Below are 144,179 nucleotides of genomic sequence, written 5' to 3'. Positions count from 1 at the left end.
GAGCGGGAGGCATGTGCGCTCCCCGTGTGCAACCTGCCCGAGGAGGGAGAAGCGGAAACCCTCTTGGATATGCTAGCCCAGGTTAGGGCAGGCGGATCCATTGAGGATGTGGAGGTTGGCCACCAGCTCTTGGAGGACCAACGGTCCCAGCTGTGGGCCACCCTACACCCCTTCCGGGGGTTGTTTACCAACCAGCCCGGAAGGACTGACTTGGCTGTCCATCACGTGGACACTGGGGATCATCCCCCGATCCGGCGTTCAGCATATCGGGTCTCCCTGGAGGTGCAGCAACACATGCGCCAGGAGATTGACGAGATGCTGAAGCTGGGGGTGATCCAGGCATCCAACAGCGCTTGGGCCTCGCCTGTAGTCCTCGTCCCTAAGAAGGACCGAACCACTCGGTTCTGCGTGGACTACAGGGGGCTCAATGCTGTCACGGTCGCCGATGCGTACCCAATGCCACGCATCGATGACCTGCTCGATCAGTTGGCCGGGGCTCAGTACCTGACCATCATGGATCTGAGCCGGGGATATTGGCAGATCCCCCTGACTCGCAAGGCCAGGGAACGCTCTGCCTTTATTACCCCATTTGGACTGTACGAGTCCACGGTGATGCCATTCGGGATGAGGAATGCCCCTGCCACTTTCCAGCGGATGGTCAACACCCTGCTCAAGGGACTTGAAGGGTACGCGGCCGCGTACCTGGATGACATTGCCGTCTTCAGTCCCACCTGGGAAGATCACCTACAGCATCTAGCACAGGTGCTCAGGCGGATCCACCAGGCAGGTTTGACCATCAAGCCGGGAAAGTGTCAGCTGGCCATGAGCGAGGTCCAGTACCTCGGTCACCGGGTAGGCGGGAGAACACTGAAGCCCGAGCCTGAGAAAGTGGAAGCCATCGCATCCTGGCCCACCCCCAGGACCAAGAAGCAGGTGATGTCCTTCTTGGGGACCGCTGGGTACTATAGGAGGTTTGTTCCATGCTATAGTAGCCTGGCAAAGCCCTTGACGGACCTCACCAAGAAGAAGCTGCCCTCTGCAGTCGATTGGACAATGGACTGCGAGACAGCCTTCCGGGCCCTAAAGGACGCCCTGTCCAGCCCGCCCGTGCTACAGGCAGCCGACTTCACGCGGCCGTTTGTAGTACAGACCGACGCCAGTGACTTCGGCCTCGGTGCGGTGCTCAGCCAGGTGGACTCTGCGAGCCAAGAGCACCCAGTCTTGTACCTGAGCAGGAAGCTGTTACCACGGGAAGTGGCCTATTCCACGATGGAAAAGGAGTGCCTGGCCATAGTGTGGGCCCTGCAGCGTCTGCAACCCTATCTATACGGGCGCCACTTCATCGTGGAGACGGACCACAATCCCCTCAGCTGGTTGCACACCGTCTCTGGGACGAATGGGCGATTGTTGCGATGGAGCCTTGCGCTCCAGCAATACAACTTCACCATTCGCCACAAAAGGGGCCGTGACCACGGTAACGCAGACGGGCTGTCCCGACAAGGAGAGGTCGCGGACGGGCGCACGGGGGAACACCGGAGTGTGCTGCCCCCTAGCGCCCTCAAAAGGGGGGAGGTGTGAGGCAAACCCTGGGATATGAAGATGAATTATGACTTCCAGTCATAATCGCTCTCATCACTCCATGGCAGTGCCCCCTCCCTTCTTGTTCTCAATGTCCACCATCTGGGAAGGTGTCACCTCCCACTTACACCTCCAATGGCCATCTCCTGTGATATGGAGATTAGGTGATGTGGGAACAATGGACACAGGATGACTCCCTGCCGTGACCCTGTAGTAGGGGCTGCTATCTAATTAGCAAGGCTATGGAAGTATCCAGACAGAACGACTCCAGTAAAAAATGGTTCATATCTCGCAAGCCATATTTCCGATAAATATGGCAACCATAAAAATGGTGTCTCCGCATGCGGACGATGCTGGCACACCCTTTTTATGGGAGCAGGACCTGGGGAAATACCCCAGGCGTGATATCAGCCAATGGGGAACTAGTAGACAAGTCATGAGTCCTCTCGTTCCGTAGCTAAATTCATAGCTGTCACAATGAGAGCGTTGGCGTCCGCCTACGACGCTCCCAGGCAAAGTTATGGCCCATATTCCATGTTGTGGATTTTGTCCATAACTCCAGCCAGGGGTGGAGCAGTGCTCCCTCTGAGGTCACTAAGGTAGGAGGGGACCTGGATTTGCCCAGGTTGATAACCCTACTTCGGCCATTTTCCAGTGTTCTTTCTCTGGGGGTCACGTGCAGGAAACATCTGTGGGAGTTCCTAGAAACCTGGTCTACAGCGCCCCCCTGTGGCCAGACGCACAAGGTAACTGATTGAATTGCATACCTGTTTGTAAACCATGCTTTATCTGTAACTGTACTCTGACATATGTATATTCTGTAGATTCCCTATTGTATATATTGTAGTTCTAGTGTGCTTTAGGCTGATTAAATTATATAATTAATCTTGGGCTGTTCTGTTATCTCGATCTTGAATCCCACGTCTGTGTGTTCGGCTAATAGTTACCGTGAAGCGGTTGGTGGCAGCGAGTTTGTGCCAAGGATTATTGTGGGGAGGCCAGTGAGATTCGGGGAGGTTTTATATATTCCGCCCGCGGAGGTCGGGGGAATATATACCCTACTCTCACCGGGGACCCTTCAATAATCGGCATAAGTAGTATAGCGGCCTCCTTGCTTATTGTCGGGCAATTCCATAATTGGCCTGACTATAAGAGGGGCGCTAGAGAGCGCGTCACGTGCTCTGTCTGTCGGTCGGGAGGTATAAAGGAGGGGTGACCCCCACTTGTTACCCCCCGATTGTGACGTACTGGTAGCCAGCGCGGGGGATTTCTGAGTGACCCCCCCGGTGGTTCGTGACATATTGGTGGCAAGCGGTGGGATCGAGATAATAGTGTGTGTGAGTGTGAGACCCATACTCCCAGACACTAAAGACTGCCTGCAGCAGCTGTTGCTGCTGGGGTCTTCAGACCAGACCAACACTAGAGTGTCAGAGTGCAGATACTGTAAGGTGTGTGGAGGCATCAGGTGTCAGTTCTGTGTCAGTGACCAAAGTCTGCAACAATGGCTGAGAGCACCAGGAGCAAAGCCAAAGGAATGGCCGATGCTCAGGCCAGAGACGATGAGGAGGTTGTCCACGAGCCCTCCAGGAGCTCGACGCCAGAAAACCGTTCTGCAGAGGACAGCGCACAACCTGGCAATTATGGACAAGATGAGGAGCAGCTCACCCAAGGGTCCTCAACGAGCCAGATGCCAGCCCTCCGCTCTGCAATGGACAGTGAAGCACCAGGCTCCGCAGCGGGCCGCAGATCACCACGTGCCATTCCACCGAGCCTGGGAGGCTCGGATAGCCTTCTTCAAATGGCTATGGCCCTTCTCCAGGCTGGAGACCGGGATACCTACGAAATACTCATGGCCGAGCGTGAGCGACAGGCAGCGCGTGACGCTGAGGCTGCGGAGCGGCAAGCAGTGCGTGAGGCTGCGGAGCGGCAAGCAGCACGTGAAGAGCGCCAGGCAGAGCGTGACTACCAGCTGCAGCTAGCTCAGCTCCGGCCCTCATCAGCCACACGTGACCTTCAAGACACCAAACTTCCAAAGGTCCGTGTTGAGGACTTCCCAGTGCTGGAGAAGGATGAAGACTTGGACTCTTTCTTGACTGCTTTTGAACGGACTTGCCTGCAGCACCATCTGGACAAGGACCAGTGGGCCAAATACCTGACCCCCCGTTTAAGGGGTAAGGCCCTGGATATCCTTGGGGACTTGCCTGCTGAGGCAGATCAGGGCTACGACACCATCAAGCGGGCCCTGATCCAACAGTACAACCTCACTCCAGAGTCCTACCGCAAGAAGTTCCGGAGCCTACAGAAGGGACCAAAGGACTCCTGGGCTGACCACCGGCGGGCACTTGCCCGAGCTGCCGACCACTGGACCCAAGGCCTGCAGCTTTCCACCGGACCGGAGATCCTGGACTTGTTCATCACGGAGCAACTCTTGTGGAACTGCCCTGAGGATCTCCGCCAGTTCATCCGAGACCAGAAGCCAAAGGGGTCCACGGCTACAGCTGCCCTGGCCGATGACTACACCAACAATCGGGCTCCTGAGGCCAGGAGAGCAGCCACCAGCAGCACCTGGAGAGGGGGTAAGATGAACTCTGCGACTGCCCCACCTGCCCCTAGACTGCAGGGGGTGTCCCCCTCAACTCCCCTCTCCAGGCCCGTGGCAGAACCAAGACTGTGCCACCAGTGCAACCTACCTGGACACTTCAAGGCCATGTGCCCTCAGCGTCCCAAGGCCCCGGCTCCGTCCCCGTCCCAAGGGCCGCCCAAGGTGTATTGTGTGGGTGGGGGTGGTGGTAGGTCCCTGGACAGCTTCCAACCTGTCACCGTCGGCCGGTCTGTGACCATGGGACTGCGAGACAGCGCCTCGGAGGTGACTCTGGTGCGGCCTGAGATGGTGTCCCCCCAAGACTTGATCCCTGGAAAAACCCTCGCTGTCTCCGGGATTGGAGGCATTGACCCGGCGCTGCCTGTTGCTGACATTTTTGTGGACTGGGGCGCAGGGCGAGGGGTGAGAGAGGTGGGGGTAACTGATCGGATCCCTGCAAACGTGCTACTTGGGACAGATTTGGGGCAGATAACCTCCCAGTTTGGGCCCCCCCCAAGGGCTGAACCTTCAGCCCGTACTGACATGACTCCTAACAATGTTAATGTGTTATCTATGAATGATGTAAGGGAGGAGGGAGTGAACTCTGATACTTCTGCTTGCATAGACACCATAGACACACACACAGCTGCAGCTGTGACAGGGGAGGGGGTCAGAGAAAGGTGTGACAATGCCTCTACAAGTAACCAGCCAGTGAGCTGGGATCTGTTGCCCTCTGCAGGGATAAGCAGAGAGCAGGGTGCTGCAGGGGGAGGACCAGTGTGTGGGGTGGGGGCTACCACAGCAAATGTGGGGTCCCCAGAGATTTCACAGCGGGGTTCTGTTGCTGCAGGAGGGGAACAGGCAGGTGAGATTGGGGCCGGTCCAGGAGCGGAAGTGCTCCCAGGTAAGATCTCGGTGCATGGTTCCCCCACAACCGGGGTGTCAGGAAGCCAGGTAGGTCTGCCTGAACCGGCGACTTGGTCAGGAACGGAGGAGGAGCAGGCACGACCCACGGTCGCAGCGGCTGTGGCCGCTGTCACCCGCAGTGGGAGTGCTGGAAGCCAAGGGGCCTCCCGGAGGTCCGATAGCTCTTCCCCTTCTGACCAAGTGGCAGCCGAGTCAGGTGGAGGCCAGGACACAGGTCCCGGGGTACTGACTGAAGATGTGACAGTCTCGTCGATTCTGGCCACATCTAGTCAGGGGTTTCAGGCAGCGTTAGAAGCTGACGACAGCCTGAAAGCTCTTAAGGAGCAGGCGGCACAGCCTCCCTCGGACTCGGACCCGGAGCGAGTGGTCTGGGACCAAGGACGGCTGTACCGGGCCACGGTCCAGCAGGGTTCACCGGAGGCGTGGCCCAGGGACCGACAGTTGGTGGTACCCTATCCGTTCCGGACGGAGTTGTTGCGGATCGCACATGAGATTCCGATGGCCGGACACCTAGGGATCGCTAAGACCAAGGCCAGGTTAAACCAGCATTTCTACTGGCCAAAAATGGGGGCCGATGTGGCTGCCTACTGCCGTTCGTGTGAAACCTGTCAGAGAGTGGGGAAGGCGGGGCCACACCCCAAAGCCCCACTAGTATCTCTGCCAATCATCGATGAGCCTTTCAGGAGGGTGGCTGTGGATCTGGTCGGCCCGCTGGCCATCCCCAGCAGCTCCGGGAAACGCTTCATACTGACGGTAGTGGACTATGCCACCCGGTACCCAGAGGCAGTGGCCTTGTCGTCCATTCGGGCTGACAAGGTGGCCACCGCATTGCTGGAGATTTTCTCCCGAGTGGGTTTTCCCCAGGAAATGCTCACTGACCGGGGGACCCAATTCATGTCCCAGCTGATGGAGGCCCTCTGTAAGCAAGTCCAGGTGCGACATCTGGTGGCCAGCCCGTACCATCCACAGACTAATGGCCTGTGCGAGCGGTTTAATGGCACCTTAAAGCAGATGCTTAAGATGTTGGTCGACTCCCATGGGCGTGACTGGGAGCGGTATCTCCCACACCTGTTATTTGCTTACCGGGAGGTTCCACAGGCCTCAACAGGATTCTCACCGTTTGAGCTCCTGTACGGGCGACGTGTGCGGGGCCCCCTGGCTCTGGTGAAAGAGGCTTGGGAAGGGGATTTGGCCACCCCTGGAGTGTCGGTTATCGAGTATGTCATGCGCTTCCGGGACAAAATGCAGGCCTTGACGCAACTGGTACACGACAATATGGCTCAAGCCCAGGCCGATCAGAAGCGTTGGTACGACCAGAACGCTTGTGAGAGGACCTACCAAGTGGGTCAAAAGGTGTGGGTACTGGTCCCCGTACCACAGGACAAGCTTCAGGCAGCCTGGGAAGGCCCATACCTCGTGTACCAGCAGCTCAACCCTGTAACGTACCTGGTCACCCTGGACCCTGCCCGTGGAAGGCGGAAGCCCTTCCATGTGAACATGATGAAGGCACATCATGAGCGGGAGGCATGTGCGCTCCCCGTGTGCAACCTGCCCGAGGAGGGAGAAGCGGAAACCCTCTTGGATATGCTAGCCCAGGTTAGGGCAGGCGGATCCATTGAGGATGTGGAGGTTGGCCACCAGCTCTTGGAGGACCAACGGTCCCAGCTGTGGGCCACCCTACACCCCTTCCGGGGGTTGTTTACCAACCAGCCCGGAAGGACTGACTTGGCTGTCCATCACGTGGACACTGGGGATCATCCCCCGATCCGGCGTTCAGCATATCGGGTCTCCCTGGAGGTGCAGCAACACATGCGCCAGGAGATTGACGAGATGCTGAAGCTGGGGGTGATCCAGGCATCCAACAGCGCTTGGGCCTCGCCTGTAGTCCTCGTCCCTAAGAAGGACCGAACCACTCGGTTCTGCGTGGACTACAGGGGGCTCAATGCTGTCACGGTCGCCGATGCGTACCCAATGCCACGCATCGATGACCTGCTCGATCAGTTGGCCGGGGCTCAGTACCTGACCATCATGGATCTGAGCCGGGGATATTGGCAGATCCCCCTGACTCGCAAGGCCAGGGAACGCTCTGCCTTTATTACCCCATTTGGACTGTACGAGTCCACGGTGATGCCATTCGGGATGAGGAATGCCCCTGCCACTTTCCAGCGGATGGTCAACACCCTGCTCAAGGGACTTGAAGGGTACGCGGCCGCGTACCTGGATGACATTGCCGTCTTCAGTCCAACCTGGGAAGATCACCTACAGCATCTAGCACAGGTGCTCAGGCGGATCCACCAGGCAGGTTTGACCATCAAGCCGGGAAAGTGTCAGCTGGCCATGAGCGAGGTCCAGTACCTCGGTCACCGGGTAGGCGGGAGAACACTGAAGCCCGAGCCTGAGAAAGTGGAAGCCATCGCATCCTGGCCCACCCCCAGGACCAAGAAGCAGGTGATGTCCTTCTTGGGGACCGCTGGGTACTATAGGAGGTTTGTTCCATGCTATAGTAGCCTGGCAAAGCCCTTGACGGACCTCACCAAGAAGAAGCTGCCCTCTGCAGTCGATTGGACAATGGACTGCGAGACAGCCTTCCGGGCCCTAAAGGACGCCCTGTCCAGCCCGCCCGTGCTACAGGCAGCCGACTTCACGCGGCCGTTTGTAGTACAGACCGACGCCAGTGACTTCGGCCTCGGTGCGGTGCTCAGCCAGGTGGACTCTGCGAGCCAAGAGCACCCAGTCTTGTACCTGAGCAGGAAGCTGTTACCACGGGAAGTGGCCTATTCCACGATGGAAAAGGAGTGCCTGGCCATAGTGTGGGCCCTGCAGCGTCTGCAACCCTATCTATACGGGTGCCACTTCATCGTGGAGACGGACCACAATCCCCTCAGCTGGTTGCACACCGTCTCTGGGACGAATGGGCGATTGTTGCGATGGAGCCTTGCGCTCCAGCAATACAACTTCACCATTCGCCACAAAAGGGGCCGTGACCACGGTAACGCAGACGGGCTGTCCCGACAAGGAGAGGTCGCGGACGGGCGCACGGGGGAACACCGGAGTGTGCTGCCCCCTAGCGCCCTCAAAAGGGGGGAGGTGTGAGGCAAACCCTGGGATATGAAGATGAATTATGACTTCCAGTCATAATCGCTCTCATCACTCCATGGCAGTGCCCCCTCCCTTCTTGTTCTCAATGTCCACCATCTGGGAAGGTGTCACCTCCCACTTACACCTCCAATGGCCATCTCCTGTGATATGGAGATTAGGTGATGTGGGAACAATGGACACAGGATGACTCCCTGCCGTGACCCTGTAGTAGGGGCTGCTATCTAATTAGCAAGGCTATGGAAGTATCCAGACAGAACGACTCCAGTAAAAAATGGTTCATATCTCGCAAGCCATATTTCCGATAAATATGGCAACCATAAAAATGGTGTCTCCGCATGCGGACGATGCTGGCACACCCTTTTTATGGGAGCAGGACCTGGGGAAATACCCCAGGCGTGATATCAGCCAATGGGGAACTAGTAGACAAGTCATGAGTCCTCTCGTTCCGTAGCTAAATTCATAGCTGTCACAATGAGAGCGTTGGCGTCCGCCTACGACGCTCCCAGGCAAAGTTATGGCCCATATTCCATGTTGTGGATTTTGTCCATAACTCCAGCCAGGGGTGGAGCAGTGCTCCCTCTGAGGTCACTAAGGTAGGAGGGGACCTGGATTTGCCCAGGTTGATAACCCTACTTCGGCCATTTTCCAGTGTTCTTTCGCTGGGGGTCACGTGCAGGAAACATCTGTGGGAGTTCCTAGAAACCTGGTCTACAGCGCCCCCCTGTGGCCAGACGCACAAGGTAACTGATTGAATTGCATACCTGTTTGTAAACCATGCTTTATCTGTAACTGTACTCTGACATATGTATATTCTGTAGATTCCCTATTGTATATATTGTAGTTCTAGTGTGCTTTAGGCTGATTAAATTATATAATTAATCTTGGGCTGTTCTGTTATCTCGATCTTGAATCCCACGTCTGTGTGTTCGGCTAATAGTTACCGTGAAGCGGTTGGTGGCAGCGAGTTTGTGCCAAGGATTATTGTGGGGAGGCCAGTGAGATTCGGGGAGGTTTTATATATTCCGCCCGCGGAGGTCGGGGGAATATATACCCTACTCTCACCGGGGACCCTTCAATAATCGGCATAAGTAGTATAGCGGCCTCCTTGCTTATTGTCGGGCAATTCCATAATTGGCCTGACTATAAGAGGGGCGCTAGAGAGCGCGTCACGTGCTCTGTCTGTCGGTCGGGAGGTATAAAGGAGGGGTGACCCCCACTTGTTACCCCCCGATTGTGACGTACTGGTAGCCAGCGCGGGGGATTTCTGAGTGACCCCCCGGTGGTTCGTGACAGGTACAATAGGTAAGGACAGAGCTGATTGCACAGTGGTGTACTGGACTGAGGGTTATTGTAGGTTGTAGGCTTGTTGGAAGAGTTGGGTCTTGAGGTTCCTCTTGAAGTTTTCCACGGTATGGGAGAGTCTGATATGCTGTGGTAGAGTGTTCCAGAGTATGGTGGAGGCACGGGAGAAATCTTGTACGCGATTGTGGGAAGAGGAGATAAGAGAGGAGTAGAGGAGATCTTGTGAGGATCTGAGGTTGCGTGCATGTAGGTACCGAGAGACTAGGTCACAGATGTAAGGAGGAGACAGGTTGTGGATGGCTTTGTATGTCATGGTTAATGTTTTGAATTGGAGTCGTTGGGCGATGGGAAGCCAATATTAGTGTGTATGACTGTGTATAGATTTCTGTTTGTTTATATGTATTTTTGTGAATTTCTCTTTAAATATGTATACAGTGCCTTGCGAAAGTATTTGGCTCTCTTGAATTTTTCAACCTTTTCCCACATTCAGGCTTCAAACATGATAAAAATTTTAATGTTATGGTGAAGAATCAACAAGTGGGACACAATTGTGAAGTTGAACGAAATTTATTACTTATTTTAAACTTTTGTAAAAAATAAGTAACTGAAAATTGGGGCGTGCAATATTATTCATCCCCTTTAAGTTAATACTTTGTAGCGCCCCCTTTTGCTGCGATTACAGCGGCAGTCTCTTGGGGTCTGTGTCTATCAGTTTTGCACATCGAGAGACTGAAATTCTCACTCATTCTTCCTTTGTAAACAGCTGGAGCTGAGTGCGGTTGGATGGAGGCGTTTGTGAACAACAGTTTTCAGCTCTTTCCACAGATTCTTGATTGGGTTCAGGTCTGGACTGTGACTTGACCATTCTAACAAATGGATACGTTTATTTGTGAACCATTCCATTGTAGATTTTGCTTTATGTTTGGGATCATTGTCTTGTTGGAAGACAAATCTCCGTCCCAGTCTCAGGTCTTTTGCAGACTCCAACAGGTTTTCTTCAAGAATGGTCCTGTATTTAGCTCCATCCATCTTCCCATCAATTTTCAAAATCTTTCCTGTCCCTGCTAAAGAAAACCAGGCCCAAACCATGATGCTGCCACCATCATGTTTGACAGTGGGAATGGTGTGTTCAGGGTGATGAGCTGTGTTGCTTTTACGCCAAACATATCATTTGGCATTGTGCCCAAATAGTTTGATTTTGGTTTCATCTGATCAGAGCACCTTCTTCCACATGTTTGGTGTCTCCCAGGTGGCTTGTGGCAAACTTTAAACAACACTTTTTTTGGATATTTTTTAGAAATTATTTTCTCCTTGCCACTCTTCCATAAAGGCCAGATTTGTGCAGTGTACGACTGATTGTTGTGCTATGGACAGACTCTCCCACCTCAGCTGTAGATCTCTGCAGATCATCCAGAGGGATCATGGGCCTCTTGGCTGCATCTCTGATCAGTCTTCTCCTTGTTTGAGATGAAAGTTTGGATGGACGGCCGGGTCTTGGTAGATTTGCAGTGGTATGATGCTCCTTACATTTCAATATGATCGCTTGCACAGTGCTCTTTGGGATATTTAAAGTTTTGTAAATCTTTTTGTAACCAAATCCGGCTTTAAACTTCTCCACAACAGTATCACGGACCTGCCTGTTGTGTTCCTTGGTCTTCATGATGCTTTCTGCGCTTTACACAGAACACTGAGACTGTCACAGAGCAGGTGCATTTATTCGGAGACTTGATTACACACAGGGGATTATATTTATCATCATCAGTCATTTAGGACAACATTGGATCATTCAGAGATCCTCAATCAACTTCTGGAGTGCGTTTGCTCCAATAAAAGTAAAGGGGATGAATAATATTGCACACCCCACTTTTCAGTTATTTATTTTTTAAAATAGAAGTTTAAAATAAGCAATAAATTTCATTCAACTTCAAAACTGTGTCCCACTTGTTGATTCTTCACCAGAACATTAACATTTTTATCTTTATGTTTGAAGCCTGAAATGTGGGAAAAGGTTGAAAAATTCAAGGGGGCCAAATACTTTCGCAAGGCACTGTATGTACGTATGCCTGTATGTGTACATATCTGTACATGTGCGTGTCTACGTGTAGATGGGGCCCACAAATACCTGGAGCTGGCCTTGCTTTCCTTCCCTCCTTTTTCATTGTTCACTTGCCATTTCCCATATCTAAGGTGATAGAAACACACCATATTTTTCGGACTATAAGACGCACCCTGGTTTTAGAGGAGGAAAATAGGAAAATAAAATTTTAAGCAAAAAATGTGGTCATGACACACTGTTATGGGATGAGGATCTGCTCCTGACACTGTTATGGGGGTACTGTCCCGAAATTCTCTACTAAGGTACCCAATCCTGGTTATGATCCTCCTGCCTTGTATATGATCCTCCTGCCTTGTATATATGTCCCTCTTCCTGGTATAGCACCCATCCTGCTATATACCACCATCCTGATATGTGCTCCCATCCTGCTATATACCCCCATCCTGGCATATGGCCGTATCCTGCTATATACCTCATCCTGGCATATGGCACCATCCTACTATATTCCCTATCCTGGTGTATGGCTGCATCCTGCTATATACCCCCATCCTGGTGTATGGCCGCATCCTGTGGCACACAAAAAAAAAAATAAAAAAATTAACGTTCATACTCACCTTTCCTCACTCCATGCAGCATCGCTCCTGCTCCTGTCTGTGTCAGCAGCAGCATCACTGACCTGTGTGGAGTCGGCCTCGATCCCTGCAGCACCGCGATGTCCTCTTGTCTGCCGGCCGCGGCTGCGTGTGGACACGTGCGCACAGCGATGACGTCATTGCTGTGCGCACCGCTAATCTCCACACACAGCCGCGGCCAGCACAGACAGGAGGACAAGCGATGCTGTTTAGTATGCGCGCATCCCTCGCCCATCATCTCGCTGGCTTCAGCGCTGAGAGATGATGGGCGTGCATATGAAACAAGCGGGCCCACGTGGTCACAACCGGCGCTGCTGGAGCCTGCTCATGCCCCCAATGACCCACGCCACCGCAGCACTCTCATTCCCCGCAGCCATGCCCTACATTCAGACTATAAGACGCACCCCCCACTTTCCCCCAACATGTGGGGGGAAAAAAGTGCATCTTATAGTCCGAAAAATACGGTAAAATAGTGTTCCCAGGAAGAAAATAAGAGTGGTAGTTATGAGGGACTCTCTACTAAGAGGCTAAGAGGCAGCTGTCTGTCTTTGTTGGGCATGGAGTATGGGTGCACTGTTATGTAATTGTGTGTTTTTGTTTCTGACTTTAATTTAGATGATAAATAAAAATGAACCTGATTTAACCCCTTAGTGACGGAGCTAATTTTCACCTTAATGACCAGACCAAATTTTGCAATTCTGTCACTTAATGAGGTTATAACACTGGAACGCTTCAACGGATCCCAGTGATTCTGAGATTGTTTTTTTGTTACATATTGGACTTCTTGTTAGAAAATTGGACAATATTTTTTGCGTTTATTTATGAAAAAAATTTAATTTTGGCAAAAAGTTTGAAAATGTAGCAATTTTCAACTTTTGAATTTTTATATCGTTAAACCAGAGAGTTCTGTGACACAAAATTGTTAATTAATAACATTTCCCATATGTCTACTTTACATCAGCACAATTTTGGAAACAATTTTTTTTTTTTTGTTAGGAAGTTTGAACTCTTCTAAGTTCATCAGCAATTTCTAATTTTTACATCCTAATTTACAAAACCATTTTTTTTGTAGGGACCACATCACATTTGAAGTGACTTTGAGAGGCCTAGGTGACAGAAAATACCCAAAAGTGACACCATTCTAAAAACTGCAACCCCCAAAGTACTCAAAACCACATCCAAGAAGTTTATTAACCCTCAACTGGTGAGGTGGGATTTTTGTCATGCAACTGGTGATGTGGGGCTTCCTATACCCCAGTGTTTAGAAATCTTTAATTTTTACAGACAATACAAAGATAACGTTTGTTTTAATCGTTTTCTTATTGGCGATTGATTACACATGAGTATAACAAATTTTTGATACCCAGAATTATCGGAAAATGTAGTACATTGATGCTTCAATCAGAGGGAATTATGAAACATGACTTTTAGGATAATGTAAATAAAAAAATATTTATTTTTTTTTTCAAAAACAAGTGAATAGAAGTATTAACATGAAAATTGAAAACACCACAAGTCGTTCAAGAGAAAATAAAAAGGAATATTGTCTTTTTTGGTTTGCATGAAATTAGTCATTTTTTACAGTCAGCGCAATACCTTATGGTACAATTACCACAAATTGGGGTCTCGCACTCTTCGCACATAAATTGTCTTCATGTCCTTCTTCCTAGGACACTTGCCACACCTCACTTGTCTATCTAGTTGTCGTTTTCTTGGTGTAGGCAACTGATTATGAAGAATTTGGGCAATGTTCTGCCGTAATTCGAGCAGAAGTCAATTGTTCAGCATCCTAACATTGAGGTAGGGTTCTGACAGAGCTCTGGCAAGAGACTTTACAAAGTCAAGGCGACTGTTCTTTGGATTCCCTGGATAAGATGAAAAGAGTACGTATGCATTAATTCACAAGGCTGATTTTGAAGATGGAGTAGAAGATTGCAAGCGGCCATCGTCTCCTATGTCGATTAGTTGAGTAAAGCATGCACTTTTCATACAGAGCATCAACACCTTTTGTTGTATTGTAAAATTCAATGATTTCTGGCTTGCCAGATTCTGGGTTGATGCTTTTCGCATGGTGCATTGATGAAATCAAAATTACCAATTTGAGGGTTTTTTTAGGATGTAGGAAACTAAGGTCATGTCATTTGCAAATCCAAAGATTGCGGAACATTCTGCTTTGGTTTTCGATGGGCAGAATTGTGGTGGAATCTCTTTCTTGTTCTTTCTTATTGTTCCCACGTATGCAAGTCCTCTTTTCTTCAACTCTGCCACAAGTTCAATGGAAGAGAACCAGTTAGGTTTATAACAATGTTTTTCCTCATTGGAGAGAGAGGTTCCATCGCTGTCTTTACCAGTGTAAATAAACGCATTCAGTAAGTAATGAGTTTTCGTGTCAGTGATTGCCATGATTTTTATGCCATACTTACGAGGCTTACTTGGAATATACATTTTGAATGAACACCTTCCTCCGAACCCAACCTGCATTTTGTCTATGCACGCATATTCCCCAATTGAGTAAAGGGGGCTTTACACGCTACGATATCGTTTATGTTTTATCGTTGGGGTCACGTCGTTAGTGACGCACATCTGGCGTCATTAACGATATCGCAGCGTGTGACACTTATGTGCGACCTAAAACGATCGCAAAAGTCTCCAAAATCGTTTGCCGCGGAGAGGTTGTCCTAAAACAAAAAATCGTTTTCCTCTCATTAGCGATGTTGTTCCTTGTTCCTGCGGAAGCACACATCGCTGTGTGTGACACCGCAGGAGCGAGGAACATCTCCTTACCTGCCTCCACCGCCAATGCGGAAGCGGGAGGTGGGCGGGATGTTACGTCCCGCTCATCTACGCCCCTCTGCTTCTATTGGACGCCTGCCGTGTGACGTTGCTGTGACGCCGAACGACCAGCCCCCTTAGAATGGAGGCGGATCGCCGGCCAGAGCGACGTCGCAGGGCAGGTAAGCCGTGTAACGGGGAAGCGCGATTTTGTGTGCGACAGGCAGCGATATGCCCTTTGTCGCAAAAACGATGGTGGCAGGTATGCACGCTAGCAATATCGTTACTGATATCGCTAGCGTGTAAAGCCCCCTTAACACGCCTCGCTGTTCCTAATGAACGTGTCAAACACAAACGATATAGCTGCCGCACGGTCATTCTGCTGCCTTTCTTTTCAGTCAGTGCGATTATCGAAGCGAAGGGCCAGAAGTATGACATAAACTCACTTCCAAGACATAATGCAACAAAAAAATATCTCGCCCCATTCCATCAGTGGCAAAAAGCGCTGCGAGATTTTCATGATTAGATTTGAAAATTGCAGAATACATCAAGATGGCCAGGAATGCTTTGAACTCAATCACGCCTAAATCTTTGTAGTCACTTCGATCAGTATCAGTCAGTTTGAATAGCAATTCAGACAGCTTTACATTTGTACAAAGTATTCCTTCATCAATGAGGTCTTCAATAAACAGTAACTCCCACGATGACTGATGTGTGCAGTCACAACCAAGCTGCCTAACAGGCCCAATCACACCAGGCAAATGCAATATGATGTTGTGCCTTCTCGTACGGATGTTTGGTTTTGGCTGTTCTCAAACTTTCTATGGAAAGAACACATTCAAGTGGGTCAGGAGAAGAATTTGTTGTAGTAAGAGAAAAAAAATGTGTTTCAGGATCAGCTCACCTCTGGACTTGCTGTGGCCGATATCAGAGATCAGTGCACGGACAGTCAATGGGTCGGTTCCCAGGAGTTGCAAGGCAAAAAGGATTTACTTCCAGCACTTAAAGATATATCATTCTAATTCCAGGATATTCAAGGACTTGATAAAATCATTGTTAATTTTATTGGTGTATATAAATACAAATAATTAAAATCATTGCGTCTGACAAGAATTTGTTGTAAACGGACGTAATTGTGAAGAGTCATCGTCATCTGAGGCAGATGTAGTGTCTTCACTTTCGTCCTCAGGCGCATCTTCCTCAGACTCGCTATTGTGTTCGTTCTGGAAATCGGCTGGTACAACATCTCCTTCATCGCCACTAAAATCACTCTTCATTTTCAAGGATTGAATCTGCCAAATCCGCAAAATGGGGATCATATCTTACCTCAAATGTCCTGGAATTCGCCATTTTTCATTTTTTGCCTGAGAGCAAGTGTACGAACAAACAGTTATAAATTTGTGCAAAAATAAAACATTTTTTAACATTTGAAAATGTGAAAAAAAAAATAAATTACCTGAGTGGTGATGTGGGGTTCAGCAAGCCCAAGACTGCACTTAGCGACAGCTAGCTCTGTTATGCGTGGCCAGAAAAGAGAGGCCTTGACGACATCCTGTTGAGAAGGAAATAGATGGAAGCTAGTGAGGCACGTATCCTCTAGTGATGTGTCGGTCGCGAACGATCCGACACAAAGATCCGGCTCCCTGCTGTGAACGACAGGAGCCGGATCACTAGTGTGAGCCGCTGAAATATCTAAACGGCTCTTTTCGCCGTCAAAACCCCGCCCACCCGTGGCTAAACTCCGCCTACTCAGCAATCTAATTGGTCGCCTGTAAGTGGGCGGGGCTTAGCCGCGGGTGGGCGGGGCTTTGGCGGCGTTTCTATAATCTTAAATATGTGTTCACCTGGGGTGAACACATATTTAATAAGGAGGCAAGAACGAGCTGAAAGATCCGGCTCTTTTTGGTGAACGGAGCCATAGGAACCGGATCACCAAAAAGAGCCGGACTGCCCATCACTAGTACACCTAGTACACATACCAACATTTTCAAATGAATGCCAACTGAACAAAATTTCCCTGTGGTGTGGCAAACCCCACCTCACCAGGGTTAACCCTTTAGGTGCTTCACAGGAACTAAACCAATATGGAATGAAAAAAGCAAAAAATAAAATTTTACCTAAAAATGTTGCTCTACCCCAAATTTATTTACTTTTAAAAGAAATAACACAACAAAATGGACCTCAAAACTTGTTACCCATTGTCTTATGAGCGCGCCGATATCCCACATGTGGTAAGAAACCTCTGTTTGGACAAAGGGGGGTGCTCGGAACAGAAGGAGCAATATTTGAATTTTGGAAAGCAAAATTTGGCTGAAATAGATTGCGGGCACCATGTTGCATTTACAGGTCCGCTAAGGTACCTAAACAGCAGAAACCCCTTACAAGTGACACCATTTTGGAAACTAGACCCCTCAAGGCTTCTATTTAGGGGTATAGTGAGCATTTTGGACCCACAGGTACTTCACAGATTTTGATAACGTTACGTTGTCATATTGAAAATTTTCATTTTTTTCTCAAAAATGTTGCTTTAGCATTAATTTTCTCACTTTTTCAAGAGGTCATTCCAAAAATTGGACCCCAATGTTTGTTACCCACTTTCTTATGAGAACGGTGATATTTCACATGTAGTCAAAAACGTTTGTTTGCACAAATGGGAGGGCTTGGAACGGAAGGAGCAATATTTGAATTTTGGAAAGAAAATTTGGCTGAAAAAGATTGCGGGCACCATGTCGCATTTGTAGGGCCCCTAAAGGTACGTAAACAGCAGAAACCCCCCACAAGTGACCCCATTTTGGAAACTAGGCCCCTCAGGGAATTTAGATGTTTGGTGAGTACCCCGAACCCCCAGGTGCGTCACAGAATTTTATAACGTTGAGCCGTGAAAATAAGAAAAATTATTTTACCACAAAATTGTTACTTCAATCAGATACTTTTTTTTTTTTTCCACAAACGTAACAAGAAAAAATGCACCATAAAATTTATTGTGCAATTTCTCCTGAGTTCGCCGATATATCATATGTGGTGGAAATCAACTGTTTGGGTGCACAGCAGGGCTCGGAAGGAAAGGAGCGCCATTTGACTGCAAAATTGGCAGGAATCATTAGCGAACGCTATGTTGCGTTTGGAGACCCCCTGAGGTGCTTCAACAGTGGAGCTCCCCCACAAGTGACCCTATTCTGGAAACTAGACCCCTCAAGGATTTTATCTAGGGGTATAGTGTGCATTTTGAACTCACAGGTATTTCATAGAATTTGATAACCTTAGGTAGTCAGATTGAAATTTTTAATTTTCTTCAGAAAAATGTTCCTTTAGCACCAAATTCCTCACTTTTTCAAGAGGAAATAATAATAATAAGTTTTATTTCTATAGCGCCCACATATTCCGCAGCGCTTTACAATTCAGAGAGGACATGTACAGACAATATGAGGCAATACAAAATAACAAAATTAAGATACCAGGAGGAGTGAGGGCCCTGCTCGTAATCTACAGTCTATGAGGAAATAGGGGAGGCACAAAAGTTGAATGGGGGGGGAGAAAAGCTTGTTATATATGGTCCAGCCATCGAATTAATAGGGGATTCTAAACCAGCTGCATGAACCCGTCATTGGCCAGAATTTATACAGGTACAGGGGATAAGAATTGGAAGTCAATTTTTAGGAAGGGCAGAAAGGGACTAGATTAGATCAGGGCATTGTGGTGATAGGCTAGTCTAAAGAAATGCGTTTTTAGGGCCCACTTACAGGTGTGGATGTTGGGAATTAATCAGATTGCTCTTGGTAGTGTGTTCCAGAGCATAGGCGCAGCTCGTGAGAAATCTTGAAGACGGGAGTGGGAGGTTCGAATTGTTGAGGATGTCAGTCTTAAGTCATTAGCAGAGCGGAGGGCACGGGTGGGGTGATAGACAGAGATGAGTGAGGAGATGTAGGGTGGTGCAGAGCGGAGGGCACGGGTGGGGTGATAGACAGAGATGAGGGAGGAGATGTAGGGTGGTGCAGAACCGTGGAGAGCTTTGTGAGTGAGAATGATAAGTTTATGTTGGATTCTGTAGCAGATGGGCAACCAGTGCAATGACTGTCAAAGAGCAGAGACATCAGTGAAGCGGTTGCAGAGGAAAATGATCCTGGCTGCAGCATTCAGAATGGATTGGAGAGGGGAGAGTTTAGTAACAGGGAGACCAATTAGTAAAGAATTACAATTATCCAGGCGAGAATGAATGAGAGCGATAGTAAGAGTTTTTGCAGAGTCAACGGTAAGAAAAGGTTGAATTCTCGAGATGTTTTTGAGGTGGAATTGACAAGAACGAGCAAGTGAACGAATGGGTTGGTGGTTGGGGCCAGAACTCTTGGTCCGAGGAGGGAATGGAAAGTATCAAAGAGTCGTTTAGGATTGTTGGCTAGAGAGGTGATGAGGGTGTTAAAGTATGCTTGTTTGGAGAGGTGAATGGCAGCATTGTATGTTTTGAGCCTAAACTTATAATGGATGAAATCTTCGGCTAGATTGGATTTTCTCCACAGACGTTCAGCACACCTGGAACACCGCTGGAGAAAGCGTGTTTGCAACATGTGCCAGGGCTGCTGCCGTCTGCGACAACTTGTTCTGCGTGTAGCAGGTGCAGCTTCATCTAGGGCGCTCTGTAGGGTTTCATTGTAATGTTTTACAGCAGAGTTAGGACATGAGAGGGAGGATGTTGGGGCCAGTGATGACTGCAACTTCTTCAGAAACTTCTGGGTGTTAATGGCGTGTATATTCCTATATGGGAGGTAAGTGGGGGTGTCCTGAGTGGGTTGACAGCTCTTGACCAAGATTGAAAGAAGGTTGTGGTCAGAGAGTGGGAGACGGGAGTTAGTAAAATCATTCACTGAGCAGAGGCGGGAGAAAACTAGGTCCAGTGTATTCCCACCTTCATGTGTAGGAGAGTTAGTTAGTTGTGCAAGACCAAGAGAGGAGGTTAGAGATAAAAGATGAGTGGCAGCTGGGGAGGGGTGGGATCATCAATAGGGATGTTAAAGTCCCCCATGACAAGAGTGGGGAGGTCACAGGCTAGAAAGTGTGGAAGCTAGGTGGCGAAATGATCCAAGAACTGGCTGGTTGGGCCTGGAGGGCGACACACAACTGCTGCTTGCAGGGAGAAGGGTCTGTAAAGCCTGACAGTGTGAACCTCAAAAGAAGGGAAGATCAGTGAGGGAACAGGATGAATGACCTGAAAAGTGCAGTTTGGGGAAAGCAGCAGATCAACCCCTCCACCTGATCTGTTGTCAAGTCTAGGAGTGTGAGAAAATTGTAGGCCACCATATGAGAGCAGCAGCTGTGGTGGTGTCTGACAGCTGAATCCAGGTCTCAGTAAGAGCCAGGAGGTTGAGGGAATTTGAAAGGAAGAAGTCATGGATGAAGGAGAGTTTGTTACACACTGAGCGTGAGTTCCAAAGGGCACAATTAAAAGAGACAAAAGGTATGCAAGGAATAGTAAATGAGATTTAAGGGGTTTCTGAGTATGCGAAGGAAGGAATTGAGTTTACTATTATAAGAAGGTCCTGGATTAGGTGCAATATCTCCTGATAAAAGGAGAAGGAGAATAGAGAGAGTGAGCATATGGTTAAGAGATTTATGAGATTGTCTATTACGTTGCATGGTGGGAGTGAATGGATCTGGATGGTTTATAATTTTGAAAAGAGCATGAGAGCAGTACATAGGAGAAGATAGGAGGACTAATATAGATGGAGTGTACTTGGTGTGTAAAAGAGCGGTAGAAATGAGGGAATGAAGCAGCTAGCATATAAATGGTACAAATACATAGGGTAGAAACATTTTGCAATATGCAAAAATTTGGAGCAAGTTTGTTTGTCTTACATGCCTTACCTGTCTCCTGCCCTGTACATAACTACAAAAAATGGACCACACAGTTTGTTATCCAATTTTTTATGAGCGCAGTGATACCCCATATGTGGAAAAAAAAACCTGTTTGGACAAACAGTAGGGCTCGGAACGGAAGGAGCATGATTTGAATTTTGTAAAAGTTGAAATAAATTGCAGGCACCATATCGCATTTGCAGGGCCCCCAGGGCACCTATACAGCAGAAACCCCCACAAGTGACCCCATTTTGGAAACCAGACCCTTCAAGCACTTTATTCAGGGGTATAGTGAGAATTTTGAATCTACAGGTACTTCACAAAAATGTTGCTCTAGCGCCAAATTTCTCACTTTTATGCTATATTCCCACAGTGTTTAGGATGCAGTGCCAGCCCTCCTGCAGAGATGTGACTGTTGTCCAAGGGAGAACGCAGCTGCCTGTGCATACAATCCAGGTTCGGGCCGCTGTGGACTTTATTCTCTCTCCAAAGAACACTTTAGTCTCCGCAGCATAAATTGACATCCTGCTGCTCAGGAAGCTGCACCGCAGGTCAGTTTATGCTGCAGAGAAAAGAAGTGATGTGGGCAGGAGATTTCTAAAATTCATTCCACTGCGCTTGTACTGCACAACGCAGCATTATGGACGCAGCGAAAACACTCTGCATCCAAAACGCTGCAAATCCTGATTGTGGGCACACAGCCTAAAAAGCTAGGATGGATGGATGGATGGATAGATGTCTAACACATATACTGTATAATGTCCCACCCCCTGCATATTCTAAGCTGGCGCCCGTTAGTGACTTTCATTGTGCTTAGCCTTGTATTTAGCCCAAATATAATTAAATAATTTTAAAAAAAAATGACGTGGGCTCCCCCCCATTTTTGATAGCCAGCTAGAGTAAAGCAAATGGTTGCAGCCTGTAGACCACATCTGGCAGCTTCACCTTGGCTAATGATTTAATTTGGAGGTCACCCCAAGCTGTTTTTTTTTTTTTAAACATCCTTTTATTGAATTTTAACCGAATTTCTTTTACAATCTGCTCTTATACAAAGAGCATTTCATTGATGACATTATAATCAAAACCCAAGCTGTTTTTTATAATTATTTATAAATAATTAAAAAAAAAAGTGGGGTCCCACTCAAATTGGATTACCAGCCAAGGTAAAGCAGACAGCTGTGGTCTGGTATTATCAGGGTGTGAAGGGCCATGGTTATTTGGAGTTTCCCAGCCTAAAAATAACAGGCTGCAGCCGCCCCAGAAGTGGCGCATCCATTAGATGTGCCAATCCTGGCACTTCACACCAGCTCATCCCGCTGCCCTGGTGCAGTGGCAAACTGTGTAATATACGAGGTTGATACCAGCTGTAATGTCACCTGGCATCAAGCCCATAGGTTATCGTATTTTTCGGACTATAAAACGCACTTTTTTCCCCCCAAATGTTGGGGGAAAGTGGGGAGTGCGTCTTATAGTCTGTATGTAGGGCTGCGGGGAATGAAGGTGCTGCGGTGGAGCGGGTCATGGGCGGCACGAGCAGGCTGTAGCAGCCTGCCGTGACCACGTGGACCCGCTCATTTAATATGCACGCCCATCATCCCACCCATCATCTCTCAGCGCTGAAGCCAGCGTTGACAGGTGGGCGGGGGGTGCGCGCATAATTAACAGCCGGCCCGCATGATCACACCTGGCAGCTACAGCCTGGAGTGATCATGTGTGGCTGTATTCACTGCCCCCCGCGCATCATCATCAGTGCGGGGTGCAGTGAATCGGTATAACTCACCCGTCACAGTTCCCCTGCAGCACCGCAATGTCCTCCTGTCTGTGCCGGCGGCGGCTGTGTGGAGACTAGCGGTGCTCACAGCGATGACGTCATCGCTGTGCGCACGTGTCCACACGCAGCCGTCTCCGGCACAGACAGGAAGACATCGTGATGCTGCAGGGATCGTGGCCAGCTCCACACTCCAGCGCTGCTGCTGGCATAGACGGAGGAGGAGCGATGCTGCAGGGAGTGAGGTAAGGTGAGTATGAACATTTATTTTTTTTTTATGTGCCACAGGATGCAGGCCGTATACCAGAATGAGGGCATATAGCAGGATGGGGGTATATTATGAGCAGGATGGGGTTATATTATGAGCAGGATGGGGGTATATTATGAGCAGGATGGGGGTATATTATGAGCAGGATGGGTCCATATGCCAGGATGGGGCCATATGCCAGGATGGGGTATATAGCAGGATGCAGCCATATGCCAGGATGACGGTATATAGCAGGATGGGGGCTATACCAGGATGAGGGACATATACTGTATATACAAGGCAGGAGGATCATTACCAGGCTGGGGTACCTTAGTAGAAAATTTGGGGACATTACCCCCATAACAGTGTCAGCAGCAGATCCTCGTCTCATAACCGTGTGTCATGACCACATTTTTTGCTTAAAATTTTATTTTCCTATTTTCCTCCTCTAAAACTAGGGTGCGTCTTCTGGTCCGGTGCGTCTTATAGTCCGAAAAATACGGTAGTGATGTCACGGCATCTAAACAGATACCCAACATTACTAACCAAGTCAGTAATAGAAAAAAAAGACAACAAAACAATTTTTATTTGAAAAAACACTGTCCTAGACATTCCCTCTTTCACCAATTTATTGAAAAGAAAAAAATTCCAGTCCGCTGTAATCCATTTTGGAGGTCCCACGACGACACTGGACCTTGTAGAATATGGTACGCACGCTCAGGGAACGTATCCCCCATTTTCTGGAAGAGCAAATTCTTCATGTGAGCAGTATGGGTGCAGTGATCTGACAATACTGCACTCACACTGCCCCGGTTTAACCTTGAGCAGTGACCTGCAGTAACCTCATTCCAGAATATGAGGGCACGCTCAGAGAACGTATCCCCCATTTTCTAGAACAGTAGCCCTCCATGTGAGAAGTGTGGCTGCAGATTACTGCACTCACACTCCCCCGGTCCACAGTACAGCAGTATCAGCTGCATAAAGCTCAGCACCCTGCTTGCAAGGAGCCGGATGACAGTCGCTGTCTGCGCATGCGGCCGGCAGCTTTTCAGAAAGAGGAGGAGGGATCGCGGGGACCGGACCAACAGCCAGGTACCGGGGATCAACGGGGGGGGGTGTCGCGGGGTGACGATGGTTGACCTGGCAGGACTTGGGGACGACTTTTCTGTAGCATGTGACATGTCACATGCCACAGAAATGAGAGGAGGATGAATTCGGCCAGCGCGCTGGTTGTGAGCACGTCGCCATCTTGGATGCTCCGGAGGAAGGGCTCTGGAGAATCGGATGGGGCTCCGGGGCACCAGAGAGAGCTCCGGGATAGCGGAGGAGGGCTCAGGGGGAAGACATTTCTCTCCAATCTGAAAGGTTTGATCATTTCAGATCAGAGGGAAATTAATTCACAGGCGGCGGCAGTTTTCGGCACGCTCCGGCGCCATCTTGAATGTTCCGAGAGGGGGGAGCGCGAGGAGGGAGGGGGGGGATTTTTACAGTACCAGGTGCCTTGGGGTCATTAGGGGCTTATATTTCTTTCTCATCTGACATGTTTGATCATGTCAGATGAGAAAGAAAAAAGTTTTACCTGCCATTTCTTTTTTTTTTAATGTGATCGGCGTTATATGGTTTATACCGGAGATCATATTATCGGGGGTCCAAAAAAACCCACCCCAATTCATAATCTGGGGGTCTCAGCTACCTCCGGTACCCAAGCACAACGATGTGCTTGTGAGTGGTTTGCACTTACACTTTGTAAAGCACCCAAACCCGGTTTTTTGTAAAGTCTGTGTTTGGTACAAACATCGAACTTCGGCTTCGCTCAGTTCTACTAAGAACAACTACCCATTCCTACATGTAGGCACAAACAACACCACAAAAAACGACCTACCAACTATCTGCAAAGACTGAAAATCTGGGGAAGAAGGTGAAGAAACTGGAGATGCAGGTAGTTTTCTTATCAATCCTCCCAGCTAATGGTCATGGCATCAGGAGATAGAATAGGATACTAGACGTGAACAGCTGGCTACGATGGTGGTGCAGACATGAAGTGAATTACCTCTACGATGGACTCCTTCCTATAGACAGATTACACCTCACAAAACCTGGAAAACACAGATTTTCCAGAAGACTTGCCACGCTCATCAGTAGGGCTTTAATTGAGAAGAAGAAGAAGGGATGGGAAGAAAAAACACCAGACAGGAACATGCAGCTAAGGACGAATTAACCAAGGATACTATATGTGGTGAGGAGGACAGAATACTCACAAGGCAGCTAAGAGAAGGGGAGCAACAGAGCACAAAGCAGGGAGAACTAGAGCTTGTAATACAGAAGGAGAATGATGGCGTCACAGAAACCTGGTGGAGTGACAAAAGTATAGAAGGTTATAAATAGCATAATCTTACAGGTAGATAGAAGAGCGACCAAGATTATTAGAGGAATGGGGGGGCTGCAACACCACGACAGGTTATTAAACTTGGGGTTATTTAGTTTGGAAAAACAAAGGCTTAGGGGGGATCTAATCACAATGTATAAACATATGAGGGGACAGTACAGAGACCTTTCCAAAGATCTTTTTACACCTAGGCCTGCGACTGGAACACGGGGGCATCCGCTACGTCTTGAGGAAAGAAGGTTTAAACATAATCACAGAGGAGTATTCTTTACTGTACGAGCAGTGAGACTATGGAACTCTCTGCCGCATGATGTTGTAATGAGTGATTCACTACTAACATTAAGCAGAGCCTGGACGCCTTTCTTGAAAAATATAATATTACCAGTTATGTATATTAGATTTTATGACAGGGTGTTGATCCAGGGAACTAGTCTGATTGCCGTTATGGAGTCAGGAAGGAATTTTTTTCCCCATTGGAGCTTATTTGACACATTGTTTTTTTTTTGCCTTCCTCTGGATCAACATGTTAGGCTACAGGTTGAACTAGATGGACTTAGGCGGGCTTTGCACGCTGCGACATCGGTAACAATGTGTTACCGATGCTGCAGCGATAGTCCCGCCCCCGTCACACGTGCAATATCTAGTGAAAGCTGCAGTAGCGATTATTATCGCTACGGCAGTTTCACACGCACATACCTGCCATGCGACGTCCCTCTTCCTAAGGGGGCAGGGTCATGCGGCGTCACAGCGACGTCACACGGCAGGCGGCCAATTGAAGTGGAGGGGCGGAGATGAGCAGGATGTAAACATCCCGCCCACCTCCGTTCTTCTCATTGCAGCCGGGCGGCAGGTAAGGTGATGTTCCTCGCTCCTGCGGCTTCATACACACCGATGTGTGCTGCCGCAGGAACGAGGAACAACATCGCACCTGTCGCTGCACCGGCATTATGGAAATGTCGGAGGCTGCAGCGATGATACGATAACGACACTTTTGCGCTCGTTCATCGTATCAAAAAGGATTTACACGTTGCGATATGGACTGCAACGCCGGATGTGCGTCACTTTCGATTTGACCCCATCGACATCGCACGTGCAATGTCGCAACGTGCAAAGCTGCCCTTAGAGTCTCCCTTCAACCTTAAAAACTATGAAACTATGAGCATGATGGGAACATACAGATAGAAGGATTCAACTCCAAAAAGAAGATCTAGCAAAAGAGGTGGAGGAGTTGCATTGTATGTCAAAAAAAATCACGTCTCCGCAGAAATTGAAGTTTCATTTAATGAGAATCTGTTAGAAGATATTTGGGTAAGAATTCATGGAGAAAACAATGGCAAGGATATCATAATAGGCATTTATTATAGACCACCTTGTCAAACCGAGGATATGGCTGAGATTATTTCCCACCAAATGGCCACGTTCTCAGAAAAACATGAAATGGTGAACATGGGAGATTTCAACTACCCAGAAGACATTCATTGGGAAACCCTCACCCATAAGAGGAAAGGCTCCATCTAATTCTTATGTTCCTCGCAGACAACTTCATCTTCCAGTTGGTAGAAGACAATATGAGGGTAGCAGCCATCTTGGACCTCCTCCTAGACAATAAAGAGGATATGGTTAATAGGCTAAAGGTAGTAGGGACACTGGCACTCAGCAATCATGCCATCATTGAATTTGGGGTTGTAAAAGGAGGATACCTGAGAAGACACAGGTTTCAAGGTTTGACTTTAGCAGAAGTGACTTCAAGGGCCTAGACTGATAAAAGACCAAGGAGGTCAACAAACAACACCATGAAGACCAAGGAGATCTCCAAACAAGTCGTAGACAAAGTGATGAGAAGTACAAGCCAGAGTTGGGTTCTTTAAAAAAAAAAAAAATAGCCCAATCTCTTATGATCCCCTGGATCCCCACCATCAAACCCATTATCACATGGAAAGAACATGGTACCACAACAAAACTGCAAAGATAAGGCCGCCCAGCACAACTCTCAGTCCGGGCAATGAGAGAGGCAGCACAGAGGCCAAAGATGAACCTGAAGGAGCTGCAAAGTTTCCAAGAAGAGACTAGAGGATCTGTCCATATGACCACAATAAGCCGTACTCTCCATAGAGCCGACCTTTATGGAAAAGTGGCCAGAAAAAAAGCCTTTACCTAAAGGCAAAAAATTGGAGGCTCGTTTTGAGTTTGACAAAAGACATGTGGGAGACTCCCCAAATGTATGGTGGAAGGTGCTGTGCTCAGATGAGCCCAAAATTGAACTTTTTGGCTACAAACGGAAACGTTATAAAGAAAAAAGATTTAAGGACAAATGAACAAATCATATTTAATAATGTGCATATGGGGTAACTCCCAAATTAACAACTTCAAACAAAACGATACCTGGAGTTTTGAACACCCCTGTAATATTAAAGGTCATATTGATCTGTCCATACAAAAGATCATGAGCCGGTTCTTTAACCCCTTCAGCCCCCAGCCTGTTTTCACCTTAAAGACCCGGCCATTTTTTGCAATTTTGACCAGTGTCACTTTGACAGGTTATAACTCTGGAACACTTCAACGGATCCTGGCGATTCTGAGATTATTTTTTCGTGACATATTGTACTTCATGTCAGTGGTAAATTTAGGCCGATATGTTTTGCGTTTATTTGTGAAAATTTCGGAAATTTGGCGAAAATTTTGAAAATTTTGCAGTTTTCAAAATTTGAAATTTTATGCCCATAAATCTGAGAGATATGTCACACAAAAAAGTTACTAAATAACATTTCCCACATGTCTACTTTACACCAGCGCAATTTTTGAAAAAAAAAATTTCCGTTAGGAAGTTAGAAGGGTTCAAAGTTTATCACCAATTTCTCATTTTTCCAACAAAATTTACAAAAAAAAATTTTTTAGGTACCACATCACATTTGGAGTGATTTGAGAAACCTAGGCGACAGAAAATACCCAAAAGTGACCCAATTCTAAAATCTGCACCCCTCACTCTGCTCAAAACCACATCCAAGAAGTTTATTAACCCTTTAGGAGCTTCACAGCAACCAAAGCAATGTAGACGAAAAAATGAAAATTTTACTTTAACACAAAAATGTTACTTTAGCCATAAAAATTAGTATTTTCACAAGGGTATCAGGAAAATTGCATCATAAAATGGATCGTGCATTTTCTCCTGAGTACGCAGATACCCCATATGTGGTGGTAATCAAATGTTTGGACACACGGCAGTGCTCGGAAGGCAAGGAGCGCCATTTGAATTTTTGAGTGCAAAATTAGCTGCACTCATTAGCGGACGCCATGTCGGGTTTGAAGACTCCCCGAGGTGCCTAAACAATGGAGCTCCCCCATAAGTGACCCGATTTTGGAAACTAGAGCCCTCAAATATTTTTTCTAGATGTTTGATGTGCACTTTGAACCCCTGGGGGCTTCACAGAAGTTTATAACGTTGAGCCGTGAAAAGAAAAAAAATTTTTTTTAGCACAAAACTGTTGCTTCAACCAGGTAGCTTTTTTTATCACAAGGGTATCAGGAAAAAATGCACCATAAAATGTATTGTGCATTTTCTCCTGAGTACACAGATACCCCATATGTGGTGGAAATCAAATGTTTGGGCGCACGGCAGGACTCGGAAGGCAAGGAGCGCCATTTCACAGCAAAATTGGTTGGAATTATTAGCGGACGCCATGTTGCGTTTGGAGACCCCCCTGAAGTGCCTAAACAATGGAGCTCCCCCACAATTGACCCCATTTTGGAAACTAGACCCCTCATGGAATTTATCTAGCTGTTTAGTGAGCACTTTGAACCCCTGGAGGCTTCACAAACGTTTGTAATGTTCAGCCGTGAAAATATTTTATTCTTTTTTTTACCACAAAATTGTTTTTTCAAACAGGTAGCTTTTTTTTCCACAAGGGTATCAGGAAAAAATGCACCATAAAATGTATTGTGCAATTTCTCCTGAGTACGACGATACCTCATATGTGGTGGAAATCAATTGTTTGGGCGTACGGCGGGGCTCAGAAGAGAAGGAGCGCCATTTCACAGTAAAATTGATTGGAATTATTAGCAGACGCCATGTTTCATTTGGAGACCCCCTGAGGTGCCTAAACAATGGAGCTTCCCCACATGTGATCCCATTTTGGAAACTAGACCCCCCCCATACAAAAAAAATTAGTTTGGCGAAATAAAAAATACAGACATCAGTAAAAAAAAAAAAAAAAAAAATGAGCGCCTGCCACTAAGACCAGTGCCAAACGTGAGAGCAATGCACGAGTCTCGCATCGCATCATCCACTGCAGTCTGGAAGCGAGCAACTGCGCTGGATAATGCGATGCGAGAGGGCGGGGCGGCAGATGAGAAAGGGCGCAGCGGATGGAAGATGGGAAAGGGCGCAGCGGGTGGAGGAGCGGCAGAGGATGGGAAAGGGCGCAGCGGATGGATGATGGGAAATGGCGCAGCGGATGGATGGGAAATGGCGCAGCGGATGGAGGAGCGGCAGAGGATGGGGGGGGGGAGGTGAGATGGGGATACCTACCTTACAGGATGGATCTAGGCAGCAGGATCACAGCAGACAGAAGAGGCAGCAGATGAAGGAGGCAACAGATCGAGGAGGGTGAGAGGGGGCAGTAGATGGAAAATGGGAGAGAGCAGGCAGCAGATCGGGGAGGGGGGCAGAGTCTGATGGGAGAGAGAGATGGCACATGGAGGAGGGGGGGGCCCCGGGCGGAGGGTGGCTTGCAGCACATGTAGGGGGAGGGTGGCTTGCAGCACATGTAGGGGGAGGGTGGCTTGCAGCACATGTGGGGGGAGGGTGGCTTGCAGCACATGTGCTGCAAGCCAGCCACCCTCCCCCCACATGTGCTGCAAGCCAGCCACCCTCCCCCCACATGTGCTGCAAGCCAGCCACCCTCCCCCCACATGTGCTGCAAGCCAGCCACCCTCCCCCCATGTGCTGCAAGCCACCCTCCCCCCACGTGGGGGGAGGGTGGCTTGCAGCACATGGAGGGATAGGAGGTGTGGCGATGGAGAAGGGGCAGCCGATGAAGGAGGCGGCGGCGGCGGCCGCCGATCGGGAACAGTGGGGGCCGATTCGGGGGCAGCAGCGGCTGAAAAAGGTGGGTGCGACAGCGGCGGGGACAGTGGCGAGCATGGCGGCGGGGACAGCGGTGGATCGGGAGCGGCGGCGGGGACAGCGGTGGAGCGGGAGCATGGCGCTGGGGACAGCGGTGGATCGGGAGCGGCGCCGGGGACAGCGGTGGATCGGGAGCATGGCGCCGGGGACAGCGGTGGATCGGGAGCATGGCGCCGGGGACAGCGGTGGATCGGGAGCATGGCGCCGGGGACAGCGGTGGATCGGGAGCATGGCGCCGGGGACAGCGGTGGATCGGGAGCATGGCGCCGGGGACAACGGTGGATCGGGAGCATGGCGCCGGGGACAGCGGTGGATCAGGAGCGTGGCGCCGGGGACAGCGGTGGATCGGGAGCAGCGGCGGGGCGATCGGAGACAGCGGCGGGGACAGCGGTGCATCGGGAGCAGCGGCGGGGACAGCGGTGGAGCGGGAGCATGGCACCGGGGACAGCGGTGGATCAGGAGCGTGGCGCCGGGGACAGCGGTGGATCGGGAGCAGCGGCGGGGCGATCGGAGACAGCGGCGGGGACAGCGGTGGATCGGGAGCAGCGGCGGGGCGATCGGAGAAAGCGGCGGGGACAGCGGTGCATCGGGAGCAGTGGCGGGGACAGCGGTGGAGCGCGTGCAGCGGCGGGGCGATCGGAGACAGCGGCGGGGACAGCGGTGCATCGGGAGCAGCGGCGGGGACAGCGGTGGAGCGGGAGCATGGCCCCGGGGACAGCGGTGGAGCGGGAGCATGGCCCCGGGGACAGCGGTGGAGCGGGAGCATGGCCCCGGGGACAGCGGTGGAGCGGGAGCATGGCCCCGGGGACAGCGGTGGAGCGGGAGCATGGCCCCGGGGACAGCGGTGGAGCGGGAGCATGGCCCCGGGGACAGCGGTGGAGCGGGAGCATGGCCCCGGGGACAGCGGTGGAGCGGGAGCATGGCCCCGGGGACAGCGGTGGAGCGGGAGCATGGCCCCGGGGACAGCGGTGGAGCGGGAGCATGGCGCCGGGGGACAGCGGTGGAGCGGGAGCATGGCGCCGGGGACAGCGGTGGAGCGGGAGCATGGCGCCGGGGACAGCGGTGGAGCGGGAGCATGGCGCCGGGGACAGCGGTGGAGCGGGAGCATGGCGCCGGGGACAGCGGTGGAGCGGGAGCATGGCGCCGGGGACAGCGGTGGAGCGGGAGCATGGCGCCGGGGACAGCGGTGGATCGGGAGCAGCGGCGGGGCGATCGGGGACAGGGGCGGGCGGCGGGGACATCAACTTACCGCTCTCCTCGGCTTCCAGGAACGGTCACAGGCCGCAGATCCACATTGATTGGAGAGAGCGGTCACAAGACCGGTCTCTCCAATCAGAGCTGGGGGCGGGTGAAGCATCGATCACCCAGCTCCAGCCAATGGCCAGTGCTACAGCAGCACTGATCAGGGCTGGATTTCAATGTTCCAGCCATTTTCAATGGCTGGAACATTACAGTGGCTGTAATTGGCTGAGCGGCATTCGTCAGCCAATCACAGCCTCTGTAGGTTCGGGGAGGAGGCACCACCCCTCCTGAGGTCAGGCAGAGGTCCCCTCCTTCCCGAATCTACCGTTTAATTAAACAAATTTCACTCCCCGGGGTTCCGGGACCGCGATTTCGCCATGACGTACTGAGTACGTCATGGGTCGTTTAGCACCATGTCACCATGACGTACTCAGTACGTCAAAGGTCGTTAAGGGGTTAATAAAAAACAATACCTTTATAAAACAATTTTAGAAATTCTGGACAGACGTACATAATTTATAGTTATGAAACAAAAAAATAGTGGCCCAGGACAAAAAGGTGAGGACAAGGAAAAAAAACAAAACAGACATCCATAGGGTAGGACTTCAATTGAAGTCAGAGTAACATCAGCCAAAGAAATACACGACTGGAATATCACAAAAGACCGCCATACAACAGCATTCAAGCCTATATTCAACATTCACCACCAGGTGGTGCTAAACTAGCACACTATCTAAGGCTATGTGCGCACTGGGAAATGGAATTTTCTTGAGAAAATTCCGCATGCTCTCAAAGATTACCGCACCCGCGGTAAAAAACCGCGGCAAACCGCACCCGAAAACCGCATGCGGTTTGCCGCGGTTTGCTGCGGTTTCACCGCGGTATTGTTCGCGGTATTGCCGCGTGCGGGTTGGGATGTGCTTTATTGCATTCAATGCAATAAAGCACATTGAAAAAAAAAAGTCATTTAATTCTGAGATAGTAGATAGACAGAAGAATAGATAGAGGGATAGATAGAGGACAGATCGCTGCAATTCCCACGGTCGGCAGTGAGTTCACATTACCGGCCGTGGGAAATGACCGGTAATTACCTCTGCGGTCTGCTGCATTCATTCAGCGCTGTGTCTGTGACAGTCGCGGCTGGATGTCAGCAGCGCAGGACCTGTGGATTATGCCGGAGCTGTGTGGATTACGCCGGAGCTTTGGTGCGGGAGGGGTTAATAAAAGGGTTAACGAGGCTTGTTGGTTTTATTTAAAATAAAGGATTTTTCTGTGTGTGTGTTTTATTCACTTTACTTACGGGTTGATCATGTCAGCTGTCACATAGACGCTGCCATGATCAAGCCTGGGGTTAATGGCGGTGATCTACCACCATTAACCCCTTATTACCCTGACCGCCACTGCTACACGGCGGCAGGAAGAGCCGGGGACACTCCGGTAGTGCCGCATAATGCATGCGACAGTCCCGGGGCAGCTGCGGCTGATATTCTCGGCTGCGGGAGGGGGAGTGAGGCGGGGGACATTAACCCTGCCCCTCTCCCTCCCCAGCCTGAGAATACCGGCCGCCGCTGTGTGCTTACCTCGGCTGGACGGTAAATATGCAGCGGAGCCCACGTTCTTTGTTTTCTATATTTCCGTTTTCTTTCTATGTGTGTTCTATGTGTCTGTGATGTGTGTGTGTCTGTGATGTGTGTGATCTGTGTGTGTTTACTCTTTGCTTTGCTTCCTCTTCCTGTAATGACATCACTTCCCTGCAAAACCGCAGACAAGCGATGTACATTACCGCAGGTAAACCGCGAAATACCGCAGGGAATAACGCAGGAAAACGCAGTGAAACGCACAGAATTTGCGGCCTGCGTTATTCCCTGCGGGATTTCATGATTAACATTGGAGTCAATGGAGTGAAATCCCGCAGCGACGTGCGGAAAAGAAGTGACATGCACTTGTTTTTGCTGTGGGATTCCCGCAGCAAAACATGCAGCTGTCAAATTCCGCCCAGTGCGCACAGGATTTTTTTTCTCCATAGTATTTGCTGGTGATTCACTGCAGAGATGTTATGAACATTTTCTGCAGCGAAACATGCAGCAAATCCGCGAAAAATCCGCGGCAAAATCCGGTAAGTGCGCACATGGCCTAAGGCCGGTTTCAGAAGTCCGTGTTTAATCGGGTACCAGTCACACGCATGGTTATGGTCATACGTGTGTCACTTGTATGACATCCGTGTTTGCATATGTGTGACATCCGTGTTTGCATATGTGTGACATCCGTGTTTGCATATGTGTGACAGGTACCGGAGAAAACACGGGTCTATGAAATAAAAAGATTTTCCATATTTACCTGGTTTCTTCGGCTCTGCTGCCTCCCGCTCCTGATCCCCGCTCATTATATTCCTCGATTATTATTCACTGCACTCAGGACCTGGAAGCCGGAGTAGCGCTGTCCCCAGCGCCGAGCACAGCACCGCCGAGGACAGCATCGCGGGGACAGGTGAGTATTCTGCGAGCACAGTGACATCCAGGAGGTCATCGGAGTTCCCAATGAACTCTGATGACACCCGCGCTACAGCTTCACGGGTTCATCAGAATCCATTGGGAACTGTGATGAGTCCCCAATGCAATCTCTGCAATGCTTCGGCTTCCAGGTTCTCACCACACACACACACAGACACAGACACGTATACACTGAGCACATATACACACATATGTATACACACAAGACATACATGGATACACCGAGCACATACACACACATAGCGCACATGCATGTATACACTGAACACACACACACACACACTCTGCTGTATACTCACCCAGCGATGCAGTCCCTGGCACTGAAGTCTCCAGCGCTTTCCCCGCTTCCAGCTCCACTAGGCACTGAATATTCAGTGAGTATAATGAGCGGGGGTCAGGAGCGGGAGGCAGCAGAGCCGGAGACAGCATCGCTGGAGAGAGGTAAGTATAGAAAATCTTTTTATTAAAAAGACCCGTGTTGATGGTTGCCCCAACTCGTGTATAAAGACCAGGTGGGTTTTGTCCCTTGCCGTCAGGGGGGGGGACAACACCAGGAAGGTCATAGACCTGATGGATGTGGCAAATCGGACGAAGCAACAGGCGTTGGTGTTGAGTCTAGATGCAGAGAAGGCTTTTGACCGCCTTGCGTGGCCTTTTCTCTTCAAGACAATGGAGGTCTTTGGGATCTCGGGTGGCTTTATGCGGGCCTTGAAGTCCCTGTATAGCGCTCCTACGGCCTCTATCAAACTCCCCCTCCACATCTCTAAGCCTTTTCTCATCTCCAATGGCACCAAGCAGGGGTGCCCCCTGTCCCCCCTCCTTTTTGCGCTATGCATAGAGCCCCTCGCGGCCTCGGTCAGGAGCAACCCAGACATCTCGGGGGTCCTGGTCAGGAATAAACCGTTTAAAATCTCGCTTTTTGCCGACGATGTGCTCATTACACTTACTAACATCCATGTGTCCCTTCCAATTTTAATGTGCACCTTGGGTAGGTACGGGAGCCTTTCGGGGTATAAGATCAACTCTAGCAAAACGGAGGCAATGCCCTTGAATCTCGACCCGGTGGCCCTGGATTACCTGCGTTTGAATTTTAAGTTTCGTTGGAAGACAGATGCGGTCAAGTACCTGGGGGTTAACCTCACATCTACTTATGATTCCCTCTATAACCTTAACTTCCCCCCCCTTTTCCGAGAGCTGAGAACTCTTTTGAGCAAGTGGTTGCCCCTCCCTCTTTCGTGGATGGAGCGCATTGCGGCGGTTAAAATGAGCTTGCTCCCAAAATTATTATATTTCTTTGAAACCCTCCCAGTTAAGGTACCAATAAAGGAGCTGAAGTCCCTTCAGGCGGCTATCCTTAGATTTATTTGGTGTAACAAACGTCATAGGGTGGCCAGGGAGGTGTTGATGGCTCGGAGAAACAGGGGGGGCTTTCTGTCCCGGACATCCTAAAATACTATTGGGCGGCCCATCTTGGGAGGATCCACTGTTGGGTGTCCCTTTGGGCATACAACAGGTGGACTGAGATTGAAAAACTTTGGCTGGCGCCTATACATCCAAACGCGCTCCTGTGGCCCCCGGCCCGGTGTGATTCGCCCCCCCCCCTCTTCTTGGACCGATGCAGTTCACTAGGGACCTCTGGGCATTTTGCATTAGAAGATTTCCTTTGGCATCCACCTGCTCCCCTCTGGTGTCCTTCATATACCAACCCTTGCTCCCAAGCAGTCTGGAGTCGGACATGGTGCACCCCTGGCTCAAGGCAGGTCTATTCAGATTTGCAGACATTATAGATGGAAGTATAATGCAGATCCATTCCTTTGAGAACCTTAGAGATAAATTCTCTCTCTCTAATCGAGAGTTTTTCCAATATCTGCAGATCAGAGACTTGGCTGGCTCCTTGTTTGGCAGGGCAGGGGCCTCGATTCCCACAGATTTTGAGAAAATTTGCAGAAGGGGCACTGATACTAAGGGGCTGATTTCGGAAATTTACATTTTGCTTTCTGAGTCACGGGAGGGGCCCGAGGGGTCTTTTCCATACATGCGGAAATGGGAGTCTCTATTGGGAAGGCGGATACTTCCTCAGGAATGGGCAGCAATCTGGGGAAACGCCACCAAGACGTCAATATGCACACTATATAAGGAAAATATCTATAAAATTTTGCTATTTTGGTACCACACTCCAGATTTCCTTCATGGCATAGACCCCTCCATACCGGCTTGTTGCTGGAGATGCGGGGGAGGCAGGGGCACCATTCTGCACATATTCTGGTCCTGTCCAGGGATAGTCCCCTTCTGGGAGCGGGTTAGAGGGTTGATCCATAAAGTACTATATAGAGAGGTTGATCTTGATCCCCTGATCTATGTTCTGGGTCTTGGGAATGGGGGATTGGGAAAAACGGCCTCTAAGCTTTTGTCCCACATCCTTACGGCGGCCAGATGCTTAATTGCAAAGAATTGGAGGCAGCCAGGGACACCCTCACTCCAGAGCCTCAAGTATAGATTACTGGACGTTAGACGCATGGAACAAACATCTCACGGCACTATTGCATGACACAGTTGACCGTTTCCAGGCCGTGTGGGCACCATGGGACTACTTTGCGGGACAGGAGGATCTGTGAGACTGAGGCCTATGGGTCCTATGGAAGGAGCATGGACTCTTGAAACCCTTCCCTCTTCCCTCCTATTTCTGCTCTCCCCTCCTAACCCTCCTCACCTGTCCTGTCATTGTTTGTCTAGGTTCGATAAGAATTGTGAATTTTATGTTTTATTTTATGTATGAAAAACGTAAATTGAAAATCTCAAAAATTCAAAGTTTAAAAAAAAAAAAAAAAAAAAAAAAAAGACCCGTGTTTTCTCCGGTACGTGTCACACTGATGGCACACGGATCACATCAGTGTGCGATTCGTGTGACACCCGTGCTACCGGTGAAAAAACGGACATGCCTGCATGTGTCCGTGCGGGGCCACGAGGGGTCACACGGACGTGTGAGTAACAGCAAATAACATGGGTACGTGTGGCATCCGCGTTTAAAACGGATGTCACACATACCTGAAACATGGATGTCTGAAACCAGCCTTAGGCAATCTAAGCCAATGGTTGAAAAGCTGTTCAACAATCAACATTTCCTACGGAGGAACAGAAATAGCAATGTGACGTGGCCAGATGGTTACTCACCCATAAAGTGGACAGTGCCTGGATGTGCCACGACGCGCGTTTCACACTTCGCTTCCTCAGGAGGCTGCTTTGATAGTGTGCTACTTTAGCACCACCTTTTGGTGAATATTGAATATTGGCTTGAATGCTGTTGTATGGAGATCATTTGTGATATACTAGTCGTAACTGTGAAATTCCAGGTTGTGATGTAGCAAACCATGAAAAATGCCAAGGGGATGAATACTTTTGCAAGGGTGTGTGTGTCTGTGTGTGTGTGGGGGGATTCGGTTTATAGTCCAAGAGGAACTAAGCTATTAACCCCCTCATGCACTTGAATGTACATGTATGTCCTAGAAGGGGTGTAGTTTCCGACAGGTCTGCGCCGTCCCTGGCTGTTTAGCCCCCTAAACGCTGCGATCGTGGCACTTAGGGGACTGGGAAAGGGATCCCACTCCCTCTCTCCACTGATCGGGATCCTCGTGATGTAACCATGAGGGCCTGATCATCACCATGATGACCTTTGGGTCACCAGACTATGTGAAGCCTCAATGATCACGCCTGCAGCATGATGCTTGAAGCTTCTGAGCACAGCTCTGACTGCGGCACTGTTTTGCAATGATCCATCATTACAGTACAGTACAGCTGCGATCAGAGCTGTGAAAGGTAATGTCCCATATAGGGACTAAGCAAAAAAGTAAAAAAAAAAAAAAGTTATTCCAAGAAATACTTATATTTGAGTAATAAAAAAAAAATAGACAAATTTGGTATTGCCGCATAGGTAACAACCTGATCTATAAAACTATTAAGCCCTGTGCGCACTGGAAAAATGGAATTTTCTCAAGAAAATTCCGCAGGCACTGAAAGATTACCGCACCCGAGGTAAAAAAAACGCAGCAAACCGCCCTCGAAAACCAAATGCGGTTTGCTGCGGTTTTGCCGCGTGCGGGTTGGTACATGTGCTTTATTGCATTCAATGCAATAAAGCACATTGAAAAAAAAAAAAATCATTTCCTTCTGAGATAGATAGTAAATAGATAGATAAATAGACAGATAGAAGAATAGATAGAGGGATAGATAGAGGACAGATCGCTGCATTTCCCACGGTCGGTAGTGAGTTCACATTATCGGCCGTGGGAAATGCCCCGTGGTTACCTCTGCTGTCTCGCTGCGAGGCTGCATTCATTCAGCGTTGTGTCAGTCGCGGCTGGATGTAAGCAGCGCAGGACCTGTGAATTACGCCAGAGCGGTGGATTACGTCGGAGCTTTGTTTTGGGAGGGGTTAATAAAAGGGTGAACGAGGCTTATTGGTGTTTTAATTTAAAATAAAGGATTTTTCGGTGTCTGTGTTTTTTCACTTTTCTTACGGGTTGATCATGTCAGCTGTCACATAGACGCTGCCATGATCAAGCCTGGAGTTAATGGCGGTGATCCGCCGCCATTAACTCCTTGTATTACCCTGACTGCCACTGCATCACGGCAGCAGGAAGAGCTGGGGACACTCCGGTACTGCCGCATAATGCATGCGGCAGTCCCGGGGCAGCTGCGGCTGATATTCTCGGCTGCGGGAGGTGGGAGGGAGGCGGGGGACATTAACCCTGCCCCTCTCCCTCCGCAGCCTGAGAATACCGGGCCGCCGCTGTGTGCTTACCTCGGCTGGAAGGTAAAAATACAGCGGAGCACACGTGTTTTGTTTTCTATATTTCCGTTTGATCTATGCTGTGATGTGTGTGTGTTTACTCTCTGCTCCGCTTCCTCTTCCTGTCATAATGACATCACTTCCCTGCAAAACCGCAGGCAGCGATGAACATTACCGCAAATAAACCGCGAAATACCGCAGGGAATAACGCAGGAAAACGCAGTGAACCGCACAGAATTTGCTGCCTGCGTTATTCCCTGCGGGATTTCACAATTACATGGCAGTCAATGGAGTGAAATCCCGCAGCGATGTGCGGAAAAGAATTGACATGCAATTGTTTTTGCTGCGGGAATCCCGCAGCAAAACATGCAGCTGTCAAAATCTGCTTAGTGCGCACAGAATTTTTTTTTCCCATAGGTTTTGCTGGTGATTCACTGCAGACATGTTATGAACATTTTCTGCAGCGAAACATGCAGCAAATCCGCGGCAAAATCCGGTAAGTGCGCACAGGGCCATACCCTAGTTAACCTTCTCTGTGAACACAGTAAAAAAATAAAAAAAAAAGTTGTAAAAAACTGTCTGCAGCTGACAAAAAAAGTTGAATAAAACGTGATCAACATGAGGTTGTCGGCAGAGCGGAGGAGGGGAGGGGCAGTTGTCGGCAGAGCGGAGGAGGGGAGGTTGTCGTCAGAGCGGAGGAGGGGCAGTTGTCGTCAGAGCGGAGGAGGGGAGGGGCAGTTGTCGGCAGAGCGGAGGAGGGGCGGTTGTCGGCAGAGCGGAGGAGGGGAGGGGCGGTTGTCAGCAGAGCGGAGGAAGGGAGGGGCGGTTGTCGGCAGAGCGGAGGAGGGGAGGGGCGGTTGTCGGCAGAGCGGAGGAGGAAAGGGCGGTTGTCGGCAGAGCGGGGGAGGGGAGGGGCGGTTGTCGGCAGAGCGGGGGAGGGGAGGGGCGGTTGTCGGTAGAGCGGAGGAGGGGAGGGGCAGTTGTCAGCAGAGCGGAGGAGAGGGGCGGTTGTCGGCAGAGCGGAGGAGGGAAAGGGCGGTTGTCGGTAGAGCGGAGGAGGGGAGGGGCGGTTGTCGGCAGAGCGGAGGAGGGGAGGGGCGGTTGTCGGCAGAGCGGAGGAGGGGAGGGGCGGTTGTCGGCAGAGCGGAGGAGGAGAGGGGCGGTTGTCGGCAGAGCGGAGGAGGAGAGGGGCGGTTGTCGGCAGAGCGGAGGAGGAGAGGGGCGGTTGTCGGCAGAGCGGAGGAGGAGAGGGGCGGTTGTCGGCAGAGCGGAGGAGGAGAGGGGCGGTTGTCGGCAGAGCGGAGGAGGAGAGGGGCGGTTGTCAGCAGAGCGGAGGAGCGGTTGTTGGCAAATCGGAGGAGGGGCAGTTGTCGGCAGAGCGTAGGAGGGGAGGAGCAGTTTTTGGCAGAGTGGAGGAGCGGTTGTCAGCAGAACGGAGGAGCGGTTGTCGGCAGAGCGGAGGAGGGGAGGAGCAGTGAGCGGAGGAGGGGCGGTTGTCGGCAGAGCGGAGGAGGGGCGGTTGTCGGCAAAGCGGAGGAGGGGAGGTTGTCGGCAGAGCGGAGGAGGGGAGGTTGTCGGCAGAGCGGAGGAGGGGAGGTTGTCGGCAGAGCGGAGGAGGGGAGGGGCGGTTGTCGGCAGAGCGGAGGAGGGGAGGGGCGGTTGTTCGCAGAGCGGAGGAGGGGAGGGGCGGTTGTCGGCAGAGCGGAGGAGGGGAGGGGCGGTTGTCGGCAGAGCGGAGGAGGGGAGGGGCGGTTGTCGGCAGAGCGGAGGAGGGGAGGGGGGGTTGTCGGCAGAGCGGAGGAGGGGAGGGGCGGTTGTCGGCAGAGCGGAGGAGGGGAGGGGGGGTTGTCGGCAGAGCGGAGGAGGGGAGGGGCGGTTGTCGGCAGAGCGGAGGAGGGGAGGTTGTCGGCAGAGCGGAGGAGGAGAGGGGCGGTTGTCGGCAGAGCGGAGGAGGGGAGGGGGGGTTGTCGGCAGAGCGGAGGAGGGGAGGGGCGGTTGTCGGCAGAGCGGAGGAGGGGAGGGGCGGTTGTCGGCAGAGCGGAGGAGGGGAGGGGCGGTTGTCGGCAGAGCGGAGGAGGGGAGGGGCAGCTAAATCAGGAGAAAGGGAATATAAAAATAAAGGAGCAGCAGAAAGTCAGACAAAGGGAGAAAGATGTAGCGGAGACGCCTGGGGCTAAGGCCATAACTATATGTCCCACCATGTGGAGGGATGATACTGGACAGAGAACGCAGCCATGAGTGTACAGGGCAGTATGTATTAAGGACGCAGTACACGGGACATTCCCCGCTCCACCGCATGGCGGCGCTCTGCGCCTCTCAGCCCCAGTCACGTGTTCTCACCTCTTGGGCCGATCACTTCTCGGCTCCCGCGCTTCCGGCATATCACGTGGTCAGCTGCTCGGCTGCTGGTTGGCGGAAATCGTCACCTCACGACTGAGGTAAAACCCAGCGGGAAGAACAAGCATCTATCAGGGAGCAAGGTGCGACCAGAACCGCCCGCCGAAGGGAAGAAAGATGGTCGCTGTGTGCAGCTGAGTCCACCAATAGAGTGCGAGTATCGCCCCTGACTCCGCCCATACGGCGAGCAGAGGACGGACAATGAGCCGCCCCCCATTCTCGAAACTGCCCCCCCCACCCCCAATACTGTGCCCCACTCCCCATGCTGTGCCCCCCCCAATACTGTGCCCCCAATACTCTGCCCCACTCCCCCCATACTGCGCCCCCTATATGACCACCCTCCCTCTGCCTCCCCAGTATGGCCCCTCATACTATACCCACCAATATTGCCATCTCCCACACTACAGCACCCCCTCAATGCCCCCGCACTGCACCCTCCACAGACCTCCTCACAACACTGCGCCCCTGCAGGACCCCCGATACCCTGCTGCTCCCCTGATACTGTGCCCATTTTACTGCAGCACCCCTCACTGCCCCCGGACTGCACTGCACCTCGCCTGCATTGCTCCCCCCTAACTTGGCTTTTCCGCTGCAGTGTCCTCACTGCCCCCACACTGCATTTCCCCCCTGCACTGGCTTCCCCACACTGTCACCCCCTCACTGCCTCTGCATTGCAGAACCTCCCCCTGCACTGCGCCCCTCTTCTGCACTCTTACACTGCTGCTCTCTCTCCACTGTACCCCCTCAGGACACTCGTACTGGGCCCCCCAATACAACCCCCTTGCAATGCCTCCCCCAATATTGTATAATTCTCCGCCTTCCACAGCGGTGGGTGTGCTGACATTACCGGCGTCTCCAGCACCACCCGCCGGATCCCCATGGCACTGTGGGTGACTTATTTCCAGTAGTTATTGTACTTGCCTGTTGTTGACATCTGCACTGCCCGGTGTCATATTCCGCACTGCCCGAGATCGTCATGATTGCCCGTTGGGAGCGGTGGCACTGCCCATTGTCGTTCTTGGCTGCCAGATGTTGTCGGGGCTGCTCGTTGGGAGCGGAGGCACTGTCCATTGTCGTCGGGGCTGCTCATTAGGAGCGGAGGCACTGTCCATTGTCGTCCGGGGCTGCCAGATATTGTTGGGGCTGCTCGTTGGGAGCGGTGGCACTGCCCGTTGTCTGGGCTGTCTGATGTCGCCACCTGCGCTGCCTGTTGTCGGCGGTGTTGCTCCCAGGTGTCTTCTGCGCGGTGTCGTCATCTCTGTGTCTTCTCCACAGATGGCATCTTCCAGCTCTCGTGGACGCCACACAGGAAAACGAGCTAAGAAAGCCGTGCGCAAGAGACGGAGTCGGCTGCAGGAGGAAGAGTATTACGTGCAGCAAATAGACAAGGACATGATGTTTCTCCGCCCCAACGTGATGGGTGATGAGATGGTCACCGTGGTGAAGCGCGTGCGCAGACTAGGGAGGTCCAGCCCCCTCATCACCAAAGACCACGGATGGGGCAGTGTGATGCCACAAGAAATCATCCACAGGGTGTTCCAGCTGGTGGTGGATAGTGATGGTGCGGTGCCCGCCCTGTGCAGGTGAGGAGGGGCCCCCTGTGCGGGTGCTGAGGAGGGGTCCCCTGTGCAGGTGCTGAGGAGGGGGCCCCAGTGTAGCTGTTGTGAGCATGATTTCTGCATAGAGGAGCTGATTGTCCATGTCCCCTACCTCAGTCTTGTCCCCTCCTGTTGGCAGTGATTACTCGGGTCTTGTCCCCCCTCCTGTTGGCAGTGATTTCTCGGGTCCTGTCCCCCCTCCTGTTAGTGATTTCTCAGGTCTTGTCCCCCCTCCTGTTGTTAGTGATTTCTCGGGTCTTGTCCCCCCTCCTGCTGTTAGTGATTTCTTGGGTGTTGTCCCCTCCTGTTGCCATTGATTACTCGGGTCTTGGCCCCCCTCCTGTTGTTAGTGATTTCTCGGGTGTTGTCCCCTTATGTTGGCAGTGATTTGTGAGGTCTTGTCTCCTCTTTTTGACAGTGATTTCTCAGCACAAGTTGTCATGATAGAACTGCACAATGTTATGTAGAGACTGTCATTTCCAGGCTGGCGCAGGTATGTCGTCTCTGGCGCCAGGTGGCCTCCAGTCCGGACCTGTGGAAGCGGGTGTCAGTGCACAGATGCTGGTGCTTGCCAGACAAGAGAATCTCACCCAGACTTCTGAACAAGATCAGGAATACCATAGAGGAGCTGATACAAAACAGGTGGGTCTGAGTTTTATGTTGTGAATTGTGAACGTAAGAAACGCTGCACTGGTCACTGACAGTCGGACGTCGACACATTCGGATGCTAACAACCTGATGCAGCTGCCGCTGTAAATTCCTTGAATAACAATATTGAGAAATGGACTTTTGTTGTGAATTTTAATGAAACCAAAAAAATGTTAAAACAAAACAAAAAAGCAATATCTACTGAGAACGTCCTGAACTCAAATGCCGGTTTCTGTAATGTAATATTTTATTACACGACCTAAAGCGCTTACACACACGATTCTTCTACCTCTCATTGAGACTTCTGCCCCCATTCTTGGGTCTTTTGGTTACCTTCTCTTGAGCAGATGGCTCCTTCCCTTGTGTCTCCGGTATGTGGCATCTTCTCCAGACTACAGGTATCAGCTCTGTCCACAGATAGTCAGGAGGATTTAGATCAGGGTCATAGAAGTCTTTCCAGAAGAGTTTGGTGCTTTGCTCTCGGTCGTTGTCGGATGTGTTTTTGCTTTTTTGGGTCCTTAACCTGTTTGAAAAGCCATGACTTAAGGCTCAGATCGAGCTTTCTGACACTCTGCAGCACATTTCTCTCCAGAAGGCCCTGATAATCCTGAGATTTTTTTTTTAAACTCGTTTTATTGAAGGTTAAGTACCGTATTTTTCGGACTATAAGACGCACCGGACTATAAGACGCACCCTGGTTTTAGAGGAGGAAAATGGGAAAATAAAACTTTAAGCAAAAAATGTGGTCATGACACTGCTGCTGACACTGTTATGGGGGTAATGTCCCCAAATTCTGTACTAAGGTACCCCATCCTAGTAATGATCCTCCTGCCTTGTATATGATCGTGCTATAAACCCCCATCCTGCTCATATACCCCCATCCTGCTCATATACCCCCATCCTGCTCATATTCCCCCATCCATCCTGCTCATATACCAGCATCCTGCTCATATACCAGCATCCTGCTCATATTCCCCCATCCTGCTCATATACTCCCATCCTGTTCATATACCCCGATCCTATTGATATACCCCCATCCTATTGGTATACCCCCCCATCCAACCTGCTCACGTTTATACTCACCTTTTCCTCACTCCCTCCAGCACCGATCATCTTCCTCTCTGCGCCGCTGACCTGCGTGTGTTGAGCCGTTCCCCTGCTGCATCGCGATGTCTTCCTGTCTGTGCCGATCAGCTGATCAGCACACATCAGCTGACCGGCACAGACAGGAAGACATTGCATGCTGCAGGGGGACGGCTCCACACACGGGGACGGGTGAGTACACTGATTCACTGCACCCCGCGCTGATGATGACGCGCAGGGAGCAGTGAATACAGTCGCACATGATCACTCCAGGCTGTAATTGCCAGGGGTAATCATGCAGCCGGCTCTTTGCTATGCGCGCGTCCCCGCTTGTCCCCGCTCGTCCTCCCGCCCACCTGTCAGCGCCGGCTTCTGCACTTAGAAATGGGCGTGAGGATAGGCGTGCATATGTAATGAGCGGGCCCACGTGGTCACGAGCAGGCGCTGCTACAGCCTGCTCGTGCCCCCGATGACCCGCAGCACCCTCATTCCCGGCCGCAGACCTATAGTCAGACCATAAGACGCACCCCCAACTTTCCCTCAACATTTGCGGGAAAAAAAGTGCGTCTTATGGTCCGAAAAATACGGTATATCATTACAACAAAAGTCAATTCAGCAATTTGTACAATAAGAATATGTGTAAATTGGTTAATAGCTAGATTGATAGTACATCAACAATCAAGTCAACATCTATTACTTTCAGTATGGCATTGGTACAGTAGATATTTCAAAGGTGTCAGCTCGCGAGTCATATCCAACCCGGGGCAAAAAGCCTATATTGACAAGGAATGTACAACCCAAGTGTCAGGGACCACGTCACATTGCTGATACGGAGTTTTATGGATTACATATTTCTCTTTCCCCATCACTGGAGTAGTATCAATTATTACTGCGGCAGTAATGACTGTAGGTTATCGGTCAGGGAACCGGGTGATCCCCCGGTCAAGGGCGAACCCAACCATCTGCCCCATATTTTGTCAAATTTGTTTAAAGAACCTCTCGTCTTAAATACAAATTGGTCTAACGGAATTATAGCATTTACCAATGCAATCCAAGAGGCTCTAGTTGGGGGATGAGTGCTCATCCAATTTAATATAATGCCCTTCCGGGCCAAAAACAGGACCTTTTTTATTAATAGATTCTCATCTTGGGACCAGGAGTGTACATCTACCACACCGAATAAACACAGAATTGGGCTCATAGTAACCGTTTTTTGAAGTATGGTGGAAAGAGTCGCTATAACCCAATAGGAGAGAATGACCCGGCATTCCCATATCATGTGCCATAAATCTGCACCGTCTCTCCCACATCTCGGACAACCCACCCCCACCAATTTATTCATCTTTTTCAGTCTCTGGGGAGTGATATAACTCTGGTGTATTATGTATAATTGGATCAGTCTATTATTGATTGCGGGAGAGACCAAAATGTGGGATTCAACAATATCATCCCACACTACATCATCAATTTCAGAAATCCTAGCACTCCACTTCTCCCGGACAGAAAGAGGACTGTTCATGGCTTTGGCCCGAATGAGAGAGGAGTATAGTTTGGAAATAAGACCGCCAGGGTCCTGTGATCTGATAATTCCAATGATTGGGAAGGAAGAGAATCTAGCCCCACAACCAGAGAACTGAGCCCGAAAGGCGTGCCTGATCTGGAGGTACTGAAACCCATGAGATTACGGCAGATCGAATTCCGCTCGCAGTTGCGCAAAAGGGCGGATTTCACCATCACGGACAATTGAACTCAGGGAGACTATTCCGCGTTTCCTCCATTCACCAAACCCCGGCAACCCACAAAAGTGTGGAAGGTCCAGGTTATCCCATAAGGGGGTCTCAATTGGTATGTCATGGAATCCGAATATGGCTTTAGCCTCTTTCCAAATCCTGGCCCCTAGTTTGTGTATCGGGAGGACACGGCCCTCAGGGGCTCTCTTGTGATCTGTCAACAGTGGCCATAGGAGATCCACACCCGTGAACTCTGCCAAGAATCCCTCCGGAGAACCCCTCACCCCAGGAAGTGTCCATTGACCCAGATATTTCAGTTGTCCGGCCAGGTAGTATATATAAAGATCAGGAAGGGCCATACCCCCCAGGTCTTTGGGTCTCTGTAATTTGGCCAGTTGGACTTTCGATCTGGAAGAACCCCAGACAAAGGTGATCATTAAGGACTCCAGGGTCCGAAAGGAGGAGCGGGGGATCTGCACAAATACATGCTGGGTAATGTAAAGACACTTTGGTTGCACTATCATTTTAAGAAGGTTAATCCTTCCCGCCACTGAAAGCGGAAGCTGGCTCCATCTATTAAATTTCTCCCCGAGGTGTGATAACATGGGAAATATTTCTTGCTATCATCTCCGAAGGGCTTTTTGTCATTATAATCCCAAGGTATTTAAAGTGATCTACCACTGGAACCCTACATATGTGGGTGTTTGCCGTTTCCTCTCTGTCCCGAGACAAGAAGAGGAGGTACGACTTTGACCAGTTTATTGCCAGGCCCGAGAACTCCCCGAATCGGTCAATTAGTTCCACAGCCCTAGGAATGGAGGAATCCGGATCAGATGCAAACAATAACAAGTCGTCTGCAGACAGAGACAAGCGTTCATCTCCCTTACGGTGCTTGACTCCTCGGTAAATTGGGTCCGCCCGAATGCGCACCGCCAACGGCTCCATGGCCAGAGTGAACAGGAGAGGGGATAGGGGACATCCCTGTCTGGTTCCCCTCCCCAGGGGAAAAGTTTCCGCCACCCCGCCACCCACCTGAATGTTAGCAGATGGTGCTTTATATATAATCTCAATCCATCTAATGAATTCGTTGCCGAAACCAAATGCCCGCAGCACCTCCAGCAGGTATGGCCACTCTATAGAGTCAAAGGCCTTGGCCGCATCCAATGAGACCAGAGCCCAATCCTCCCCTAACTTGGTGCCCATCTGTAAGACCACCTGCGCCCTCCTCAGGTTATCCGAGGTATCATAGTATCATAGTTTTTAAGGTTGAAGGGAGACTCTAAGTCCATCTAGTTCAACCGTAGCCTAACATGTTGATCCAGAGGAAGGCAAAAAAAAAAACCCCAATGTGGCAAACAAGTTCAAATGGGGAAAAAATTTCCTTCCTGACTCCACATCCGGCAATCAGACTAGTTCCCTGGATCAATACCCTGTCATAAAATCTAATATACATAACTGGTAATATTATATTTTTCAAGAAAGGCATCCAGGCTCTGCTTAAATGTTAGTAGTGAATCACTCATTACAACACCATGCAGCAGAGAGCTCCATAGTCTCACTGCTCGTACAGTAAAGAATCCTCGTCTGTGATTATGATTAAACCTTCTTTCCTCAAGACGTAGCGGATGCCCCCGTGTTCCAGTCGCAGGCCTAGGTGTAAAAAGATCTTTGGAAAGGTCTCTGTACTGTCCCCTCATATATTTATACATTGTGATTAGATCCCCCCTAAGCCTTCGTTTTTCCAAACTAAATAACCCCAAGTTTAATAACCTGTCTTGGTATTGCAGCCCCCCCATTCCTCTAATAATCTTGGTCGCTCTTCTCTGCACCCTCTCCAGTTCAGCTATGTCCTTCTTATATATCGGTGACCAGAATTGTACATAGTATTCTAAGTGCGGTCGCACTAGCGACTTGTACAGAGGCAGAACTATATTTTTTTCATGAACACTTCTACCTCTTTTAATACATCCCATTATTTTATTAGCCCTGGCAGCAGTTGCCTGACACTGTCCACTAAAGTGAAGTTTACCATCCACCCATACACCCAAGTCTTTTTCTGTGTCTGTTTTACCCAGTGTTCTACAATTAAGTACATAATCATAAATGTTATTTCCTCTACCCAAGTGCATGACCTTACATTTATCTACATTAAACTTCAATTGCCACTTCTCAGCCCAATCCTCCAATTTACATAAATCTCCCTGTAATATAAAATTATCCTCCTCTGTATTGATTACCCTGCAGAGTTTAGTATCATCTGCAAATATTGAAATTCTACTCCGCATGCCCCCAACAAGGTCATTTATAAATATGTTGAAAAGAAGCGGGCCCAATACTGACCCCTGTGGTACCCCACTATGAACTGAGACCCAGTCCGAGTACGTACCATTAATAACCACCCTTTGTTTCCTATCACTGAGCCAGTTTTTAACCCAGTTACACATATTTTCCCCTATCCCCATTATTCACATTTTATGTACCAACCTTTTGTGTGGCACCGTATCAAAAGCTTTTGAAAAGTCCATATACACAACATCCACTGCATTTCCCTGCTCCAGGCTTGAACTTACCTCTTCATAGAATCTGATCAAATTAGTTTGACAGGATCGATCCCTCATAAACCCATGTTGATACTCTGTCATAAGGTTATTTTTCTTGAGATACTCCAGTATAGCATATCTCAAGAAACCCTCAAGGATTTTACCAACCGTAGAGGTTAAACTTACTGGCCTATAATTTCCCGGCTCAGTTTTTGTCCCCTTTTTGAATATTGGCACCACATTTGCTATGCGCCAGTCCTGCGGTACCGACCCTGTTAAGGAATCTGAGAAGATTAAAAATAATGGTCTATCTATCACAGAACTCAATTCCTGTAGTACTCTGGGGTGTATGCCATCCGGGCCCGGAGATTTGTCAACCTTAGTGATTTCGAGACGGCGGCGTACTTCCTGCTGAGTTAAGCAGGTAATATTCAAGGGTGAATTTATGGTATCACTGGTCATGTCATCTGCCATGGCATTTTCTTGTATAAAAACCCTAGAAAAAAAGTCATTCAGCAGGTTGGCTTTACCCTCATCCCCTTCCACCATTTCACCAAGACTATTTTTAAGGGGGACAACACTCGCTTTTCAGTTTTTTACTGTTTATGTAGTTAAAGAATATTTTAGGATTATTTTTACTTTCTCTCGCAATGAGTCTCTCTGTCTCAAACTTAGCTAACTTAATTTGCTTTATACATATTTTATTTAATTTTCTATAATTATATAATGCCTCATCACTACCTACCCTCTTTAATTCTTTTAAGGCTTTCTGTTTTTCTTTTATTGCTTCCCTTACAGCTCTATTTAGCCATAGGGGTTTCCTCCTATTTCTAGCATGTTTGTTCCCATAGGGTATATTTTCTGCACAAGCCCTATTCAGGATGCTCATAAAAGTCTCCCATTTGCTTTGTGTACTTTTATTACTTAGTACATCATCCCAGTTTATTGCACTAAGATCATCTCTCAACCGTTTAAAATTTGCTTTCCTGAAGTTTAGTGTCCTTGTAGCCCCTCTACTAGACATCTTACTAAAGAATACATGAAAACTTATTATTTTGTGATCACTATTCTCCAAGTAACCCCCAACTTGTATATTTGATATGCGGTCTGGGCTATTGGTTAGTACAAGGAAACAACAAAGAGCCAGCACCAATGTGCACTAAGGCATCAAATATTCCAAACTGCATTATAAAAAATTTTTTTGAGATTTTTGGCAAAAAATTGCAATTTCTTGAGCTGCTTCGCCACGTCACGGCAAATCTCATTTGAAGCAGTCCTACACTAAAATATTTTTATAAAATGTGCCATGCGGCCTCACATATAAATAGCAGAACTGCTCTCAGCAGCACTCACCTGGTCTATTGCAGTCCCGTACCCATGACTGAGTCATGGCTGTGGGCGGGACAGGTCCAAGCAAATGCTGCATGAAGTATATATATAGCCTGTGGACAAAGCCTGATGACCCAATGTGAACAGTCACCAAACGCCAAAATCTATACAGATGGAATACATCCCAAATTGGGGTGCATAGCAAGGTGGAGGTCAACCACCGACCAATTCAACAAAGAAACAACAAAGAGCCAGCACCAATGTGCACTAAGGCATCAAATATTCCAAACTGCATTATAAAAAATTTTTTTGAGATTTTTGGCAAAAAATTGCAATTTCTTGAGCTGCTTCGCCACGTCACGGCAAATCTCATTTGAAGCAGTCCTACACTAAAATATTTTTATAAAATGTGCCATGCGGCCTCACATATAAATAGCAGAACTGCTCTCAGCAGCACTCACCTGGTCTATTGCAGTCCCGTACCCATGACTGAGTCATGGCTGTGGGCGGGACAGGTCCAAGCAAATGCTGCATGAAGTATATATATAGCCTGTGGACAAAGCCTGATGACCCAATGTGAACAGTCACCAAACGCCAAAATCTATACAGATGGAATACATCCCAAATTGGGGTGCATAGCAAGGTGGAGGTCAACCACCGACCAATTCAACAAAGAAACAACAAAGAGCCAGCACCAATGTGCACTAAGGCATCAAATATTCCAAACTGCATTATAAAAATTTTTTTTGAGATTTTTGGCAAAAAATTGCAATTTCTTGAGCTGCTTCGCCACGTCACGGCAAATCTCATTTGAAGCAGTCCTACACTAAAATATTTTTATAAAATGTGCCATGCGGCCTCACATATAAATAGCAGAACTGCTCTCAGCAGCACTCACCTGGTCTATTGCAGTCCCGTACCCATGACTGAGTCATGGCTGTGGGCGGGACAGGTCCAAGCAAATGCTGCATGAAGTATATATATAGCCTGTGGACAAAGCCTGATGACCCAATGTGAACAGTCACCAAACGCCAAAATCTATACAGATGGAATACATCCCAAATTGGGGTGCATAGCAAGGTGGAGGTCAACCACCGACCAATTCAACAAAGAAACAACAAAGAGCCAGCACCAATGTGCACTAAGGCATCAAATATTCCAAACTGCATTATAAAAAATTTTTTTGAGATTTTTGGCAAAAAATTGCAATTTCTTGAGCTGCTTCGCCACGTCACGGCAAATCTCATTTGAAGCAGTCCTACACTAAAATATTTTTATAAAATGTGCCATGCGGCCTCACATATAAATAGCAGAACTGCTCTCAGCAGCACTCACCTGGTCTATTGCAGTCCCGTACCCATGACTGAGTCATGGCTGTGGGCGGGACAGGTCCAAGCAAATGCTGCATGAAGTATATATATAGCCTGTGGATAAAGCCTGATGACCCAATGTGAACAGTCACCAAACGCCAAAATCTATACAGATGGAATACATCCCAAATTGGGGTGCATAGCAAGGTGGAGGTCAACCACCGACCAATTCAACAAAGAAACAACAAAGAGCCAGCACCAATGTGCACTAAGGCATCAAATATTCCAAACTGCATTATAAAAAATTTTTTTGAGATTTTTGGCAAAAAATTGCAATTTCTTGAGCTGCTTCGCCACGTCACGGCAAATCTCATTTGAAGCAGTCCTACACTAAAATATTTTTATAAAATGTGCCATGCGGCCTCACATATAAATAGCAGAACTGCTCTCAGCAGCACTCACCTGGTCTATTGCAGTCCCGTACCCATGACTGAGTCATGGCTGTGGGCGGGACAGGTCCAAGCAAATGCTGCATGAAGTATATATATAGCCTGTGGACAAAGCCTGATGACCCAATGTGAACAGTCACCAAACGCCAAAATCTATACAGATGGAATACATCCCAAATTGGGGTGCATAGCAAGGTGGAGGTCAACCACCGACCAATTCAACAAAGAAACAACAAAGAGCCAGCACCAATGTGCACTAAGGCATCAAATATTCCAAACTGCATTATAAAAATTTTTTTTGAGATTTTTGGCAAAAAATTGCAATTTCTTGCGCTGCTTCGCCACGTCACGGCAAATCTCATTTGAAGCAGTCCTACACTAAAATATTTTTATAAAATGTGCCATGCGGCCTCACATATAAATAGCAGAACTGCTCTCAGCAGCACTCACCTGGTCTATTGCAGTCCCGTACCCATGACTGAGTCATGGCTGTGGGCGGGACAGGTCCAAGCAAATGCTGCATGAAGTATATATATAGCCTGTGGACAAAGCCTGATGACCCAATGTGAACAGTCACCAAACGCCAAAATCTATACAGATGGAATACATCCCAAATTGGGGTGCATAGCAAGGTGGAGGTCAACCACCGACCAATTCAACAAAGAAACAACAAAGAGCCAGCACCAATGTGCACTAAGGCATCAAATATTCCAAACTGCATTATAAAAAATTTTTTTTTTGAGATTTTTGGCAAAAAATTGCAATTTCTTGAGCTGCTTCGCCACGTCACGGCAAATCTCATTTGAAGCAGTCCTACACTAAAATATTTTTATAAAATGTGCCATGCGGCCTCACATATAAATAGCAGAACTGCTCTCAGCAGCACTCACCTGGTCTATTGCAGTCCCGTACCCATGACTGAGTCATGGCTGTGGGCGGGACAGGTCCAAGCAAATGCTGCATGAAGTATATATATAGCCTGTGGACAAAGCCTGATGACCCAATGTGAACAGTCACCAAACGCCAAAATCTATACAGATGGAATACATCCCAAATTGGGGTGCATAGCAAGGTGGAGGTCAACCACCGACCAATTCAACAAAGAAACAACAAAGAGCCAGCACCAATGTGCACTAAGGCATCAAATATTCCAAACTGCATTATAAAAAATTTTTTTGAGATTTTTGGCAAAAAATTGCAATTTCTTGAGCTGCTTCGCCACGTCACGGCAAATCTCATTTGAAGCAGTCCTACACTAAAATATTTTTATAAAATGTGCCATGCGGCCTCACATATAAATAGCAGAACTGCTCTCAGCAGCACTCACCTGGTCTATTGCAGTCCCGTACCCATGACTGAGTCATGGCTGTGGGCGGGACAGGTCCAAGCAAATGCTGCATGAAATACATGAAAACTTATTATTTTGTGATCACTATTCTCCAAGTAACCCCCAACTTGTATATTTGATATGCGGTCTGGGCTATTGGTTAGTACAAGGTCTAGTAGTGCTCCCCCTCTTGTGGGGTCCTGTACCATTTGTGAAAGGTAATTCTCTTTCATTGTTATCAAAAATCTATTTCCTTTGCTGGAACTGCAAGTTTCTGTTCCCCAATTTATATCAGGATAGTTAAAGTCCCCCATAATAATTACCTCTCCGAGACTCGCTGCTTTATCAATTTGCTTTATGAGGAGATTCTCTACCTCTTCCATAATATTCGGCGTCTTATAACACACCCCTATCAGTATTTTATTATTCATTCTCCCCCCCCTTATCTCCACCCATAGGGACTCTACATTCTCAGTACCCTCACATATGTTGTCACGCAGGATGGGTTTCATAGTTTCATAGTTTTTAAGGTTGAAGGGAGACTCTAAGTCCATCTAGTTCAACCCGTAGCCTAACATGTTGATCCAGAGGAAGGCAAAAAAACCCCAATGTGTCAAATAAGCTCCAATGGGGAAAAAAATTCCTTCCTGACTCCACATACGGCAATCAGACTAGTTCCCTGGATCAACACCCTGTCATAAAATCCAATATACATAACTGGTAATATTATATTTTTCAATTAATGCGATCAGGCTCTGCTTAAATTTTACTTGTGAATCCCTCAATACAACATCATACGGCAGAGAGCTCCATAGTCTCACTGCTCATACAGTAAAGAATCCTCGTCTGTGATTATGATTAAACATTCCTTCCTCAAGACGTAGCGGATGCCCCCGTGTTCCAGTCGCAGGCCTAGGTGTAAAAAGATCTTTGGAAAGGTCTCTGTACTGTCCCCTCATATATTTATACATTGTGATTAGATCCCCCTAAGCCTTTGTTTTTCCTAACTAACTAACCCCAAGTTTAATAACCTGTCTTGGTATTGCAGCCCACCCATTCCTCTAATAATCTTGGTCGCTCTTCTATCTACCTGTAAGATTATGCTATTTATAACCTTCTATACTTTTGCTAACAAGAAATGCATCCATTCCTCTCTTAAATTCATTCAGTGAGTTGGCCATCACCACTTCCTCAGGAAGAGAGTTCCAGAGCCTCACTGCTCTTACCGTGAAGAACCCTCTTCTATGCTGATGTAGGAATTTTCTTTTAAGGATGATTTTACATATAGACACACACCTCCCCCTCGCTTATTTGTACGGTCATTCCTGAATAGGCTATAACCCTGTAAATTAACAGCCCCGTCATAGCTCTCATCCAGCCATGTCTCTGATATCCCCACTGTAGCATCATTTTCTTCCAACAATATTAATTCTAATTCCTCCACCTTATTTGTGAGGCTTCAGGCATTAGTGTACATGCACGTTACGTATGACTCTGTACCTATATTCCTGCTTACTGTATTGACTGTCCTAACCCTTCCCCCCGTACCACCCCCAATTTCATTACTTGTGCCCTGGTCACTATCTGCACTACATTCCCCTTCTATAAAGTGAATACCCTCGCCCCCCATTCCTAGTTTAAACACTCCTCCAACCTTCTAGCCATTTTCTGCCCCAGCAGAGCTGCACCCTCCCTATTAAGATGCAGCCCATCCCTAGCATAGAATCTGTAGCCAACTGAAAAGTCGGCCCAATTCTCCAGGAACCCAAAACCCTCTTTCCTACACCAATTCCTGAGCCACCTGTTAACCTCCCTGATCTCCCTTTGCCTCTCTGGTGTTGCTCGTGGCACATGTAGTATTTCCGAAAATACCACCTTTTGAGGTCCATGCTTGAAGCTTACAACCTAATTCCCTGAAATCATCTTTAAGGACCTTCCACCTACCTCTAACTTTGTCATTTGTGCCAATGTGTACAATGACCGCTGGGTCCTCCCCAGCCCCTCCCAGTAATCTGTCAACCCGATCAGCGATGTGCCGAACTCGAGCGCCAGGAAGACAACACACTGTTCGGCGATCCCTGTCTTTGTGACAGATTGCCCTATCTGTCCCCCTAATAATTGAGTCCCCCACTACCAGTACCTGTCTTGCCTGCCCTGCACTCCTATTCCCCCCCTTACTGGAGCAGACACTCCTCTGGCGTTCAGAGGTCATGCCTTGCTGCAGCAATGCTACCCCTGTAATGACATCCCCCTCATCTGCCAAGTTTGCAAACCTATTGGGGTGTGTCAGTTCAGGACTAGCCTTCCTAGCACTTTTACCTTTACCCCCCTTTCTAACTGTCACCCAGCTACCTACCTCACCGTCCTGCCGCTCCCTACTACGATCCTCCCCCACATCTGACCCAGCAAGCTGCTGCTCAGTGAGCAGCAAACTCCTTTCCATATTGCTAATGCATCTCAGAGTTGCCAGCTGCTCATTTAGATCCAGTATCTGGGCTTCCAAATGTGCAACTTGCGCACATCTCGAACAACAGTATGCACCCTCCAACAGCAGTATGCACCCTCCAACAACAGTATGCACCCTCCAACAGCAGTATGCACCCTCCAACAGCAGTATGCACCCTCCAACAGCAGTATGCACCCTCCAACAGCAGTATGCACCCTCCAACAGCAGTATGCACCCTCCAACAGCAGTATGCACCCTCCAACAGCAGTATGCACCCTCCAACAGCAGTATGCACCCTCCAACAGCAGTATGCACCCTCCAACAGCAGTATGCACCCTCCAACAGCAGTATGCACCCTCCAACAGCAGTATGCACCCTCCAACAACAGTATGCACCCTCCAACAACAGTATGCACCCTCCAACAACAGTATGCACCCTCCAACAGCAGTATGCACCCTCCAACAGCAGTATGCACCCTCCAACAGCAGTATGCACCCTCCAACAGCAGTATGCACCCTCCAACAGCAGTATGCACCCTCCAACAGCAGTATGCACCCTCCAACAGCAGTATGCACCCTCCAACAGCAGTATGCACCCTCCAACAGCAGTATGCACCCTCCAACAGCAGTATGCACCCTCCAACAGCAGTATGCACCCTCCAACAGCAGTATGCACCCTCCAACAGCAGTATGCACCCTCCAACAGCAGTATGCACCCTCCAACAGCAGTATGCACCCTCCAACAGCAGTATGCACCCTCCAACAGCAGTATGCACCCTCCAACAGCAGTATGCACCCTCCAACAGCAGTATGCACCCTCGAACGGCTTTTCAAGGACTGCATACATGAGACAAGATGTACACTGGATCGCATTAGCAATAGTGGAGCACATTTTCTAATGAGGATAGCACTAAACAAATGTTAAGTAATTAAACAACTAAATACAAACAATTCTACTCACACTTACTTTTGCTCACACTTTGCTCACTCACGCTCACAATGAAGAAGATAGGCTAAAATTTGCGCGCCGCTAGGCGCGCGGTTTTCAGAAGTCTTCCTTCCGGCTGTAACGGCCAAAACCCGGTTCTCCTTGAGCTCGCGGTGACTCTTCACTTATCCCAGAAGGCACTGGGAATATGCAAATTATCCTCGCAAGACTCCTTCCCTGGCTTTCAGAAGTCTTCCTTCCGGCTGTAACGGCCAAAACCCGGTTCTCCTTGAGCTTGCGGTGACTCTTCACTTATCCCAGAAGGCACTGGGAATATGCAAATTATCCTCGCAAGACTCCTTCCCTGGCTTTCAGAAGTCTTCCTTCCGGCTGTAACGGCCAAAACCCGGTTCTCCTTGAGCTCGCGGTGACTCTTCACTTATCCCAGAAGGCACTGGGAATATGCAAATTATCCTCGCAAGACTCCTTCCCTGGCTTTCAGAAGTCTTCCTTCCGGCTGTAACGGCCAAAACCCGGTTCTCCTTGAGCTTGCGGTGACTCTTCACTTATCCCAGAAGGCACTGGGAATATGCAAATTATCCTCGCAAGACTCCTTCCCTGGCTTTCAGAAGTCTTCCTTCCGGCTGTAACGGCCAAAACCCGGTTCTCCTTGAGCTCGCGGTGACTCTTCACTTATCCCAGAAGGCACTGGGAATATGCAAATTATCCTCGCAAGACTGCTTCCCTGGCTTACTCCTACCCGGAATGAATCCAGACTGGTCTTCATGTATTATGGAGGAGATTACTTTGTTGAGTCTAGTTGCTAGTATTTTGGTGAGAATTTTATAGTCGGAGTTCAACAAAGAGATCGGTCTGTATGAGCCACAGTCCAATGGATCCTTGTCTGGTTTCAACAGCAGAACGATGGTTGCCTCATAGAAAGAGTCAGACAACCGTCCCCTGCGGAACGAAGCCTCAACCGTTTCCAGGAGGGCTGGAGCAAGCCCCCCCTGATATTTGTCAAATATTTCAATCGGGAGTCTGTCCGGACCGGACACCCTACCCCTGTTAAGGGCCCCCATCGCCTCTACCATCTCCTCCATACTAATGGGCTCATCCAAGGCCGATCTCTGGGCCGAAGTCAATCTGGGAAACTCCAGACCTCGTAGATAATCAGCGATCTCCTCCCTTGACACTGTCAGTCTGGATTCATATAGGTTCCTATAGAAATCCAAGAACACCTCCAGAATGCCATTGACGGAAGTGACTGGTTCGCCACTAGGGTCTCTAATCTTAAGGACCGCAGGTGAACTATTGGATTGGTGCACCAAGAACGTTAGTAAACTACTAGATTGGTTCCCTTGCTCAAAATACTTCTGGTTCGTGAAGAAGACATGTCTCTTAGCCTTATCTTGCAAGTACAGAAGATATTTCCTCCCAGCCTGTAGCCATTGAGATCTGTTTTCCTCAGATGGGTCCGAGGTAAATCTATGTTCTAGCGTTCTATTTTGAGTGGCCAATTCCTCCTCCTCTCTGGCCGCCTGTTTCTTGAGATAGGAGATAGAGGAATGACAACATCCCCTCAAATACGCTTTAAGTGCATCCCAATAGGCCGAGTGATTTTCTTCTATGGAATTCGTTTCAGTATATGCCCTGATTTGATCAGGAATCCTATCATTGGATCCAAAGAGTGAAAGCCACCAAGGGTTAATTTTCTGTGATAGTTTGTGTGATTTACATCCCTCCCATTTAATGCCTACAAATACCGGGGTGTGATCTGATACTGATCTGGGCAAGTGACATACCGATTGTATATGAGCACAGACTCTCTCGTTTCCACAGATATAGTCAATTCTAGATAGAGAATTTTTCCCCGGAGTATAACATGTATACTCTCTCATTACTGGGTTATAAAACCGCCACATGTCGCACCATCCCACCTCCTGTAGGAATGCACTCAGTCTAGTTTGTATCGTAGGGGAGATCGGGACCTGTCGGGTGCTGAATCTATCCAGTCCTGGGTTATTAATCAAGTTAAAGTCCCCCATGCAGAGCACCAAAGCTTGTGGGAATTGTGAGGCAAACTTAGCCGCCTCATACAGTATCGAGATTCCCGTCTCTGGGGGGATGTATATGGCCAGGATCACTATCATTACCCCATCGATATGAGCCTGGATAAACACATACCGTATTTTTCGGACCATAAGACGCACTTTTTTTCCCCCAAATGTTGGGGGAAAGTTGGGGGTGCGTCTTATGGTCTGACTATAGGGCTGCGGCTGGGAATGAGGGTGCTGCAGGTCATCGGGGGCACGAGCAGGCAGCAGCAGCGCCTGCTCGTGACCACGTGGGCCCGCTCATTACATATGCACGCCCATCCTCCCGCCCATCTCTCAGCGCAGAAGCCGGCGCTGACAGGTGGGCGGAAGGATGAGCGGGGACGCGCGCATTGCAAAGAGCCGGCATGATCACCCCTGGCAATTACAGCCTGGAGTGATCATGTGCGGCTGTATTCACTGCCCCCCGCGCGTCATTACCAGCGCGGGGTGCAGTGAATCAGTACACTCACCCGTCCCCGTGTGTGGAGCTGTCTCCCTGCAGCACGCGATGTCTTCCTGTCTGTGCCGGTCAGCTGATCTGTGCTGAGCCGGTCAGCTGATCTGTGCTGAGCCGGTCAGCTGATCGGCACAGACAGGAAGACATCGCGATGAAGCAGGGGAACGGCTCCACACACACAGGTCAGCGTGCCAGAGAGGAAGATGTGATCGGTGCTGCAGGGAGTGAGGAAAAGGTGAGTATAAACGTTTATTTTTTTTCTCTGTGCTATAGGATACAGGCCATATACCAGGATGGTATATGAGCACGATGGGAGTATATGAGCAGGCTGGATGGGGGGGCATGTGAACAGGCTGGATGGGGGGGCATGTGAACAGGCTGGATGGGGGGGCATGTGAACAGGCTGGATGGGGGGGCATGTGAACAGGCTGGATGGGGGGGCATGTGAACAGGCTGGATGGGGGGGCATGTGAACAGGCTGGATGGGGGGGCATGTGAACAGGCTGGATGGGGGGGCATGTGAACAGGCTGGATGGGGGGGCATGTGAACAGGCTGGATGGGGGGGCATGTGAACAGGCTGGATGGGGGGGCATGTGAACAGGCTGGATGGGGGGGCATGTGAACAGGCTGGATGGGGGGGCATGTGAACAGGCTGGATGGGGGGGCATGTGAACAGGCTGGATGGGGGGGCATGTGAACAGGCTGGATGGGGGGGCATGTGAACAGGCTGGATGGGGGGGCATGTGAACAGGCTGGATGGGGGGGCATGTGAACAGGCTGGATGGGGGGGCATGTGAACAGGCTGGATGGGGGGCATGTGAACAGGCTGGATGGGGGGGCATGTGAACAGGCTGGATGGGGGGGGCATGTGAACAGGCTGGATGGGGGGGCATGTGAACAGGCTGGATGGGGGGGCATGTGAACAGGCTGGATGGGGGGGGGCATGTGAACAGGCTGGATGGGGGGGGGCATGTGAACAGGCTGGATGGGGGGGGGCATGTGAACAGGCTGGATGGGGGGGGGCATGTGAACAGGCTGGATGGGGGGGGGCATGTGAACAGGCTGGATGGGGGGGGGCATGTGAACAGGCTGGATGGGGGGCATGTGAACAGGCTGGATGGGGGGGGCATGTGAACAGGCTGGATGGGGGGGGCATGTGAACAGGCTGGATGGGGGGGGCATGTGAACAGGCTGGATGGGGGGGGCATGTGAACAGGCTGGATGGGGGGGGCATGTGAACAGGCTGGATGGGGGGGCATGTGAACAGGCTGGATGGGGGGGCATGTGAACAGGCTGGATGGGGGGGCATGTGAACAGGCTGGATGGGGGGGCATGTGAACAGGCTGGATGGGGGGGCATGTGAACAGGCTGGATGGGGGGGCATGTGAACAGGCTGGATGGGGGGGCATGTGAACAGGCTGGATGGGGGGGCATGTGAACAGGCTGGATGGGGGGCATGTGAACAGGCTGGATGGGGGGGCATGTGAACAGGCTGGATGGGGGGGCATGTGAACAGGCTGGATGGGGGGGCATGTGAACAGGCTGGATGGGGGGGGGTATGTGAACAGGATGAATGGGGGTTTATAGCAGGATCATATACAAGGCAAGAGGATCATTACCAGGATGGGGTACCTTAGTAGAGAATTTGGGGACATTACCCCCATAACAGTGTCAGCAGCAGATCCTCGCCCTATAACAGTGTGTCATGACCACATTTTTTGCTTAAAGTTTTATTTTCCCATTTTCCTCCTCTAAAACCAGGGTGCGTCTTATAGTCCGGTGCGTCTTATAGTCCGAAAAATACGGTACCTCCCATCATTATCCTTTATAATCTTACCCGGGTCCCAACGCAGTGTTTTGTGGATTAGCACTGAAACTCCCCTAGAATATGAGGAATGAACAGAATGAGCTGACCATTGAACCCAAGGCTTCTGAAGCACTCTAGTGGTCTCCAACAATAAGTGGGTCTCTTGTAAACATACAATCTGAGCTTTGGATCTTTTGATATGTGCGAATACTGCCGCCCTTTTCCTGGATGTGCCCAGTCCCCGAACATTCCATGTCATCAAGCTTAAAGCCATTGAAAGATACCACTTGCTAGATTGAATGGAAGATGTCAAAAACTTAATCTACAGTAGAACTTGGGTAAACGTACCCTTGAATGCAATCAATCGGCTGCACTTACGCAGCCGACAAGAACTGGTCCAGTAGTGTGATTAGGAGAGATTTTCCCTAGCAGCGACTAGGGTGAACCAACGTTGCTAGATGGTGTACTTGGTACGGGGGTGTCCTCAAACAAGGACTTAAGCGTCTCCTGCAGTCCAATAACTTGAATTTTGTCAATTACCTTGCTACATAGCCTTTAACATGCATAAATAAGAGAAAGAACAAGAATAGAGGGGTATGGAAATAAGGGAGAGAAGAAGTGGGGAGAAGGAAAGAGAAAGAGGGCAGGGGGAGGAGAGAAAGAGAGGGAGGAGAAGAGAGATGAGAGAGAAGAAGAGAGAAGAAAAGGAAACAAAACAAAAAAAAAAAAAAGAGGAAAGAGGGGGGAGGGAGAATGTAGAAAATGGAGAAGTATGGAGAGGGGAAGTTGCGAGAAATGTGAGAAAGGAAACAATGTAGAGGGGGGAGGACATGGGAGGAAGCTGGGGGGGGGGGGAGAGGTGGAGGGAGGGGGTGAGGGGGAGGTTGGAGGGAAGAGCAAGGGAGAGGCCTAAAGAGGGGAGGGGGGATGAGGGGACAAGGGGGGTTAATGGGGGGGAGAGGGGGGGATAAGGGGTTAAGCAAGGGGGGGGAGGGGGAGAGAAGGAATGGAAGTGTGGAGGAAATGAAAGGGATACTTGCAGGTAGCCTTAGGTTATAAGATACTATGATACATGGTAGCCTAAGAGACTTAATACAGCTCTACAATAGAAATCAACATTATGAACTTAGGTGCGTTGCCAAATGTTGTGAACCCAAAATGGAGTCCCATACTGGATCGAGAAATACAGGATGGCATGAGTTCGCTTGAGAGTGTTCTTGGTGCCACAGCAGCGGTCTGGCCCAAGTCCCGCCTGACTTCACCTCGGTCCGGGTCCCATAAGCGACGCACCTGTGACCAAAGTAATCTGGAACTCAAACTGAACTTAGCAGTGATCGCAGGCCACGTCACATCCAAAGACGCGACCTCCAGCAAACCAGACGCGAGGGGGCCGACCAGGAAACGGCTCATTGGAGGGCCAATAATGATCGCACCCAGTAACTCACATACTTCCGGAGGGCCACAAGCGCACCAGCGCATCTTGATATGATCATCAGCTTGTCAGCGATCTGGAACCAGGAGATCGGGGAACGGGCGCAACAGCGATCCCGAGCCCCGCTCCACTCACACGACAGAAGAAGAGGAGGAGAGAAAAAAAAATATTTTGCGCCTTCAGTAACAAGGGACGCCGTATACCAGCAGTGGAGGATCATAAAGCGATCGCAACAGCGATTTCAGACACGACGTCCCAGGAATTAGAATCGCATTACCGACCTCACTCCGGAGAAGAAGGAATAAGTGGGACAAAACCGCGGTGCCAGCACAACAACGACCTTCCGGACATCGCCCATATCTGCAGCGCATCAGCATTTCCTTTTCAGTGAGTTGATCCAGTCATCCGCTTCCGCAGGAGAGGTGAAGAACAGGGAACGCTCTTGATGAACTACTCTGAGACGAGCTGGGAAGATCATGGAGTAGGCAATTTGGTGTTCTCTAAGGCGTCTTTTCACATGGATGAAGGATGCCCTTGTTTTCTGGAGAGACGCAGAGAAGTCAGGGAAGATCAATATGGAAGCGTTGTTATATGAGATCGGGCCCCTGCGTCTCGCCGCACTAAGGATCGCGTCTCTATCCCTGCTGCTCAACAGTCAGGCCAAGAGAGGTCTGGGCTGCGCTCCCGGAGGAGGAGGTCTGGCCGGCACCCGGTGGGCTCTTTCTATGTCGAAGGCCGCTGACAACATCGCATCAGGGAAAGTTTCGGAGAGCCATGTTTCCATGAACTTACATAGGTCGCTCCCTTCTGTTCTCTCCGGCATCCCTAGGATTCTTAAATTGTTGCGACGCAGGCGATTTTCCAGATCATCAGCCCTCTGTGCCCAGTTGTTTGCCGCACTTTCCAAAGAGGATAGTCTGCCCGGCGTCGCTCTTGTGTCGTCCTCCAGCGTGGAGATCCGCTGCTCCGTCTTCTTTACCCGCTCTCTTAGGTTTTGCAAATCCATCCTGAGGAGACCCACATCGATCTTAACCTCCTCAATTTTGCCCGTCAGCGACACTTTTGAATCCTGGATCGCTGCAAGTAATTGCGTAGTGACTTGCTGCAAGGTCATCTCCTGCGATCCCATGGATCCGGCCTCTATGTCCTCCTCCGCCTCACTGGCTTCCCGCTCTGCCTGTTTACCGGCGCCATCTTGCTGGCAGTCTCGGGCAAATTTCTTCAGCTTCTCAGCCGCCGCAGCACTGCGACCTCTACTCATATTACCGGTCAGAATGATCACCGCACCACAGATAATCCGGAGGTGTATTTAGGCACCAATTTCGGCAGGATTAATAGATTAAATCAGCGTTGGACTGCGGAGCTGCTCTGAAGTGCGACCGCTCATGCTGCCTGCTGGCCACGCCCCCCCTTGAGATTTTATTATACCCTGCACTAACACAAACCCACCTTTGCCAGATGCACCGAAGACTCCCTCTGCCTGCAACCGAACCTCCCTCCGCTTGCGGCTAAGTCTCACTCCGCATGTCACAGCAGGTAAAATGTTCTGTTCTTTGCTTTATTCCTGCGTCTGTGAACATAGGGCTCATGTGATGCTAAAAAGCTCCAGTTGTGCTTCCTCTGGCCACAAAACGTTTTCCTAGAAGCTTTGTGACTTGTCAGTCTTCATTCTGGGACTTTCCAGTCTGGCTTTTTATGATTTGCTTTCAGCAGTGGTTTCCACTTCGGTCGTCTTCCATGAAATCCACAGTAGCCCAGAGTAGATGACACTGGTGGAGCCTGTGTCACACATGACAGTCATGTAGTTTCCGGCTGTAGAAGGTCGCAGCATTTGGCTACACAAGCTGCTCTCTGACTTTCCCTTTTTCCCTGATTGGGTTTATCTTTAGGACCCTGCGGATTTCCTCCCCTCTTCAGCTGTCAATCTTCAGCACTTCCCTTTGTGACTTTAAATACCCTCAATTCCCCCTTACTCTGTGCTGGTGATAGGTTGAATACCATTAACAAGTCTTCAGTGCAACCAGTCAGCTTGTATTCATCAGGAGAAACTTTACTGTTGTTGCAGTTCCTCTCCCTGAGTCATCTGGAGATAACTTATTTGTTTACGTTCCCCACTTGTGATCCTTGTGTCTTCTTTAGAGGTTAATGTGGTTAACTAAGCGCTCATCCCATCCGCTCCCTACCTAGGGCCTACTTCAGCGTCAGGCATCCGGCTCGGCTCATAGGTGCAGAACATGTCAAGGGCGGTGAGGGAAGCCAGTGGCCAGCGGTAAGTTTGGTCAGGGATCATCACCTTCCCCTCCCCTAGACACATGGTTTCCCTTTCACCGGTCGCTTGGTACTTCCCCGTACCTAATGTGACACCCTGACCTCGGAGTCCTCTAATCTGTCTGGAAGTTGTTCTGAGCTCTTTGATACAATTCGTATTAACTGTCTCTACAATTTTTCATCACGTTTCCTCTTGTGTCACTGGAGGTGGATTACGTCCATGGAGGTTGGCTACAGCCCCATAGACTCTAGATTTCTGAATAATATGTGCAGTTCTAGTGACGGGAACACCCAGCTGTGTGAGGACATCTTATTAGCTCTACTCGTAACACGTATGTCTATAATTCTCTCTCTAATCTCCTGAGACAACTCTCTTCTGAGCTTTCTTTGCTCCATATTCAGTGGAGTACACACCATGATAACAAAGAGCACAGTGTTTACTTTTCACCCTGTAAATTGGGAACTGACTGATAAGTTTGTAGGTATCTGTGATGGTAATTACAGGACAACCCTTAAGGCCCCGTCACACTAAGCAACATCGCTAGCAACATCGCTAGCAACATCGCTGCTAACGAACAACTTTTGTGACGTAGCAGCGATGTTGCTAGTGATGTCGCTGTGTGTGACATCCAGCAACAACCTGTCCCTGCTGTGAGGTCGCTGGTTGTTGCTGAATGTCCTGGGCCATTTTTTAGTTGTTGCTGTCCCGCTGTGAAGCACAGATCGCTGTGTGTGACAGCGAGACAGCAACAACTAAATGTGCAGGCAGCAGGAGCCGGCTTCTGCGGAGGCTGGTAACCACGGTAAACATCGGGTAACCAAGAAGCCCTGTCCTTGGTTACCCGATATTTACCTTCGTTACCAGCCTCCGCCGCTCTCACTGTCAGTGCCGGCTCCTGCTCTGTGCACATGTAGCTGCAGGACACATCGGGTTAATTAACCCGATGTGTGCTGTAGCTAGGAGAGCAGGGAGCCAGCGCTAAGCGGTGTGCGCTGCTCCCTGCTCTCTGCACGTGTAGCTGCGTGCGCTGGTAACCAAGGTAAATATTGGGTTGGTTACCCGATATTTACCTTAGTTACCAAGCGCAGCATCTTCCACGCAGCGCTGGGGGCTGGTCACTGGTTGCTGGTGAGCTCACTAGCAACTCGTGTAGCGATGCTCCAGCGATCCCTGCCAGGACAGGTTGCTGGTGGGATCGCTGGAGCGTCGCAGTGTGACATCTCACCAGCAACCTCCTAGCAACTTACCAGCGATCCCTATCGTTGTTGGGATCGCTGGTAAGTTGTTTAGTGTGACTGGACCGTTAGTCTGTCATGTCTCTATGGTCAAATTAATTTCCATCTTTTTTAGGAAACCATTATTTCTGTCCAGGACATTTCCATTAGTATTTTCGTTTTAATTTTTCTGTTGAAGCAAAATTCATAAGTGTTGTTGTTCAGGAAAATTTTCCATTGAAAAATACCTTTTCTAATTTCAATGACCATTGTGTGGTCTTCTTACTGTACCAGAAGAGACCAAAAATATTGTCAGTGTGTATCAGAGGTCCAGATACAGTACACAGGGTCTGTATTTACGAGGGCTATCCTCTAATGTTATTATAGGTGTCACACTGAGGAGAAAGGCGGCTATATATATATATATATTACACAGTACAGACCAAAAGTTTGGACACACCTCATCTCTAGAACAACTATTAAGAAGAGACTTTGTGCAGCAGGCCTTCATGGTAAAATAGCTGCTGGAAACCACTGCTAAGGACAGGCAACAAGCAGAAGAGACTTGTTTGGGCTAAAGAACACAAGGAATGGACATTAGACCAGTGGAAATCTGTGCTTTGGTCTGATGAGTCCAAATTTGAGATCTTTGGATCCAACCACCGTGTCTTTGTAGAAAAGGTGAACGGATGGACTCTACATGCCTGGTTCCCACCGTGAAGCATGTAGGAGGAGGTATGATGGTGTGGGGATGCTTTGCTGGTGACACTGTTAGGAATTTATTCAAAATTGAAGGCATACAGAACCAGCATGGCTACCACAGCATCTTGCAGCGGCGTGCTATTCCATCCGGTTAGCGTTTACTTGGACCATAATTTATTTTTCAACAGGACAATGACCCCAAACACACCTCCAGGCTGTGTAAGGGCTATTTGACTAAGGAGGGTTATGGGGTGCTACGCCAGATGACCTGGTCTGCACAGTCACCAGACCTGAACCCAATCGAGATGGTTTGGGGTGAGCTGGACCGCAGAGTGAAAGCAAAAGGGCCAACAAGTGCTAAGCATCTCTGGGAACTCCTTCAAGACTGTTGGAAGACCATTTCCGGTGACTACCTCTTGAAGCTCTTCAAGAGTGTGCAAAATAGTAATGAAAGCAAAAGGTGGCTAGTTTGAAGAACCTAGAATATAAGACATATTTCCAGTTGTTTCACACTCTTTTAAGTATTTCATTCCACATGTGTTAATTCATAGTTTTGATGCCTTCAATGTGACTCTACAATTTTTAGAGTCATGAAAATAAAGAAAACTCTTTGAATGAGGAGGTGTGTCCAAACTTTTGGTTTATATATATATATTTTTCTATATTATTATAATATAATATAATATATATTATTTTTGAAACGATATCAGACTGAGAAGGAGAGTTAAGACTTCCACGTAGAGGAGCGTTAAAATGATGACTCAGTTAGTGATGGGCGGAACAGCGAGTCCAACTGCATTGAAAAAAAACAAAAAAGAACTGCAGGTCCGGCCTGAAATTGTTCCCGGATATCTAGCTGGACGCTCGTCCTCATACTGTAGGTCAATGGGGACCCGAATCCAATTAGATGCCACAATCCCAGAACTTTACCCGGCTCTTCCCTATTGCTCTGGTGGGGTGGCAATCCGGGTAATGAGGGGTTAATTTCAGCTTACGGCTGCCACTATGCCCTAGATTAGTAATTGTAGGTGTCAATGAGACTTCCCATTACTAATCTGTAAGTGAAAAGAAATAAACACAAACAGTTAAAAATCCTTTATTTGAAATTTAAATATTTTTTTGCTCTGCTACATACTGAAGTCAAAGCATGCAAAAACAGAACTTGTTTGCTTGCTGTGGGCTTCAGGTAGAGAATGACTGAGCCGAAGCAATGAGCTGTGATGTCACTCAGTTTATTTGTGGTCACAGCTGGAGGTTCCTACGGTACCCCTCCTGTGCCCGCAGGTAACCTGGCCTCAGTGACTTCACAGACCAGCATATCCTGGCAGAAAACCGCTTTTTTTTTGTCAAGAGATGCAGATTTGGCACTGAAATTTATACACAATATTCCTGCACCTAATCTGCATCTCCTGGCAAAAAAAAAAATCACATGACTATGGCATGTGTTATGCAATTTCGATGCGTTTTTTTTTTTTTGCCAAGAGATGCAAATTTGGAGCACAAATATGGTGTATAAATTTCACACCAAATCTGCATCTCTTGTCAAAAAAAGTGCACAAAAACGGTTTTGACACCTGTCACGAACATCTCACAAGAGCCACCTGCTGTTCACCAATTTGTCACAATCAGACTGCTCTCTAGCGCCCCTCTTGTCAGCAGGTCACTTTTGGTATTGCCGGACAATAAGAAAATGAGGCTGTGCCAAATATTGAAGGTCTGCCAGCATGGGTAATGTATATATCACCAATTCCCGCTAATGGAATATTTATATACCTCGGTACCCGTTACTGGCAGCACCCCAATAATTCTATATAACAATAATTTCGCTGCCACCACCAAACTTTTTACAGGTAGTCCGGACACCCGTTACAGATAGCAAAAGGCTCTTCGGGTTTGTATTCGTATATAGATCAGGAGGAACGAGCTATTAAGTTTTCTATATTTAATCCGAAATTAGGCAGTGTTTATAAAATATAGAAGATGTTACAAAGGGGAACAATACAAATACAGTTTAGCAATTACATAAAAATATAAGGGATAAACATGAAACTTACTAAACTCGTGCCATAGATGTGACGTCTGAATTTATGGAGAGAGGGGCTCCAGAATAAGATGTAAACTGGCAGCACCACCGCTTAGGTATGCCCTCCTGTACTGACAAAGGCCAGAAATGGGCTTATGACTTTTTAACCTAAGTTCACCCTCCCATCTGTGACCTCATTTTACGATACCTTGTGCAGTGAAAAATAGAAGGAACAAAGCTGGGCACTGCTTACCACGCAATCGTCGGTAACGATGCAGTCTTATGGATCAAGTCTGTCCTGTATGGAAAAGCCACATTGGCTCATACAATCCTGCAATGTGGTCTGTGAGCCTTCACCTTTATAAACCCGGCTAGAGGGAGTCCGACAGATCCGGAGGTGCTGTGGCCAAAGATCAGAACACGTCCATCCAACAAAGAAAGATTGGCAGCACTCGGCGGTGAAAGAAAACTTTAATTGTGCTTCATGCAGATAGGTGAAACAATGGCAAAAGGAGGAGGTACGGGGGAGGGTGCACGTAGGATGACTGTACCGTTTCGCACCTCTAGGGGCGCTTTCACGGGTCCACACAGAAACGTGAGTGTTTGCCTTATTTATATAGGGCATTTCTAACTTCACATGTTACAGATAAAATCAATTAAAAATATTCACAAAATGACAGCACATATAACCGGTTTTATATCAATTTTGTCATATCCATTTCATTAGGCCTATTTACTAACGGAAAAAAGTATAATTACCTATAGTATCTATTAACATAAACAATTATTGTACAAAAATACTGAGGAATAATCACTAATCTAATACCGTAATTTGTCTTATCATTCCTCTATTTATATTGATAACTGTAGTTACACTTACATTAATCATAGAAAAATGACTACGTCATTTTTATCATTGAACCCGATTGATCCCAGAGCTTTACTATCCATGATCCATCGTGCCTCTCTTCTTAGAAGATGTTTATGTGTTACCCCCTGCTGGAGATGGGGTCATTTTCTCTAGACCTGCGAATCGTAGCAATTTTTGATTGCCATCATTGACTTCATGCATGTGTGTAAGGCTATGTGCGCACGTAGCGTAATTACATGCAGTTATGCTGCGCTTTGTAGCGCAGCATAACTGCATGCGTCCTGCGTCCCCTGCATAATCTATGGAGATTGTGCAGGGGCCGTGCGCACGTGGCGTATTAGAGCGCAGCGCTTCGGCTGCTGCCCGAAGCGCGCGTTCTAAGAAGTGACATGTCACTTCTTCCGTGCGCTTTACCGGCAGCCCCTGCTCTGTCTATGGCAGGAGCTGCAGGCAGAGCGCATGGAATTGGCTTTTTTTTTTTTCTCTACGGACATTTTCTGCAGCGATTTGAAGCGCACGTGTGCTCTTCAGATCGCTGCGAAATGTCTGCAGGGCTAGTACGCAACGTGCGCACATAGCCTTATTAAGTGTGTCGCTCCTATTTCTGAATTTATGGATTAGAAATGTTCTCTAATTCTTATGAACCGGGGTCTGATGGTTTTCCCTATATAGTAGAAGCCACATAGGCAGAATATAATATATACAACCCGCTTAGTTTTACAAGTTATTAAATCTTTGACTGTATGCCATCTTTCAATTTTTAGAGTTCTACCCGTGATGTGATAACTACAGTAGGGACAATTGCCACATTTATAATTCCCTATTACGATACCTTGTGAGCTGTGTCGAGCACGTCAGAAAAGTTAGGTAATTATAGTTTTTCGCATATCTTTGCCCCTGGGCTACACAAGTGAGAGATATTAGCGTCATACTTTATATCTCGATTTTTCATTCGCATAGATACCAAACACAACGCATCTAGCATTCTTTTAATGGCCAATCCCCATTTGTCGGGGTACCGGCAATCACCAACTCACAGACTAATGGCAGAAGATGTAAACTGCCCAGGCCAAAAAGACTAATGCACTGCCAGGATGCAGCAAGACCTACATTAAATGGAGATATCACAGGTGCAAAGGAAGATGGTAAAGTGCACACTTGTGGCTTGCATAGGTCACTGTTCACACATGCAGGTTCACAGTATCTGGTATGCAGCCTATTAGTTACGCCTCATCACAATAGATGCAAGCGGGCTGCGCCAGTACTATATATGTGCTCCATGCAGGGACAGTGAGTGTAATATGCAAGGCCTAACATAAAGAGGCTGCATCCTGTATAAAATATTCTGTGCAAAAGAATAAATAAATATATGAGGTATTGGTAGGTAATATGGCCATAGTACGGAAGCCCACAATCCACGTCACGGATCCTCATTTTTGTGGGTCCCTACACTAATACATCATATATGTATATACACATAAAAAACACCAAAAAACTGTCCCTGCATGGAGCACATATATAGTACTGACGCAGCCCACTAGCATCTATTGTGATGAGGCGTAACTAATAGGCTGCATACCAGATACTGTGAACCTGCATATGTGAACAGTGACCTATGCCAGCCACAAGGGTACCGGCAATCACCTAGCAAAGCCAAATGGTGCGCTGCGTTCAGTGCTTCGCTGTGATTCTGACAATATACTTTGCATTTTTCTAGTATTAAGGTCCAGTCACACTAAACAACTTACCAGCGATCCCAACAGTGAATCAACCTGATAGGGATGGCTGGTAAGTTGCTAGGAGGTTGCTGGTGAGATGTCACACTGCGACGCTCCAGCGATCCCACCAGCAACCTGACCTGGCAGGGATCGCTGGAGCGTCACTACACGTGGAAGCATGCTGCGCTTGGTAACTAAGGTAAATATCGGGTAACCAACCCGATATTTACCTTGGTTACCAGCGCACACCGCTTAGCGCTGGCTCCCTGCACACCTAGCCACAGTACAAATCGGGTTAATTACCCGATGTGTACTCTGCTACGTGTGCAGGCAGCAGGAGCCGGCTTTTGCGGACGCTGGTAACCACGGTAAACATCAGGTAACCAAGAAGCCCTTGGTTACCCGATATTTACCTTCGTTACCAGCGTCCGCCGCTCTCGCACTGCCAGTGCCGGCTCCCTGTTCCCTGCACACATAGCCACAGTACACATCGGGTTAATTACCCGATGTGTACTCCGGCTACGTGTGCAGAGAGCAGGGAGCCAGCACAGACAGCTGAGAGCGGCGGACGCTGGTAACGAAGGTAAATATCGGGTAATCAAGGTAAGGGCTTCTTGGTTACCCGCTGTTTACCATGGTTACCAGCGTCCGCATAAGCCGGCTCCTGCTGCCTGCACATTCAGTTGTCGCTCTCTCGCTGTCACAAACAGCGATCTGTGCTTCACAGCGGGAGAGCAACAACTATAAAATGGCCCAGGACATTCAGCAACAACCAACGACCTCACAGCAGGGGCCAGGTTGTTGCTGGATGTCACACTAAAGCTGGGTTTACACACTGCAACATCTCAAACGACATCGCTGTAACGTCACCGGTTTTGTGACGCAATAGCGATGTTGTTTGCGATGTTGCAGTGTGTGAAACCTATCAGTGACCCGGCCCCTGCTGTGAAGTTGTAATCGTTACAAATCGTTCAGGACCATTCCTAGGTCCTTTGTTTCCCGCTGTGCAGCATGAAGTTTCAGTGTGTGAAGACTTTGCAGCGACTTTGTTAGCAACTTCCCTTTCAAAAGGCTGTTTATCAACGTCCCCAACAACCAGCTAGGTCGCTCTGCAGGTCCGGATCGCTGTTGAGTTGTTGGCCAGGTTTGCCTGTTTGACAGCTCACCAGCGACTAAGCAGAGACTTAGGGAGGTCGCTATTGCGTCACAAAACCGGTGACGTTACAGCGATGTCCTTTGCGATGTTGCAGTGTGTAAACCCAGCTTAAGCAACATCGCCAGCAAGTTGTGCCTCAGCAGTGATGTTGCTAGCGATGTTGCTTAGTGTGACGGTACCTTTAACGTGGCACCTAAAAACTGTGTTAATAGCTTTTCTTCTTACAAGAACAAAGGAGCGTTTTTGTGTGTACAGACTTGGCTTCAGTTGTTCCAACCCCCGGGTTCTAAATACCTAAATCTCAGGCAGAACAAATAGCATTGTTATGGCAATCTTTGCTAGTGCTGAGGTGGGATGTGGTATAAGGAACTTTTAGGAGTTTTAAAATGACAACACCGTTTTGTTGCAGTTTTCCGTCAGGAGGTGCAAATTTGGTGCTGAAATCTGGTGCAGACATTTCAGCATAATCTTGATAATGTGTTTTGTTATTTAAAAAAAAAAAATTCAATAGAAACTATTGCAACATAAAACCGTTTTTGTGCATTTATTGGCCAAGAGATGCAGATTTGGTGCTGAAATATTTACACTATATTCCTGCACTAAATCTGCATCTCCTGGCAAAAAATCGCATCAAGACTGCATCGTGTTTTGATGCAATTTTTTTTGGCAGAAGATACAGATTTGGTGCAGGATTATGGTGTATAAATTTCAGCATCTCTTGGCAAAAAAATTGCAGGTTTTCTGCCAGGAGATACAGGTCTGAGAACTCAGTGATCTCACCTGAGGTGTGGTCACCTGAGGTCAGGTTACCTGCGGTTACAGGTGGGATGCTGTGGGGACCTTCAGCTGTGACTGCAAATAAACTGAGTGATGTCACCACTTATAGCTGTGGTAAGTCATTCTCTGCCTGAAACCCACAGCGCACGGACATGTTCTGTGCCCGTGTGCTGTCACTTCAGTATGTAGCAGAGCCGGAATCATCATAGAACCTTTTGTGGATTACGTTGGAACTGGGTGTTTGGGGGGTTAATAAAGGTGTGTGTGTTTTGGAGTTTGTTTTCTTTTGTATTTTATTTCAAATAAAGGATTTTTCTGTGGTTTTGTGTTTTTATTTCTTTTCACTTACTGATTTGTAATGGGGGAGTTTTTCACATAGACTCCTACTTGTTTCCCCAAAAATAAGAAACTGTCTTATTTTTTATTTTTTTTTTGCCCCCAAAAAAGCACTAGGTCATATTTATGGGGGAGGGCTTATTTTCGGGGGAGATATGGTTTAGGGTAAGTTTACCCCCCCAAAAAGCAGATCCCCCTTCCCAGAATCATCATACTTACCAGACCCCGGACGTCTGCATGGCTCCCAGGTCCTCCTGCGGTCTCTGGCGGGTGCTGCCAGCAGGAATGCTGCACGCTGTCCTCCCCTGCTTCGGGCCGACACACACCTCAAATCACACACACTCACACATCAGATGGCATACACACACCACATATCGCACATAGAATCGCGCTCGCGCACACACTAACCACATCCGGTGATACCCCTTGCTTCCAGCCAGCAGGGGACTCTTTGCTCATCTCTATGATGCGGTCCACCCCAGGTCCTGGAAGCTCCACTGCACAGTGCACAGCAGCACAGGTACTTAAGCCCCAGAGAAGCAATCAGTATCGCTGGATGTGGTGACTGTGTGTGCGCAATCTGATGTGTGATTCTGTGTGATCTAATGTGTGTGTTCTCTGCAGGTCCTTGATGTATTCCACTGCTCCCGGTCAGCATCTGGAGAGTATGATCGCAGGGTCTTCTATTTTCTGTCTTTTGGCGGTGTCTGCTTCCTATACTGAAGTGTCCTGCAGTATTCTTTAACTTTTTTAGCTGCATGAACTCTTCATTATTGAACTGCGACTAGGTCTTATTTTCGGGGGATGTCTTATATTTAGGCCTTTTTTTTCAAATTCTTTTATTTATAAATGTAATCCTTTAACAGTACACGTAACAGTTCTTAAGATCAAATGGACCTTTGTAAGATACATTCAACACACCAAAAAATAGGACATAAGGCACACTTTACATTTTTACATTGTGACAGAAAATGTCCCCGCAAATGCCCCCTTTCAGGTGTATAGACATTCAAGGTTCCATCTAGCTTTTTCAAAGAATAAATTCACATTTAACAGGTAACATACGTAACTCACCAAGAATAGTAAGAAGCGAAAGAGGAAAAGACCAGAAAGAAAGCAAGAGAAATAAAACAGAGAATAGAAAAGAGTGAGAAACTGGGGAAAAGGAGGAGGGTGGTGGGGGGGGAGGGCTGGGAGGTGGAGGGGCCAGGTGGGGGTAAGAAGGGGTGGGGGGGCTGGGAGGTGAAGGGGCCAGGTGAGGGTAAGAAGGGGTGGTGGGGGGGCTGGGAGGTGGAGGGGCCAGGTGAGGGTAACAAGGGGTGGGGGGGGTCTGGGGATCCGCTTATGTACTACCTTCTGTGGTTCCCTCAGCCGCCTCAACACTGCCCACCAGAGCACCATAGTCCTCCGAGTGCTGGAAGTCCATCCACTCCCTCCACGTGGCCCAAAATTTCTCATATGAGTTGTGTAATGATGAAGTTAGATCCTCCATATACATGAGGTCATTGACCTTATTGATCCATTGAACCAGCGAGGGGGGTGCCGTGCTCCTCCATCTCTCTGGGATGCACACTCTCGCCGCCATGATGAGGAATTTCCTCAGAGATTTTTTGTATATTTTTTCAGAAGTCCCGCAGTGATGTAACAGGGCGGCAGCAGGTCCCAATTCCTCCTCTCCACCCGTCACCCGTGAAATGATATCAGACACTCCCCTCCAGAAGGGCCGGATCGCCTCACATTCCCAGAACACGTGTAGAATGTTGCCCTCTGCTGTGCCACACCGCCAGCACATGGGATCAACCGTTGGGAACATCGCATGTAACCTCGAAGGTACTCTGTACCATCTGGTTAGCAGCTTGTAGCTAGCCTCTTGAAACCTGGAGCTGATGGAGGATGTGTGCGCCAATCTGAAGACCCTTTCCCACTGTGTTGGTGTCAGCTGGATTCCCAGATCCCGTTCCCACTGTGAAGCAAAAGGGGGGATTTGTTGGTCCGGGGGCGAAGATAAGAGCGAATATACTGCCGAAAGAGAATGCCGTATCGTGCCTGGTCCCATACATATTTGTTCAAACTGTGTCTTGGGTCGCTGAAAGAGGGATCTGGCTGGAAGGCTACTGAAAAAGTGTGCCAGTTGCAAGCATCTCCAATGACCAAGTGAGCTGGGATCCTGTTTAGCTGCCAATCCCTCTACCGACGGCCAGGTGTCCCGGTTTCCAAAGTCCTCTACCCGATCCACCCCGCCCCGAACCCAAGACTGAAAAACTGGATCCGCTCTGCCTGGCTCAAAGGCAGGATGGCTCAGGATTGGCGTCAAGCTCGATTGCCTGGGTAACATTTCTGATTGCACCTTCCCCGTATTACAGTATTTCACAGTTGACCCGATAGTTGGATGTGTTTTCAAGCTTGCAGGGACCTCCGAGAGCACCCATGGCAATTTGTTGAGGGGAATTGGGGAAAAGGACTGTTCAATTTGTATCCAAGCCTTTTGAGACCCGTTCCTGCACCAATCAATCATTCTAGTTAGATGACCTGCTAAATGATACCTTCTCATGTCTGGCAGCCCAATCCCCCCGCTACACTTGGTCCTGTGCAAAATAGCTCTTTTTATTCGTACCGATTTACCTGCCCAAATGAAGGAGGACTGAATGGACTCCAGAGATTTGAAAAATCCTGAGGGTATTTTGATTGGGAGCGCCTGCAGTAGATATAGAATTCTAGGTAAAATATTCATTTTGTAAATCTGGCTTCTGCCAAACCAAGAGAATAATGATTTCCCCCATCTGTCACAGTCTCGCCTAATGGAAGACAGCAGAGACGGGAAATTCTGAGAGTAGAGCAGACCGAGATCCCCAGTCAGCCGTATCCCCAGGTAATTTAGAGATTGGGATGCCCATCGGAAATTAAACGATCCCTTCAACTCTTCCACCTCTTTGGATGAGAGATTTATGTTAAGGGCCTCAGATTTCGTGAAATTTATCTTGAAATTTGATAAACTGGAGTATCTCCGGAATTCCCTCATTAAGTTGGGCAGGGAGATCTTGGGGGCTGAAACGAAAAACAGGAGATCGTCCGCATATGCAGCTACTTTGTGCGTAACATGGCCCACCCCAATACCCGCAATATCTGAGTTGGCTCGTACGTGTCTGAGGAAGGGTTCTAGCGTCAAGATGAAGATTAAGGGAGACAGCGGACATCCCTGACGGGTGCCATTAGATATTTTAAATGGGTCCGACAGAATCCCATTCACTCGGACTCTCGCCGAGGGTACCGAGTATAAAGACATGATCCAACCCATCATTCCACTTCCGAACCCCAGACACCCGAGCGTGGCTTCCATAAAGGTCCAATCCACTCTATCAAAAGCCTTTTCGGCATCAGTTGACAGCAGGATAGAGGGTAGACCCCCACTTTTAGCTTTATATATCAAATTAATGGCCTTAACTGTGTTATCACGTGCCTCACGACCCGCCATAAACCCTGCCTGATCTGGGTGGATTATTTGAGAGATCAGAGGTGCCAGCCTGCTTGCAAGGATTTTAGCAAATAATTTTGTATCCACATTCAACAGGGATATCGGGCGATAGCTAGCACATTGTGTTGGGTCTTTCCCCATCTTAGGTATTACCGTGATGTGTGCTCTCAATGAATCTGCATTGGGAGTTGAGCCCTCTGAAGCCCTAGAATTAAAGGCTGACAGGAGGTGTGGGGATATAATCTCCTTAAGTTTTTTTGTAGTATACGAGGGGGAGTCCATCAGGCCCAGGTGCCTTTCCCGATTTGGATGACCCTATTGCGTCCACCAGCTCTTGATTTGAAATTGGAGTTTCCAATGCGGCTATCTCGGAGTCTGTCAACCGCGGCATTTTTGCTTCTCTGATGTACTCTGAAATTTTATTTTTAATAGATGATTTTGACAAAGTGGGGTCATGTGTCTCTAAATTATATAGGGATGCATAGAATTTTTGGAACGTCTCCGCAATTTCTGCCGAAGAATGTAATATTGATCCCTGAGGGTGTGTAGGGGAAATTTTTGATATAAAGGTTGTCGCCTGTTGTTGTCTGAGTGCTCTCGCTAATGTCTTGCTACACTTGTTCCCGTATTCATAAAAATGTCTACGGCATCTATTGAGGACCCCTTTTGCCTTGCTGTTGAGTAGTTTCCGTAGCTCATCCCGGACTTTGAATAAGGTTCCCCCCACCTCCGCCGAGGGCATCTGCTTATGTTGTGTCTCCAGATCTCTCAGCTGTGTTAGCAGTCTGTTGACCTCTAGTTCCCTTTCCCTCTTTCTTCTTGCCCCTTGCTGTATGAGAACCCCTCGAATAACACATTTGTGGGCCTCCCAGACCGTCGTTGGTGATGTATCCCCACCCGCGTTCAACGTAAAGTATTCAGTCAGGGAGTTCTGTACTGACTGAAGGCTTTCAGGGTCCTCCAGTAGGGAAGTGTTCAGTCTCCATTGCCACTGCTGTGGAAACGGAGACTGTAGCACCATAGACACAGTGCAAAGTGCATGGTCAGAGAATGTTATGCTATCTATCTGGGCTTTGGAGATCCTTTCGAGGTCTTTATGTTTTACAAAAAAGTAGTCCAATCTGGAGTATACCCCATGTGCATTTGAATAGAAAGAGTAGTCCCTGTCAGACGGATGTAACAATCTCCATGTGTCCACGAGCTGCTGCTCATGTAATAAGTACCGCAGCCTGCGGAGGGCTGATGTAGGATGTGCAGAGGCCCCCGAGGAGGTGTCCTGAGCTGGGTTTAGAGCGATATTGAAATCCCCCCCCCATAATGAGTGTCCCCTCCACGAAATCCTCCATAGTTTCAACAAATCCAGCCAGGGTATCAATTTGCCCCACATTGGGGAGGTATATAGAAGCTAATGTGTAAATATGCGTAGCGATCCTGCCCTTCACCAACAATAGCCGTCCCCTGTCATCACTGCGAGAGTCCATGAATTCCCAAGGGATGGAGCGCGAGACAAGAATACTAGTACCTCGGGACTTCGGATCCGGCGAGAAGCTATGATACGCCTCAGGGAACCAGCGTGATGTCAATTTAAACGGTTTATGTTTGCACAGATGCGTTTCTTGCAAGAAAGCAATTTGGACCCCCATTTTTTTTAACGTATTTGCCAGGATAGACCTCTTACCCGGGCTATGTAAACCTTTCACATTCAATGTCCCACATTTCACCTCAGAGTTCCCTGGTTTATGCATGTTGGGTCAGAAACAGTGTTGAACCCCCTACAAAACACTGACCGGATACGGGAAAGTGGGGTAAGGATCGGGTGGGGGGGGGATCAAGAATCAGGTAGAAAAAAGAACTAGCAGCAGAGAAGAAAGAGCAGAGAGAGAGAAAAAAAAAAAGCGAGAAGTATTAGCAGACAGAAAATATGAACAGTAACAGCTGGCCTAAAGGAATGGCCAGTAAGTTTCACACAATAAAACTATGCAGTCTCTGAAGAACTTAGAGACCTGGTGCTCTCCAGCTGGGAGAACCACCCTTGGGGTGCGTGGAAGACCAAGGGCAAAAGCTAAACAAGCTCGAGGCAGAAATGACAATATTATAGTGAACTGAAAACCCACGTCTCACCCCCCCGTTACACGACAGGGCAGTGAGAGGCACATTTCTTAGAAGAACAACACGTTTATCAGACTATCCATCAACATTATCAATTGAAGGGTCCATGTGAGACCCCCTTAGGGGGAGAGAGAGACAAAGAGAGGGGGTGTGAAAGGGAGAGCGAAAGAGATAGAAAAGGGGAAGAAAGGGGAGAAAAAGATAAAGAAGAGAGAGAGTGGAGGAAGAGAGAAAAAGGGGCGAAAGAAAAACGACGGAGCAGAGAGAGAGAGAAGAAAGAGAGAAAGGGACGAGAGAGAAAAGGAGGAGCAAGAAGAGAGGAGAAAGAGAGGGAAGAGAGAGAGAGTGTAGAGGGAGAGAAAGAGAGAAAAGGGAGGAACACAAACTGATAAAAGAGAGCATAGAGGGGAAATAATAATCTCTCCACCTCTCTCCCTGCCACCCAAGAAAAGAGAGACAAATACATTTCAAGTAGCAATTAACCCAATATTTAAGTTCGCGTCCGGCCTATAAGGGGCCATCCTCCCACATCTCCCGCTCCCCCCACCACAAGATAGAAAACCGCAATCAGACCCAAGTCTTCAATCTGGCTCCTCCTGGGAAGATTCTCTGGCCGGCTTGGGATCCCTGGAACTCTTCTGAGGTCTTGCACGGCGGCGTCCACCTTCTCTTCTTCTTTGGGGTAACCCGACGGGTCTGTCCATATGTAGCCAGTTAGGGATCTCTACTGCCGGTGTATCAAGAAATTGGAAGAGACCCTCCACCTCCTCCGGCCGCTTCAGCAGATATTGGTCTCCATTGTGGCGTACTATTAGGTGAAATGGATGTCCCCATCTGTAAGATGCTCCTTTCTCTTTAATTTTTTGTAGAATAGGGAGGAGCTGACGCCTCATATACAGGGTTCTGGCTGATATGTCAGGAAAAAGCTTGATTTCAGACCCTTTGTAAGAGACGGTTCCATGGACCCATGCTTTCCTCAGTATGGCTTCTTTATCCGTGTAGTAATGCAGTCTGCACAGAACATCTCTCGGCTGTGCTGTGTCACCCGGCCCCTGGCGGAACACTCTGTGGACTCTGTCGATCACATAAGTGGAGTCCTCTGCAGCTCCCATCACTTTGTTGAAAATTAAAGTTACAGACTTAAGGAGGGCAGCTGCTGCTATCTCTTCTGGGATGCCTTTTAAACGAATAGTATTTCGCCTCCCCCTGTTTTCTTGATCATCTAACAGGATGGCGACATTTTGCAGGTGTGTACTGGCTTTGGATAGAGTTTGCTCCAGTGTGTTAACTCTTTCAAATAGTGTAAACACATCATTCTCCACTGCAGTGGTGCGTGTATCCAGAGCATCAATGTCCCCTTTCACAATGGACAGAGCCCTCTCATGTGCCGCCTCCATTTTAGTAACTAGATTGTCCAGGTCATGTTTGGTGGGGAGAGCAGCCAGCAGCTGCAGGATGCGCTCTGTATCCACAGTGGAGCTTCCTGGGTTAACTCCTTGTGTGAGCTGACCTCCATTTTGGTTCCCCTGACTGTGTGGGGATTGACTGCTTTGGGAGCCTGACAACTCCTGACATGCCTGGGAGGCCCTGCATTCATTACCCCCATGCATATCTCCATCAGTGCCCATACTCCTGCTCTCTTCACCAGCCTGGCTCATCAAGCTCTGCTGTGGGGCCTGAACTCCACCGCCCCCCTCCTTCTGAGTATTCTGTGCAGCAGCCTCACCTCCTGTATACCCCTGCACCACTGGTCTCTGTGACGAAAGCAGAGATCTCGGTCCCAGCTGATCTCTGACGGTACCGCCCTGTACCTGCACGCCATGCATCGCCACCGCCACTTCTGTCCCGCTGCCACCACTGACGGCTGCTGTTGCTGCAGGCCCCTGCCTCATGGATGCAGGTGCCATTACTGGAGCAGGCCTGGAGACCGGAGAGAGCTTCCCCCCTTTGAACAGACGATCCACTGCTGCGCTGCTGCTTCTCAGGGCTGGTGGTCCGGTCTGTGGTGCTGTGCCTCTCTTCCCCGGCATGTTAGAGAGTGCCAGGTGGGTTTTGCTATGTTATTTGCCACCTCAGCTTGCAAGAGCTCCTACAGAGCACGTCTGCCTGCCATCAAGCTCAAGCCACGCCCCCTATATTTAGGCCTTGTAGAAAATTCGTGCTAGGTCTTATTTTCGGGGATGTTTTATTTTTGGGGAAACACGGTAATCTAGGGCTTAATCGCATCGCCAGGGTATCGGGATAAGCTGGGTAAAGATCTGGGATTGTCGCATCTAATGGCTGCGACAATCCTGGGCGGCTACAAGCTGCTATTTTTAGGATGGGGAGGCTCATAACCATGGGTCTCCCCAGCCTGAGAATATCAGCCTCCAGCTGTTGGATTTATCGTCATAGCTGGGTATCAAAATTGGGGAGAAGGGGGGCCGCACTTCGGATTTTAAAATTATTTAGTTAAATTTAAAGAAACGCGCATGTAGTCCCTCCGTATTTTGATGCACAGCTGGGGGCTGCAGCCTGTAGCCGTATGCTTTATCTGTGCTGGGTATCATAATGTTTTAATAATATAATATTTTTACACCACTAAAGACACACAACGTCTGTGATTTTTTTGCAGGCGCACACGCCCCCACACAGAGTAGGGGCGTGTCTGACTGCAACCAATCTGAGATGTGCGGACTGTCAGTGGGCGGGGAAGCAGTGCATATGCATGAGTGATAATGAGCGGCCCTGGAAGTAGTGTTACAGGCTCGCTGGAGACCGGCAAGGATAACGTGCCTGCTTTTCTCTGTTTTTTTTTTTTTTCTCTATTTTTCCTTTATTTTTTTTTATTAATTACCCAAGTTGCCAGATCCGGTTAGTTCCTCAGAGGTCACTGAGAACTCTTGGCCCGGGGTCGGTGCTCGAGTAATTTTTAAATTGCGCGGAATGGACTTTTACAGTCTGGGTCCGCCCATCACTACTGACAATATATTTTGCGTCCTAATTCTGCCACAGGTGTATGGGGCTTTCCTCCGATGTTGTCATCGGTGTCAGGGTTTATGTGTGGACACCGCGCGCTACGTTATTATACAAATGTTATTTTTCTCTGGTTTTCCTAAATAGTGAATGTAGATTAGTCAGTATAATGTTCAGTCATCATCCCTTAGAGCAGGGGTCTCAAACTTGGCTGGGTATAAGGGACACAGAGAAAAAAAAAATTTGGGGCCGCATTCTTTTCAGGACAAAGTGACATTTCTATTGGTACAGTATTTGTTTTCTATACACTGTTTTTGAAATTTTTTTGTTTGTTTATTAAATGTGCATTTTTGTGTTTAAATAATTATATATGCAACCCTTGGCAAAAATTATGTTCTTCCCTGGCTCTGAGGATGTTCATTCAGTTGTTTACTTTTGTTTAAAAAAAAAAAAGCAGGGGGCGTGGCCTGCACGCTGATGGTGACGGCTGCTTGAAGGAGAGCTCTGTGCTGACAGCAGGATAAACCGGCTCTTATCAGCTCACAGATAACAGGATTACCAGCTACAGGAGGTGTGAGTAACCCCAGCCCCCAGCTATGCCTAAGGGGAGACCTAAAAAAACTGGCACTCCAGCCAAACTGACAGACTTCTTCCCCCGGGATAGGGATCTCTCCTTACCAAGCAAGATGGCTTTACACTCAGCTTCTTCCCACTCCTCACAGGGAGAAACAGGCTGTTTAAGAGGCTGCACAGCCATTCCTCTGACAGAGGAAACAATGCAAGCTCTGCTGAAAACGCTGAGGGCTTCCCTGCAGGCTGATCTCAGAGAAATAGTAAGAGAGTTGAAGGAAGAGATCAGGTCTCTAGGGGTTCGCACAGAGCATGTAGAAACTAAGATGGCTGAATTTGCAACATCACATAACAATCTGATAGATGCTAACACAGCTTTGGAAAAGGAGGTGGAGGCACTAAAACTTAAAATCAGTGATCTAGAGGACAGATCCCGAAGAAATAACCTAAAAATCAGAGGGATTCCCTCATCAGTAGCAGATAAAGACCCCCAGGAATACTTCCACAAGTTTCTGCAGCTTATACTCCCTGGATGGGACACCAGAGACCTGATAGTGGACAGGATTCATAGAGTCCCTAAAGCCAAAGGCATAGATCCAGCTCTGCCTAAAGATGTCCTGGCTAGACTTCATTTCTATAAAACAAAAGAAGCTGTGCTTCACACACTGAGGGGAAGTCCAGCCCTGCCAGACACTTTCATGGGACTAAAAATCTTCCCAGATCTTTCTGCTGCAACTCTTAATAAAAGAAGAGAATTTGCCCACCTTTCTAAACTCCTTAGAGATCAAGACATCAAGTACAAGTGGGGTTTTCCGGTGAAGATGATAATTTTCAAAGATGGAGGCACTCACATATGTCATACTCCTTCTCAGCTGGGCAAATTGCTGGATGACTGGGAAATAGCCCACCCACCAAACCCTGGTGGGCAGGAGAATCATAGAGGCCCTCCAGACAGGATTAACCCTGAATGGTCAGTAGCTTAGCTGGGACTCCTTCCTGCTTATGGCACCTGCTGTCCCTGCTCCTGTGACACGGAATGTCACGTAGCCCCCCTGATGTTCTCGCCTATGGCGAGCGGTTATACACCGGGCACCCTACTCGGGGCAAACCGGTGTTGTTGGAATTTTTTTGTTTTTGTTCCTCTTCTCACAAATGTTCCTTAATTTTTTCTGGAAATTTCTCTCAATTCCTTGCTGGTCTAGCCCCTCTCATCCCTGATGGCGTTCCTAGGAATTCAACCCCCCCTGCGGCTCCAATATGAGAATTAAGATATTGTCTATTAATGTGAACGGACTCAACTCCCCAGCAAAAAGGTCAATGATGTGGAGAGAGGTGAAGGCATCTAACTGTGATATAGCGTGCATTCAGGAGACCCACCTTCTTTCCACAGATAATAAACGGCTACTTCATCCAAGCTTCCAACACACCTTTTTTGCTAATGACTCAAAAAAAAGAGGAGGAGTGGCCATTTTAATAAAGAACTCAGTGGCCTTTAAATTGATAAATGTCAGTTATGGAGCGGATGGAAGATATATTATTTTGTCTTGTTATATCAACAGCGTCCCTTATACCTTGGCAACGGTCTACTCCCCAAATTCATCACAATTGACCTTTGCTAGGAAATTTTTCCAAGCATTCAAAGATACTGCCACAGGGGCGGAAATCATCTGTGGAGACTTTAATATACCTGTAATACGCTCCATGGATTGCTCCAACACCAGCATCCCACATGCTAAGGAACTTAAGCATCTCATCAATGAATTCCATTTTCATGACATCTGGAGATATTTGCACGCATCAGAAAGAGACTATACGTTCTTCTCTTCCAGGCATCGCTCATACAGTAGAATTGATTTTTTTTTGGTCGACAGCAAATCTATAAGTAATTGTGTGGCAGCTGATATTGGTTTAATTACTTGGACAGATCATGCGCCGATCTCTTTGTCTGTTCAGGGTAGCTTTAATGTTCAAAATTCCCCTAGGTGGAGACTGAATACCAGCTTGCTTGGTAGGCAGAAGGTACATGATGAAGTAGAGTCAGTGTTAACAGAATATTTTAAACTTAATAATAATGGGGAAATTTCTGACGAGACCCTGTGGGCTGCTCATAAAGCCGTAGTCAGAGGGCAGCTCATAAAAATAGCCTCCATCCAAAAACGGAAAAAAGACGCAGATATTAAATATATATTAACCCGTATTCATCACCTTGAATCCCTGAATAAAGCCAAAGCATCCCCTAACTTGACTAAAGAAATTGTAACCCATAGATTCCAACTAAGATCCCTACTCCTGCAAAAATACGAACATAATCTTAAAAAAAATAGATCGACATTTTATGCTATGGGGGATAGAGCGGGGTCCTTATTGGCAAGAAGGACGAAAAAACGTGAGATCCAATCTAAAATAGAATTCCTGAGGGACCCGAACGGAACAATCACTAGACATCCCATTGAAATAGCAGAAGCATTTGCGAAATACTATGAGGCCCTGTATAATCTAAAATATGATTCCAATACGTCACAGCCGACTCAAGTGGATATACAGGGTTTCCTAGACACCCTGGATCTTCCCCGGGTCTCAGATGAGCAATTAGAGGAACTTAATCTTCCCTTTACTACACATGAAATCGTAGGTGCCATTAAAATGACTAAGTCTAACTCTGCCCCGGGCCCCGATGGGCTGCCATTCGAATATTACAAACAATTTACATCCACTCTGTCCCCCTTTATGTCAAAAACCTTCAATTTTTGGCAAAATAAAGGGTCAATTTCCCCAGACAACTTAGAAGCGATAATTATCACGCTACCAAAGCCAGGGAAACCTGCAGACACCCCGGGTAATTTTAGGCCCATTTCACTCCTAAATTGTGATGTTAAAATTTATGCCAAACTAGTGGCAGATAGACTTCATAAAGTGATCCCGACCTTAGTGGCTCCAGATCAAGTTGGGTTTGTGACAGGGAGGCAATCTAAGGATGGCACCAGACGGATGCTTGACTTGATTGGACTGGTGGAGATATCGGGTGAACCCAGTGCATTCCTGTCTCTTGATGCTGAAAAAGCCTTTGACAGGGTGCACTGGGGATACCTGGAGAGAGTTCTAACAAAATTCGGGTTCTTGGGGAACATCAAGTCATCCATTCTAGCCCTCTACTCTTACCCAAATGCGTCAGTGTTGGCATCGGGGTTTCTGTCATCTAAATTTCAAATAAGTAATGGCACCCGCCAGGGGTGTCCATTGTCTCCCGCTATTTTTGCTTTAGTGGTAGAACCTCTGGCGGAAGCTATACGAAAAAACATAGCCATTTCTGGTATAAGAGTTGGGGAATTTGAACATAAACTTGGTTTATACGCAGACGATGTGATAATTTCCTGTTCTAACCTTGCAGTGTCAATTCCAGCAGTGGTGAACACATTATCAAACTTTTCTAAAGTGTCGTATTATAAGCTTAATGCGGCAAAGTCTTTGATACTGCCGTTTAATGTACCGGCGGAGGCCAGGAGTGCGCTGGAGGGGGCCTTTCAATTCAAATGGTGCGACAGGGGGATACCTTATTTGGGTATTAAGCTGACACCATCGCAGATGTTAATTAAAGAAAATTTGGAACCTCTGATCCAAAATTTAGAAAAGGAATTGGGAAGATATGAAAAAATATCATTGTCCTGGATGGCCAGGATACAGTCCTTTAAAATGGTTTTCTTACCCAAAATATTGTATGTGCTCAGATGCCTTCCCATCAAAATTTCTCACAAAACCCTGATGAAACTTCAATCGTTGACTAACAAATTTGTCTGGGGTAATAAAAGGGCTAGGGTCGCAGGTAAAGTGTTATACCCCCCATATGACTTAGGGGGATTGGGCACCCCAAACATAACGGCATATTATAAAGCCTTACTAATTGAATCACTAAAGGAATGGTGGCGTCCAGGTAATTCACATAGATGGGCTCAGATTGAAAATTTCCTGTCCCGCCAGGGCTCGGTCAGAAGAATGATGGAAGCAGAATATTTGAGCCGTTCACGGTTCTCCCCGTGTGTTCCCAGCATGTCAGCCTCCCTGGAGGTCTGGCGAAATGACTTGATTCATAAGATTCAGATTCCTCTTTCAGAGATTTCCCTCAAGTCGTTGGAATCTCAAATCCCCTTTTTGAATCTGGCCAGGTGGGAGGGATCGGGCATTACAGTGCTGGCGGATCTATACTCTGATTTGGGTGTTAACCCCTTTAATGAAATAGTACGGGAACACCCCTCTTTAAAGGGCTGTTTCTATCAACACATCCAAATTAGTCATTTTCTGGCCTCTAAATTTCCTCCAAAGTCAATGCCTCTGTTACCTACAACAAAGGCTTTGGTATTTAAAAAGATAATTAAATCCAAAGGTATCTCCTCGACATACAAATGGCTCAATAACCCCCCCGAAGAGAAAAAATCTCCTTATATGAATAAATGGGACGTGGAGTTGAGTGTCTCTACCTCACCTTCAAACTGGCACTCGGCATCAGCAAATATCCAAAAATATTCCAAGTGTATAAATCATCTGGAGCAACTGAAAAAAGTACACCTGCGATGGTATCGGTCCCCAGCCAACTTAGCACAGTTCCTCCCAAATTATTCGCCACATTGTTGGAAGGGCTGCCTCCAAAGGGGTACTCTTGGTCACTGCTGGTGGGCTTGTCCCAAGGTTTACTCGTTCTGGTTGGAGGTGTTTGGCCTGATGGGTGAGCTGACAGGCAATCGTATTAATCCGAATCCAGGTCTGGCAGTGCTAAACGTGGGTATAGAGGAGTTCTCTTGGGAATCCAGGGGTTTATTAGTTCACATTCTAGTAGCTGCCAGATATTGCATACGTTTGCACTGGAAATCCCCAAAGACGCCTACATTAGTTGAACTATATAACCGAATTAATCTCCAATGCCAATACGAGTTCTGTCTGGCTCACTCCATCCGCGCCAAAAACAAAATACTTCACATTTGGGACACGTGGTTAAACTCTGTATATGCATCCCCTGTCAGGCATCTGTTTCCAGGGCAAACTGTTGATAATTAAAAACGGGTCAAATAGGCTCAAAGTGTGTGTTACGCAGGGAGTTCACCCATACCACATGTCAATAGTCAAGGTGTTTAAATCTCTGTTGTTGTTACTGCTTGGGCTACCCCGAAACGCCATCCAATTCCCTCCCTCCCCCCTCCCCCTCCCTGGTTGCTTCCTTGCAACCATCCATGGTTCTCCCCCTCTCCCCCACCTCTCTCTCCCCTCCCTTTTCTTATCTTCCTTTCTTACTCTCTGGTTCTGGTTGTTTGGATCCCTCATTTTGAGGATTAAAGAGTAAATTGGTAGGTTGACTCTATACGTATTGGGTATTGATTAACCTAAAAAAGTTGCAACTTGCATCAGACATGATTGGTGGTGGTGTGACAGGAAATGTGAATCATAATCAAAGGTGATACTACCACATGTTACAGCGTTGTTTTCTTTGTGTATTATTGCCAATGATACCTGAATTTCTCCTTTTTTTTTTGTAATGTAACTTCCTACAATAAAAAATTGATTGGATTAAAAAAAAAAAAAAAAAAAAAAAGCAGATCACAGACGGCACAAAACTAAAGTCATTTCAAATGTCAACTTTCTGGCTTTAAGAAACTCTAAAAAAAAATAATGAAAACATAATGTGCTACCCAGAAACTGTTACTTTTTAAGACCAAACAGGGGAAAAAATTATGGAATCACTTAATGAGGAAAAAATTATGGAATCACCCTGTAAATTTTCATTCCCAAACCTAACACCTGCATCAAATAAGATCTGCTCTTTAGTCTGCATCTAAAAAAGAGCGATCACACCTTGGAGAGCTGTTGCACCAAGTGGACTGACATGAATCATGGCTCCAACACAAGAGATGTCAATTGAAACAAAGGAGAAGATTATCAAACGCTTAAAAGAGGGTAAATATTCCAGGTGTAATACACGTAGTATTGCTTGTGGTCAAGAAAAGCCTACTTAGGAATTGGCTGATAAGACCGACACCGAGAAATACAGAAATAGTTGATACCCTAAAAACAATAATGATGTACGACAAACTGGATTCGGAGAAACATAAGGAGAAGTCCACTAAAAGATTCTTCAAAAAGTGGAGAACATTTATTCAGCAAAGCTTCACACAAACGGAAATCACCTAGTTAATTAAAGCATTTGAACACACGTCTTGGTATTGTTTGCAAGACACTGCAGGGACACTAGGGACACTGAAGATGGGGAGCATCCAAAGCACCAACTGAATTGAACAAATATGTTAGTTTGTTAAGTTAAAGTAAATTATTGTTAAAGTAAATTATTGTTAAGATAATTCTATGGAGATGAAATTGTTGTGACAATGAAAAAGAAAATGATGTAACAGAAGCATTGTACGATCCGGAGAAATTTTATGGAATGTAACAACATGTTCTCTTGTTGATAATATGTGCTTGCTGACATCAAATAAAATATGTTTTTAAAAAAAAAAAAGAGGGTAAATCATCACGCAATGTTGCAAAAGATGTTGATTGTTCACAGCTGTGTCTAAAATCTGGACCAGATACAAACAACATGGGAAGGTTGTTAAAGGCAAACATACTGGTAGTTGAAGGAAGACATCAAAGCGTCAAGACTTAAACTTAAAGCAATATGTCTCCAAAAGAGGAAATGCACAACAAAACAAATGAGGAACCAAGGGGAGGAAACGAGTCAATGTCTGTGACCAAACTGTAAGAAACCGCCTAAAGGAAATGGGATTTACAAACAGAAAAGCTAAACAATATAAAGATGACTGCCTGAAGAGAACATGTAAATTTCCACAGTCATTGATGATATGGGGCTGCATGTCAGGTAAAGGCACTGGGGAGATGGCTGTCATTACATGTTCAATAAATGCCCAAGTTTACTTTGCAATTTTGGACACTTTTATTATCCCATCAATTAAATGGATATTTGGGGATGATGAAATCATTTATCAAGATGATAATGCATCCTGCCATAGAGCAAAAACTGTGAAAACAGTTCTTGAATGAAGACACATAAAGTCAATGTCATGGCTGCAAATAGTCCGGATCTCAATCCAATTGCAAATCTTTGGTAGAAGTTGAATAAAATGGTCCATGACAAGGCTCCAACCTGCAAAGCTGATCTGGCAACAGCAATCAGAGAACGCTGGAGCCAGATTGATGAAGAGAACTGTTTGTCACCCATTAAGCCTCAGAGACTGCAAGCTGTTATAAAAGCCAGAGGTGGTGCAACAACATTCTAGTGATGTATTACAGGAGGGTTAGTTTGTTTGTTTTTCATGATTCCATAATGTTTTCCTCATAATTGAGTGAGTCCATAATTTTTCTCCCTGTTTGGTCTTGAAAAGTAACCGTTACTGGCTGCACATTATGTTTTCATGATTTTTTTTACTGTTTCTTAACCCCATTACGACCGCGTTACGTTTTAAAACGGCACTAAAAAAGGGTACTTATTCCTTTCTGCCGTTTTAAAACGGCGGTCGGAAAAAAGGATCTAGCGCCCCCCAGAGTCAGAAAATTTCCGGGGTCTCAGCTGCCGGGGGTAGCTGAGACCCTGGAGATCATGATTCGGGCCGGTTTTTCCGGTCCCCGCTCACCTGATGACCGGTATACACCGTATACCGATCATCAAGTTATAGTAAATGACCGCGCCGGTAAAAAATCATTTATCTCCCATCTGGCATGATCAAACATGCCAGATGGGAGATAAATCTTTTTCCCGGTTCCCTCCGGTCCCCTCGGTATCCCCAAAGTGCCCACCCGACCCCCAACCCCCTCCCGAAAATCCAAGATGGCCGCGCGCATCGGAGAGCACAGCAGCGCGCCGGCCGCATTTACAGTGTTCCTATGGTTTCTGTCGTATGTGCCATAACACATACGACAGAAACCTGCTCCCCAGGCCCTGCCGGGTCCCCCCCTACCCCCCCTGGTGTCCCCCGGTGTCATACATACCGGAGCGCTGATCCCCCGCGGCCCCCTCCTCCGGCTCCTTCTCTGCAGACTCCGGTCACATGTGCCGAGCAGATGACAGCTTCCTGTGTTCAGAGACGCTGGCTGCTGCTCAGCACTGTGCAGCTGTGACCCAGGGAGGGTGGGTGCAGATTCTTTGCACCCACTCTCCTCAAATGGAGGGTCTGCCCTCCTAGAAAATGGGGGATACGTTCCCTGAACGTGTCCCCCATATTCTAGAAGGTCCAGAGGCGACGTGGGACGTCCAAATGGATTATAGTGGATTTTTTTTTTCTTTTCAATAAATTGGTCAATCAGGGAATGTTTTGGGGAGTGTTTTTTCAAATAATTTTTTTTTTGTTGTCAATTTTTTTTCTTATTACTGTCAATTAGTTATGTCGGGTATCTGATAGACGCCGTGACATAACTAATTGCTGGGCTTGATGCCAGGTGACATTACACACCTGGTATCAACCCCATTCATTACCCCGTTAGCCAACGCACCAGGGCGCGGGATGAGCTGGGGCGAAGCGCCAGAATTGGCGCATCTAATGGATGCGCCACTTCTGGGGCGGCTGCGGCCTGCTATTTTTAGGCTGGGAAGAGTCCAATAACCATGGCTCTTCCCATCCTGAAAATACCAGACCCCAGCTGTCAGCTTCACCTTGGCTGGTGATCTAATTTGGGGGGACCCCACGTTTGTTTGTTTTTTTTAATTATTTATTTATAAATAATTAAAAAAAAAAAAAAACAGCTTGGGGAGCCCTCCAAATTGATCACCAGACAAGATGAAGCTGTCAGCTGTGGTTTGCAGGCTACAGCTGTCTGCTTTACCCTAGCTGGCTATCAAAAATAGGGGGGACCCCACGTCATTTATTTTAATTATTTTATTTTTTTTTGGGCTAAATACAAGGCTAGGCATCCTTTAGTGTCACATGAAAGGCACTAAAGGGCGCCAGCTTAGAATATGCAGGGGGGTGGGACGTTATATATGTTTGACATCTATCCATTCATCCACTGTAGCATTTTACGCTGTGTGCCCACAATCAGGGTTTGCAGCGTTTTGGGCGCAGAGTGTTTTCCCTGCGTCCATAACGCTGCGTTGTGCAGTAGAAGCACAGTGGCAGGATTTTTAGAAATCCCGTGCCCACTGTGTTTCTTTTCTCCGCAGCATAAACCGACCTGTGGCGCAGCTTCCCGAGCCTCAGCATGTCAATTTATGCTGCGGAGATGAGTGTTCTTTGCAGGTAGAATAGAACTAAAGTCCACAGCAGCCTGAACCCAAATCGTGGGCATGGGCAGCTGCGTTCTCCCGTGGACAACACTCACATTTCTGCAGGAGGCTGACACTGGGTACTAGACGCCGTGTCGCTGGATCATGGCCACATAGCCTAAAGGCTACTTTACACGCTGCGATATCGGTCCCGATATCGCTAGTGTGGGTACCCGCCCCCATCTGTTGTGCGACACGGGCAAATCGCTGCCCGTGCCGCACAACATCGCGCAGACGCATCACACATACTTACCTGCCCGGCGACGTCGCTGTGACCGGCGAACCGCCTCCTTTCTAAGGGGGCGGTCCGTGTGGCGTCACAGTGACGTCACTGAGCGGCCGCCCAATAGAAGCGGAGGGGCGGAGATGAGTGGCCGGAACATCCCGCCCACCTCCTTCCTTCCTCATAGCGGCCGGGAGGCAGGTAAGGAGAGGTTCCTCGTTCCTGCGGCGTCACACATAGCGATGTGTGCTGCCGCAGGAGCGACGAACTACATCGTTACTGCTGCAGTAACGATAATCGAGAATGGACCCCCATGTCACCGATGAGCGATTTTGCACGTTTTTGCAACGATGTAAAATCGCTCATCGGTGTCACACGCAGCAACATCGCTAATGCGGCCGGATGTGCGTCACCAATTCCGTGACCCTAACGACTCCGCATTAGCGATGTCGCAGCGTGTAAAGCCCCCTTAACAGTGAGAAATTTGTTGCTACAGCAACATTTTTGTGAAGTACCTGTGGATTCAAAATGCTTACTATACTCCTGAATAAAATCCTTGAGGGGTCCAGTTTCCAAAATGAGGTCACTTGTGGGGGGTTTCTGATGTATAGGTACCCAAGGGGCCCTGCTAATGTGACATGGTGCGCGCAATTTACTTCAACTTTTCCAAAATTCAAATGGTGCTCCTTCCATTCCAAGCCCTCCCATTTATCCAAACAAAGGTTTTTGGCCACATGTGGGGTATCCCTGCGCTCACAAGAAATTAGATAACAACCTGTGGGGTACACGTTTTGTTGTTGCCTCTTGAAAAAGTGAAAAATGTGTCGCTAAATCAACATTTTTGTGAAAAAAATGAAAATTTCAATATGGCAACCTAAGCTTATCAAATTCTGTGAAGTATTCGTGGATTCAAAATGCTCAATATACACCTAGATTAAAGCCTTGAGGGGTCTTATTTCCAGAATGGGGTCACTTGTGGGGGACCTCCACTGCTTAGGCACCTCAGGGGCTCTCCTAATGCAACATGGCGTCCGCTATTGATTCCAGCCAATTTTGCAGTCAAACTGCACTCCTTCTCTTCTGAGCCCTGTAGTGTGCCCAAACAGTTGATTTCCACCACATACAAGATATCAACAAACTCAGGAGAAATTGCGCAATAAATTTCATGGTGATTTATTTCCTGTTACCCTTGTGAAAAAAAAAGCTACCTGGTTGAAGTAACAATTTTGTGGTAAAATTTTATTTTTTTATTTTCATGGCTCAACGTTATAAACTTCTGTAAAGCACCTGGAGGTTCAGGGTACTCACCAAACATCAAGATAAATTCCTTGAGGGGCCTAGTTTCCAATATGGGGTCACTTGTGGTGTTTTTTTGCTGTTTACGTACCTTAGGGGTCCTCCAAATGCGACATGGTGCCTGCAATCTTTTTCAGCCAAATTTCCTTTCCAAAATTCAAATATTGCTCCTTCCGTTCCAAGCCCTCCCATTTCTCCAAACAAAGGTTTCAGACCACAAGTGAGGTATCACCGCGCTCATAAAAAAGTGGGTAACAAACGTTGGGGTCAAATTTTTGGAATTACCTCTTGAAAAAGTGAAAAAATTGATGCTAAAGCAACATTTTTGAGAAAAAAATGAAAATTTTCAATGTGACAACGTAACGTTATCAAAATCTGTGAAGTACTTGTGGATCCAAAATGCTCACTATACCCCTAGATAGAAGCCTTAAGGGGTCTAGTTTCCAAAATGGTGTCACTTGTGAGGGGTTTCTGCTGTTTAGGTACCTTAGCGGACATGTAAATGCAACATGGTGCCCGCAATCTATTTCAGCCAAATTTGCTTTCCAAAATTCAAATATTGCTCCTTCTGTTCCGAGCCCTCCCATTTGTCCAAACAAAGGTTTCTGACCACATGTGGGGTATTGGCGCGTTCATAAGAAAGTGGGTAACAAGTTTTGGGGTTCATTTTGTTGTGTTATTTCTTCTAAAAGTGAATAAATTTGGGGTAGAGCAACATTTTAGGTAAAATTTTATTTTTTGCTTTTTTCATTCCACTTTGCTTTAGTTCCTGTGAAGCACCTGAAGGGTTAATAAACTTCTTGGATATGGTTTTGAGTACTTTGAGGGGTGCTGTTTTGAGAATGGTGTCACTTTTAGGTATTTTCTGTCACTTAGGCCTCTCAAAGTCACTTCAAATGTGATATGGTCCCTAAAAAAATGGTTTTGTGAATTTTGTTGAAAAAATGGGAAATTGCAGATGAACTTTGACCCCTTCTAACTTCCTAACCCCAAAACATTTTGTTTCAGAAATTGCGCTAATGTAAAGTAGACATGTGGGAAATGTTATTTCTTCAGCGCTCTATTGGGAGACCCAGACGATTGGGGTATAGCTACTGCCCTCTGGAGGCCACACAAAGCACTACATTAAAAGTGCAAGGCCCCTCCCCCTCTGGCTATACCCCCCCCGTGGTATCACGGGTTCTCCAGTTTTAGCTTTGTGTGCGAAGGAGGTCAGACATTCCATGCATAGCTCCACAGATTTTAGTCAGCAGTAGCTGCTGACTATTTCGGATGGAAGAAAAGAGGACACATATAGTGTCCCCAGCATGCTCCCTTCTCACCCCTGGATGGTGTTGTAAGGTTGAGGTACCTATTGCTGGTACAGGGCTGGAGCCTGATATGCTGTTTTCCTTCCACATCCCCTGGTAGGGCTCTGTGGAAGTGGGATCCTGCCGGCCTCTCAGCTCTGACGCCGGGCTCCATCCACAGACCCATTAGAACCTGATGGAGACGGAGCAGGAGTACGATCAGGGACAGGCCCTGCATCATACAGGTACTCTGTGTCCCCGGCAGGCACAGACACACTCCGGGCTGGCTAGGTGTTGTAGTGCGCCGGGGACCGCAACGTTGGAGCTAGTGTCCCTACAGATTACTGGGGGATTGTTTGTGTATGGGAACGCAGCGCCGACCCCCTCTGGACCGGGCGGCGCTGCTGTGACTTGTGGTGCGCCGGGGATCCGCCGTCCGCACTTTTACGGCGGCGGCGGTTATAAATTGAGTCCCCGGCTTTTTGGGCCTAGGACGCCGGCAGCTCCGATTCGTTCCCGCCCCCACCCTGTCATTCAGGGTAGGGGAGAGACGCTGTTCGCTAGCAGCGACGAGGGCTGGAGCCTGATTTACATGCTCCAGCCCTCACACTAGGCACAGAGGGAAGCAGGCTTCCCGCTCTTGGCCAGGAACGCCCAGGGCCCGCCCCCCTTCTCTCTCAGGACGCCGGCAGCCATTACATGCAGTCTGGCTGGAGGAAGGACGCAAGGCTCTGGGAGACCTGGACTAGGGGCTATCTGGCGAACACACACCCGCTTTTTAAGCGGGCGGTAAGCGATTTTTCTGTGCTGGTCCCTCTAGTGCCTCACGGTGTATTGGTGTACTGTGTAGGATATAGAGATATTGTATTTCTTGCACTGTAAGGTCGCTTCTGGCTGCATCTCCCAGATCACTCTGTGGAAGCAACAACATGCCATCCTCAAAACGCAAGGCTGCCAAGGCTAGGGCTGTGTATACTGCGTGTGCTGCATGTGGGGCTAATCTACCAGCAGGCTCCGATGACCCCCATTGTGTGCAATGCTCCGACCCGGTGCTGCTTCGCCAGCCGGAGTCAGGAGGGAGAGTGACCCAGGCTGAGACGCCTGTAAGTCCTGCCCCGGTGACAGGGACAGACTTTGCAGTTTTTGCTGATAATATGTCTGTCTCTATGGCAAAAATACTTGAAACCTTGCAATCTATGCATGGGGCTCAGTCTTTGGGCACGGCGAGGCCTCTGTCCTCAGGTCCCCCTCACTTGGAATTAATCCAGCCCACAGGGGAGTCCCCGGCTTCACAGGCCGAGGATTATGAGTCAGATGATAGCCCCAGCCACCCTAAGAGCTCGCTGGGAAAGACCCTCGACGTCATCACACTGCTCAGGGTCTCAGCGCAATCAGTCTCCCTGTGATGTGTCTGATGAGAGTGATCAGGAATCCATTCCTGGAACCCCTCTCAACCTGGATACCCCTGATGGGGATGCCATGGTAAACGACCTTATCTCAGCCATCAATAGGCTGTTGGATATTTCTCCCCCAGCCCCTTCAGCAGAAGAGGCGGCTGCGGAGCAGGAGAAGTTTCGTTTCCTTTATCCCAAGCGTAAATTGAGTGCTTTGTTGGATCACGCTGACTTCAGAGAATCAATCCAGAAGCACGACGCTCACCCAGAAAGGCGTTTCTCTAAACGATCTAAAGATACGCGTTTCCCTTTCCCCCCTGAGGTGGTCAAGCGCTGGACACAGTGTCCAAAGGTAGACCCCCCGATTTCCAAACTCGCAGCTAGGTCCATAGTTGCAGTGGAGGATGGCGCTTCACTTAAAGATGCCAATGACAGACAGATGGACCTTTGGTTAAAATCTGTCTATGAAGCTATCGGCGCGTCGTTTGCTCCGGCATTCGCAGCCGTATGGGCACTCCAGGCTATTTCAGCTGGCTTAGCAAAAGTGGATGCTATCATACATCCAGCAGTGCCGCAAGTGGCGCACCTTACCACGCAGATGTCGGCGTTTGCGTCTTACGCTATCAATGCGGTCCTAGAATCTACCAGTCGCACCTCAATGGCGTCCGCCAATTCGGTAGTTTTGCGCAGAGCCTTGTGGTTAAAGGACTGGAAAGCAGATGCTGGTTCCAAAAAATGTTTAACCAGTTTGCCTTTATCTAGAGATAGACTGTTTGGCGAGCCATTGGCTGATATCATTAAGCAGTCTAAGGGTAAAGACTCCTCTTTACCACAACCCAGAACAACCAAACCTCAGCAGAAAAAGTGGCAGCAGAGGTTTCAGTCCTTTCGGGGTTCGGGCAAGACACCATTTACCTCGTACAAAGGGACTCAGAGGACGCAACGAAACTCAGATTCGTGGCGGGCTCACACGCGCCCCAAGAAAGCAAATGGAGGTACCGCTTCCAAAGCGGCTACCTCATGACTTCCAGCCCCCTCCCTCCGCATCGCCGGTCGGGGGCAGGCTCTCCCGCTTTTCCGGCATTTGGATGTCACAGGTCAAAGACCGGTGGGTGACGGACATTTTGTCTCGCGGGTACAGAATCGAGTTCAATTCTCGTCCTCCAGCTCGGTTCTTCAGAACCTCCCCACATCCAGACCGAGCAGATGCTCTGCTGCAGGCGGTGGGCTCCCTAAGAGCGGAAGGAGTGGTGATCCCAGTCCCTCCTCAGGAACAAGGGCAAGGGTTTTACTCCAATCTCTTTGTGGTTCCAAAAAAGGACGGCTCGTTCCGTCCTGTTCTGGACCTAAAACGGCTCAACAAACATGTGCACGCCAGGAAGTTCCGGATGGAAACCCTGCGTTCTGTCATTGCCTCAATGTCCAGAGGAGACTTCCTTGCCTCAATAGACATCAAAGATGCTTATCTCCACGTGCCAATTGCTACAGAACATCAACGTTTTCTACGTTTTGTGATAGGAGACGACCATTTTCAGTTCGTAGCTCTGCCATTTAGTCTGGCAACAGCCCCACGGGTCTTCACCAAGGTCATGGCGGCGGTGGTAGCAGTCTTGCACTCTCAGGGACACTCCGTGATCCCTTACCTAGACGATTTATTGGTCAAAGCTCCCTCTCAAGAGGCATGTCAGCACAGCCTGAATGCTACGCTGGAGACCCTACAGTCTTTCGGATGGATCATCAACTTTCCAAAGTCGATCCTATCACCGACTCAATCACTAACGTATCTTGGCATGGAGTTTCATACTCTAGCAGCGATAGTGAAGCTTCCGCTGAACAAGCAGCGGTCACTACAGACAGGGGTGCAATCTCTTCTGCAGGGCCAGTTGCATCCCTTGCGGCGCCTCATGCATTTCCTAGGGAAGATGGTGGCAGCCATGGAAGCAGTTCCCTTTGCGCAGTTTCATCTGCGCCCACTTCAATGGGACATTCTCCGCCAATGGGACGGGAAGTCAACGTCCCTGGACAGGAAAGTCTCGCTTTCCCAGACGGCCAAGGACTCCCTACAATGGTGGCTCCTTCCCACCTCATTGTCTCAGGGAAGATCCTTCCTGCCCCCATCCTGGGCAGTAGTCACGACAGATGCGAGTCTGTCAGGGTGGGGAGCAGTATTTCTCCACCACAGGGCTCAGGGGACGCCAGAAAGTTGTAACTTGAAATTACTTTAGTTTTGTGCCGTCTGTGATCGGCTTTTTTTAAACAAAAGTAAACAACTGAATGAACATCCTCAGAGCCAGGTGAGGCCAGAATTTTTCCAAGGGGTTATATATCTATCTATATAAAAAAAAACCAAACGGTTTTGATGGTAAAACAATTTTTCATGCTTTTATCTTGATTTTTTTTTTAATATATATATTTATTCCCTTCTTGTTAGTAATACAGTTTTACAGTGCCTTGTGAAAGTATTCGGCCGCTTGAATTTTTCAACCTTTTTTGACATTTCAGGCAGCAAACCATAAAGATAAAAATTTTAATGTTCTAGTGAAGAATCAACAAGTGGACACAATTGTGCAGTTGAATGAAATTTATTGCTTCTTTTAAACTTTTTTAAAACATAAATAACTGAAAATTGGGGCGTGCAAACTCACTCCAGAAGTTGATTGAGGATCTCTGAATGATCCAATGTTGTTCTAAATGACTGATGATGATAAATATAATCCCCTGTGTGTAATCAAGTCTCCGTATAAATGCCCCTGCTCTGTGATAGTCTCAGTGTTCTGTTTAAAGCGCATATAGCAGTCATGGCGAACCTTTCACAGACCGAGTGACCAAACTGTAGCTCTAAACCCATTTTTTTTCCCGAAGTGCCAACCAATGCTATTATGTAAATAATTGATTTTAACCTTACCTTTGCAGTCTTCTCTACTCTTCAGCAGGGGGCATCACGCTCATGCTTACCACACATTGAAGCTGATCCCCTGCCCTGTCCAGACACAGCAGTTGGATTGATCTTTCTGGAAAAAATTGCAGCATATTAGACAGAGATTTTATCATGGAACGCAATCAGATGTCACCCTGTAATCCACATCTACATTTCAAAGTGTGAACATCCTGAAATCCCATAGAGACGTGCGAGTTGCTCCCCTCCCCCTTCATTGTGTAGTTATGTCCCCCTTCCTGTGCCCTGTCCTGGTAAACATGTCCCCCCCCCATCCTGATATATATTTCCCACATTCTGGTATATTTGTCCCCATCATGGACCGGTCCTGGTAAATGTACCCCATTCTGGTAAATGTACCCCATCCTGGTAAATATACCCCATCCTGGTAAATGTCCTCCATTCTGGTAAATGTACCCCATCCTGGTAAATATACCCCATCATTGTAAATGTATCCCATCCTGGCACGTTCCCACATCCTGGTAAATGTCCCCTTTCCTGGTAAACGTACGCCATCCTGGTAAATGTACCCCATCCTGGTAAATGTCACCCTTCCTGCTAAATGTTCCCCATCGTGGCATTTTTCCTCATCCTGGCATGTTCATGTACCCCCATCCTGGCTTGTTTCTCCCCATCCTGGTAAATATATCCCCCATCCTGGTAAATGTATCCCCCATCCTGGTAAATGTACCCCTTCTTGCTAAATGTACCCCATCCTGGCATGTTTCCCCCCATCCTTGCATGTTTCCCCCATCCTTGCATGTTTCCCCCATCTTTGCAGCCATGTTTCTCCCCATCCTTGCAGCCAAGTTTCCCCCCATTCTTGCATGTTTCCCCCATCCTTGCAGCCATGTTTCCCCCATCCTTGCAGCCATGTTTCCCTCCATCTTTGCACGTTTCCTCCATCTTTGCACGTTTCTTCCATCCTTGCAGCCATGTTTGCCCCGTGCTCTGTTTGCCCCGTGCTCTGTTTGCCCCGTGCTCTGTATGTATGCCCTGTGCTCTGTTTGCCCCGTGCTGTGTATGCCCTGTGCTCTGTTTGTTTGCCCCGTGCTCTGCTTGCCCCGTGCTCTGTTTGTTTGAACCATGCTATGTTTGCCCCGTGCTCCCATGTTTGCCCCGTGCTCTCCATGTTCCCCCCCGTACTGGCACTGGCCCCCACACCTTGGCACAGCCGCACACAGCTTTTAAAAATAAAAATCTCACCTTCCAGCACCGCTCCACTGCTGCGCGCCGCTGGGACATCAGTCAGTTCAGTTCCCGCGCGGCCACAAGACGCCGGCGCCGCCTACTGACGCTCCTCCATCTCCTAGGCAACAGGCCTGCGGTCCAGGAGAGGAGCAGTGTCAGAGGGAGGAGAAATGTCTCATCTGCTAAACACCAATTTGAACTGCCGACGCGATCACACCAACAGTTCAAAGTGGATCAGTGTGGTGACAGCACGCGTGCCAGCAAAAAGGGCTCTGCGTGCCCAGTCTGGCACGCGTGCCATAGGTTCACCATCACTGGCATATAGCATCATGAAGACCAAGGAACACCTCAGGCAGGTCCGTGATACTATTGTGGAGAAGTTTAAAGCCGGATCTGGTTACAAATTTTTTTCCAAAACTTTAAACATCACAAGGAGCACTGTGCAAGCGATCATATTGAAATGGAAGGAGCATCATACCACTGCAAATCTACCAACATCCGGCCGTCCATCCAAACTTTGATCTCAAACAAGGAAAAAACTGATCAGAGATGCAGCCAAGAGGCCCATGATCACTCTGGATGATCTGCAGAAATCTACAGTTGAGGTGGGAGAGTCTGTCAATAGGACAACAATCAGTCGTACACTGCACAAATATGGTCTTTATGGAAGAGTGGCAAGAAGAAAGCCATTTCTCAAAGATATCCATAAAAAAGTGTTATTTAAAGTTTTGCCACAAGCCACCTGGGAGACACCAAACATGTGGAAGAAGGTGCTCTGGTCAGAAGAAACCAAAATCGAACTATTTGGGCACAATGCCAAACGATATGTTTGGCGTAAAAGCAACACAGCTCATCACCCTGAACACACCATCCCCACTGTCAAACATGGTAGTGGCAGCATCATGGTTTAGGCCTGCTTTTCTTTAGCAGGGACAGGGAAGATGGTTAAAATTGATGGGAAGATGGATGGAACCAAATACAGGACCATTCTTGAAAAAAACTTGTTGGAGTCTGCAAAAGACCTGAGACTGGGACAGAGATTTGTCTTCCAACAAGACAATGATCCCAAACATAAATCAAAATCTACAATGGAATGGTTCACAAATAAACGTATCCAGGTGTTAGAATGGCCAAGTCACAGTCCAGACCTGAACCCAATTGAGAATCTGTGGAAAGAGCTGAAAACTGCTGTTCACAAACGCCTCCATCCAACCTCACTCAGCTCCAGCTGTTTACAAAGGAAGAATGGGCGAGAATTTCAGCCTCTCCATGTGCAAAGCTGATAGACACATGCCCCAAGAGACTGCAGCTGTAATCACAGCAAAAGGGGGCGCTACAAAGTATTAACTTAAAGGGGACGAATAATATTGCAGGACCCAATTTTCAGTTATTTTTTAAACAAGGTTAAAATAAGCAATACATTTCCTTCCACTTCACAATTGTGTCCCACTTGTTGATTCTTCACCAGAACATTAACATTTTTATCTTTATGTTTGAAGCCTGAAATGTGGGAAAAGGTTGAAAAATTCAAGGGAGCCAAATACTTTCCCAAGGCACTGTACATTTTGGCCAATATCTTGTAGTAGTGTTTCCATCCTGGTACTCATCTTTTAGTAATGTCCCTCATCCTGTTCCCTTTCTTGTTGCAATGTGCCCATCCTTGTCCGTATCATGTAGTAATGTGCCCCTTCCTTGTCTCCTTCCTGTAGTAATGTGTCCCATCATTGTCCCCTTTTACTAATGTGCCCATGAATGTCCTTTTCCTGTGGCAGTGTCACTTCCTGGCCCCCTGTTGTGCCATTCTACACACACACACACACACACACACACACTCACACTATTTTCACCTGTCCTCCATTCCCTCGACGTCCTCTTCCCTGCATCTTACGTCCCGCAGGCACGTGGAACCGGTAATGATCGCAGCCACTGTCATTGCTTATCTGAAATGCAAATTAATTTTTTCCCAGTGCTGCTCAGAATCAAGTACTCTGTGCACAGTTATTCCAGTTGCAGCCGCTGGCCAATCAGAGGCAAGCAGCTGAGATATGCGTCAGTTGCTTGCCAGTGATTGGCTGGCAGCTGCCTTTATGTTTTGCAGAGAGCTTGACTCTCCGCAGCACCAGCAAAATGTTCACCTGAAATAAATCGCTAACGGCCGCGGTCATTACCGGGTCTGCATGCCTGCGGGCCTCAAGGATCAGCCTGAGGGGCCGCATGTGTGCCGCGTGTTTGAGACCTCTCCCTTACTAGAGGATAAATCACACTTTATTGGATAAACATCTCATGAGAAGAGGATTTTTTTTCTTTGCACTGTTCACATTATTCATCCCAATTATTTCCGAATTTTTTTTTGGTTGTGAAGAACTGAAATTAGGCATTTGTTAAATATTCAGTATTAAGAGGTCACGTTTACTGAAATTAAAAGATTTTCCAACCCAAGATATCTTCATTGGCCAAGTTACAAGTTAAAGGGAATATATCATGTGGAAAAATGCTAATAACCTGCAGAATGGGGTTAATGCAGGTTATTAGCATTCTGTACAGGATCCGGCACATTAAACCTCGCTGCCCGGAGGGAATGAACTTTAAGCCCTGTGCGCACTAGAAAATGGAATTTTCTTAAGAAAATTCTGCAGGCACTGAAAGATTACCGCACCCGCGGTAAAAAAACGCACCGAAATCCGCATGCGTTATATTGTGTTTTGGTGCGGTTTTTCCGCGGGTTGGTACATGTGTTTTAATGCAATAAAGCACATTGAAAAAAAAAAAGGTCATTTTCTTTCTGATCTAGATAAATAGAGAAATAGATAGATAATGGGTGGATATAGATATATATAGAGAGAGAGAGAGAGACAGATAATGGATAGATAGATAAGTAAATAGATAATGGATGGGTAGATAGAAGCATAGATAGATGGATGATAGATAGATGGATAGATAATCAATTGATTGATCTGTCCTCTATGAATCAATAGATAGTCCCTGTGAGCACACACTGCATTTCTCACGAACGAGTGTGTTCATATTACCGACCGTGAGAAATGACCTGTAATTACCTCTGCAGTCTCGTTGCGAGGCTGCATTCAGTACTGTGTGTCAGTCGCGTCTGGATGCAATCGTGGGACGTCAATGGATTACGCCGGAGCTGTGTGTTGGGAGGTGTTAATAAAGGGGTGAAAGAGGGGGCTTTTTTGTGTTTTATTTAAAATAAAGGAATTTTCGTTGTGTGTGTTTATTCACTTTACTTACGGGTTAATCACGAAAGCTGTCTCATAGACGCTGCCATGATTAAGCCAGAACTTATTGGCAGCGATGCGCTGCTATTTAACTCCTTATTACCTGGATTGCATAACTGCAATCTGGAAGAGTCGGGGACACTCCGGGACTGTCGCATAATGGATGCACAGGTAGAAGAAAAGACCGGGTTTATGCCGCGCTGAAAACCACTGATGCGTGTAAATTAAAAGATTTCCTTTTTATTGGATAGTTCCTACGTGTTTCAGAGACATCCGTCTCCTTCCTCAGGAAAAGAAATCATATGATCATATGATCATATGATTTCTTTTCCTGAGGAAGGAGACGGATGTCTCTGAAACACGTAGGAACTATCCAATAAAAAGGAAATCTTTTAATTTACACGCATCAGTGGTTTTCAGCGCGGCATAAACCCGGTCTTTTCTTCTACCTGTGTGATACAAAATTCCTCTCCCGGGGCTGCAGCTAAACCACCAGGCACTCACAGGCTATCATAAGGGGTTGTGACTGGCACAACCTCACCAGGTGAGTGCTTCTTTGTCTTGTTTGTCCACCCTCATACCGGGTAAGACCCTATTGCGCTTTTTTCCCCTTTACAGCATAATGGATGCGACAGTCCCGGGGCAGCTCCGGGCTAATATTCTCAGCTGTGGGGGAAGGGGGGTGGGCATTAACCCTGGCCCTCGCCCTCCCCAGCCTGAGAATACCGGGCCGCCGCTGTGTGTTTACCTCGGCTGGACGGTAAAAATACGGCGGAGCCCGCAGGTTTTTTTTTGTTTTTTTTTATTTTTATATGTACATTTGATTTGTATGTGTATTCTATATGTCTGTGTCTGTGTGTGAGTGTGATGTGTGTGTTCTATGTCTGTGTCTGTGATGTGTGTGTTTACTCTGTGCTCCGCTTCCTCTTCCTGTCATAATGACATCACTTCCCTGCAAAACGCAGGCAGTGATGAATAATATGTCCAGAAAAACGCAAAATCCCACAGGGAATAACGCAGGAAAACGCAATGAACCGCACAGAATTTGCTACCTGCGTTATTCCCTGCGGGATTTCACGATTACATTAGTCAATGGAGTGAAATCCCGCAGCTACCTGCGGAAATGAAGTGACATGCAACTGTTTTTGCTGCGGGAATCCCGCAGCAAAACATGCAGCTGTCAAAATCCGCATAGTGCGCACAGCATTTTTTTTTCCCATAGGATTTGCTGGTGAATCACTGCAGAGATGTTATGAACACTTTCTGCAGCGAAACATGCAGCAAATCCGCCGGAAATCCGCGGCAAAAAACGGCAAGTGCGCACAGGGCCTTAATCCTCCGGGCAGTGTTCTGGTTTCAGTTATGGAGGTGTTTTGTTTGTGAATGGAGGGTGTGGCTCCAGCCACTGCTCTGTCAGTCACTACATCGTGTGTGGCTACAGCTGGTCTGTCAGTGGGTATAGGGTGCGTGGCTACAGCTGCTCTGTTAGTGGGTATTGGTGGGCGTGGCTACTGCTGGTCTGTCAGTGGGTATAGAGGGCATGGCTACAGCTGCTCTGTCAGTCAGTGCAGGGGGCGTGGCTACAGCTGGTCTGTCAGTGGGTATAGAGGGCATGGCTACAGCTGCTCTGTCAGTCAGTGCAGGGGTCGTGGCTACAGCTGCTGTCACAGTGCAGGGGGCGTGGCTACACCTGCTCTTTCAGTGGGTATAGGGGGCGTGGCTGCAGCCGTCACTGTCAGTCAGTGCAGGGGTCGTGGCTACAGCTGCTGTCACAGTGCAGGGGGTGTGGCTACAGCTGCTCTTTCAGTGGGTATAGGGGGCGTGGCTGCAGCCGTCACTCTGTCAGTCAGTGCAGGGGGCGTGGCTACAGCTGCTTTGTCAGTGGGTATAGAGGGCATGGCTACAATGTAAAATACAGTGACTTTTAATAAAAATGAGCTAAAATACTGCTATGCAGCGTGGCATAAAAAGCTCTGGGAGCGTTCATATGCGGCATACCAGTAGCTCCAGGACTTGTTTCCGACTCCCATGACCGGAAATGATGTATGTGGTTGGCAAAGTGGTGTCAAGTATGGATGACAGTGGCCTCATGTGCCGACCCTTATAATGTTAAACAGACCGCTACGGCAGGTATGCTGGGCATGTCAGCCCATTGGCGAGAATGGTTCTGGCCTGCATAATAGTAGCAAGGGCTATCTCAGGCGCTAACATGGTATATAGTGTATGTTAAGCAATAAAGGAATATGTGTACGATTGATGTTATAAAAGGCAGATCATATATAAACATTGAGTAGGGAGGAGGAAAGTTGGGACACAGGGTGGGGGAGGAAAAAAAAAAGTAAATTAACAGAAAGGTAAAAGGTTAGAGGAAAACGGAGGGGAATGAAGGAAAAAATGGAGAAAGGAAGGCAAATAGAAAAGGGGGGAAAAGAGGGAAGTAGGGAAAAAGTGAGGAATTGTGAGATGGGGAAAGGCATAGGGAAAAGGGTAAATAGAGGTTGTTTGGGGGAGACTCGGGGGGGAATAAAGTGAGAGGGGAAGAGAGTGGAGAAAAAAAGGAGATATAGAGGAATTGCGATCTGGACCATCCAGGGTTGCTCGGCACTCATCAGTTTCATCATGAATCTTCATGTCTGCTGAGGCCACAGCAGGCATTTTTGCTGGTGAGCGCTGTTTATGGGCTGCTGAACGGGAGGTTTATGCACCTCTGCAGCCTCTAGAGGATCCTTCACCTTGAAGTTCCTGGACTCGAGCAGCTTCAGGTTCCGGTTTGCTGTTAGTAATGGGATTTCAGCAGCCTTCCTCATTCTGCTTTTATCTGCTTGAACATTTCTGTGCTATTTATCAGCCACAAATGTCTTCACAGTGCGATGATCACAGTTATGTTTTCGTGAAATAGCTAATGTTTTCATACTATGTCCTGGCTATGCACTGTGGGCTGCCATTAACTCCTTTTAGCCCGATTGCCAACACACCATGGTTTTCATACCATGTCCTGGCTAAGCACTATGTCATGCTTTTCGGCAGCAGAGATTCTTTTTCTTTCCCATATTGCTTGAAACCTGTGGCTACGAAATAATGTGGAACGTCCTCAATGGACTAAGTAATTATCGTGAGACCAGGCTGTCCTTACATCTCGCACTCAGCTGTTCTGGGCTGGCCCTTTTGCTTATGATTGGTCCGCATCATACAGGTATAAGTAGGACACGCCCCCAGTGAAATCTCTCCGATAGCGCCCACTTGGATATAGCAAATGTTAACGCCTTAGACGACAAATACTTTTATTGCCAATATCTCTGCAATGGAAAGGAAGCTGAAAACAAAAGTTTGATTCCACTCTACAGCTACGATTACATTTTGTGTCCAATTCAACATGTAAAATTTGGTGACCTGAAATCTTTTCTGTCGGAAAAAGAAATATAAAGAAGTTAAATAATGTAATTGCATAAATCTGTACAGCCTTACATTAATACTTTGGTGATGTCCCCTTTGAATTTCTGTCACATTCAGTCTTTTTGGGTCAGGGTCTATCATCTCTAGAATCACTGATCTTTGCCCCCTCCTCTCCCTCTGGCAGATTGCGGGGGTCTCCTGTCTACAGCGCCCTCTTCAGGTCAACACAGATTTCCCCTTGAAACAACAAAGAGCCAGCACCAATGTGCACTAAGGCATCAAATATTCCAAACTGCATTATAAAAATTTTTTTTAAGATTTTTGGCAAAAAATTGCAATTTCTTGAGCTGCTTCGCCACGTCACGGCAAATCTCATTTGAAGCAGTCCTACACTAAAATATTTTTATAAAATGTGCCATGCGGCCTCACATATAAATAGCAGAACTGCTCTCAGCAGCACTCACCTGGTCTATTGCAGTCCCGTACCCATGACTGAGTCACGGTTGTGGGCGGGACAGGTCCAAGCAAATGCTGCATGAAGTATATATATAGCCTGTGGACAAAGCCTGATGACCCAATGTGAACAGTCACCAAACGCCAAAATCTATACAGATGGAATACATCCCAAATTGGGGTGCATAGCAAGGTGGAGGTCAACCACCGACCAATTCAACAAAGAAACAACAAAGAGCCAGCACCAATGTGCACTAAGGCATCAAATATTCCAAACTGCATTATAAAAATTTTTTTTAAGATTTTTGGCAAAAAATTGCAATTTCTTGAGCTGCTTCGCCACGTCACGGCAAATCTCATTTGAAGCAGTCCTACACTAAAATATTTTTATAAAATGTGCCATGCGGCCTCACATATAAATAGCAGAACTGCTCTCAGCAGCACTCACCTGGTCTATTGCAGTCCCGTACCCATGACTGAGTCACGGTTGTGGGCGGGACAGGTCCAAGCAAATGCTGCATGAAGTATATATATAGCCTGTGGACAAAGCCTGATGACCCAATGTGAACAGTCACCAAACGCCAAAATCTATACAGATGGAATACATCCCAAATTGGGGTGCATAGCAAGGTGGAGGTCAACCACCGACCAATTCAACAAAGAAACAACAAAGAGCCAGCACCAATGTGCACTAAGGCATCAAATATTCCAAACTGCATTATAAAAAATTTTTTTAAGATTTTTGGCAAAAAATTGCAATTTCTTGAGCTGCTTCGCCACGTCACGGCAAATCTCATTTGAAGCAGTCCTACACTAAAATATTTTTATAAAATGTGCCATGCGGCCTCACATATAAATAGCAGAACTGCTCTCAGCAGCACTCACCTGGTCTATTGCAGTCCCGTACCCATGACTGAGTCACGGTTGTGGGCGGGACAGGTCCAAGCAAATGCTGCATGAAGTATATATATAGCCTGTGGACAAAGCCTGATGACCCAATGTGAACAGTCACCAAACGCCAAAATCTATACAGATGGAATACATCCCAAATTGGGGTGCATAGCAAGGTGGAGGTCAACCACCGACCAATTCAACAAAGAAACAACAAAGAGCCAGCACCAATGTGCACTAAGGCATCAAATATTCCAAACTGCATTATAAAAATTTTTTTTAAGATTTTTGGCAAAAAATTGCAATTTCTTGAGCTGCTTCGCCACGTCACGGCAAATCTCATTTGAAGCAGTCCTACACTAAAATATTTTTATAAAATGTGCCATGCGGCCTCACATATAAATAGCAGAACTGCTCTCAGCAGCACTCACCTGGTCTATTGCAGTCCCGTACCCATGACTGAGTCACGGTTGTGGGCGGGACAGGTCCAAGCAAATGCTGCATGAAGTATATATATAGCCTGTGGACAAAGCCTGATGACCCAATGTGAACAGTCACCAAACGCCAAAATCTATACAGATGGAATACATCCCAAATTGGGGTGCATAGCAAGGTGGAGGTCAACCACCGACCAATTCAACAAAGAAACAACAAAGAGCCAGCACCAATGTGCACTAAGGCATCAAATATTCCAAACTGCATTATAAAAATTTTTTTTAAGATTTTTGGCAAAAAATTGCAATTTCTTGAGCTGCTTCGCCACGTCACGGCAAATCTCATTTGAAGCAGTCCTACACTAAAATATTTTTATAAAATGTGCCATGCGGCCTCACATATAAATAGCAGAACTGCTCTCAGCAGCACTCACCTGGTCTATTGCAGTCCCGTACCCATGACTGAGTCACGGTTGTGGGCGGGACAGGTCCAAGCAAATGCTGCATGAAGTATATATATAGCCTGTGGACAAAGCCTGATGACCCAATGTGAACAGTCACCAAACGCCAAAATCTATACAGATGGAATACATCCCAAATTGGGGTGCATAGCAAGGTGGAGGTCAACCACCGACCAATTCAACAAAGAAACAACAAAGAGCCAGCACCAATGTGCACTAAGGCATCAAATATTCCAAACTGCATTATAAAAATTTTTTTTAAGATTTTTGGCAAAAAATTGCAATTTCTTGAGCTGCTTCGCCACGTCACGGCAAATCTCATTTGAAGCAGTCCTACACTAAAATATTTTTATAAAATGTGCCATGCGGCCTCACATATAAATAGCAGAACTGCTCTCAGCAGCACTCACCTGGTCTATTGCAGTCCCGTACCCATGACTGAGTCACGGTTGTGGGCGGGACAGGTCCAAGCAAATGCTGCATGAAGTATATATATAGCCTGTGGACAAAGCCTGATGACCCAATGTGAACAGTCACCAAACGCCAAAATCTATACAGATGGAATACATCCCAAATTGGGGTGCATAGCAAGGTGGAGGTCAACCACCGACCAATTCAACAAAGAAACAACAAAGAGCCAGCACCAATGTGCACTAAGGCATCAAATATTCCAAACTGCATTATAAAAATTTTTTTTAAGATTTTTGGCAAAAAATTGCAATTTCTTGAGCTGCTTCGCCACGTCACGGCAAATCTCATTTGAAGCAGTCCTACACTAAAATATTTTTATAAAATGTGCCATGCGGCCTCACATATAAATAGCAGAACTGCTCTCAGCAGCACTCACCTGGTCTATTGCAGTCCCGTACCCATGACTGAGTCACGGTTGTGGGCGGGACAGGTCCAAGCAAATGCTGCATGAAGTATATATATAGCCTGTGGACAAAGCCTGATGACCCAATGTGAACAGTCACCAAACGCCAAAATCTATACAGATGGAATACATCCCAAATTGGGGTGCATAGCAAGGTGGAGGTCAACCACCGACCAATTCAACAAAGAAACAACAAAGAGCCAGCACCAATGTGCACTAAGGCATCAAATATTCCAAACTGCATTATAAAATTTTTTTTAAGATTTTTGGCAAAAAATTGCAATTTCTTGAGCTGCTTCGCCACGTCACGGCAAATCTCATTTGAAGCAGTCCTACACTAAAATATTTTTATAAAATGTGCCATGCGGCCTCACATATAAATAGCAGAACTGCTCTCAGCAGCACTCACCTGGTCTATTGCAGTCCCGTACCCATGACTGAGTCACGGTTGTGGGCGGGACAGGTCCAAGCAAATGCTGCATGAAGTATATATATAGCCTGTGGACAAAGCCTGATGACCCAATGTGAACAGTCACCAAACGCCAAAATCTATACAGATGGAATACATCCCAAATTGGGGTGCATAGCAAGGTGGAGGTCAACCACCGACCAATTCAACAAAGAAACAACAAAGAGCCAGCACCAATGTGCACTAAGGCATCAAATATTCCAAACTGCATTATAAAAAATTTTTTTAAGATTTTTGGCAAAAAATTGCAATTTCTTGAGCTGCTTCGCCACGTCACGGCAAATCTCATTTGAAGCAGTCCTACACTAAAATATTTTTATAAAATGTGCCATGCGGCCTCACATATAAATAGCAGAACTGCTCTCAGCAGCACTCACCTGGTCTATTGCAGTCCCGTACCCATGACTGAGTCACGGTTGTGGGCGGGACAGGTCCAAGCAAATGCTGCATGAAGTATATATATAGCCTGTGGACAAAGCCTGATGACCCAATGTGAACAGTCACCAAACGCCAAAATCTATACAGATGGAATACATCCCAAATTGGGGTGCATAGCAAGGTGGAGGTCAACCACCGACCAATTCAACAAAGAAACAACAAAGAGCCAGCACCAATGTGCACTAAGGCATCAAATATTCCAAACTGCATTATAAAAATTTTTTTTAAGATTTTTGGCAAAAAATTGCAATTTCTTGAGCTGCTTCGCCACGTCACGGCAAATCTCATTTGAAGCAGTCCTACACTAAAATATTTTTATAAAATGTGCCATGCGGCCTCACATATAAATAGCAGAACTGCTCTCAGCAGCACTCACCTGGTCTATTGCAGTCCCGTACCCATGACTGAGTCACGGTTGTGGGCGGGACAGGTCCAAGCAAATGCTGCATGAAGTATATATATAGCCTGTGGACAAAGCCTGATGACCCAATGTGAACAGTCACCAAACGCCAAAATCTATACAGATGGAATACATCCCAAATTGGGGTGCATAGCAAGGTGGAGGTCAACCACCGACCAATTCAACAAAGAAACAACAAAGAGCCAGCACCAATGTGCACTAAGGCATCAAATATTCCAAACTGCATTATAAAAAATTTTTTTAAGATTTTTGGCAAAAAATTGCAATTTCTTGAGCTGCTTCGCCACGTCACGGCAAATCTCATTTGAAGCAGTCCTACACTAAAATATTTTTATAAAATGTGCCATGCGGCCTCACATATAAATAGCAGAACTGCTCTCAGCAGCACTCACCTGGTCTATTGCAGTCCCGTACCCATGACTGAGTCACGGTTGTGGGCGGGACAGGTCCAAGCAAATGCTGCATGAAGTATATATATAGCCTGTGGACAAAGCCTGATGACCCAATGTGAACAGTCACCAAACGCCAAAATCTATACAGATGGAATACATCCCAAATTGGGGTGCATAGCAAGGTGGAGGTCAACCACCGACCAATTCAACAAAGAAACAACAAAGAGCCAGCACCAATGTGCACTAAGGCATCAAATATTCCAAACTGCATTATAAAAATTTTTTTTTAAGATTTTTGGCAAAAAATTGCAATTTCTTGAGCTGCTTCGCCACGTCACGGCAAATCTCATTTGAAGCAGTCCTACACTAAAATATTTTTATAAAATGTGCCATGCGGCCTCACATATAAATAGCAGAACTGCTCTCAGCAGCACTCACCTGGTCTATTGCAGTCCCGTACCCATGACTGAGTCACGGTTGTGGGCGGGACAGGTCCAAGCAAATGCTGCATGAAGTATATATATAGCCTGTGGACAAAGCCTGATGACCCAATGTGAACAGTCACCAAACGCCAAAATCTATACAGATGGAATACATCCCAAATTGGGGTGCATAGCAAGGTGGAGGTCAACCACCGACCAATTCAACAAAGAAACAACAAAGAGCCAGCACCAATGTGCACTAAGGCATCAAATATTCCAAACTGCATTATAAAAATTTTTTTTTTTTTAAGATTTTTGGCAAAAAATTGCAATTTCTTGAGCTGCTTCGCCACGTCACGGCAAATCTCATTTGAAGCAGTCCTACACTAAAATATTTTTATAAAATGTGCCATGCGGCCTCACATATAAATAGCAGAACTGCTCTCAGCAGCACTCACCTGGTCTATTGCAGTCCCGTACCCATGACTGAGTCACGGTTGTGGGCGGGACAGGTCCAAGCAAATGCTGCATGAAGTATATATATAGCCTGTGGACAAAGCCTGATGACCCAATGTGAACAGTCACCAAACGCCAAAATCTATACAGATGGAATACATCCCAAATTGGGGTGCATAGCAAGGTGGAGGTCAACCACCGACCAATTCAACAAAGAAACAACAAAGAGCCAGCACCAATGTGCACTAAGGCATCAAATATTCCAAACTGCATTATAAAAATTTTTTTTAAGATTTTTGGCAAAAAATTGCAATTTCTTGAGCTGCTTCGCCACGTCACGGCAAATCTCATTTGAAGCAGTCCTACACTAAAATATTTTTATAAAATGTGCCATGCGGCCTCACATATAAATAGCAGAACTGCTCTCAGCAGCACTCACCTGGTCTATTGCAGTCCCGTACCCATGACTGAGTCACGGTTGTGGGCGGGACAGGTCCAAGCAAATGCTGCATGAAGTATATATATAGCCTGTGGACAAAGCCTGATGACCCAATGTGAACAGTCACCAAACGCCAAAATCTATACAGATGGAATACATCCCAAATTGGGGTGCATAGCAAGGTGGAGGTCAACCACCGACCAATTCAACAAAGAAACAACAAAGAGCCAGCACCAATGTGCACTAAGGCATCAAATATTCCAAACTGCATTATAAAATTTTTTTTAAGATTTTTGGCAAAAAATTGCAATTTCTTGAGCTGCTTCGCCACGTCACGGCAAATCTCATTTGAAGCAGTCCTACACTAAAATATTTTTATAAAATGTGCCATGCGGCCTCACATATAAATAGCAGAACTGCTCTCAGCAGCACTCACCTGGTCTATTGCAGTCCCGTACCCATGACTGAGTCACGGTTGTGGGCGGGACAGGTCCAAGCAAATGCTGCATGAAGTATATATATAGCCTGTGGACAAAGCCTGATGACCCAATGTGAACAGTCACCAAACGCCAAAATCTATACAGATGGAATACATCCCAAATTGGGGTGCATAGCAAGGTGGAGGTCAACCACCGACCAATTCAACAAAGAAACAACAAAGAGCCAGCACCAATGTGCACTAAGGCATCAAATATTCCAAACTGCATTATAAAAATTTTTTTTAAGATTTTTGGCAAAAAATTGCAATTTCTTGAGCTGCTTCGCCACGTCACGGCAAATCTCATTTGAAGCAGTCCTACACTAAAATATTTTTATAAAATGTGCCATGCGGCCTCACATATAAATAGCAGAACTGCTCTCAGCAGCACTCACCTGGTCTATTGCAGTCCCGTACCCATGACTGAGTCACGGTTGTGGGCGGGACAGGTCCAAGCAAATGCTGCATGAAGTATATATATAGCCTGTGGACAAAGCCTGATGACCCAATGTGAACAGTCACCAAACGCCAAAATCTATACAGATGGAATACATCCCAAATTGGGGTGCATAGCAAGGTGGAGGTCAACCACCGACCAATTCAACAAAGAAACAACAAAGAGCCAGCACCAATGTGCACTAAGGCATCAAATATTCCAAACTGCATTATAAAAATTTTTTTTAAGATTTTTGGCAAAAAATTGCAATTTCTTGAGCTGCTTCGCCACGTCACGGCAAATCTCATTTGAAGCAGTCCTACACTAAAATATTTTTATAAAATGTGCCATGCGGCCTCACATATAAATAGCAGAACTGCTCTCAGCAGCACTCACCTGGTCTATTGCAGTCCCGTACCCATGACTGAGTCACGGTTGTGGGCGGGACAGGTCCAAGCAAATGCTGCATGAAGTATATATATAGCCTGTGGACAAAGCCTGATGACCCAATGTGAACAGTCACCAAACGCCAAAATCTATACAGATGGAATACATCCCAAATTGGGGTGCATAGCAAGGTGGAGGTCAACCACCGACCAATTCAACAAAGAAACAACAAAGAGCCAGCACCAATGTGCACTAAGGCATCAAATATTCCAAACTGCATTATAAAAATTTTTTTTAAGATTTTTGGCAAAAAATTGCAATTTCTTGAGCTGCTTCGCCATGTCACGGCAAATCTCATTTGAAGCAGTCCTACACTAAAATATTTTTATAAAATGTGCCATGCGGCCTCACATATAAATAGCAGAACTGCTCTCAGCAGCACTCACCTGGTCTATTGCAGTCCCGTACCCATGACTGAGTCACGGTTGTGGGCGGGACAGGTCCAAGCAAATGCTGCATGAAGTATATATATAGCCTGTGGACAAAGCCTGATGACCCAATGTGAACAGTCACCAAACGCCAAAATCTATACAGATGGAATACATCCCAAATTGGGGTGCATAGCAAGGTGGAGGTCAACCACCGACCAATTCAACAAAGAAACAACAAAGAGCCAGCACCAATGTGCACTAAGGCATCAAATATTCCAAACTGCATTATAAAAATTTTTTTTAAGATTTTTGGCAAAAAATTGCAATTTCTTGAGCTGCTTCGCCACGTCACGGCAAATCTCATTTGAAGCAGTCCTACACTAAAATATTTTTATAAAATGTGCCATGCGGCCTCACATATAAATAGCAGAACTGCTCTCAGCAGCACTCACCTGGTCTATTGCAGTCCCGTACCCATGACTGAGTCACGGTTGTGGGCGGGACAGGTCCAAGCAAATGCTGCATGAAGTATATATATAGCCTGTGGACAAAGCCTGATGACCCAATGTGAACAGTCACCAAACGCCAAAATCTATACAGATGGAATACATCCCAAATTGGGGTGCATAGCAAGGTGGAGGTCAACCACCGACCAATTCAACAAAGAAACAACAAAGAGCCAGCACCAATGTGCACTAAGGCATCAAATATTCCAAACTGCATTATAAAAATTTTTTTTTAAGATTTTTGGCAAAAAATTGCAATTTCTTGAGCTGTTTCGCCACGTCACGGCAAATCTCATTTGAAGCAGTCCTACACTAAAATATTTTTATAAAATGTGCCATGCGGCCTCACATATAAATAGCAGAACTGCTCTCAGCAGCACTCACCTGGTCTATTGCAGTCCCGTACCCATGACTGAGTCACGGTTGTGGGCGGGACAGGTCCAAGCAAATGCTGCATGAAGTATATATATAGCCTGTGGACAAAGCCTGATGACCCAATGTGAACAGTCACCAAACGCCAAAATCTATACAGATGGAATACATCCCAAATTGGGGTGCATAGCAAGGTGGAGGTCAACCACCGACCAATTCAACAAAGAAACAACAAAGAGCCAGCACCAATGTGCACTAAGGCATCAAATATTCCAAACTGCATTATAAAAATTTTTTTTTTTTTAAGATTTTTGGCAAAAAATTGCAATTTCTTGAGCTGCTTCGCCACGTCACGGCAAATCTCATTTGAAGCAGTCCTACACTAAAATATTTTTATAAAATGTGCCATGCGGCCTCACATATAAATAGCAGAACTGCTCTCAGCAGCACTCACCTGGTCTATTGCAGTCCCGTACCCATGACTGAGTCACGGTTGTGGGCGGGACAGGTCCAAGCAAATGCTGCATGAAGTATATATATAGCCTGTGGACAAAGCCTGATGACCCAATGTGAACAGTCACCAAACGCCAAAATCTATACAGATGGAATACATCCCAAATTGGGGTGCATAGCAAGGTGGAGGTCAACCACCGACCAATTCAACAAAGAAACAACAAAGAGCCAGCACCAATGTGCACTAAGGCATCAAATATTCCAAACTGCATTATAAAAATTTTTTTTTTTTTAAGATTTTTGGCAAAAAATTGCAATTTCTTGAGCTGCTTCGCCACGTCACGGCAAATCTCATTTGAAGCAGTCCTACACTAAAATATTTTTATAAAATGTGCCATGCGGCCTCACATATAAATAGCAGAACTGCTCTCAGCAGCACTCACCTGGTCTATTGCAGTCCCGTACCCATGACTGAGTCACGGTTGTGGGCGGGACAGGTCCAAGCAAATGCTGCATGAAGTATATATATAGCCTGTGGACAAAGCCTGATGACCCAATGTGAACAGTCACCAAACGCCAAAATCTATACAGATGGAATACATCCCAAATTGGGGTGCATAGCAAGGTGGAGGTCAACCACCGACCAATTCAACAAAGAAACAACAAAGAGCCAGCACCAATGTGCACTAAGGCATCAAATATTCCAAACTGCATTATAAAAATTTTTTTTTTTTTTTAAGATTTTTGGCAAAAAATTGCAATTTCTTGAGCTGCTTCGCCACGTCACGGCAAATCTCATTTGAAGCAGTCCTACACTAAAATATTTTTATAAAATGTGCCATGCGGCCTCACATATAAATAGCAGAACTGCTCTCAGCAGCACTCACCTGGTCTATTGCAGTCCCGTACCCATGACTGAGTCACGGTTGTGGGCGGGACAGGTCCAAGCAAATGCTGCATGAAGTATATATATAGCCTGTGGACAAAGCCTGATGACCCAATGTGAACAGTCACCAAACGCCAAAATCTATACAGATGGAATACATCCCAAATTGGGGTGCATAGCAAGGTGGAGGTCAACCACCGACCAATTCAACAAAGAAACAACAAAGAGCCAGCACCAATGTGCACTAAGGCATCAAATATTCCAAACTGCATTATAAAAATTTTTTTTAAGATTTTTGGCAAAAAATTGCAATTTCTTGAGCTGCTTCGCCACGTCACGGCAAATCTCATTTGAAGCAGTCCTACACTAAAATATTTTTATAAAATGTGCCATGCGGCCTCACATATAAATAGCAGAACTGCTCTCAGCAGCACTCACCTGGTCTATTGCAGTCCCGTACCCATGACTGAGTCACGGTTGTGGGCGGGACAGGTCCAAGCAAATGCTGCATGAAGTATATATATAGCCTGTGGACAAAGCCTGATGACCCAATGTGAACAGTCACCAAACGCCAAAATCTATACAGATGGAATACATCCCAAATTGGGGTGCATAGCAAGGTGGAGGTCAACCACCGACCAATTCAACAAAGAAACAACAAAGAGCCAGCACCAATGTGCACTAAGGCATCAAATATTCCAAACTGCATTATAAAAATTTTTTTTTAAGATTTTTGGCAAAAAATTGCAATTTCTTGAGCTGCTTCGCCACGTCACGGCAAATCTCATTTGAAGCAGTCCTACACTAAAATATTTTTATAAAATGTGCCATGCGGCCTCACATATAAATAGCAGAACTGCTCTCAGCAGCACTCACCTGGTCTATTGCAGTCCCGTACCCATGACTGAGTCACGGTTGTGGGCGGGACAGGTCCAAGCAAATGCTGCATGAAGTATATATATAGCCTGTGGACAAAGCCTGATGACCCAATGTGAACAGTCACCAAACGCCAAAATCTATACAGATGGAATACATCCCAAATTGGGGTGCATAGCAAGGTGGAGGTCAACCACCGACCAATTCAACAAAGAAACAACAAAGAGCCAGCACCAATGTGCACTAAGGCATCAAATATTCCAAACTGCATTATAAAAATTTTTTTTAAGATTTTTGGCAAAAAATTGCAATTTCTTGAGCTGCTTCGCCACGTCACGGCAAATCTCATTTGAAGCAGTCCTACACTAAAATATTTTTATAAAATGTGCCATGCGGCCTCACATATAAATAGCAGAACTGCTCTCAGCAGCACTCACCTGGTCTATTGCAGTCCCGTACCCATGACTGAGTCACGGTTGTGGGCGGGACAGGTCCAAGCAAATGCTGCATGAAGTATATATATAGCCTGTACAGCCTTACATTAATACTTTGGTGATGTCCCCTTTGAATTTCTGTCACATTTAGTCTTTTTGGGTCAGGGTCTATCACCTCTAGAATCGCTGATCTTTGCCCCCTCCTCTCCCCCTGGCAAATTGCGGGGGTCTCCTGCCTACAGCGCCCTCTTCAGGTTAACACAGATTTCCCCTTGGTCTCAGGTCTGGGCTCGGCCGTTCCAGAACTTCTATCTTCTCCTGGTGACCCCGGTCTTTTGCTGATATGGGAGTTGCTCTGGGGCATTGTGATGAAAGGTTAATTACCTCCTCATTTTCAGCTTTTTAGCCGAGGCGGGAAGATTCTATGCAGAATTGTTTGATGTTTGTTCTTTTCTTAATTTCCTCCCTCTTGGCTAAATCTCCAGTTCCAGCTGCTGAAATCCCCAGCATAATGCTGCCCCCAGCAGGCCTCACTTGAATTCCGACCTTAAATTTCCTTCTTGATCTTATCAAAGAGAACACATTTCCCACATGCTTTTGGAACATGTGATGGGATTTTTAGTAAAAGACAGCTGGGCCTTGATGTTTTGTAAGAAAAGGCTCACTCTTTCCCCCTCCCCAACAGACCGGACGTATGAATAACACAACCAATACTGGCCAGAAATCCTTGCAGCTCCTTTAATGTTGCTGTTGGCCTCTTTCCGCCTCCATACCAATTTTCTACCATGGACCATTTTCACGTGGTCCATGGTAGATCTGACGGAAAAAATGCTTTTATCCCTTCCTCTCTCCTGGTCACTTTCCTCCGTGAAACCCTTTGCTGTGTTGTCAGCTGTTTCCAGAAAATATCAGGAAAATCCTCCTAGAACAGCGACACTTTCTTTGGCCTTAAAGGTATACATGACGGCGGACGAGCTCTCACTACTATGTAACATGAGGGTAAATGTGAACAGCTTATTCTGATCACCCTACTTTGGCCTCAATTATCAGAGGGAGTGAAACTTATGCAATAGCATTATTGTACTTTTATTTTATTGGCTCCTTAAAAATTATTTCAGTTTGTTTCTCAGTGGTTTGTGCAGATTATCGGTGACGTTATGGTAGAAAAAGTTCTGAACTGTTTCTTCTTGTCAGGATGTACAAAAATCTGTCATTTTACCAGGGGCGTGTAGACTTTTTATACTAACTTTTTCGGCTATCCTCTGTTATTCTAGGCATCCTACCCTCAGGTCCTCACCATAATGTCTGTGATTGTAATTCTCCGCACTGCTGTTTTTCAGACTTTCTCAGGTCTCTGACTTCTCCCTGCACCACTGGAATGATCACATCCCATTAGTTCTTAAGGTAACCCTGCATCCCTCCTCATCCGACCTCCGCCTTCCATCCTGAGTCTCTCACCTCTGCCTCATGCCTCTCACTCTTAGTGTCTCTCGCCTCTGCCTCGTGCCTCTCACTCTTGGTGTCTCTCACCTGCGTGTCGTGCGTCTCGCTCTTGGTGTCTCTCGCCTCTCGCTCTTGGTGTCTCTCGCCTCTCGCTCTTGGTGTCTTTCACGACTGCCTTGTGCTTCTCAGTGTCTCTCACCTCTGCTTCGTGCCTCTCACTCTCAGTGCCTCTCACCTCTGCCTCGTGCCTCTCACTCTCGGTGTCTCTCACCTCTGCCTCGTGCCTCTCACTCTTGGTATCTCTCACCTGCGCCTCATGCCTCTCACTACTCGGTGTCTCTCGCCTCTCGCTCTCGGTGTCTCTCACCTGTGCCTCTCACTCTGTTTCTCTTGCCTCTCGGTGTCTCTCACCTCTGCCTCGTGCCTCTCACTCTTGGTATCTCTCACCTGCGCCTCGTGCCTCTCGCTCTGTGTCTCTCGCCTCTCACTGTTGGTATCTCTCACCTGTGACTTCTGCCTCTCGCTCTCGATGTCTCTCGCCTCTGCCTTGTGCCTCTCACTCTGGATGTCTCGTGCCTCTTCCTTGTGCCTCTCACTGTCGGTGTCTCTCACCTCTCGCTCTCGCTGTCTCTCACCTCTCGCTGTCTCTCACCTCTCGCTGTCTCTCATCTCTCGCTGTCTCTCACCTCTCGCTGTCTCTCACCTCTCGCTGTCTCTCACCTCTCGCTCTCGCTGTCTCTCATCTCTCGTTGTCTCTCACCTCTCGCTCTCGCTGTCTCTCACCTCTCGCTCTCGCTGTCTCTCACCTCTCGCTCTCGCTGTCTCTCACCTCTCGTTCTCGCTGTCTCTCACCTCTCGCTCTCGCTGTCTCTCACCTCACGCTGTCTCTCGCTCTCACTGTCTCTCAACTCTCGCTCTCGCCGTCTCTCGCTCTCGCTGTCTCTCACCTCTCGCTCTCGCTGTCTCTCACCTCTCGCTGTCTCTCATCTCTCGCTGTCTCTCACCTCTCGCTCTCGCTGTCTCTCACCTCTCGCTCTCGCTGTCTCTCACCTCTCGCTGTCTCTCACCTCTCGCTCTCGCTGTCTCTCGCTCTCGCTGTCTCTCACCTCTCGCTCTCGCTGTCTTTCACCTCTCGCTCTCGCCGTCTTTCACCTCGTGCCTCTCGCTGTCTCTCGCCGTCTCTCACCTCCGCCTCTCGCTGTCTCTCGCCGTTTCTCATCTCCGCCTTTCGCTGCTGTCTCTCACCTCTGGCTCTTGCTGTCTCTCGCCGTTGCCTCACGCTGTCTCTCGCCTTTCACTGTCTCTCGTCTCCACCTCTCGCTGCTGCTGTCTCTCGCCTCCGCCTCTCGCCGCTGCCTCTCGCCGCTGTCTCTCGCCTCCGCCTCTCCCCGCTGTCTCTCGCCTCCGCCTCTCGCCGCTGTCTCTCGCCTCCGCCTCTCGCCGCTGTCTCTCGCCTCCGCCTCTCGCCGCTGTCTCTCGCCTCCGCCTCTCGCCGCTGTCTCTCGCCTCCGCCTCTCGCCGCTGTCTCTCGCCTCCGCCTCTCGCCGCTGTCTCTCGCCTCCGCCTCTCGCCGCTGTCTCTCGCCTCCGCCTCTCGCCGCTGTCTCTCACCTCCGTCTCTCGCCTCCGTCTCTCGCCGCTGTCTCTCGCCTCCGTCTCTCGCCGCTGTCTCTCGCCTCCGCCTCTCGCCGCTGTCTCTCGCCTCCGCCTCTCGCCGCTGTCTCTCTCCTCCGCCTCTCGCCACTGTCTCTCGCCGCTGTCTCTCGCCTCCACCTCTCGCCGCTGTCTCTCGGCTCCCCTTCTTGCTTTCTCTTGCCTCCCCTTCTTGCTTTCTCTTGCCTCCCCCTCTCGCTTTCTCTCGCCTCCCCCTCTCGCTTTCTCTCGCCTCTCGCTGTCTCTCGCCTCCGCCTCTCGCTCTCGCTGTCTCTCACTTTCCATTTTTGTGTCTTGCAGAGTCTCTCCTCCTTCTGCCCATTGCTCACCTCTCTCACACTGTTTAACTGCAGTAAGGTGACAACAGATGCTCTGATGTCTGTAGGTTATCACTGTCCTCTTCTGTCCTCCCTCAACCTACAGGACACTCAGGTGAGTATGCTGACAGACATAAATCCCTGGGTAATGGCATTCAGGGGTTTGTTGTGGGCTCTCCTACCTGAGTGTGGGGTGTTGTAGGTTGTGGGTGCTCCTTCCTGAGTGTGGTATGGTGTAGGTTGTGGGCGCTCCTTGCTGATTGTGGTATGGTGTAGGTTGTGGGCGCTTCTCCCTGATTGTGGTATGGTGTAGGTTGTGGGCGCTTCTACTTGAGTTTGATATGGTGTAGGTTGTAGGCGCTCCTCCCTGAGTGTGGTATGGTGTAGGTTGCACCCTGAGTGTGTCAAATAGCGAATAGGTGTACATAAAAGAAAAAAGTCCTAAAATGTAACTTTTAATAAGTTAAACTATAAAAAACACACAATAAACGAACATAAAGCATTACATCTGGACCACAAAGCTCAAACGGGTCCAATTGTAGTATGCTGTGGAACAATAAAAGAGAAATGACCACAACGGTCTGTACTAGACCCAATAACAGCCATCCAATTCACGGACCAAAGCTTATTAATAGGTTAGGTAATAATATATACATAAAGTTTCATAAACCCACGGGAACCGCCCATCAGGTAAACATATAACTAAACATAGGGTCAGTACAGGTTTATGACACCTTGAGGAGAGCAGCCTTCATAGAGATGATACCTTTCATTCACCTACATAAATCATAATAAAGGAACGCTCTCACCCATGTGTGTAGCTGTAGTCCCAGCAGGATTCCCCAAACTCGTAGAATCACAGTCAGGGACGAGAATAGAGATGATTAAATCGCTCCCAACGCATTTCTTCTGGGCAGATTCATCAGGGGAGCAAAAGACCCTTGCACGGATAGATTGCGCCAAATTCCACCATTCAACATGGTCACCGCTTACTGGGCTGTAAAATACATGTACCACAACAAAGGCTCATTATAGCCACTACATCCTATACATTACACATATTAACATTTAAGTGATCAAATGATCTCTTACCACTACCAACAATCTTCAGTTCATCTGAGGTGTGCCATACCTGCTTCCTACTCAAAAACTGCCCCTTATATGGACAGCAGGGGCAGTGTGATAACAGGGGAAACTAATCACTTCCGGGTCCACACACTGCTCGCTTCCTGTCAGCATGACATCCGCCTTATCACGCCCACGGGACCGCCTCACACTATACAGACTGCTGAGTGGAACGCAAATATGCGTTCCACTGCGGCGGTATTCAGCATAGCCTCTAATCATCCTGGAATGCACCAGTTTTCACATATAAACATAATTCTACTAGGACGGAGAGCAAAAGAAACGCTTACTCACCCATGGTATCAATAGACCGCAAAATGCAACCATAAAACCCTGTCCTATTTAGAATACTAAATAATGTAAAGAAAGATATCTCAAATCTATTGAGATTGTGAAGGCCTATGCTATGAATCGTTTGTCCAGTATAATATTATAATATAATAAGATGATCTGTCCTCATATATAATCCTTATACTGTTTTGCCACGTATACTTAACTGAAATGTTGAAGGTATGTATAAGCAAATAAACTATGCTTAGGGTCAAAGTAGAACAGATACACAGGAAACTGGTTAGAAAAAGGCTTTAGTTTTATGAATAAGTAACTGACATTCTTGCATAGACTCTCATCCACGTCTAGACGAATGCTTTGCTAACGAATGTTGTTGACATATAGGAAAGACTGTTCAAACAAGGAATGAACTATGCCCATCTAGTAGGTTGGTTAATAGATAACGTGGATGTACTGAGTAAGCTGTATCAATATGCTGTGTTTTGAATACAAGGGTTAGAAGAACTCCATTGTGCTTCTCCCAACTAGAGATAAGTCTCTGTGTGGTCATTTTCTGGTTTATATACATCTGGGCAGATCTAATTCGGAATCCTCCTCAGAGACCCTGAGAGACCCCCTAGAGGTCTCCCCCAACAACATTATAACATCTAGGAGCTCATATAGATAGCTATTAATGCAGAATGATTACAACACAGGCAGGAACTTAGTATAATATATCCCATATTGATCTCACCACCATGATCCGCTATGCCTCGCCCCTCAGCAAAATACCAATCCACAGAATAGTACAAGAAATAATATAAAAAGCTATTAGTACAGAATGATTACAATACAAAGCAGGAGCATAGTTTAATATTCTTATCCCATATTGATCTCACTACCACGATCCACTAAGCCCTGCCCCCAAATGAAATGCCAACCCACATGGCCCCTCAACAAGGAAAAAGGACCGGACGAATATTAAGACAATTCTAAAGGGAATAATTCTTTAGAAAAACACATAGCCCATAACATTCATCAAATTACAAAATTGGGCGTATTCGTCCTAGATCTTTTAGATGTTAGTTGTAAGTAATCGGGGACAAAAATTTCCTATATCAGGATCCATTTTAAGTATCGACCAATATTTAGAAAGAACTTTCCTTTCTGCACCAGCACCATTGGTATAGGTAGTTATAAAGCGGGGGGTTGTCACAGTTGTCCGTCCTATCCTTGTTGGGGGTGAGGGTGGCATTTCGATTCAAATCCTTTTTCTGTTCCCATGCCTCTTTAATTATTTTGTTGGGATAGCCCCTCTCCTTCAGTCTAGCCTTTAGGTCCACAGACTGTAGGTGAAACTGAACATCATCTGAGCAGTTCCTCCTCATACATATGAACTGCCCCATTGGTATTCCTTGTTTTTGGCTATAAGGGTGTGCGCTCTCCCAGTGTAATAAAGCATTAGTGGAGGTTTTCTTCCTGAATGTACTAGTTACCACCCTACCCTCATCATCTTTCTCAATCAAAATGTCAAGAAATGGCAATCGCTCATGACTAAATTCACAGGTGAAACGGAGACCGATCGTGTGTACATTAACCCCTTCAGCCCCCGGGCATTTTGCGTTTTTCCGTTTTGTTTTTTTTCCCTCTCTTTCTTCCGAGAGCCGTAACTTTTTTATTTTTCCGTCAATCTTGCCATGTAAGGGCTTGTTTTTTGCAGGACGAGTTGTACTTTTAAATGAAACCATAAGTTTTACCATATAGTGTACTGGAAAACGGCAAAAAAAATTCCAAGTGCGGAAAAATTACAAAAAAAAGTGTGATCATACAATAGTTTTTGGGATATTTTATTCACTGTGTTCACTATATGGTAAAACTGATGCCTCGGATCAGTACGAGTTTGAAGACACCAAACATGAATAGGTTTACTTGTATTTAAGGGGTTAATTCACAAATTCACAAGGTTGTCCAAAGTGGCGCACATTTTGCACCATTTTCCGAAACCTGTAGCGTTCTCATTTTTCTGGATTTATGTCTCAGTGATGGCTTATTTTTTGAGTCTCGAGCTGACGTTTTTAACTGTACTATTTTTGCGCAGATGCTATGTTTTAATGACCTCTTATTGCATTTTGCGCCAAATTTGCGGCAACCAAAAAACGTAATTTTGGCGTTTGGAATTTTTTTGCCGCGTTGCTGTTTACCAATCAGATTAACTGATTTTATATTTTGATAGATCGGGGATTTCTGAATGCGGCGATACCAAATATGTGTATCATACTTTGTGTTAACCACTGAGAGTATCAGGTATAGAATCTATCATTATATTGGTAGGGCTATTTAGGGAGAGTGAGGGTCAGCCGTCGAGGAACGGGGGCGCCCAGCTACGTTAGGGCGTCATACCCTCCGTTGATAGGCAGAGCCAGACGCAGTGACATATTAGGGTCACTGGAGTGCAGAGAGGTTTGTGCTGCCTTGTCATTCTATTATGATCATATCTGCCTACATAATTTACAAATTTTGGGCTGTACCTCACCCTTTTTATCAATTAGTATTCAAGTTATTGTTTGAGTTTTTGGATTAATCACCTGGGCGATTTTAATATTATCTATTAAAGATTAACACGTTGCTAAGCAAGAACGAGGAGTCAACCTCCCACATGTCACATCCCACATTTCACATGGTGATGAGAACTAACTGATTACAGATTCTCTTAGTATATTATAAATACCTCTTTGTTCATTGTTCATTTTGGCTTCATTATCTTTAACACCTTACTGTACACACATCTTAGAATCATATTATAAAGCTTCTATGCAATTGTCATATAGACACTCAGATAATTATGCAACGACATCTATACTTTGATTATTTACACACACAGATAATCTTATTACATCTGGACAAATGACCTATAGTCCAGGCCTACCCCACAAAAGTACTGCCCATCAAAAGCGAAGGTGTTGTGGGTCAAACAAAACTCCAATGCTCTCAACACAAAAGTCATTGTGTTTCTCTTGATGAATACCTCGGATCTAAGATATCTTGTGGCCTCTAATCCTTTGTTGTATGGAATTGATGAGTATAAAGATTCAACGTCTATACTACACAGGAGCATATCTTCCTCAATACATATACCCTCAATTTTCCTCAATAGGTCTGTGGTATCTCTTGGATAAGAATTTAAGGAAATCACAAAAGGCCTCAAAATTCTATCTATATAGATACTTAGATTTTGTGTAAGACTCCCCACTCCTGACACGATCGGTCTCCCCTTCAGATTATCCATTCCTTTATGAACTTTTGGAAGACAATAAAACGTTGCCATTATAGGATGCTTAGGAAGTAAAAAGTCGTATTCATTCTTGTCAATCACATTCTGTAGCAATGCTTGATCAACCAAATATTTCAATTCTTTTCGATAATCCTGTATTGGGTTAAACAACAATTTACAATAGCTATCTGCATCACCTAGAATATCAAGACACATCCTCTTGTATTTGATCGAATCCATCACAACAGTGTTACCACCTTTGTCAGATGGCTTCACTGTTATGCTAGTGTCTGTTTCAAGACCCTTCAGACTCGCCATTTCTGCCCTGGTCAGATTATGATGTCTTATTATCCTTGACCTCACTTTTCTTTATATCTTCAGTTACCAAGTTCACAAAAATATCAATAGAATCCAAGTCATTTGTTATGGGAGGCATCTTACTACTTTTACATTTTAGATCCATAAAGGGACCTGTTATGATCTGGTAACCGTGGACGATCACAAAAATCCCATCAGCAGAAAAACACAAAAAAAAAACAACCCCCATGAGTAGTTGGAACCTGAGCTGACTGCAATCCCCTATCTGTTAGACCACACTAGAAGTAGCCATGGAGCGTTCCTAAACACACCTAGACGCCTCGTCACAGCCGGAGACACTTACTACACCTCACAGATAGAAATGAGGAAACCTATCTTGCCTCAAAGCAGTCCCCAAAGGAATAGCAAGCCCCCAACATATAGAGCCAACAGTGATGTAAGAAAACACAATACACAGATAGGAAAAATAGATTAGCAAAGGTGAGGCCCGAATTCCTAGATACAACAGGAAAGGAAAGAAAACTGATTGCGGTCAGTGCAAAACCCTGCGGAAAAATACCAATCTCCTGATATACAAAAACCCTGAGACCACTGGGTCTCTCCCCCACTATATCAGGTACTCTTGTAAATAATGGGCGAAACAAAATAACAAAAAAACACAAGGAATACAAAAGTACAAATAATCAAGTAGAACAGGGAGAATCTCCCTTTTCTTGCAGTGGGGCTTGCAGAGGGGGAACCCCCATGCTCATCAAAACAGACAATTCCTCTTCTGCAAAAAAACAGACCTTAATCAAAATGAAAAGAAATACCAAACACCCTTAGGTGTGGATCTGGCAATAAAGCAAAGACCTTGCAACTTATCTGGAATGGTACAGGCACAGGATAAATGGAAGGACAAACTCCAAGCCAATTCAGAGACTGAGGAAAAACATCTATCACCGGCCCCAGCCAGCAGACACTGCTCTTCTATATAGCCCAGGATGATCTGCAATTGGACTTCCCAAACTCCCAATTAACTCCCACACATGTTGAGTCACAGTCAGCTTCACCCCCAGTCCTGACCCCCAGAGGGAGCTGCAAACTATCACCCCCTCGGATGACATTCACAACAGGGACCCTCACCAATAGCATTAAGATTAGTTTCACTCAAATTGTAACGCAACCTCTCATCACTAAGCAGGTCATCTGTTATACCCAATTCTGAACACTCCCTCCTCTGTTCTTTTTTAAGTGTTTTTTCCATTTGAGTTTTCTTGCATACAAGTGTAAGTCCTTGATGCAACCGAACTCATCAAAGTCCGTTGTAGGGATAAAAGAGAGACCCCGTACCAGAACTAACAGTTCAGTCTCATCGAGGACTCGAAATGATAAATTAATCACTTGTGGTCCCTTAAAGGCCCCTTGTGAGGCACATATTAATATGGGGGTTGGTGCTGGTTCATATGGCTTCTCAGGAAGTAAGTGTGGTCTAAAAAAAACCACCTATTCATCTTCCATTAATTTTCGGAACAGATCTGCCCCTCCCCCCTATAGTTTTGTTGTCTTCCATACTGTTTTTAATACTGCCCTCAGTGTCAGAGGCTTCAGTCTGAAGATGACACATCAGAGACACTGTTCCTTTGGGCAGAACTAAAAATATAGACCCTGTTATCTTTAAAATCCTGTAGGTCACGCATGTAGAAACGATGTGCAGTATGGTGTAGGTTGCAGCCTGAGTGTGGTATGATGTAGGTTGCAGCCTGAGTGTGGTATGGTGTAGGTTGTGGTCCCTCATCCCTGAGTGTGGGGTGTTGTAGGTTGCACCCTGAGTGTGGGGTGTTGGTGCAGTCGTGCCTCGGTTCTGTGAGTAGATTTTCGTTGACATGTGACTGTCTCTGCAGGTGGATAGTAAAGCCATGCCTGTCTTTTTGGGGGTGCACGGCTCCAGTCTCCGCTGCTTGTTTTTGACTGTCAACTGCCAGACCAATAGCATCCTGAGCCTGCTCGCGGTGAGACCTCTTCTGACTATAACCCCCATTTTCCTCCTGGTGATTGTATCTCCTGGGCCCCTGTATTTTGGTGTTGTTTATGTGTTTCCCATCAGAGTGGCTCCTGCCCAGAACTGAGGATGCTGGAGGTGAACCGAGGGGAACCGCATGTGCAAGTCTATGCCGGGGGTCTCCAGGCGTTTTGTCCGAAGCTAGAGGTGAGGAGGGGTCGACTGCACCCCAGGATCCTATGCTGGTGAATATCTGACTTATCCTCTCCACACTCAGGTTCTGCGGCTAATGAATATCGTCTTAGTGCTGAAGTTCCACTCATCTACAGGGGGCCCTGTGGGTCCTGGGTTCAACCATCTCCATGAGCTGTCTCTCGCCACCTGCATGTTATCCAGCATTACCGACACGGATATCAAGAGACTCCTGAAAGACTGCACCAATCTGAGAGTGCTGGATCTGCGCGGCTGCTACAGAGTCACCCCAGAGGGCATCTCTGAGCTGCCGTGCACAGGTAAGGGGGTCTCTCTGCTTTATTTCTGGGGTCTTGGGTTGTAAGGCGGCACTGGGAAAAAATAGCTAATGATTATGGGTTTAATGGTCGCTCCACTTATTCCACATGTGGACACCCCCATGAAATCTCTACGTACACAGTGGGTTGACTCTCACACCCCCATGGGCACTCCACATACACCTCGTGTGCAGTCTCACACCACCATGGGCACTCCATATACACCTCGTGTGCAGTCTCACAACCCCATGGGCACTCCATATACACCTTGTGTGCAGTCTTACCCCCATGGGCACTCCACATACACCTCGTGTGCAGTCTCACACCCCCATGGGCACTCCACATACACCTCGTGTGCAGTCTCACACCCCCATGGGCACTCCATATACACCTCGTGTTTAGTCTCACATCCCCCATGGGTGCTCCACATATACCTTGTGTGCACTCTCACACCCCCATGAGTGCTGCACATACACCTCGTGTGCAGTCTCATACCCCCATGGGCACTCCACATACACCTCGTGTGCAGTCTCACACCCCCATGGGCACTCCACATACACCTCGTGTGCAGTCTCACACCCCCATGGGCACTCCATATACACCTCGTGTTTAGTCTCACATCCCCCGTGGGTGCTCCACATATACCTTGTGTGCACTCTCACACCCCCATGGACGCTCCACATACACCTCGTGTGCAGTCTCACATCCCCCATGGGCGCTCCACATACACCTCGTGTGCACTCTCACATCCCCATGAGCTCTCCACATATATAGTGAGCACGGAAAGTATTCAGACCCCTTTAAATTTTTCACTCTTTTTCATTGCAGCCATTTGGTAAATTCTCATTAATGTGCACTCTGCACCCCATCCCCCAACTTGTCAGAAAAAAACAGAAATGTAGAAATTTTTGCAAATTTATTAAACAAGAAAAACTGAAATCTCACATGGTCATAAGTATTTAGACCCTTTTCTCAGACTCCTATCTAAGTCACATGCTGTCCGTTTCCTTGTGATCCTCCTTGAGATGGCTCTACTCCTTCATTGGAGTCCAGATGTGTGTAATTAAACTGATAGGACGTGATTTGGAAAGGCGCACACTTGTCCATATAAGACCTCACAGCTCACACTGCATGTCAGACCAAATGACAATCATGAGGTCAATGGAACTGCCCAAGGAGCTCAGAGACAGAATTGTGGCAAGGCATAGATCTGGCCAAGGTTACAAAAGAATTTATGCAGTACTCAAGGTTCCTAAGAGCACAGTGGCCTCCATAATCCTTAAATGGAAGACGTTTTGGACCAGCAGAACTCTTCATAGACCTGGCCGTCCAGCCAAACTGAGCAGTCGTGGGAGAAGAGCCTTGGTGAGAGAGGTAAAGAAGAACCCCAAGATCACTGTGGCTGAGCTCCATAGATGCAGTAGGGAGATGGGAGAAAGTTCCACAAAGTCAACTATTAGTGATGGGCGATCCCGAACTGTAAAGTTCAGGGTTAGTACAGATCACATAGTGATTGTGTACACGGTCCCGATCATGAGCTTTCTTGGGAAGCTCTTGTTACAGATCGGGTCCAGATCAGGTCAGGGGCTGTAAAAAAAAAAAAAAAAAGCACATTATTAAAAAACATTATGATCATACGTACAGGTCCTGCGACGCGTCCTGCAGACTGTCTCCTGGCCGCTTCTGCTTCCGATTATTGCTGTGCCGCCCGTTAACCAGCACTGACTTACAGGACCTTCAAAGATGTCATAGCCATGTGACTAGTCTGGTGTGAATATTGTACAGACATTGGCTTACAGACTAGTCACATGACTGACGTCATCAAAGGTCCTGTTAACTGAACGTTGATTGTCACTGTGCGAGTGTCGCATCGAATCACTGCGCACACTTTCCTGACAGGAGCGATCGGCTGCATGTATGTCCATGCACCTGAGACGCTCCTGTACTGAGATCGTTCCGTGCGAGGTGATGCAATGCAAGACCCAAGTGGAATCATACCCTCACTGTCAGCCTGCTTCTCGCTCTGTACAGAAAGATGTAATAGAGCTGACATGGCTCTCTGCTTCTCACTGTGTATAGTCGCTTGTCTTTACAGAGTGATGAAGCAGAGTTGACATGGCTCTCCCGTTGGACTACGTCGGACTTAGGGGTTTTTTACAATAAAGATGGAGTCTCTAAATTTATTTTTACATTTATTTCTAATAAAAAAAATAATTTTCTGTGTTGTGGGTTTTCTTTTACTGTTTACTAAAAATTCATGGTGGCCATGTCTAATTTGGCGTGACACAATGAATTTCGGGCTTAGTACCATCTGAGAATACAAAGCTGGTATTAACCTCTTTATTACCCAGCGAGCCACCTGCCACTAGGGCTGCTGGACAAGCCATTTCCAGGCGCTAAGAAACAATGCGCAATTTCCAGAAACGGCTGTGGAGAATCCAAGCCCCCAGCTGCCTAATTTTACCTGACTGGCAATCAAAATACGGAAGGAGCCCACACTTTTTTTTTTTATTTGTTTAAATAATTAAAAAAAAAAATTAATAGGCCTCCCTGTATTTTGATTGCCAGCCAAAGTAAAGCCAGGTTGATGGGGGTTGCAGCCCCTAGCCGTCTGCTTTATCTGCGCTGAGAATCAAAAATATCGCAGAGCACTACGTCATTTTTTTACATTTTTATACAACTATATATTGTGTATTTTATATAATATATATGCACACTATAGTTCAAAAATTTGGGGTGAGCCTGACAATTTTGTCTTTTCCATGAAAAATCATACTTTTATTTATCAAATCAGTTGCATAATGGATAGAAAATATCGTCCAGAGAGTGACGAGGCTAAAAATAATGATTTTTACTTGAAATAATAATTTCCTCTTCACACTTTGCTTTCGGCACAGAATGCTCCTTTGCAGCAATTCCAGCTTTGCAGACCTTTGGCATTCTAGATGTTAATTTGCGGAGGTAATCTGGAGATATTTCACCCCATCCCATACTTCCAGAAGGCCTCCACAAGTTTGATTGGCTTGATGGGCACTTTTTGCGCACCATACGGTCAAGCTGCTCCCACAATAGATCAATAGGGTTGAGATCTGGTGACTGGGCTGCCACTCCATTACAGATAGAATACCAGCTGCCTGCTTCTTCCATAAATAGCATAATTTGGAGGTTTGCTTTGTGTCATTGTCCTGTTGTAGGATGAAAATGGCTCCAATCAAGCGCTGTCCACAGGGTATGGCATGGCGTTGCAAAATGGAATGATAGTCTTCCTTATTCAAGATCCCTTTTACCTTGTACAAATCTCCCACTTTACCAGCACCAAAGCAAGCCCAGACCATCACAATACCTCCACCATGCTTGACAGATGGCGTCAGGCAATCTTCCAGCATCTTTTCAGTATTTCTGCGTCTCACAAAAGTTCTGTGTGATCCAAACACCTCAAACTTCGATTCGTCTGTCTATAACACTTTTTTCCAATCTTCCTCTGTCCAATGTCTGTGTTCTTTTGCCCATATTAATCTTTTCCTTTTATTAGCCAGTCTCGGATATGTTTTTTTCTTTTCCTCTCTGTCCTGAAGGCCGGCATCCTGGAGTCGCCTCTTCACTGTAGACGTTGACACTGGCATTTTGCGGGTACTATTTAATGAAGCTGCCAGTTGAGAACCTGTAAGGCGTCGATTTCTCACACTAGAGACTCTAATGTACTTGTCTTGTTGCTCAGTTGTGCAGCGCGGCCGCCCACTGCTCTTTCTACTCTAGTTACAGCCTGTTTGTGCTCTCCTCTGAAGGGAGTAGTACACACCGTTGTAGGAAATCTTCAGTTTCTTGACAATTTCTCACATGGAATATCCTTTATTTCTAAGAACAAGAATAGACTGTCCAGTTTCACATGAAAATTGTCTTTTTCTGGCCATTTTGAAAGTTTAATGCAGCCAACAAATGTAATGCTCCAGATTCTCAACTAGCTCAAAGGAAGGTCAGTTTTATACCTTCTCTAATCAGCAAAACTGTTTTCAGCTGTGCTAACATACTTGCACAAGGGTTTTCAAGGGATTTCTAAACATCTATTAGCCTTCTAACACAGTTAGCAAACACAATGTACCATTAGAACACTGGAGTGGTGGTTGTTGGAAATGGGCCTCTATACACCTATGTAGATATTGCATTAAAAACCAGACGTTTGAAGCTAGAATAGTCATTTACCACATAACAATGTATAGAGTGGATTTCTGTTTAACTTAAGGGTGCTTTACACGCTGCGACATCGCTAGCGATGTCAAGCGCGATAGCTCCCGCCCCCATGCGACATTTGTTGATCGCTGCTGTAGCTGTTAGGGATGTGATTATCATTATTATGAGTATATAGGAGTTACATGGAGATATCCATAAAGAACAAGATTTAAGATGTTGTTTGAACTGTACCCCACATATCTCTTGGCATAAGACTCAGACAGACAGTCTGGGCTATTCTTGTGACCAGTGAATCATGCTGACATTGCTTAATATAAATGAGGAACCAAGCACATTACAGTAAATTGTATATCACAGAATAAGCTGTATCTAGTTTATCCAATAGGAGACGTGTTACGTATTCTTGGCACCTAGCCAATAAGGTTATATATATTTGTAACACTTCCGGAAATAAATCAGTCTTACTTTCTATTCATATCTGAGTACGTCTCTCTGGTGTGAGCGAAAGAGAGGGTAATGCATGCTACCACGAGTGACTCATAATTTGGACTGCAGACAGTTTAAGAGGGATGCATGATTAGATTGCATCAACCTAAATTACGGCCTTATCATTTGGCGCCCAACGAACCTTAGGACGGAGCTCTGGATGGCGGACGGCCGTGCTGACACCTTCAGTCGGAAGGCAACTACACGAGAGGTGGAGAATTGCGCAACTCCAGCTGCAGGTGAGATCGTTTGTATAATCTCACCTTGCAAACCTCTTGCGTGTACTTGCATTTCGAAGGGGGGGTTGGGCTGTCCCAGTCTAGACACCTAATGACCGCCATCTCGCATGAGATAAGCCGTCCTAAGAGATCTCACACCAAGGTGGTCAGGTTCACCTTAAGCTGTCTGTAATTTATGTAATGTGGTTTTTGTCTGCTCTTTGAGAAAAGCAGAAGTTCTATAGTTTCGTTTTTCTCTGAGTTGAAAGTAGAGGAAAATGAGGAAGTTGTGATATACGCTGCATATATGAATATATATGGTTATATCTGCAGGTGAGATCAGCCACCTGGATGGTGTATATAGTGTCCTTATTGTTATGTCATTGTATTGACCTGTGTCTACCTGTGTAAAAATGTCTGTCTATTTGCAGCAGGTGGAATACTTGCTGGTATCGCTCTAATCACTGTGTTTGTTTGCAGCGAGGTGGGCTGCAAAAAGAGGAAGTTCTATGTGCTTTGTTCGTTCGTACTTGCAGGTTACGCGAAAAGAGGAAGTTGTGTCACGGGAATATACTTTGATGTATTGAAGTATATTGAAGCTGGTTTCTTCTATGAGTGAAGGAGAAACTGGAAAAAAAAAATAAAATTAACTGTTGTGTATAAGAGGAGATACACTGGTGTGTTAACAAGCCCGGTCGATAGTTGATGTTTGATAAGGCCTTGGACGGACCTGATCTTCGGGGATAGAAGATTTGGAAGGGTTTTCTATGTACATGTGCAGTCTTGTATAAAGTTACAAAAGTGGGGGACTGACCCTGACTGTTACTTGGTATGGTGTTCCTGCTAAGCAGTGAGTTTAAGTTGTACTCATTGGTCTTGTTTTAGTGGATGTCAGTGTATTCTTACCTAGGAATTGAATATACTGGGGAAAATCCTTGATGTCAGGCTTAATCATTGATTATTGATGTTCTGGACGGACCGTTCAAAGAAGGTGTATATAGTGTGAACAGAGGTTACCAGTACATGAAGTAAGAGATAGTGAGGGTGAATTTAGTATCTATCACCCACGTGACACCTCTTCCTGGTAGGACAACCTGTCAAGTTATGGTTTGTGGACTGAGGTAGAAATTCTATGTATTCTGTGGATGTGTATAGTCTATGGTCCAGAAGAGGAAGTGGATTACGGCATAGCAGACATCCAGATTGACGTGTTAGTTTTGGGTTGTATACCCTTGAAGCATGGGGTCTAATCAGTCCACACCTGTCAAGTTTTGTTAAATAAGCGAGGGATCTTGAAAGATAAAGATCTCCTTATGGATGCTGAGGCATGGTATAGAACGTCAAAAGATGTTAGAAAATTGGCATAGTAGATATTTCTATATTGCACCAGATCAGAAAATGGCATCTCAGGAAGTGGCCAAGCCCATTAGGAAACAACGCCCCCCTCCTTATAAGTCGTCCCCAGAGGGTTGGACTTGTGTAGTTTGTCCCCCTGCCCACCAAACGCCCTCCCTAGCCTGCCCAGACGTCATTTCAGGTTGGGCCGCACCTAGTTCCCTTTTCCGGCCATCTTAAGTCCCAAGGCCACTGGCCTATTTGTTGCTGGAGCAGCATTAGACACCGAGGGGTGTCAGGAAGATGACAATGATTTAACAATGATCCACCCCACCACCAACACTGTCCCTAGTAGAGGTAAACCACAGGTGCTGTCCTATTTGAGGACGTCAGGCCACACATGGCATCGCACCATTATTCCTATAGTCCCAGACAAGAACGCCCTAAATATGTGACATGGAAGCCTCAAGAGGCTGCAGTCCTTGTGAAGGAACACTGAGATATATACACCTATGAGTGACGTGTCATCAATAATTGATGTTTGATACCTTGGACCTGATGTACAGGTGCAGTGTTAAGGAACAAGTGGGTGAAAGAGCCCTGACTGTTACCTGGTACGGTTTTCATGCTAAGCAGTGAGTTGAACGTTGTATGCGTACTCACTGGTCTTGTTTTAGTAGATGTCAATGTATTCTTACCTAGAATTGAATACATTGGGGAAGACCCCTAAACTTTGGTCTTAATCGGAATTATTGAGTAGTCGATAGACCGTTCTCATGGAGGTGTATGTATATCGTGAATTCTCTCTCTGACATAATATCTCATATATAGTTTTCCCTGAAAGATGTTTTCACCCAGATTAAAGCTGGGGATTCTTTCTGGCCAGTAATGGAGCCAGGTTTGCAGTGAGGGTGTATGTACCTTATCACCCAAGTGACACTGGAAGACGTTTTATGTATAATGTACGCAGTTTTTGGTGTGAAACACCGTAGGAGAGTTGAAAAGAAAGAAAAAAAAACAGGGAAGTGTTCGTTTCCATTTCAGTCCTGTGAATGAAATTCGGTGAAGTTTAGTTGTAAATGACACACGTATGTTGAAATGGAGAATTCTAGATGTGAATTGATGAGTAATTCTTAATCTAGCAACTGCACTATGTGTATTTTACCTGTCTGTGAACATAAGAAACATAAGCACTGTGTCCACGTAAGCCCACCCCATTATTCCTGTTCTGAATGTAGATTTCTTTCTGTCACTCAGTGTTTTACTCAGCCCTGGGTGGGGTATGGTATGGGGATATTATTGCAGGGTCTGACAGGAGATAGGGATACGCTGGAGGCTCGGCCCTGACCACCATCAGGTCTACCGTCGAGATGAGGGCGAGTACAGGGTCCCTAGTTACAGGGTCAGCCCAGGGGTCCCTATATAATCCATATTCCCGGTGACAGATTGAATACCTCCTGAATGTAGATGTCACAATACATGACATCTTTCTTTTCACTCTCTCCCAGGACTCTTCAGACGCCATTTTTGGCCAACACCTACTTCCTCTTTTAGCGGCTGTTTCTTATCGGTAATTATCTTTAGTGGACGTTTTAACTCAGACACTACATAGTTCATCTTTAGACGCCATTTTAGTCCAGCCGACACCCGGTTCCCCATTTTTGTTTTAGCAGCCAAAGTCACTGCTCTGTTTATTGCCGACATAGCAGGGACTGCAGAGAGGGGAGACAGGGACCTGGAACACACACACTCCATTTTTCCACTAATGAACCTTAGCAGAGGTTATTGCTGATAGTCCTGTGGACTTTTTCCCTTCACTTTTGCATATTTGTTTTTTCTGTATGTTATACAATTTAGTAGACCATATAGACTGCTCACTATTAGTCCTGGTGGACAGTGAATATTTTTCTGCATATGGCAGTTGTTACTTAGCCTAGTTTTGAGATATTTTCACTTGTATGTTATCCTGCCTGGTGTCTTGCACAAGAGTTCCCTGATAGAGAGGGTGAAGGTTCATGTGGTCCCAAGGGGACATTGATCATCAGGAGTTGACATATATTAAAGTTTTCGTTGGCAGCACCCAGTAATCCTTTGTGTCTTAGTTTGCAGGGTCTGACAGGAGATAGGGATACGCTGGAGGCTCGGCCCTGACCACCATCAGGTCTACCGTCGGGATGAGGGAGAGTGCAGGGCCCCGAGTTACAGGGTCAGCACAGGAGAGGTAGAGTAGATACGCTCCACTGCTTTTTCCTAGTTGTGTAGATGTAGTCAGGGGGTGCTGCTTGGTAGTTTCCAAACCCTCTTGTGCTCTTTTCTCTTTCCCCGGGGTTTTAGGGGATCTTAGTTTTTAGAATTTCAGTGTTCTCCTGACCCCAAGTTACACTCATTGCTCTTTCTTACAAACCTGGGTATAGTCCTTTGTATCAGGTCTCCGAGAGCCCATATGCAAACAACTACGGCTGGTGACTCCTGAGTTACAGTCGTAGTCACCTGAGTTACAGTCACAGTCACCTGAAGAGTATCATCACGTCATCTCCAGCCCAGAAGTCATTCTACATGTTTGCCATGGAAGAAGATAGCAGTCCTTTGAACACTACTCAGCCAGATTGAACACCTACCTAAAGCACCAGTTGAAGATCAGTGCCCGTATGACATCACTGCTCCCTGACAAAGTCACCATCTCTCGGTGTGGGGTCCTTAATCCTGCTGAACTTCTCCCTCTTCCAAGGGGGGAGTGTCCCACCTCTGACGTGTCCCACCTCTGACACCTTGGTGGAAGAGGTAGTCGACTCTGGCATAGCTGAAACTCTGGATTCGATACCCTGACTTAACACCTTTGGACCCTGACTTAACATCTTTGCGGATGGATCAAGATGTGCATCAAGAAGACGGTTCAACATGGGTATGGTGCTGGTAGCAGAAGACGCTGTGCTGATAGAGCAGTCGCTACCCGCATGCCTGTCTGTAAAGAAGCAGATGTATGTGCTCTCGCTGAAGCCTGCAAGATGGCAGCCAGCATCTACTCTGTGGAGGACAAGAGACTTGATCACTGCCAATGGAACTGTATGCCGCCATGAGGCCATAGAAGAACGGATGGAAGCTTTGCTATTGCCAGACAGAGTCGTGGTGAGCAGGGTTGAGGCCTACATTGGAGGAGTCAAGGGAAGCAGTAAGAAGTGCCCTCACTGACAGAACATCCAAAGAAGCCCCAAGACCACTTACGAGAGAAACAGTCAGTCAATCTGTGCTTTTCGAATGACCCAGATGTAAAGAAGAAAGGAAAGATGGAAAGTCTTGAGAAAACGTTGTCCTGACCCTACAAGAGCAAGTCCCAGAAGAAGAAGAGGACTGGGATAGGGTGCAGCTGTGGGCTCCCGGAGACCATGGGAAGTGGCTAGTGACCTGCTTTCACTGCCAGCCAAAGAGATATGGCAGGCCTTAGACACAGAACTGACTCTACACACCCCATACCAGCCACAGAATAGAGGGAAGGTTGGGAGGTTGGGGCAGTGTAGAAAGCAAGGGCATGAGAGTCTTCGCTTGCATTGTTCAGTGTCAGACACACCACAGCAGGGACCACTAGGTTGAGACCCTATGAAATCCTGTTTAGAAGTACCCCCAGATACTTCAACTAAGCTTGTTGTTTGTTTAAACATTTGCCTAATACACGTTTTTGAGTTTTCTCCTCCAGATCCAGCCAGATCTAGATTTCTTCTCTTTTCTCTTTCTCTCATTCCTCTTTTTCTCTCTCTTCTTTTCCTCTCTCTTTTCTCAATCTTTTTCTCTCTCTTCCTCTCTTCTCAATCTTTCTCTCTCTTTTTCTCTCTCTCTTCTCTCACTCTTTTTCTTCGGACGAAGATCCATGCATTCCACTACAAAGAGATGTCGGACCTGCCTGAGACCAGGAGATGGCTGTCTTCCCTCTTCTACCCGATACTTTGTGCCAGGATGATGATATCTAAGCATGTGGACTGGAAGACGACTCTACATCCCACCTTTGATGATGTCCCACCATCACCGCCTAAGGACTGAGGAGCATGAGACTCTGAGAGAAACCAACCCTGATAAATATTAGCCCATTAGAGGACTACTGCCACGTTCCCCCTTCCTGAATAACGTGTGCCAGCGGAACATAGCCATGAGAACAGTCTAGAGAATACGGTCAGGATCTGGCTTCCTATGCATAGTCTGTTGGGTGGGGAGATTCATCCACAAGGGATGGGGTATCTCGTATGTGAGTGAGGTAACCATCAGCATTAGGACAGATCAATAGACCTGGAAACGTAAGGAAAGACTTTTTGGCTATCTCCAAAGGGGGGGACTGTTAGGGATGTGATTATCATTATTATGAGTATATAGGAGTTACATGGAGATATCCATAAAGAACAAGATTTAAGATGTTGTTTGAACTGTACCCCACATATCTCTTGGCATAAGACTCAGACAGACAGTCTGGGCTATTCTTGTGACCAGTGAATCATGCTGACATTGCTTAATATAAATGAGGAACCAAGCACATTACAGTAAATTGTATATCACAGAATAAGCTGTATCTAGTTTATCCAATAGGAGACGTGTTACGTATTCTTGGCACCTAGCCAATAAGGTTATATATATTTGTAACACTTCCGGAAATAAATCAGTCTTACTTTCTATTCATATCTGAGTACGTCTCTCTGGTGTGAGCGAAAGAGAGGGTAATGCATGCTACCACGAGTGACTCATAATTTGGACTGCAGACAGTTTAAGAGGGATGCATGATTAGATTGCATCAACCTAAATTACGGCCTTATCATAGCGAACATCGCTACAGCAGATTCACACGCACATACCTTGTCAGCAACGTCACTGTGACCGCCGAACAATCCCTCCTTCAAGGGGGAGGTGCGTTCTGCATCATAGCGACGTCACTAAGCGGCCGGCCAATAGCAGAGGAGGGGCTGAAATGAGCGGCCGGAACATGCCGCCCACCTCCTTCCTTCCACATTGCCGGTGGATGCAGCTAAGGAGATGTTCGTCGGTCCTGCGGTGTCACACACAGCGATGTGTGATGCCTCAGGAATGACGAACAACATCGTACCGGTGGCAGCAGCGATATTAAGGAAATGAGCGACGTGTCAACGATCACCATTTTGGAACGATTTTGCAATCGTTCATCGTCGCTCATTAGTGTTACACGCTGCGATGTCGCTACCGGCGCCGGATGTGCGTCACTAACGACGTGACCCCGACGATATATATAGCGATGTCGCAGCTTGTAAAGCACCCTTTAATGTTAGCTTCATTGAAAAAAAAATGTGTTTTTCTTTCAAAAATAAGGAACTACCTAAGTCACCCTAAACTTTTGAACTGTAGTGTGTGTATGTATGTGTGTGTGTGTGTGTATATAATATATATATATGCTCGGGCAAAAGTTATGAGACCACTGCAAAATTTTCAGTTTTTCAGATTTTTCTCTTTTATAGGTATATTTTTTTGTAAAATGCAAATTGTTGCTTTATTCTATGAACTAGTATTTTCAGAAAATGAATACAACATTTCTTGTCTAGAATTTTATAGATATGTTGTCAGTAGTTTATGGAACAAAAGTACAATTTACATTTTACTCAAAAATATATCTATAAAGAGAAAAATCAGAAAACCTGAAACTTTTGCAGTGGTCTCTTAATTTTTGCCAGAGATTTTATACTAATTTTTATATATATATATATATATATATATATATATATATATATATATATATATATATATTAGTACACAATATATAGTTGAATAAAAATAATTTAAAAAAAATGACAGCGCTCCGCGATATTTTTTGATTCTCAGCTCAGATAAAGCAGACGGCTAGGGGCTGCCACCCCCATCGACCTGGCTTTACCTTGGCTGGCAATCAAAAAACAGGCAAGACGATTAATTTTTTTTTAGTTAGTTAAAAAAAATAATTAAAAAAAACATGCGTGGGCTCCCGCAGTATTTTGATCGCCAGTCAGGTAACACCAGGCAGCTGGGGGCTGGAATTCTCGGCAGCCCGCATCTGCCCCTGGAAATGGCGCATTGTTTCTTAGTGCCAAGTCCAGGCGCCTTACCCAGATCATCAGCGGCCCTGGTGCCCAAGTGGCTCACTGGGTAATAAAGGGCTTTGTATTCTCAGATGGTACTAAGCCCGAAATTAATGGTGTCACGCTAAATTAGACATGGCCACCATGAATTTCTAGCAAATAGTAAAAAAAAAACACCACAAATTTTATTTTTATTAGAAATAAAACAAAAAAAATTTAGAAACTCCATCTTTATTATAAAAACAATCCTTAGTCTGACATAATCCACAGGGAGAGCAATGTCAGCTCTGCTTCATCACTGTGCACAGGCAGCGTATATTTAGTGTGAGAAGCAGGCTGACACTTGCGTATGACTCGTGCAGTCTCGCATCAGCATCATCCCGCGCGGACTGACACTCTCCGGACACGAGCGCCTCAGCTGCATGGAAACAAATGCAGCCGACTGCTACGGTCAGGAGAGGGTGTGGCCGTATCAGGTGATGCCGATGCGACACTCGCATAGTGACAGTCAAAGTTCAGTTAACAGGACCTTCGATGACGTCATAGCCATGTGACCAGTCTGTAAGCCAATGTCTGTACACACCAGACTGGTCACATGGCCATGATATCACGTAAGGTCTTGTAACCCGAGGGCGCAGCAATGTTCGGAAGCAGAAGCGGCCGAGAGACAGCGCTGCAGGACGCGTCACGGGACCTGTAAGTATAATGACAATGTTTATTATTAAATATATTCTTTATTGTACTGCCCCCCCGCCCCATCCCATAACTGTAAAGTCCAAGATTGGTGATTGGACGAAAGTTCATGTTATCTCGATCCTGATCTCGATCTTTACAAAACGATCGTCGAGTCTCCCGATCCTGACCATCGGGGGGATCGCCCATCACTATCAACTATCACTGCAGCCCTCCACCAGTCGAGCCAATTGAGCATCTCTGGAGAGATCTGAAAATGGTGTCCACCAACGTTCACAATCCAACCTGACGGGACTGAAGAGGATCTGCAAGGAAGAATGGCCGAGGATCCCCAAATCCAGGATCCCAAGAAGACTCATGGCTGTACTAGCTCAAAAGAGAGGGTGCGTCTACTCAATACCGAGCAAAGGGGCTGAATACTTATGACCATGTGATATTTCAGTTTTTCTTGTTTAATAAATTTGCAAAGAATTCTACATTTCTTTTTTTTTCTGTTAAGATGGGGGATGGGTGCAGAGTGTACATTACTGAGAAAAAAAATGTACCAAATAGCTGCAATGAAACAAAGAGGGAAAAATGTAAAGGGGTCTGATTACTTTCCGTACCCACTATACCTCGTGTGCGCTCTACATACACCTTGTCTCACACCCCCATAAGCGTTCCATATACACTTCAAGTGCAGTCTCACACCCCCATGGGGTTTTATCACGTTGTGGACACCTGACAATGCACCCACTCTGTGGCCTTTAATTCATATTGTACCTGCTGGGGGAGGATGGGCACAGCGCCCCCTCATTTATCTGCCATTATTCCTCTGCCCCTCACCTGTTCTGTCCTTTCAGATCTGGAGAGCCTGTACCTGGGCATGCACTGCTATACATCATGCTTCATTCACTACTGTGCTAATTGCTGCTCAATCACCAGACGATGGCGGCACAGTCTGCAGGAGCTGGACCTGTCAGGGCTGACCTTCAGCAAGAGTGAACTAACAGAAGCCCTAGCCATCCTCACTGAAGATGGGACCAACGACACACTAAAGTCCCTTGTTCTCTCGGGGACTAAGGTCTCTGGGGCCGCCGCCAGGTGATCACCCTTACGTATGGTGTGCACTGTGCTGTCATACCCTGTGCTCATACTCTTTTCCCTCTGCAGAGACGTGCTGTCCGGCTGCCAGGCACTCACACACCTGGACCTCTCCTCATGCCGTAACGTACCCCGGGGATTGAAGTGCGTCTACCGTGGCCGGGAGAGCATCCTGCAGTGTCTGAACAGGTTAACCAGCAGGGTGCAGGAGGAAGATTTGGAGTAACCGGCTACACTGGGCACCACCATCTTGTATTACACATTGGATTTCTTACTTTCTACAGATGTAAATAGTTTTGTTTCTCCGCTTGGGAGTGAGTTACGTTTCTATAATACATTTCAAACAGTTTTGGTTACTTTGTCTCAGTTTTCATTGTGTTTCCTCACCAGCACAGATGCATTGTAACGAGGCCTGCGTTGTGAGGAACAGGGGTCATGAGGGACTTTCTGCCTCCAGAAGGAATCAGTCGTGTTCCTGCTCACTTGCAACTTGCAGGAAGAGTAAAAGACCAGGTCTATTTCTTGGTCGGCAAATCTTCAATCACGACTATCGGACCTGCTACGCACTTGTCTCAGCTCCGCCTGTCCTCTACTGTCAGATTTTACAAGTGTATCCAAGACCTCATGTCCCCTGTCCTTTTAAGATCTGCTAGGACAAACCCCTGTAACTGGGACCCCGTCACCTCTGCACAATACCTGCCAGTAACTCCTCAATAAGCATCGTCAGCTGTTATTGGAGACTACACATTACTGTGGCTCTCTACATCTGTTTCTGTGGACTACAGTATGTGCTGCGTTGCCTGTTTGCAGCCCATCATAGCCCGTTAGTCCTCATTGTACCAGGTGCCTCCCATTCTGATGTGGCGGTGACGTGGGTCTGTGTGTTCACCCGGACCTGCAGTTTCATGGACCCACTTCACCAGGATGCTCAGGCCGTGAATTACTTAAGTGCAGCAGCTATAACACATGAACCAGGGAATGAAGCCGCAGGATGCTCATCTT

At 47.2% G+C, this 144,179-nt stretch overlaps 1 protein-coding gene across 1 annotated transcript; it reads left to right on the top strand.

Annotated features, from left to right (window-relative positions):
* Positions 1 to 41,287: 41,287 nt before the first annotated feature.
* Positions 41,288 to 143,533, top strand: LOC142316964 (F-box/LRR-repeat protein 6-like). Its single transcript, XM_075352796.1, has 10 exons — positions 41,288 to 41,335; positions 42,528 to 42,835; positions 43,334 to 43,492; positions 119,570 to 119,633; positions 121,625 to 121,756; positions 128,509 to 128,616; positions 128,712 to 128,813; positions 128,884 to 129,118; positions 142,937 to 143,177; positions 143,247 to 143,533. The coding sequence occupies exons 2-10, from the start codon at positions 42,528 to 42,530 to the stop codon at positions 143,401 to 143,403; spliced, it is 1,506 nt and encodes a 501-aa protein (XP_075208911.1). The 5' UTR covers positions 41,288 to 41,335; the 3' UTR covers positions 143,404 to 143,533.
* The last annotated feature ends 646 nt before the right edge of the window (positions 143,534 to 144,179 follow it).

This window comes from Anomaloglossus baeobatrachus, chromosome 6 (assembly GCF_048569485.1).
Source record: "Anomaloglossus baeobatrachus isolate aAnoBae1 chromosome 6, aAnoBae1.hap1, whole genome shotgun sequence".
NCBI lineage: Eukaryota > Metazoa > Chordata > Amphibia > Anura > Aromobatidae > Anomaloglossus > Anomaloglossus baeobatrachus.
Note: the sequence above shows the minus strand (reverse complement) of the source record. Positions and strands in the feature narration are given on the sequence as shown.

What these genes read in the sequence shown, in the direction of transcription:
- LOC142316964 (XM_075352796.1), top strand. Translation starts at nt 42,528, where the DNA reads ATGGCATCTTCCAGCTCTCGTGGACGCCACACAGGAAAACGAGCTAAG. An exon ending in ACATCCCATTAGTTCTTAAG is followed by an intron (nt 119,634 to 121,624) that starts GTAACCCTGCAT and finishes TGTGTCTTGCAG; the next exon opens with AGTCTCTCCTCCTTCTGCCC. An exon ending in CTCTGAGCTGCCGTGCACAG is followed by an intron (nt 129,119 to 142,936) that starts GTAAGGGGGTCT and finishes CTGTCCTTTCAG; the next exon opens with ATCTGGAGAGCCTGTACCTG.